Source organism: Solanum lycopersicum, chromosome 9 (genome assembly GCF_036512215.1).
Source record: "Solanum lycopersicum chromosome 9, SLM_r2.1".
Classification (NCBI taxonomy): Eukaryota; Viridiplantae; Streptophyta; class Magnoliopsida; order Solanales; family Solanaceae; genus Solanum; species Solanum lycopersicum.
Genome location: NC_090808.1, coordinates 26,875,981 through 27,020,159, shown reverse-complemented (window position 1 = coordinate 27,020,159; position 144,179 = coordinate 26,875,981). Strand labels below are relative to the sequence as shown.

At 36.2% G+C, this 144,179-nt stretch overlaps 5 protein-coding genes and 1 pseudogene across 13 annotated transcripts in view; 3 read left to right on the top strand and 3 right to left on the bottom strand.

The window, feature by feature from the left end:
- LOC104649162 (uncharacterized) overlaps nucleotides 1-1,318 on the bottom strand; it is an 8,963-nt gene extending 7,645 nt beyond the window's left edge. Inside the window, exons 1-3 of the mRNA XM_010327907.2 lie at nucleotides 1,151-1,318; nucleotides 739-871; nucleotides 414-620 (exon numbers count right to left, since the gene is read on the bottom strand). Of these exons, the coding sequence (XP_010326209.2) occupies nucleotides 414-620; nucleotides 739-871; nucleotides 1,151-1,318 (508 nt within the window). The remainder of the gene's footprint in view (nucleotides 1-413; nucleotides 621-738; nucleotides 872-1,150) is intronic.
- A 55,304-nt stretch (nucleotides 1,319-56,622) lies between these two features.
- LOC101266861 (sodium-dependent phosphate transport protein 1, chloroplastic) lies at nucleotides 56,623-61,939 on the top strand. 8 transcript variants are annotated; one of them, XR_743112.4, is made up of 10 exons: nucleotides 56,623-57,182; nucleotides 57,265-57,420; nucleotides 57,512-57,727; nucleotides 57,964-58,173; nucleotides 59,380-59,517; nucleotides 59,872-59,973; nucleotides 60,305-60,370; nucleotides 60,574-60,658; nucleotides 61,162-61,305; nucleotides 61,420-61,939. XR_743112.4 is itself a non-coding variant. In XM_004246915.5 (9 exons), exons 1-9 carry the CDS (start codon nucleotides 56,715-56,717, stop codon nucleotides 61,515-61,517), a joined length of 1,539 nt encoding a protein of 512 aa, XP_004246963.1. In that variant the 5' UTR covers nucleotides 56,625-56,714; the 3' UTR covers nucleotides 61,518-61,939. The 8 variants fall into 8 exon arrangements, 1 of the variants encoding a protein (XP_004246963.1); XR_743111.4 differs by having other exon boundaries at nucleotides 61,162-61,309; XR_003248312.2 differs by having other exon boundaries at nucleotides 56,624-57,182; nucleotides 61,211-61,305.
- On the top strand, nucleotides 63,403-64,048 carry LOC101249573 (ribosomal protein L19 pseudogene; annotated as a pseudogene).
- On the bottom strand, nucleotides 65,791-68,169 carry LOC101267342 (josephin-like protein). 2 transcript variants are annotated; one of them, XR_003248314.2, is made up of 3 exons: nucleotides 67,914-68,160; nucleotides 66,938-67,611; nucleotides 65,791-66,243 (listed from the first exon to the last, which is right to left on the bottom strand). XR_003248314.2 is itself a non-coding variant. In XM_004246917.5 (2 exons), exons 1-2 carry the CDS (start codon nucleotides 67,995-67,997, stop codon nucleotides 67,156-67,158), a joined length of 540 nt encoding a protein of 179 aa, XP_004246965.1. In that variant the 5' UTR covers nucleotides 67,998-68,169; the 3' UTR covers nucleotides 65,791-67,155. The 2 variants fall into 2 exon arrangements, 1 of the variants encoding a protein (XP_004246965.1); XM_004246917.5 differs by having other exon boundaries at nucleotides 65,791-67,611; nucleotides 67,914-68,169.
- Nucleotides 68,170-78,480: 10,311 nt separating this feature from the next.
- Nucleotides 78,481-92,520, bottom strand: LOC138338450 (uncharacterized). Its single transcript, XM_069289414.1, has 3 exons — nucleotides 92,101-92,520; nucleotides 79,496-79,605; nucleotides 78,481-79,108 (listed from the first exon to the last, which is right to left on the bottom strand). The coding sequence occupies exons 1-3, from the start codon at nucleotides 92,518-92,520 to the stop codon at nucleotides 78,481-78,483; spliced, it is 1,158 nt and encodes a 385-aa protein (XP_069145515.1).
- Nucleotides 92,521-112,803: 20,283 nt separating this feature from the next.
- On the top strand, nucleotides 112,804-138,288 carry LOC138338449 (uncharacterized). The gene is made up of 13 exons (XM_069289413.1): nucleotides 112,804-112,863; nucleotides 123,870-124,325; nucleotides 124,758-124,841; nucleotides 124,940-125,089; nucleotides 125,320-125,545; nucleotides 126,495-126,827; nucleotides 127,118-127,190; nucleotides 127,509-128,001; nucleotides 130,436-131,110; nucleotides 131,222-131,581; nucleotides 131,669-131,738; nucleotides 134,697-134,995; nucleotides 138,121-138,288. Exons 1-13 carry the CDS (start codon nucleotides 112,804-112,806, stop codon nucleotides 138,286-138,288), a joined length of 3,447 nt encoding a protein of 1,148 aa, XP_069145514.1.
- The last annotated feature ends 5,891 nt before the right edge of the window (nucleotides 138,289-144,179 follow it).

Sequence of the window (144,179 nt, the reverse complement as noted above, 5' to 3'; positions counted from 1 at the left end):
TTTCGAAGCACACCATACCAATTTTGAATAAATGCACAAATATGCAACATTTTCAGTAATCACTTTAAACATGCTCATAAGTCTAGTCATGCAACATTTAGTCCATTCAATATAGATGCACATCAACATGAGAGAAAATTATGTAAGCTCATTTTACCATATAAACATAAATTCATGGAAACATGCCAAAATTGTAAGCAGATCATGAAACTCATTTTTCACAAAAGAATCTCAATTCATGCACATTTCTACTAGAAAGTTCTAACTCTCAATCTTGAATAGAATAAAAGAGAAGAGACTAAAGTCCATTAACCCAACTGTTCACCATACTCCCCAACTTGGTAAGAACCCATCTTCCTACTTAAGAATAACACAATAAAATCTCATTACTAAGGTAAGGAATTATAACTTACGGGCACCATCATTCGGATTTGCTTCCTTACTAGCATGGAGAGCATACAAGTGATTCTTATTTTGTTCATCAACACCTGGACCATTATAAGGAGCTTGTTTGACATCTCTTCTCCTAGAAGCAATACTAGGACAATATCTCACCTTTTGATCATTCTTTCCACATCCATTACACCCACTAGTACCGTCTAGACAGGTCCAAAGCGCCTCTTCCCACAATTTGAACAAATAGGTTTATAAATTTGGGAACACCACCTCTGTCATAGTTAGCCTTAGGAGCACTAGGAACATCTTGATTTGGAGGCCTCTTTTTAAACCTAGGTTTACCTTGCTCATCGGTTCTTCCCCTCTTCACATATCTACCTCTCCTCCTAAGCTTAGACTCCTCAATGGATTGAACATACACAATGAGCCTAGACAAAGTCATGTCACCATGGAGAATTTTCGTACGACACTCTTCCTTCACAAGATTGGAAACACTTATTATGAACCTACTCATCTCATCTCTAGGATTAGACACCAAAGATGAAACATATTTAGACAACAAGGTAAACTTCAAAAAATACTCCTCCACACTCATATTACCTTGCCTAATGTTTATGAACTCCTCAACCTTAACCTCTCTCTTCTCATGGGGAAAGTATTTTTCTAAGCATGCTTCCTTAAAATTTTCCTATTCTATAGGATCCTATTCAACCGACCAATTATCTTTCCATTGTGTGTACCACAATTGAGCAACCTCTTTCAATTGGTATGAAGCCAAATCCATCTTCTCCCTAGAAGACACACCCATAGCATGGACTATCTTATAAACCTCATCCAAGAATGCTTGGGGATCCTCTCCCACCTTAGAGCCAAGAAAGGTAGGAGGATTCAAACTCACAAAGTCCCTCAACTTAGAGGCCATAGTACTCTCAAGACAGTTCATCCCCTACATCTCTATTTGTTTAAGCCGTCATGGCTCAGGCTAGGGTAAGAAGAGCCCCTCTAACTTCCTCATTGTACATGTCTGGGGGAACCACCGAAATCTCATTTTCTTGGTTGACCAAAGGGACTTGTTGACCTTGAAGAACATGTCCACCTTGGGAAACTTGTCCACTTTGGGGAGGAACTTCCTCATTCACCACACTATCTTCCACTCTCTTTTCGGGCGTCCTTCTTGTATTCATATCCAATAAACACAAGAAAAGAGATTTAGGATAAGACATTCATAACCTCAACTCTATGTCACGACACAAGAGTAATGAAGAAAGTGAAACTTGTATCCTCATAAAGCCTCTCGCTCATAGATGTGTCACCACTCACACCAATTAACAAAATGCTACTAGATGTGGCTTAATGAGACTTTAAGAGTGTGTTTTCCAATTTTCTCATGTTTGGTTGGGGCAAAAGTTTTGGAAATGTTTTCCAAATCAACTCATTTTCCTCAAAATTAAAGAAAATGACTTCCTTTAAAAAATTAAGGAAAACATTTTCCAAAGCTCTCCTCCAATTTAAAATTACATTTTTTTTTGGAAAAACATCAATTTTTTTAAAAATAAAAATATTTTCAATTTCAAAATTTTATTTTTTTCACCCGATCCCTGACCACCCTCCCCCCAGCCCTCCTCTCCTAACCCCAACCCCTCCCCAAAAAATTAATTTTGCTTTTTAATAATTTTTTCAACTTCAAATTTTTATTTTTAAACTCCTACCTCCCCCCCTGACCAGCCCCCTACCCACCCCTACCAGCCTCCCCAACCCCAACCCCACCCCCCAAAAAAAGTCAATTTTGCTTTTTAAAAATACTATCAACTTCAATTTTTTTATTTTTCACTCCTACCCCCTCCTCCTGCCTCCCCTCACTACCCCCATCCCCACCACCCCACCCCCAAAAAATTATTTTTAAAAAATATAATTTCAATTTGATAAATTATTTTCTACTCTAGTAAAAATAAAACATGTTCTTCAAAAATATTTTTCATTCATAAATCAAACGTTAAAAATCATTTCTGAAAAAAAATTTCTACTCACCAACCAAACATGAGAAAATAAGTCCAAAATCCACTTGTTTTCCAGGAAAACATTTTCCATGGAAAACATTTTCCTTCATACCAAACACACACTAAATCCTAAACCATTTAACCTTATGCTTTGATAAAAAGTTTGTAATGACCCGAGAGCACCCCTTAGACGTTACCCGCATATTCTACCTCTCGGAGGTCTTATACAAGTCTCTTAGCATTCATTCGTCACATAGGTGTGAAAAGTAGTGTGGAATTAAAAATTTTCATAGTAAAGTCAATAAGCGAACTCATTTATAAAACGTAAGAAGAACTAACTCTCATCATAAGCTATCTTACACACAAGCATTAAGAATCTCATACTAGGGTCACGACCCTTACATTAAAAAGAAACTTATGTCTAATACAAAGTCTTTAATGAAAGAAAACTAGAAAATATAAACCATGTCCTTGAACATATAAGGACATACCTCTTCTTGAGAGAATTCTACTTAACAAGCTTCAACTCTAGGAATCTTCACTTGCCACCGCCTACACTTGTAGAAATAGAGAAAGATATGAAATTAGTACAATTAAGCACTATGTATACTCTGTTGACACCTAATTTGGGACCTCCAATAGATAAATTATTCATCAAACTTCTTCAATATCAAACGTTTTAAAAATAATTAGTTTTTATAAAATATAGTTTGCAAGTTACTCTTAGATAGATTGTCATTTTTAATAAATTTTAAATAATTTATATGGTTTATATAATCATGTATCTAATTAATTTATTTTTTTAATATTCAAAAGTCATCTCAAAATATTTCACCTTTACTTAAATATTTTATTAATTTACTTTAATTTAAGTCATAATTATAATTCTTGAGTTAATTAGTTTGAAATTAAATTAATTATTTTATAATCAAATTCATTATTTTATTTCATTAAGATTAAGAAGTTCCTTAATAAATTTATAAACAATTATTGGCCACTTCCTTATTACCCAAAACCAATTTCCCCCAGACCCAAATCAAAGCACTTCTTATTTCCTTTCCTCTAGCCCATTCTCACGGTTCTAATATTCTAGCAACATCCCATCCCAACAACCCATCAACTTCAGCCAATCCAACCCTATCAATACCTGGCCAAACCCTTTTTTTCAGCAGCAAAATACAGCAACACAATAGCTAATACCCAACTCACTCGTGTAGGTCTTCTTCTCCGCTAAAAGTCACCGAGAAATCTACAAAAAGGACGCATCAAAGCAGTACACTGCAATTCAGACGCACACCAAAATCCAGCGAAAAGTTGCATCCAACAGTACCATGTACACCTTCTTCTTATTTTTTGCTCAAACTCGGCCGACTACAGCTCCAAGCGACACCATCGACAGTGCCCATAATCCCCTTTCCCTCATTTCACAAAATTTCAGAGAGAAAAATACAACTCCCCATTACTTTTTACTATTGCCTCAAAAAGAAATAAATTGATTCAAAATCCAATACGAATCCAATCTGTTTGCATCCTAGTCGCCCAAGAATTTTAGTATAAATAACCCTTTGCACTCGGTGATGAAGGACATGATTTGAGCTTGGTTTTAAAGCAGTTGTCACTTCTGCACTTCAAATATTTATATTTAGTCTTTTGATTCTAAGTTTGTAGAAGATCGTCACTCAAATTTTCTTAGCTTGCCTTTAGTACTCGAAGAGAGTGGTGGAATAGCTCTTCTCGTCGTCCTACTATCGCTGCACAGGAAAAGGTAATGTTCTCGTTATTTCCATTCAGACGATATTTGTTATGTTTTTTCACTGTTAGCTTGTCTTGTTAGCTGTGATAAGCAATTTAGTTTTTTTAAAGTTCGAGACCATCTTCCATAGTTGGTTTAAACTTTCATCTGATATATAATGTTCTTGACTTACTTATTACTTCCATTAATGTAACTAACACAGATTGAGTACTTACTGTCTACCTTTTTCTCCACGACATTTGTTTCTTTAAGGATTAATATTAGCCATCGTATTAATAGAATTTGTGTTCTAATAAACGTTTTTTTTGCATACGCTACATTATTTACATTTGCGATTTGATGTTTTTTGACTTTCTTACTAACTAAGGCCGAGTAAAAATGAAATAATAAACTGGTAGTTAACACTCTATTGGAACATAGTTTCTTGTATTAAATCCTCCATGTAAAGTGTTTTACCATGCTAATTTTACCTATGTGTCCTTATTATCTACACCCTTGAAACCTGCTAAAATGGAATTGTCTTGTCTTTATCTAAGTTAGCTTGAAATCAATTAATGTTTAGTCTTCTTTTTTCTCTTTCCTACATTATTGTTAGGGTTTCATCACTTCACTGCCTATGAGTGAGCTTTGTTCAAATATTTGTCCTCTTTTCTAAACTAATATGTATAAAGTTAATTGCCTTTTGTGGTTGAGTTAGTATAGATTTGAGTTTCTTATATTTTATTTTTTCCAGATTTAGTTTGTTAGAGTTTCATTCTTGAAATTATTTGAAGCATATTTTTTTTTGGTGATAACATCTCATTGTTTGGCTGGTTGATTAGTTAACCCCCATATTAATCCCATGTAGCTCTGTGATGTCATATTTGTGGCCTCTCTTTGAAACAAAGTCAGTTTACATGTAATTGCTTTCCATTAAAGCGAAATAAAAAATGTGATTTTATATGGATTTTTTCATATCAGATGGTGCTATCATTATTTTAACTTTGTTTCTACGCTGTAAATGTGTATACAATGATACGCTCAAACTTATTTCTCAAATAAGAAGTAAAGCGATCGTGTCAAGTAAATAACCCAACTAGTGAGGTTGGGATCGTCCCCACGAGGAAAATAGTCTAGACTTAACTTCAACCTGTTATTACTATTGTTTGGTCAATGACTTCCTTGGAAAGTAAAAACAATAATAGGGGGTTTCTATTTCTAAATGAATGAAAATAACCAACGAAATAGAAAGAGACACTTAACAACTTTGAATGTTGGATTTTAATCAATTAATCAAAGTAACTAGGGTTTACGTGTTCCCCACAGGTTCATAACTTGATAATTCTAACTATAACAATTCTTTCCTAGTATCTTGCATGCAAAGTGATAAGTTATGTATTTCTAAATTTTTGGTCTTGCATCTAGAAAATCTCACTCCGCACCTTGGTCCGGCTACGTGTGTTGCTATCCTAACCCTTATTTTTACCTCATATTAAGCATTGTATTCGATATTTAACTAAGTTATTACCTCGTACCCATCAATACTAGCCTATTAGATAGTATACACTAAATCTATGTTGATAATTCTTTTCCTATTATCTACCTCCTTGGTCCGGCAAGTAGCATTAAGGCGAGTTCTAACGTTGTCCATCCATTAAAAAGACTTCTAAACGAAAGAATTATTAATACATTCAAGACACCATTCTAGAATTGTTATTTTAGTTAGGTTTTATCTCATTTTTTGCCTATGGTTCCCATAACCCTAGTTATGGAGTTTAGTTACTCGTAGTCATAATCACAATATTCAAATATCTTATATAAGAATTCATGTACTTACTTCAATGAGGAAGAGTAAAATCCGAAAGTTTGCTTGATTACTCACCAAAAATCACTTGCAATAATCTCAAAGTAATCAATAATCTCGCAAAAAGTCTAATGATAAAAAGGTGTCTAACAATACGGAGTCTAATAATGATCCAGAGTCTAACTATCTGGAGTCCAACCTCAAAAACGAGGTTTTTCGAACTATTTATAGAAAATAAAAACCTAATTAAACAAGGACTCTATTTGCTGGAAATCTGCCAAAACGTGGCGGGGTCGACGGACCTCGCGACTGATCGTCATCGTCACAACGGACCGTCATGGACTCCGTCGTCCCATACTTATGCAATTTCTTCTGCTGCTCTTCTTCATTTCCCTCGACGGAAAGTATGACGGACCGTCATAGGTACAACGGTCTGTCGAGGGTCTTCGTTCTAAAACACTTCAACTCTTGGAATATGGGTACTGGGATTACTTCTCTAAACTTCATGACGAACCTGCAGGACGGACCGTCACAAGCTTCATAACCCCACACTTGGTCAGACTTCCCCATCTTCCTTCATCAGCTACACTACGCTGACACCTACGGACCGTCACAAGCACGATGGACTATCATAAGCTCCGTAGGTGGTCTCTTCAGCATTTCTTCGCTCAAAATCTCCGCATTCAGCTTTGGACAGATTTCCTGCAAAATAAAAAGAAACTTATATAAAAATTAGCACAAAAAAGCTTTTGGACACACTAAACTTAAGGAAAAAGTATTAATAATACCGTCAAACCACGGTATATCAACACCCTCAACTTAAATTTATTGTTTGTCCTCAAGCGACGCACTATGACTCAATACAAAATCTTTGTACAATAGTATCCATGTTTTATCCTTTGCAATCATTTTGGTATCAATCCCGATTAATCTGATCAAATCTATGCATGCTATCACTATTAGGCTTGAATTATGTGGGATCAGAACATGACACAGACTCACCATGCACTAACACCTATCCTCTTCAATTTTTCAACGAGGTGCTAACAATTCCGGTATTGCAACTAGTGTCCTCACTTTAAAACAAAATCCTCTTTTTTCAAACAATGATTTCAGTTTGAGTATAAGGATTACTTTTCAACTCTCTCTCTTAGAACAAAGTCACACTCATTCATACCTATTGCCATAAGCTTGCCCTTATTTTCACTACCTTAAGTTCGCTATACGACGCTTAGGATCACGATAGGACTTTTTTAGCTAGTAACATAGGCTCGCGGTCAGGTAGGGTATATTTAGGTATACTTTAGTGACTTTTTTCCCTCCTTGACATATCGGCTAAACCTTCCACTTTCTATCATTTTATCTCGCCCAGTTTCTCATATTCTTTCACCTTGCTATTTTCTCTTATTTCTTCATTTGTGTAAGTGACTCTCTTGTTTTCTTGCTTGTATTTCTTCTATATTTTCCTTTTTCTTTACGTTTCTTTCGACTAATTCTCGAGTCACTTCTGCTATTGTTCTTTCTCTCTCTTTGTTCATTCAACCCCACTTTCCAGAGCATTCCTCATAATAGCCACCCTCAACTCATGGCTTTGCCATGAGTCAAGGTACACAATACCCAAAGTTGGTTCAAGGCCATAATGAAGGTTGTTTACTGCATTAGCCACCCTCAACTTATGCTTTTGCCATAAGCTGAGGTGCACATGTCCAAGAAGGGACCAGGGCCAACTCATTGTTCCCAGAAAAGATCAGTTGGGGTGAAAAAGAAAAGTATAATTTAAGCTCAGATCATTTGGATCAAAGAAGGATAAATTTCATTTGATTTCTTTTATTTAGGCTAGAAATGGGCTATATTGAATAAGGGCCTATGATCCTTTCCTAATTGTCTATTACAGCTCCCTTTTAGCAGGACTAACCAGGCAAGTTCTAGCTCAGTACCAATAGTGGACTATTCAAATTTTCCTCACACTCACTTGAAATATAATCACTAAACCAGATTATTAGACACCTGTTCGAATTTTAGACTTAGGGTAATGCAATGGTGCACCTCTATGTCATGCTTAGGGCCACACAATTATCAGTTACTATGCCTAGTCATGCATCAAATTCCAGTTTATCAGGATATCATTTTAGCCATCATGCTCCAGAATTAAACTATGTATAAAAGATATAAACATGCCAGTTCAAAAGAAAAAGTAATCAATCTTTTGGGGGAAAAGAACACAGGCAAGAAAACCCCAAAAGAGGATAGTGAATTGGGATACTCAGACTTCACCCTACCACTCACTTTCCATTTACCCCACCCCCAACAAAAAACATGCAATTGTCCCCAATGCATAAAAATTTAAATACTAGAGTGGTAGATGAAGCAAACCTGTGGCGCAAAGCGCCGTCGATCAGCAAGCTGGTGGGTTCGGTTCCTCGGAACCCACGTCCTCTGCAATCTGGACACCTTCAGTGGTGTCCTCAGCAACAACCGCACCATCAGTAGTGCCTCCTGCTATCTCCACAGTGTGGGAGCTAGATGCCCCAGCCGCTAACTCTGATGCTCTCATCTGGTGCGCCTCCTCCTCTGCTCGACCCCTACGCCTCTTGGTATTCTCTCGAGGGGGAGGTGGTGGAATCTCTGAATTGGCAAATAGGGCCGCCAACACTGTGTCTTCAGCAGGCTCGACAGAAGTGGCCTCAGATTTCGGCACCCTAGCCTCTTAGATCGTGTTGATATCTGCACGAAGACTTTCAACTGCAGCCTGAAGAGTCGACACATCCAACGGAGGGGCTGTTAGGGCTAACACCCTCAACTCAAAGGCGTCCAAGCGCCGGTGAACCTCAGCGATCTTCCGCTCTGCATACTGGACCTTTTCCGCTCTAGGCGCTCTTCTGACACAGTAATCGACTTCTGCATCCACGGCTGGATATAATGCAGAAGTGTAGCATTTGTGCCTCTAATTTTTGGACCCTAGCAAGCGGGACCAGTGCCGGTAGAGGGGCTGTGCGAGAGGAGCTATGGGCAATGCTACTACTCGGGATAGACTCGACCGGGGTAGTGTCAGTGGACGCCGCCTGTGTAGCCGTGCGGGCCTGTGCTACCATATCAGCAAGATCATCAACAAGTGGGGGCAGCTCTAGATGGGGCCCTCTGCGTGGAGCCAACTCATTGGCCTCATCTCTGATGAGGCCGACGTCAACAGTGCCCTGCGGGGTTTTGAGCTGATCTACGTGCCATATAGGCACACCTGCGGACCTACAGAGAGCAAAGATCATGCACGGGAAAGGGTAAGTAGTAGTGACCTTGAAAGCCCTCTCGTGCATGACTGCCTATAGAAGCCACGCGAAGTTCACCTCGAACTCGGCTATCATCGCCGCCATCAACACTGCTCGATCCCATGTAACGATATTATCAGCAGTTGTGGGGGAAAGGTAGTGACGGACAATCAGCCACAAGAACTTTGCCGTGAAAGTGAGGTTGGCCTTCTTGATGGCCCCTTTTGGCTCAGTTACCCAGTCGGCACCCTCTCTATCAACTGACAGGTGCAGGGCCATCCACCTCTTGGTGGTCTCTCTCAGTGATGGCTCGTGCAGGAACTGGCCATCTTTAACTATTTGCCAGCGGTAGTCAAACTCGGCAGTGAGAGGGGTACAAGTAGCATCAACACCCTCGCCGTATAGAAATCGGCGGATGGCAGGCAGGGAAATGTCAACATGTACGCCCTGTACTCAGACCTGCTCCAACGGGGCCTGTTTAGCGGGGGCAGCCCGCCTATCTATCTGTGATCGGAGAGTCGCTACGTAGGATGCGTAGAACTCTTGGATCATTTCTTCACTGTAACGTCCCAACGGACGTGCTGTCCACTCCAAGCAATGCCTGGTGAAGATATTGTGGATCTCAGGCATCGTCGGGAGACTCCCTGTAAGGACCCGCCGCTCCAAGGTGAGTGTTCGAGTCATTACTCCTTTATCAGTCAGGAACTTGGTGTCGGAGTAGACTTGAAATTGCCTGTCGAACACCACGGTTGGGCTGGTCAGTGGCTGGGGTGGGGGCCTGAGTTGGTGTACCTGATGTGGATTCTGAATTGTCAGCCTCATTAGACGAGGCTGACGCTATAGTGGTGGCGGGTACGAGAACCTCAACAGAGTCGGAGGCTTCCTCAAACCACGATACTCCTAAGGAGCCAGACGCTCCTTCTTCATTTGTGGCTGACCCGGAGGGTGTGCCGGTCAGTGTGCGCTCCTTATCACACTGGGAGGCAGTGACTACGCCGGACGCCACCTTTTTGGGTGTGGCTCTAGGAGCACGTGCAACACGGGAAGCGGTGGAAGTGCCTGGGGCCACATACTCAGGGTCACGCTCATCATCCGAGCCAATGACCATGCGAGCAGACGGGGCAACAGACTTCGATCGCCCGCGTGCGTAGATTCGGTCTTGCTTGGGTGCCATAGTAGATAATACCTATAAAGGATCAATATGAGTATGAGAAGTGGCAAACAAGACAAGCAAAACCACAAAAACAATTAAAATAGTATGTTATTACTATGGTAACAGGGACACACGACGGGCCTGGTGACGGCTCGTCATGACTATGACGGACCGTCATAGGGTCCGTCGTGTTTTACTTAAACTACGTATATATGGAGAACCCTGAAGGAGAGTCTATGAGTAGTATGAAGGTATGTTCAGGGTGGACCGTCACAGGTATGACGGTCCGTCATAGGACACTTAAAAAAATATAGAGACCCTTAGGAGAGGGTTCTGTGACCATCATAACGGTCATGTCGGACGGACCGTCGTGGGTACGACGGTCCGTCACATGTGTCCGTTGAAGGACACTTGGAAAAATGGAGAGAGACCTTGAGAAACTGGGTCTCTGACAACCAGGACGGTTGTGTAGGACGGACCATCGTAAAGAAGATGGTACGTCACATGTATCCGTTGGAACAAGGTTCTAGGGTTTTTGGAACGGACCCTACGACGGTCTATCGTGGGTACGACGGTCCGTCATCGGGGTCTCGTTCTGTATATCAGTGACAGAACTGGAGGTACCCCATGCATCCTTGATGAACCGAAATAAAACTTGTAGTGTTTTAAACCTACATTTGTCTAACCCAACTACCTAGGAAACTAGCAATGCAAAAGCACCTATGTCTAGGGTTGTAAACACGACAATTTTGAACATTTTTAACCTAGGTTAGACAGAATCTTATAAAAGAAACGAAAATATGATGAACAACTAAGTTAATACTAATTAATAAACAAAAATAAAAGATAAATGAGTAGAAATTAGAGACACATACCTTAGAATTGGAGGAAAACAAGATGGATAAGTACTCGTTGACAAGGAAGACACCCACAACAGCAACTCCGACTAGTACATTATAACTTTTAGGACTTTGAAGAATTTTGGGGGAACAATGATCGAGGGAGAGAATGTGGAAGTGTAAAAAAGAGGGAAATGGGAGGAATAATGAAGGAATGGGGTGAAATGAGGGGTTGGGGGGTTTAAACGGTCTGATTTTGAAAAAGACTCCAGTCGGGTCGGGTCGGGTACGAGTCATTAATGACGCAACGACTCCCCGATGACGGTTCGCCTCAGTTGTGATGATCCGTCGTTGGGTCCGTCCTGTATGCCCTAGTTTGAAAATAACAGAAAAACGTACCTGGACGACGGAGGCATACGACGGTTCGTCGCAGGCGCAACGGTCCATCGATGTATCCGTCAGTGACTGCTGTAGAGTAATTTTCTACAGAATTTCCTGGTGATGTGCCTGCAAATTTAAAAACCCATTAGTAGAAAAATGCTACCATTACTAAAAATACTATAATTATTGGGTTGCCTCCCGACAAGCGCCTGATTTAATGTCGCGGCACGACTGAGGACACTTGATTACTCAGCCTTCATTAAGATGGTTTGCCTCTATTACTTTATTCCTCGATGCTTAATGCCCAAAATAGAGTTTTATTCGATCTCTATTAACCTCAAACCGCACTTTATCCTTAGCTTTTAACTCAACTGCTCCATGAGGGAATACTTGGGTAATCAAGTAAGCGCCAGTCCATTTGGACTTGAGCTTGCCCGGAAGACAAGGCACCCTAGAACTGTCTACAAATACCAAATCCTCAACCATAAACTCTTGTTTTGCACTTTTTTCTTCATTCTCTTTCTTCATCTTTTCTTTGTGGGATATGGCTGATACCGATTGGAGCTTACCACTCTACCCCATGGTCCTACAAACGTTGAAGGTCGCTTCTTCATTGTTCAACAGAATTTCATCTGCCCCTTCTCCATATCAACTAAGGTTCTACCTGTAGCAAGGAATGGCCTCCCAAGAATAATAGGCACTTCAAAATCGACCTCACAATCAAGAATAACAAAATCAGCCGGAAAGATGAATGACTACACTTTTACTAGCACATCATGGAGTATCCCTATAGGCCATTTCACTGTCCGATCAACCATCAGTAGCCGCATCGCAGTGGATTTTGGATCCCCCAAACCCAACTTCATGTAAATTGAGAGGGGCATGAGATTTATGCTTGCCCCTAGATCACATAATGCTTTCGCAAAATGTAATGACCCAACTGTACAAGGAATAGTGAACGCACCCGGACCTTCTTTCTTTTGTACGAGGGATCTTGTAGCAATATCACTACAATGCTGCAGTCTATCGTCATCCTCAAAAGTGACCGATCTTTTCTTGTGACCAGATCTATCATAAATTTGGCATAACCGGACATTTGTTCTAGAGCTTCTACCAAAGGACATTGATAGAAAGCTGCTTCAACATTGTTATGAAACGCCGGTATTTACCATCCTCGGTCTTTTTCACTAATCTCTGAGGGAAAGGTGGTGGTGGCCTAGGCATGGGAATTACCATCATAGGTACTTCTGCATCTTTTCCATTACTTTCCTCTACTTCACCACTACCCTTTACCACATTATCATTATCCTTTCTCACATTTTCCTCAGTAGGCGGCATAGGTGGGTCAATGATTTGCTTACCACCCCAAGTAGTGATTGTCATACAGTGCGCATCATTCTTTGGATTTTGGACAGTGTTGCTAGGAAGAGTGCTAGGTTGCCGTGTGTTCACTGTCGCAGATAATTGGGCCATTTGCAACTGGATCTGTTTAATCAATATTGCATGTGTATCAACTCCTAATCCCTAGGAGTAACTTCATCATTTTTTGCAACATATCCTCAACTCACGCCATACTATATCCACCATACCTAGGAGTAACTTCACGATTTTGAGGAGGGACATAGTGCCCATTCCTGTCGTTTCTATTAGCATAGTTACCCCTGTTAAAGTTGTTGTCGCGATTGTAGTTTCCATCTCAGACATAATGACCCTCACGGTTGTAGTTACCATAGCTCCGACCTTGGTTCCCGTGACTTTGGCGCCAGTTATCCTGATTTGAGCCTTGGGCGCTTGGTTGGAAACCCCCTGTCTGCTCATTTACTGCATAAGTGTCCTCCGCATAATAACATTCATCATTAGGAGGTGGTGGTTTAGCCAAGTAGTTGACTGCATTTATCTTTTCTGCACCCCCAGTGACATGTGTTAGTATCAACCCAAGCTCGGTTCTCATCTAAGCCATTTCTTCCTGAATCTCATCTGTGGCTGGGTTGTCTGTGGACTGCACTGCGAAGGTGTTTCTCCTTGTATCAGACTTCCTAGTACTCCAAGATTTGTAATTCCGGGAGATTTTCTCTAATTTTGCGGCAATTTCACCATAAGGACATTCCCCATAAGATCCACCTGCTATAGTGTCCAACACCGCTTTGTTATTATCATCCTGTCCCCGATAGAAATATTCCTTCAGTGACTCATCATCTATACGGTCATTTGGAACACTTCTCAAGAATGAGGTGAATCTATCCCAAGAACTACTAACTGACTCTCCTGGTAGTGCCACAAAGTTATTCACTCTATCTTTGTGGTTTAGTTTCTTGGAGACCGGATAGTAGCGTGCTAAGAAGACATCCCTTAGTTGGTTCCGAGTGAAGATTGAGTTGTATGGGAGCTCAGGCAGCCTCTCCCGTCAGTGAGAGAGGAAACACTCTGAGACCTATTACATCTAAATCCAAATCAGGCCTCCCTACACAACTTTTACACACTACCCTTACCTTAGCTATATGGGCATGTGGATCCTCAGAAGGTAGCCCTGAAAACAGACCTCTGGCAGTGAGCATTTGCATCAGACTACTAGTTACCACAAAGGTGTGTCCTGTGGGTAGAGGAGGCAAGACAAGTGCCCCATCCGAGTCTGCTATGTTATCATAGCCTCTGTAGTATGCCTGGGGCCGTGGAACAGGATTTTGTCCCCTCTGTTGGTGTTCACCCGGATCATCGGGTAACAACTGACCATGAACATCAACCGGAGCTGGGATATTCTGGTTTGGATCATCATCATTTATTCCCAAGTTTCGATTCATATTGCGCAGTGTACGCTCTAATTCGTGATCATAGGGAAACAAGGGTTCTCTTCCTCTCCGTGTATTTGGCATACAAGGAGGATAGTTCTGAAAAAAATCAAAAATAATAAAAAAAAGTAAAATCAAGAAAATATCAACTAAACTATATTAATAAGTTCAAGTTAATCTAAAAGCTACTTTCCCCGGCAGCGGCGCCAAAATTTGATACGCTCAAACTTATTTCTCAAATAAGAAGTAAAGCGGTCGTGTCAAGTAAATAACCCAACTAGTGAGGTTGGGATCGTTCCCACGATGAAAATAGTCTAGACTTAACTTCAACGTGTTATTACTATTGTTTGGTCAATGACTTCCTTGGAAAGTAAAAACAAAAATAAGGGGATTTCTATTTCTAAATGAATGAAAATAACTAACGAAATTGAAAGAGACACTTAACAACTTTGAATGTTGGATTTACGTGTTCCCCACAAGTTCATAACTTGATAATTCTAACTATAACAATTCTTTCCTAGTATCTTGCATGCAAAGTGATAAGTTATGTATTTCTAAATTCTTGGTCCGGCATCTAGAAAATCTCACTCCGCACCTTGGTCCCGGTACGTGTGTTGCTATCCTAACCCTTATCTTTACCTCATATTAAGCATCGTATTCGATATTTGACTAAGTTATTACCTCGTACCAATCAATACTAGCCTATTAGATAGTATACACTAAATCTATCTTGATAATTCTTTTCCTATTATCTACCTCCTTGGTCCGGCAAGTAGCATTAAGGCGAGTTCTAACATTGGTCATCCGTTAAAAAGACCTCTAAGAGAAAGAATTATTAATACATGCAAGACACCATTCTAGAATTGTTATTTTAGTTAGGTTTTATCTCATTTTGCCTATGGTTCCCACAACCCTAGTTATGGAGTTTAGTTACTCATAGTCATAATCACAATATTCAAATATATTATATAAGAATTCATGTATTTACTTCAATGAGGAAGAGTAAAATCCGAAAGTTTGCTTCATTACTCACCAAAAATCACTTGCAATAATCTCAAAGTAATCAATAATCTCACAAAAAGTCTAATGATAAAAAGGTGTCTAACAATACGGAGTTTAATAATGATCCAGAGTCTAAGTATCCGGAGTCTAACCTCAAAAATGAGGTTTTTCGAACTATTTATAGAAAATAAAAACCTAATTAAACAAGGACTCTATTTGCTGGAAATCTGCCAAAACGCGGATGGGTCGACAGACCTCGCGACAGATCGTCATGGTCATGACGGACCGTCATGGACTCCGTCGTCCCATACTTATGCAATTTCTTCTGTTGATCTTCTTCATTACCCTCGATGGCAAGTATGACGGACAGTCATAGGCACAACGTTCCGTCGAGGGTCTTCGTTCCAAAACACTTCAACTCTTGGAATATGGGTACTGGGATTACTTCTCTGAACTTCATGACGAACCTGCAGGACGGACCGTCGTAGACACTACGGACCGTAACAAGCTTCGTAACCCCACACTTGGTAAGACTTCCTCATCTTCCTTCAGCAGCTGCACTACACTTCCACCTACGGACCGTCACAAGCACGACGGACCGTCATAAGCTCCGTAGGTGGTCTCTTCTGCATTTCTTCGCTCAAAATCTCCGCATTGAGCTTTGGACAGATTTCCTGCAAAATAAAAAGAAACTTATATTAAAATTAGCACAAAAAGGCTTTTGGACACACTAAACTTAAGGAAAAAGTATTAATAATACCGTGAAACCACGGTATATCAGTCAACTATTTGATTAGTAGTGGTAACAAGTGGTCTGCCTTTGTTTCAGTGGTAATATGTCTTCCTATGGACTTGTTCACTGTACTTAGTAGATTAATTACTTAATTAATTTAGGTTGAATTCAAGCATAGTAAGTCTTGCAATGTTGACATTGATGCCTTTTTCATTTATGACAATCATGTGTGTATAACTCCTTAGTGTGATATGCTTCAGCCCCTTTTTCCTAATTAATTGAGTTAAAAATAAACTCTTAATGTTTAAAAACAAGCCTTCAAGATGAGTTTTCCTTAATTTGTCTCTATTGTTTTACTATATAAGTCTCTTTTGTATTAATTTATGTATGATTCTGTTTGGTACGATAATATAAGTCTTTGAAATACACATTTATTCTCTAAATATTTGTTGATTTCCAGACATAAATTAATTGTGTAATTTCTTGGTAAGTTACTAACTCATGTCTCTTTTACTTTGAACTCCTTGTTATCGAGGGAGTATATTGAGCTTTGCCCTCTCCCTTTTTGCATATCAATCGGGTGGTAAAGGCCCAAATACACTCTCTTGCTCAAACCACCCCCTATTTAAAGTTGAAGGTTGATGAACAAAGGGAAGCCGCCCAATTTTGAAAATTGAATCACAGGGTCCCAAAAGCACCCAAAAATGGTTGTATACGAGATGTATACACTATATACATTCAATATACAAACAAAAAATATGAAAAATACAGTTTTTCAAAAGTAGGAGATACACGGAAATAGCTGATATACATTGTGATATACATTAATATCTGGATAATGTATAAAAAAATGGAAATTTTTGTTATAAATCAAAAGTTGTAGCGAAATTGGCCCAAGAAGGGGCCCAATTTCATTATCTATTTTACTCTTCTAATTGTTTGATTATGATTGACTAATTTTTGTCAACTCTAACTTTAGAATTATTAATTCCCCGAAAGATGAACTATATTCTTTATGATAGTATATTTTGATATTATTCATTTTTATCAACTCTTATACTTTTCTTGAATATTTTTAGTCAAAACTCTTTATTTATTTTCAATTAATTTGAAATAGTTTTCATGCTCTAATTGACCAATTTGGTATAAATTATTATTTTTAAATGTGTCAAAAAAATAATCAAACTAGTTTTGTTAAAGTTTATAAGTTGTAATCAAATCTAAAATATTTTAATTAAGGTTTTCCTTTCTTTAAAAAGAAAAGAAAAGAAAAGAAAAGGGTGTTGGTTAACACAGTTTCAAGTCAATATTGTAATTTGTGTTTTTATGTATTCATTTTCGTAAAATAGTCAAAATATATTTTGGTCAAGTCGCAGGATAATCGCGAGTTAGCGGACGCTTCAAATGCCTTAAAAACTTTCTTAAAGCTTAAATAATAACCTCTTACCCATTCCCTATAAATTTATAAAGATTTAATCTGTTAATATCTTTTAAATTATGTTTTCTTGATTTCTTTAAAAAATTAAGTGACGACTCTTTTTTAAGCATTTTCCTTAAATTGTTTTATACTCAGAACATTTCAAAAAGTGATTTTTTTAAAGATAGTAAAATTACGGAATTACATGGTGAACATGCAAAAAGGGACATTTAATTAAAGAGATGCTCTTCATGGTATTTTGGTAAAAACCTCATAAGACAAATATAAGAAATATCATCAAGTCAATGTTTAAATATACGGTAAGACCACAATTATTAAGCAACCCACTTAAGCATTTTGTCACGCCCCGAGCTACCCCGGAGACGGAGACACGCAAGCTAGGACCACAAGTGATCCCAAGCTAACCCTACTGGCATGATCATGAGCATACTAAAGATAATAAACTGTTGCGGAAGCTAAATCATACTTAAAATGAAAAGATGAGGAATGCCCATATTCTATAACTGAGATATTTAAAAAATAATGAGTTTAATACGAAAGAAATATTAACTTAATGCTAAGTTGAATCTAACTATGTCTGAAAATAGCCTCTAAACTAAACTAGAAGAACTGGGACAAGCCCCGACTAAATCTAGCAAAAACAGAAACTAAATGACTAAAGACTGAAATGAAACTCATGACTGTTCTCCTCGGAGAATGAGGACTCACCACTGAATCTGCTGAACTGGAGATCGGAAATCGATCCATGCGTGATTTGGATGCTGGGAACCTGAACCTACATCACAAGAAGATGTTAGGGCACGTGTGCGTCAGTACTGGAAATATACTGAACATGTAGGATAGAGTTAACCTGAAATAAAACATAACTGAACAGGCACAAAAACAAGTATAATAATCTGAACGTGATGTGCTGATTTCTGAGCTAACTGGATGCAATGACCAATTTATAACATGTTGAAACTGAATACTGAATATACTGATAAATGGTCAATGCAGAGAGTCAGACTGAACTATGGGAGCTACTAATAACCGATAATAAAACCACATGAGCTAAGTGTGGAGTCCGATGTATACGCCCCATCGAGAGGACCCAATATACCCTGCCAAAGGTATAAAGGTATGCTGGCGTGATCACTAAACTTATTGCCCACAGAGGGGACTTACAACCTAATTGGCTAGTAGTTCTGGGACTATAGGGTACGCTAAACCCTAGTACAACTCGGTATTATGCAATTCCTAATGAATTTTGTAAATTAATTGATTATATCTGAATTTATGTAAATACTGGATAGCTTGAAACTGAACATGCAAACTAAGAATGCAACAACTAATCTGGTAATTATGTATTTATAACTGAGGCATGTATATGTGAAGTGTCTGAACTATATGAACTAGCATGTTTAATTCAAGAACTAAAGAAATACAAAGCTAGGGTTCTGAAATTCATGAGATAATCTGAGTAATAACATGATAATCTGATTTGGAACATATATTTAATAAATTCATGAAGTTATATCAAAGTACTAGAAACCCTAGGTTTAATCATGACAAGAGAATCAAGAATCGGACTGAAAACTAGGGACCTAATGGGTGAAAGGAACCCACTAGTGAAATCCCACATGCCTGGTGATGAAATCCACGGAAAAATACTTAAGCGTCGGGGTTGGAACTGCTGGAGCTTGTGACGTTCTTGAACTAGGGTTCTTTAGATTTTTTTCTCCTCTCTTGCTTCTAATTTTTTAAGTTTTGATTTAATGATTTGACTAGTGGCTATGGAAATATAATTCAATTATCTATCTCTGGGTAGTTCATGGGAGACCTAATTCATTTTGTGCTAAGAGTTATGATCATTTAAGTTGACCCAACTATATTTTCCCTTAATTGGCTGCAAATTTTCCACCTACAGACCGTAGGTCCACTGACGAACCACACTGGTCATCCATAGCTCTTGCCAGAGAGTGGTTGAAGGGAGTCTTGCTCGGCGGTCACGGACTACGGACCGTCATTTAACCTACGGACCATAAGTCCGTCCGTCGTCCAAGACTTAACCAATTTTTCTAGGCTGAAATTTTTGGGAGTTTCTGATCCCGTTTACGGTTGTGCATGATGTACCGTGGTTTAGGCTACGGTCCGTCGATGCCACCGTTGGTAGCACCTGCAGATTTTTCTGCAAAACTACTTTTTGGTCTGTTTTGTCTAGGGGGTGTGACACATTTAGTCCCTCTACTAAGAATATCCTACGACCCACCTAAGGGAAACATAAAGAGACCGCCCATACAACCTCTTCAATATACACCTTGTGTTTCTTAAGACTACCAAAGATACGAACATTTCTAATTAAATATACTAACATTAGGAGAACATACACCACATGAGTCGTTTAGAAGTCAATCATACAATTAGGGGAATTCACATAATTATCTTGGAAGACCTAGGAAACTCACTTTAGCATTTTCAAAGCCTACTCGTGTCATATTTAGATAGCGTCTCATTCCACTATCCACACGTTATAGATCCTATCTTATAACTAAAGTTCATATCCCACATGATGAGAATAGACATTAACCAACATAGACCGCACTAGCTAGGTATGGAATCCGGTGTCATAAGAACCCATTACCAAAGGTAGAACTAAGGACATATCACATGTAGCCACATGTTTTAAGGGATATCAAGGGATTCTTTGTACTCTAATCTCATTCTCAAATAGAGTTACTACCATATCCACTCGGTGCTTTGTCTTGGTTCTCATAGAGTAAGTTCATTCACACGATAGTATTTGAAAAAGTACTATCTCTAAGCCCTACCAACTCATAATACCACTACCAAGAAGGGATCCAAAAGTGTATACCGATAAAGGTTCATAAGTATAGCTCATTCATAAAACGGGTACCACACTAGGTCTATTCTATTCTTTTCACTATAAACCTTCTTTTCATATTCAAGGTTTCACATTCTTAACCTTCTTTTCATATTCAAGGTTTTCACATTAGTCTTTAGTACAAGGTTACCTTCTTTATGTCTACATATCCTAGACATTCATTCTTTAATTAATTCAAGACAAGGGTGCCTATGCCTATCATGTCAAGAGATCATATTCAAGAAGCTTTCATGCATGAAGAGGAGGAACTTAACCTACCAAATCAAGACACAACATTCTATCATATCGTTCATGTATCAAGTAGGAAAAACTAAGTCTACCTAAGCATGACACCCTATCCACATATAAAGACTCTTCATATTGTAACATCATCATATATCAATAATAAGAGAAGGAGTACTTTCAATCATAACATTATTGCATCCATATAACACAATATAGGCATTACTTGAGTACCTTTACATTATACATTCACATATATCATATCATCATTCACTTTGTACATCCATATAAGCTCTAAATGATAATATTACAATTCACATAATAGTACCGACAAGGCCATAATCATAACATTTACAATAATTAAATACCACCACCATAAGTGGACCATACCAATCAATAGCAATTCGATATTAATTCTACATTAAATAGGGGAATTAAGTAAACTTATCACCTTCCAACAGCCAAAATCACCATCCCTAACATCTCCAACAATATCATGCATTAATAGAACTTACTAATTACATTGTTCAAAAGACTAGACCACCAATTCATCCATATCGATGATTCAACAAAACCCAAGATAGATATCAATACTACAAATCAAACTATGAACAATTACAATATTGATCAACATATAATTTCAATAGCCCATAGCAATCTCAACATGAATTCAACATAATTAGATCATAATCAATATACCCACTTTAGAGACAAAATTAGGAATTCAAGAAATGCATGGGTTCGTGAAATTTTTTTATCTTAAAACCATCAATTAATATTGAATACTTCATAACATCATAAATTTAAACCTTTTAACGGAAAAACCCATTCTTGGAATTTAAAATAAGGTTTTAGGGTTTTTAAGATCTTTTAAAAATCCTTTAAAATTGGCTTTTTGAATGAGAGAAGAATCAAGGATGAAATCACCATACCTTAATGAAGATATAACCATGAAATTTGGGTTGAAAACTTTAAGAATTGTTCTTCTTCCTTGGAACTTCAAGGTTTTTCAATGAAGGATTTGATTGAGAGAAAGTTTAGAGAGAGAGAAGAGCTTCTATTATTTTTTGTTCTAATTGAGGGTTAGGATTTTTCATTGGGTAAATAGGTTTAAAATGACTTAAAATGAATATATCATATACCCCAAAAATACCCACAACATCTCTATATTATTTTGGACAATTTTTAACTAAGTCTAACTTGACTTTTAAATGACGCGATCAAATCTGGGACATGGCTGCGCATCGCGGAGGCACTTCCAAATATTGTTTTTGAAATTAAATTTGAGTAATATAGGTTGGTGACAAGACCGCGTTGCAAGGAAACTTTTTTCGTTTTAAGTGTAGGGTGCGCGATGCGCCAACAACTTCAAAAAGGTGTTGCCTGCACGCTGTCTTGGCAGCCTCCTTGCCAAAGCTTTGGCCCTCCTCAAGAACCCTTTGGTTGGTCCTTGTGGAGTCGTGTACAAATGTTTTGACCCTAAAATCGATTATTAATATAGGTTCACCTCCATTGATTTTAGACTCCAAATAATAGATAAAAACATGAACAACACACTAGAACACACCAACACATAAAAGACTAGTTTTCAAATATTTTGGTCATCCTTTGACGTTTGACTTTAAAACTCTTTAAAACTGAATTCAAAAGCTATTTTGCATTATTTTACTAGGTTATTAACTCATAAAATACATGTGAGGCTCTATTTTATCCTTTTCCATTTTGAGGGTCGTTACACTTATCATGGAAATGCATTTTAAGTACGGCTGCAACAATATTTATAGTTGCCTCTGGAACTTGCTGCTAAATAAAATGTTATAACATCTCTCAGAAAACACTGGTTCAAGCATAATAGTTCGTAAGCTCAATATCGATGAAGTAATTACTCCAAAAAAAATTCTTTTTTTTTCATAACTTATAGCAATTTGTAAAATTGAGGTCATCTCACAATTAGTGATTTGAAAATTGTTAATGTGTAAGCTCTTACTAATTGTAGTCTATACGTTCAATTTAAATACTTAAAATTTCTTCATATTGATTCCTATAGAGAGTATCACATGTCAATACTGTATGATAAAAATTAATTGATAAATTCTTAAAGCTTAGTATATAATTGAGCATATCTAAAATGTCACAAATCAATAATGTTAAGCTAGTCAGTGTGTATAGAAGTACGAATCACTCTTAAAGTCCAATATACTTTTTCAATTTATTTAAACCTAAGCTACTACAATCATGCATAAGTAGATGATGAAATTCATGAAAAATAAAAAAGAAAACATAAGCATACGCCAACTATATCACTATAAAAAATTAGCAGTCACTAGAAAAAAGAACTGAAAGAGGACCCCCGTCTGCCAGAAAGTTATTTAATAGAAAATTGAGAAACTTCACAAGAAATCAAAAAGTGAAGACCAAAGGAGCACAAATTGAAAGATGCAGGAGCAAGGGTTTATGCAAATATTTTTGGTCTTACATGTTAAAGAGCAACAAAATGATACAAGTACCCCCAATTGAAAATACATGCCTAAAAGTAAGCTATCTAAAATTCCAGACACCGATTTATTAGGTTGTTTATGCAATGTAAAATAAGATGAATTTATTTTTGGAGATTGAACAAAATATTTAATGATCTTAAGTTTAAATATCCTTGTCAAACAGACCAGCCATAGAATATTACAGAGTCTAAATTTTCCTTAAGATTTCAAATTGAGAGTTAACGTAACAAACTTGCGGTAAAAGATTGCGCCTCTTTGAGTGCTTCCTCAACCTTTCTGGGTGAAAATTAATGGACATGCATGAAAAAAATGGAGAAATGGAAAGACCTAAATGAGATTAGGAGAAACCAAAGTAGTTAGGGATAGGTGAATTGCAGAAAAATGAAATAGTATACAAGTGGGAAATGAGTATCAAATTATTTTCCAATCAAAGAAGCCCAAATTTATGGTATACTTTACGGAGCTTATTGTACTATCAATATATATGTTGTATTCGTTCTATACATTTTTCACTTCTATATGATTATTACATAATTGTTGGTGTCCTTCAATTACATAATTCATATACTACTTTCTTTTATTCTTAACTGTCATAATTTCCTCTTTTTTAGAGTCAAACTATAAAAATATTTTTTATGATGTATTTTTTCATCATAGTGATATGCAAATTTTTTTTTGCAATTCATAGTACTTTTAGTATAGTTTTTTAATATCTATTTTTTTATTTAAAATATTAAATTAATATAACTTTGAAAATTAATCGAATTGATTTTCGAAAAATGTAAAATGACAAACAAAAATGGACAGAGGGAGTAATTAGTTTTTCTATTACTTCATGTTAACTTTAAGTTCCTGATCTAGCCTTTATCTCTAAAGATAAAAATTATAAAGTATCTTATAAATCAAACATAATGAAGCAATGCTTTAATATTTTTTTAAAAAAGGAAATCATTATTTTATAAAGGTAAAATAGTCTAGGAGGCCCCTACTTGGCTTCATTTGTCACGTGTGATTTTTCTACTCACGACTTTGTCAACTGAACCCTCTAACCACTGAAACACAACATGTTAAACCCCTTTTATTTTTCTTGTCATCCTATGTGTCAAAAACATATCAAGTGCGTGAATTACACTCACTTTAAGAGCGTGATAAGCTTTTTAAAACCTAATAGCGGTCAATTTTTTCCATTACACCAGTAATCTTCCTCTTCAAATTTCCCAAATTTCTTCTCTTTCTCACTCATTTATCTCTCTCCAAATTTGTTTTTCTTATCCATAATTGATCAGACCTAGTCGATCTTTTACTTTATTTTTTTACTCATTAAATTTTCTTGTTATTCACAATGACTTTTCATTTTTTCAATCGTGGACTTCATGTTGAACTTACGATGTCAAAAACATCAAATAATTCAGAAACAATGCTTTGGGACTGTCAAAAATACTCAAACGGTAATGAATGTGATTTTTTTGTTGGGCTGATATGACTAGTCGTACATACTAAAAACAATACTACATGAAGAATCCATCAACAAATGTTGATCATGGAAGTTAGGCAAGCAAGAAAGACATGGAAGTCAAAAAAGACAAGGGAGATAAAGCTTTAGTATTAACATTAGCTTTGTTGTGATTGTTGTCATTTGATTTTTATCTTTTATATTTGAGATGTATTGACAATTTTTTTCATTTGAGTACTATGGTAATGAAATATAATGTAATACAATTTTTAAGTTTAAGGCTTATACCTATCTATCCACAAATTCATAAACAAAAATAACTTGTTTGTCATAGCAAATTCATACAATGGATGAGAATTAAACTATAATTAAAAAATGTTTGAAATTACAATTGAAAAATATCATAGACAATGTCATTGAGAATTAAGATAAACAAAATATGAGTCTTTACTATGAAATATTATGTGTCATGAGTGCTTGGTGTGGACTGTGTGGCTGGTGTGACATGAGTGCATGTAGAAGAGTTGACTCATTTGTAACTTTGTTCTTGTAGTTGCGTTTGAGAAAATGGAGCGCCACCCTTCCACCTTAGTCCATTGAGTTTGTAACCAAGATCAATAATTTTAGGTGCTGAGCTCTTCGATGTAGCACTATGTAACACTCTATCACTAAAGGACAATAATAATAATATCAGCTAGAAATTTTATAGAATCAAACAAAATGTCCTTAAATAATTATACTTACCCTCCCTATCAAACTACCATTTGCTCCAAATGGCAAACCAAAATCAGTTGATCTTGGCTTCTCTGTTCTTGACCTCTTATATTCGAGATTTGCACCACCTCTTTTGACTTTGCAACTCCTCTTTGAGCCACTAGCACCATTAGTTTACTGTTTGTAATAATTTGACTTGTTAGTTGAGTAACACTTGTAAATTTTACAGAAATATTTGTAGCTTTTCCACCCGTAATTGTTGCCCTTTCAGCTGCTGCTGAAGTAGTGGTTGGTCTTTTAATAGTAGCACCAACACATTCACTAGTAATTGTTGCCCTTTGAGAAATTTTTGAAGTAGTGGTTGGTCTTCTAGTAGTTTCACAAACACTTTTACCATTACATTTTGCACTTTCAGCAACTGCTGAAAATAGTTTAACACCCTAAAATTTCTAAATTAAGACTCAAACCATTCTTCATTTACTTGTAGGGTCATATTGGGTGATTTTAAATTTCCATATGAGTAAAGGTAAATTATTTAGTGTGTGAATGATTTTGGATATCGATTAAGGTCACTAGAAAATCCTAGCACAAAGTAGATTTGAAAGTTTCCTTATCGATTAAGTTTTGATTTAAAAGTCTACTTGGGTCAACTTCAAACAACCACATCTCTTAGAATATAAAGAGTTGTATGACCCATAAACTATCAAATCAAAGGTATTTGAATGTTCTTTCCAACTCCACCTATTTCAAAACAATTCAATTTTTGAGTAGAAATTTATGACTATTTTAGTAACCAGATGCAATGCTGTGACGAATTAGCCGATGGAAAAACACTAAAAATGATCTTTTTTTTATCTTTTTACTTCTAAGAAAATCCTAAATGAATTTATTGACTAATTATAAATCCAAAAAATTAGATTTTTATCTCTTAATTAATCAGTTTCTTCTCTCTCAAACCTTTATACTAATAATTTGGGCGAGAATTTTTTCGATGAAGATGAGGAAGACAATATGTTAGACATATGTTTTGATAAAGAAGTTATGGATGTTGATATCTCACTTAGGTAACAAAGAAGTGGAAGTAACAAAAACAAAAGGAAGATACATGGAAGACAACATAGTTGAGATGGTAAAGTGACTAGGAAATTTGTTTCAAAGCATATACCAATGTTATTGGTAAAGAAGAATCATATGACAGTGTCAATAGTTTCATAAATATATTCAATAAAATCTAAAAAGAAATGATGAACTATCAATTATTGTTGGATGAATTTGAATAAGAAGACAAGAGGACAATATTTCAGGTTACTTCAGACGGACAATCTATCTTTTATGTATTTGCATTATTTAAGCATCCTCATTTGTAATATCATCCTAGAGTATATTACAAACTCTACGGTGCTCATAAATATTTGATTTTTATTTTCTACATGCTTGTTAAAAAGTAGAGGTTCGATACTTCATTAGGATTTGGTAAGGTACGACCTAGCCTCCACTCTTTTACTTATGCATGAGTTTTTTAAACGTCTTACTTGACTGAATATCTCTAAGTCATTTGTTGCTCTATACGCGACGCATGCACCCGTCATCCACTTGCTCACCCGTAAGAGGCCTCTAGCCTCCATGGGCACGTATCGCCGCCTATGTAGGTCTTTAGTCGAAATAAAATAATTTTTATTTATATATTTGTTTATTGTGAAGGAGAGAATCATTAAAACGCCATATACGACACTATATAGTGGTATAAATATGCAGGAAAAAAAATCAAATTAGTTTAATAGAATAGAATTTTTGAATTTTGTGATATTATGTCCACTACTAGAAAGGTAGGGATTTTTAAAAAAAGATGACAGTAAGGTTTCAAAATAAATGGGCGGTGATATAAGTCTTAAGTATTGGATATAGGTGACAATTGTGTGATTAATGATTAAGGGTTGTGGAGTTGCCCTCATATTTATAAGTTGACAGTTTGTTCCACTAAATTAAATGAAGGGTAAAAGGTTAAATTGACTAAAACCTAATTTAACCAATTTTGGTGGAAACTAAATGCGGGTTAAAAGGGTAAATTGATTAAACCAAACCTAAATTAACCAATTTTGGTGGGAATGGAAGCCACCATCGAGCCAACAGGGGAAACAAAAGATCCCCCCCCCCCCCGCCTCCAACCATCTTCTTCTTCTAATGCTATCATCTTTGATTGCTTGCTTGCCTTTCTTCCCGCTCTCTTCATCATCTTCTTCTTCTTTTGATACATTGTGGGTGTTGTCTACTAGTGCTTCATCTTTTTTTTTCTTGAATCAAATTTAGTTAATCAATAATTAGTGGACCAAATTTCATTCTGTATCAATTGGAATTCCTTCATAAGCGATTGGGTCACACACCATTGTCCTGGTAAGTATAATAAATAGTTACTTGAAATCATTCATCATCATCTGATCTAGGTATCTTCAATATTTTCAATAATTTGCTTTCATTTTTCCAACATATGGATATATATGTTGCAACAGTTGACTATTCTAACAAATTATAGCCATATGAAGCAACAAAATTGTTATTTCAATCGCAACAGAATTGTTATATATTGCTACATTTGTAACACTTCAAATATCCAAGATGTGTCGTAAATCCTAACATAGGTGTCATGAGTTAGACACTATTTTTAAGTCAATTCTAATGAATATAGGTCATTTAGGAATTGTAGAAACCAAAAGGGTCAAGAACGTCTGTGATGTTCGGAAGTTGGTTCAAAGAGGTACTAGCGTGCCTTAGCCTATTTAACTAGTTTTTAGGATTCAAAAATATATAAAATTTGGTATAAAGGTGTATAACATATGTTAAAGTCGATTCATGGTCGAAACGTACGGGTACGAATCCCCAAGGACCAACCAAGGACCCTAGAGGAGGACCCTTGCATGTTGGAGGCAACATTGCCTTGGCAGTGTGTACCAGCAAGAGGCAGAGAGACGGATCATGTGTGGATCGACGGGGCTTCGATGCCAAACGTTGTCCCACATTTTGAAAAAATAGGGAAGCCCTCGCCTATACAGCTCTCTGACAAAAATGATGAGTGTGTAGGACGGGAGGGAGGGGCAAGTCGTCGACTCACAAACGGCCCGTCGATAAGGGTTTCGTCTGTGAGGGTCAAGTTTTCTGCATATTTTAAATTAAGTTCATTTAATTAGTTAAGTTTTTAGGTTTTTAATTAGGGGAGTCTAATTAGGTTAATTAACCCCCCATATGAAGATCCCATGATTAGTCCTAAACACACCTCACAAAATAAACTCTCTTCCTTCTCTCTTCTTCTCCTCTCCATTCAAAGTTACCATTGAGGACTAATCTAAGGAAGTATTTTTGGGGATGGAAAGGGAAGATTTCATATCCTAATCTTCATCAAAACTTTAAGTTATGGGATCTATTCACCTTTGAGACCTCTTTCCTCAAAGGGTTCCTTCAAAGTATTTCAAAAACTTGAATTTTCAAGTGGGTTTCATCTAATCTCGAAATTGAAGTTGTGAATTGAGTTTTTGATGAATAATTTAGGTTATGTTGAATATATTAACATGTATTTTAACTTGATTATGGTAATTGTTGATAATTTGGTCTAAATTGAAGACCTTGATCCTCAACCACTACCCTAAGTTGTGATCTTGAACTATATTGTACTATGTTCATTCAATTGACTTGGTTATTGATTATACTATTATCCTATGGTGTTATTATGAATATATTAAGATGAATTATAGGTATACCATGCTAGTTCTTGATATGTGATTTAGGTTGTGGAGTATATTGTGAAATTCACCTAAGTATCTTGTCTTAAGCTATGATATAGTGTTGAATTGTGTTATAGTGATGCAATTGGCCTTGTTAGGTTATCATTATGTGATGACGTTACTACCCTAATTGGGTTGAGTTATGGGTTGGTGGTAAGACCTTGATCATGTATTCTTAAGGAGACTTGGTAAGTCTTATGATCCTTATACTTTATTTCAATTTATGGTGAATTGTGATTAAGCCATGATGTTATATTGGAGTGTGCCTTGATTAGGTTTGATAGGGTGGTATAATGTTAATTGAAATGTCTTGTATATGGTTGTAAGGTTGATTAAGGTAAAAGGTTATGAGGGTGTCGATAACTACCAATGTGCCTTATTGTGAATGAACATGTAAATGTGTTAACCTTGCTTATATGGATTGTGATGAGAGGAGTATATTCATGCAATTCATATTGAGCTATGATGATGAATGATTATACAAGAGCTAGACCCTATGACCTAAACTAATTTATGATTGATAAACAAAGACATTAAAGACATTTAAAGAAGGGACTTAGCTTAGCACTGAGTGATCTTGTGTGTGAGGGGGTAACACTTACCCACATACGGAAGGTAGGGTTCACTGCAATCCTCACGGGGTGGATAGCCTCATGACCCAATTAAGGAGTAGAGTGATATTTCCAAGATGGCCCCAATTTCCTTAACCGTGGTCCCACCATAGGAATACTAGCTAGTGGATCCCCTACATGCTACATTTCATGTCAGGTTCTATGTTGACCGATAGACCACCTTCCATCAGTGTAATGTTTTACAACACCGGATTCCAAAATTATCTCATGTGGTATATATCAATTACATCAAGTGTTCCCTAAACTAAAATGAAGTAATAAAGTATAAACTAACTAGAATTACTTAAGAGGTTTGACTTAGATTAGGTAGGGGTATGGGACTCTACCTATGCCTTGCACTAGTTTGCCTTGAAGGGAGCTTTAGAAAGTTGATATTTTGTATGTATATGCTAATGATATAAATGATGATCATATGTTGACTCTACATGTAAATGATATCATATGGTGATGGTTATGCTTATGAACATGTATTTGGTCTATATTGTTAAGCTATGATGTTATGTATTATTAAGGTTCATATTGTGTAAAGTTGGACATTGGTTATGGATTTCTTGTTGAGTTACTTGATTAAGTAAGGTTATAGGGCTTTGCTTAGTTATTGCACTTTTTGACTTGATAGGGATTCGTGAGTACTTGTCTTGCTTATTATGTTATGATAAACTCTAATTCATGCTGATGATGTTATTCCTTGATGATAGGGTTATAGTAGGTAATGGTTTGTTGTATAATGGTATGCATATTACTTACTTTGCTTAAATGAATATGTCATTCTTGCTTGGTATGACTTATTTGATTATGCATAAGATTTTCAAAGGATAAAAATAACATGATTTATGTAAATGTCCTTTTTAGCATGATTTGATATTATATGTGGATTTGGTCTCATACTTAGTACAAGTGTCGTACTAACCCCATTTTCTTCTTTTTCCCAAACATTTTAGGTTCCGGTCGTTGAAGGCTTATTTCAGACGACTTAAAGAAGACTTGAATATTCTCTACCACCCAAGTGGGTAGTTTCTCACTTTTTCAGGGTGATGTCGATATCTAGCTTACGAAGTTACTTTACTTTTGACTCTTATGTTCATTCTATTTCATTTGAGTACGACTTGTACAAGCCTATATGTGGATTCTTGGTATTGATGTAGGGCTATGCCCAAATTTCTATGATCGTTTTAGATGGTTATGAAATGAGACAACTTTGAGACTCTATTTTATGTTATATATATACATATATATATATGTGTGTGTGTGTGTGTGTGTGTGTGTGCAATAAAAGTAGAAGTCTATGTATTCTTCTTATGCGAAGGGTCTATGTATACTCGATATAATTATATGTATGTGTATGTAGAGGTCTATGTAAACCTCAATGTAGAATTATTAAAAGTTTTAAATTCTTCCGTATTTTTGACTCATGAATGCAATAATGAAAACTAAGGGGCTAGTGTTAGTCCTCAAAAAGAACGAAGACACCGGTTACGTCTAGGGGGTAAACCCAGATGTGACAACATATGAGTGTTCAGTTGTGAAAAATAAATCACATGTGGCAACATATATATGTTATATGTAGCAACAAAAAGGTTATTTTAATCACAACAGAATAGTTATATGTAGCAACATATGGCTTACATTTCGCAATAGAAAAGCCATATGTGGCAACATATTACAACAACATGTTGCCACATGTGATTTATTTGTCACAACAGAACAGTCATATGTAGCGACATATGACTTACATATCGCCACAGAATAGTCATATGTTGCAACATATACTTATTTTTCATAGTTACTAATTGTTTTTTTAATTAATTTCAGCATGTACAATAAATGAATTTATTATTTGTATGGATTGATTGTTGTGGTGAATGGGTTAAGAAGAAAAATCGATTCATATGGCGTTGGGAGGATAGTAATAAATAAGGGTCAGTTCAGTAGGGATGTATCTCGAAAGAAATATTTTGAATGATAATGTTTTCAATTTAGTCATGCAAAAGTATGGATAGAATTGTAAACCGAAAGATCTTGTCATCAATTACATTTTCTATTTTTTCATAATGAGAAGGTTTTCCATTTTAGAATAACTGATCAACCTAATTTGCTTGTTTATTTAGGAGGAGCATAGAAACCGCCCATACTAAGTATTACATAGAAGAAAATCTTATCGAGGAGGATCATAATGTAAACAAAGGAGAACAAGATATGTTAAATGATGAATTTGATCCTGAGGACATGAATAATCCCGATGATGAAATTGGAATAGGTGAAGGTGTAGGTGAAGGTGAAGATCAAGGTGAAGGTGAAAGGTCGAACCTTAAGAGCAACATTCCTCCTACACCTATTGTTGACACCAACAATCCATTTACTTCTCATCATAATGTGTGAATAATGTTTGAGATGATGAAACAAGTATTATAAGGGAATGACATTCAAGAACAAGCAAGAACTAACAAATTCATTGAAAATTGTTGTCTTGAAAATAGATTTTAGACTTAAAAAGGTGATCAATTCTTGTAATGTGTTTTCCTTTAATGTTCATATCCGGATTGCAATTGGTAGCTGAGGGCTATGAAATATACAAGTAGCGACAAGTTTGCCATTAGAATCTACGAAAACTACCATACGTGTGAGTCATAGCATCTTACAAGTCATAATCCCCATTCCACGATAAAAGTCATAGGTAAGTACTTTGAAAATAGGTTTTCCAATGGTAAAGGCCCATCCACAAGAGACTTGTCAAATCAATTCTGCACAAAATTGGGTTGTAAGGTAAGCTATTTGAAGATTTATAAGGGCATGGAGCATGTTACGTCTAATGTTAGGGGAAAACATGAGCACATGTATGCAACGCTTAATGCTTACCACTATATGCTTGAAGCTGTGAATCCAAGAAGCAAGACCGTATTGTTGCTCGATTAAAATGGTAGATTCCAGTACTTCTTTGTATCATATGCGCTTGGATAATTGTTTTTTAAGAAATGAGAAAAGAAATAGTAGTTGATGGGACATTCTTGAGGAGCAAGTATGGCAGAGTTTTGCTAACAGCAGTGGCACAAGATGCTAAGAATCATATATTTCAGTGGCATTCTGTGTCGTGGAAAAGGAATGTGATGCCTCATATGAATATTTTTTTTAAAATATGAGAAGCTTTGTAGATGATACGATGAGTTGTCCATTATCTCTGATAGGCATCCAAGTATTCGAAAGATGGTTACGAGAATCTATCCTGCATCTCATTATGGTTGTTGCATGAGACACCTTGGGGAAAATATTCAAATTAACTTTCACAATTCGAAGGTAGTGTCCCATTTTTATAAAGCAGCAAAGGCGTATGACAGATGTGAGTTCAGTGGTCATTTTAATAAAATAAGAAATTTGGTACCAAAGGCGTCTGAAGCTCTTGGACATATTGCATTCCACACATGGAGTAGGGAATTCATTCCCGGAAATAGGTATCATATAATTTAAGTTTATTTTTACTTTATGTGTTTTATTTGATTTTATCTTTTGTTGTGTAGACATAAAACAGTTTGACGACAAACATCGCGGAATAGGTGGATGATATGTTTGATGTTCAAAGAGAATTTTCCATTGTCGCTCTATTTGATGTAATAAATAGGAGATTGATTTACATTGTTATTAAACAATAGGCGTATGGAACTAGTGCACTCTGCAAATATATTTGTTCCTTCAATTGAAAAAGACATGTCAGAGTATGTCAATAAGGGCAACAAGTTGTTGGCTCATCAAATCGCTAACTATAAGTTCAGTTTCACTGGTCATGGTGATGTTGCTAATGTGGATCTACAAAAAAAAATTTACTTGTAGAATTTCTGACATGGACAAAATACCTTGTTCACATGCCATGACAGCGCTTCGATCCCAACATGGTGCTGATTTTAGTAATCAGATTTATGACTACTCCTCTCCATAGTATTCGGTGGAAAAATATATAATGACGTATTGTCAGAAAATTCACTCGGTGCCACCTGAAGATTCTTAGATTGACCCTTTGGATATCATAAAGAGAGAAATACCTCCTCCGTATGTTGATCCAAATAAGTCTAGAAGAGGAGATATAAGAGACGGCGTGGAGTTGGTGAATCATTTTCAACAAGAAAAAATAAGTGTTCCATATGTAGGAACTTTGGCCACAAAAAAACTACATTCCCAAATTGAAATGCCCCAAAAGAAGTGTTGTTGAATCTTAATGAATGATCTTTCATATTTGAGGATGATCCGTATCTTCTTATGTTATTTAGAATTAACTTATATGATGTTATTTATATATAATGTGTGATTTTTTTTGTGTTGCTAGTTACAATAGAATATTTAATTTGTGACAACATATGTCAATTATGTGTTGTTACTTACGATAAAATATTATATTTGTTGCAACATATGACAATAATGTGTTGTCGCTTAACACAAAATATTGCATCTGTGGCAACATATGTCAATTATGTGTTAGATCTTACAACATAAAATTGCATTTATCCCAACATAAGTCACTTATGTCTTACAAGTACCATAGAAAATGAATATGTACCAACATATTTTTAAAAAAAATTACGTGTAATGTGATAATATCATTACTGTCATTGGAACACTTTTCCATAAAAAAAACTTAATGACGCGACTCTTCAAATTTTACAGTTTTTCAAAAAAATAAGTACTTGAATTTGAAAAGTCAGAAGCTTGTCTCTTCTTTTCTATTCTCTTCTAACTATTCAAATTTCAATGAATATTCAAATATGAATAAGAAACCTTCAAAAATAACTATGAGTAAAAAAATTTCATTGAATCCCTTCCGAGGGAACTACTAATTGATATCATTGTACGTAGTAATCATTTTTCACTCTTTAATTTCATTTCCTAATCATTTTATTTCATTTCTCAGCTTCAAGTTCCTCAATGAAGTTTCTAATGAATGTTCTGTATATTGGAAGGTAACATTGGTCAGGTTTTGTTATCGTAGATGGTCGCATGTTCAACAAGCCATTTCTTTCCTAGAAATGTGTAGAGCATAAGCGAATTTAGAAGCCTTATATAGAAAACGTGTGTTAATTATTCAAATTTTTCGACTGTATTCACTTTTCCTATTTTGCATTTTATTGTGTTATTTCTTTTGTAGTATGGTTTTTTCAACCGTATCAATCCAACTGCATTGGAGATGATTAATCAAGCAGCAGACGGTGGTCATAGTGGAGAAGAGTATGCTCTTGCCATAATGTCAATCTTCAACGAAGGTGAATCCATGAGTGAAGGCTTAATGTTCATTGGCATCATGAAAAAAATTGAGCCACTAAAAGTCACAACATATCGAAATCATTTGGAAATATTTTAGGTGGAATATGGGTGCCAGGAACTCGTTTATTGGGAGGAAGACCCATTTGTTGCACTGTTCATTAATTTAAGCGAATCAGTCGCAAGAATGATTTTTCCTAGAGAAGACACTACAATGAAGATGATAGTCATTGTGATTTATGTAGGTGTAATATATAACTAGATTATCTAGTTAATCTTTTGACTCATATAAGGAATTAATCAAATTGTCATATGTGGCAACATATATAAAGAACTTGTAAATTCATGGTAAAAAATGTTGTCCTTCTTTGTTTTGCAATGATTTTTGAATTTGATCATTATCTCTAAATAAAAAGTGTGGTTTATTTTGAACAAAGTTATGTATGTCAACATATGACAATTATGTGTGACATTTTACAACAGAAAATTGCATATGTCAAAAATATGTCAATTATATGTTAGATATAACAACATAACGTATATGTACCAACATATGTCAATTATTTGATAGATTTTACAACAGAATATTGCATATGTTGCAACATATGTAAAATAATTTTTTTTTAAAAACATAAGCTTTTGTCCCAATATATTTTTAAAAAATGATTACTTGTAAGTGTTGTCGACAATCAATCAACCAATAATTATTGTAATTGAAATAGGTTTAATAAATAATAAAATTACGACTTTTCAATTTTTTACCCTTTTTTGAAAAGTCATCTCTTCTCTTGCAACTTTTCAAATTTTTTGGCATTTTATAAGAAAGCAACAGAATAGAGGGAGAAGTCAAAAGTTGTGTTCTCTTCGTCTTCATTTAATTTTCTAAAAAATGATTTCAGCTAGAAAAAAACTTCATGGAGTCCCTTCCGAGGGAACTACTAATTGATATGATTGACAGGGTTGCTTCCTACTCCCTACAAGATTTAATGAGGGTTAAATTAGGGTATGTATGTATTAGTCAATTTTTCTCTTTAATTTCATTTTCTAATTATTTTATTTCATTTCTCAGTTCCAGGTTCCTCAATGAAGTCGATAATGAACGTTATGTATATCAGAAGGTAACATTAGTTAGAGTTCATCTTAAACCTAGATGGACTATGAATCATTAAACCATATCTTTCATAGAAATGTGCATAGCATCGGAGAACTTAGATGCATTATACAGAAAAGTCATGGTAATTAAAGTTTTTTGTATGTATTCACGTTTTCATCAATGCATTTTATATTTTAAATGTGTTATTTCTTTTGTAGTTTTATTTTTTCAACTGTAATGATCCAACTATATTGAGAATGGTTAAACAAGCAGCAGACTGTGGTCACAGTGGTGCGAAGTATGTGCTTGCCGTAAATTCAATCTTTGAAAGTAGTGAATTCATGAGAGAAGTCTTGATATTCATTGCCAACATGAAAAAAATCGTGTCAGTATTAGTGAGAAGATGTCGATACATTTTAAATCAAATGTGGGTGCCGGAACCTAATTTGTTGGGAGAAAGACCCATTTGTTGCATTGTTCATTAACCCCATCAAGTCGCCCGCATGAATTGTAGGCTCAGGTGAAGCGATGATGAAAACGATATTTGTTGTGAATAGTGCAGTTGTGATTTAGCACTAGATTATCTAGTTAAATTTCTTTCTCATATACTGTGTGTGATTAATTTAATTTGTGGCAACATATGTACATAACTTAAAAACATATGGTGAAAATTTTGCCCTTTTGCCTTTTGTACTTATTTTTGGATTTGTTTTTTATAAAAATATGTTTTTAACAGTGTACATATTTTTACCATTCTTGAAATGTCATCTGTGGCAACATTTCAACAACCTCCTTCATTAATTACACCAACATCCTTCATTAACTACATCAACCGTCTTCACTAATTACAAGTCTTCAAATTTTATAATTTTTTCAAAAAAATCAAGTACTTACAATTTTTCACATTCTTCAAAAGTGTCTTTGTCTTCAGAAGTGTCTCTTCTTTTTCATTACATTGAAAATACATTATTGTATATACATAATAAGAACACCTATAAGGTCTTTTCATATAATTTTTTCCAAGATGGGAAGGAAGAATAAGAAATGTTCAAAAATGATACTGAGGAAACAAAATTACATTGAATCACTTCTGAGGGAACTAGTATTCTTATTGTTGAAAGGGTTGTTTCCTACTCTCTACAAGATTTAATAAGGGTTAAATTAAGGTATTTATGTACTAAACAATTTTTGTTTTTATTTCAATTTTCTGATTATTTGATTTGATTTCTCAGTTTCAGGCTCCTAAATGAAGTCGCTAATTTACCTAATGTATATCAGAAGGTAAATTTGTGCAGCATTCCAGAGCTTATATGGTCGTCTTGATTTTTTCGAAGATGCACTCTAGCATATGGGGAAATTTAAAAGTCTTGTACAAAAAAGATGTGGTAATTTTATTTTAATGCTTTTCGTATGTATTCATGTTTTCTCAATGTATTTTGCATTTTAAATGTGTTATTTATTCTGTAGTATGAATTTTTCAACAATAGCGATTCAAATGGATTGGGAATGCTTAAGCAAGCAGCAGAAAGTGGCCACAATGGTGCAAAGTATATGCATGCCATAATTTCAATCTTCAAAGAAGGTGAATCCATGAGAGAATACATAATATACATTGTCAACATGAATCCAGTAGACCTCGGGAGATCTAGACATGTTTTTTGATATAATTTACATGGAAGGTTGCACGAGGAACACAATAAGTTGGGAGAAAGACCAATTTGTTGCACTGCTCATCAATCCTCTTTCGCTTGATACCGTTGTGCCTTATGTTATGTTGATTTAGAAAAGAAGAAGTACTTAAATTTCTGGATTAATTATTTTCATGTGTGAAATTATTTTTCCTTTCTTAAATCTCTCAATTCGTCGATTAGCCCCTCCTTGATGTTTCATCTGTGCCAATATATGCAACTTCTATTGGCAAAATTGCAACAGACCTAACATATGTGGCAACACCTCACAAAATCATAGTCAAGACATTTCAATTCAACATCAATTATATATAATATATAAGTCATAATACATATTTAAACCTTAAGTATCTTTGTCCTCCTAAACTCAACATCATTAGAGTACATTAGGCATACATCCCTTAAAACATAATACATAGGTATAATAATAAAAGAATTTATAGTAAACTATAGGTAGGAAATCCTTGGACTTAAGGATTCCTTTTCTTGAGCTAAGGAACCACATATCAAGCTCCTCACCCTTAAAGACATCCTTTCAGCTTCCATAACCTACACTTTGTGTAAAAAAATAGAGAAGAATGGAGTTAGTACAAGAATTCACTAAGTATGACAACCATGCAAAAACATGCATTTAAAAGAGGTTTTAGAGTCACGTTACAATAAAACATCAACCGTATTCATTAATTACATGTCTTCAAATTTTATAATTTTTTCAAAAAAAAAATTAAGTACTTGCAATTTTTCACATTCTTCAAAAGTGTGTCTTCGTCTTTAGAAGTGTCTCTTCTTATTCATTACATTGGAAATACATTATTATATATATAATAAGAACATCTATTAGGTATTTTCATATAATTTTTTCCAAGATGGGAAGGATGAATAAGAAATGTTCAAAAATGATATTGAGGAAACAAAATTACATTGAATCACTTTTGAGGGAACAAGTATTCTTATTGTTGAAAGGGTTATTTCCTACTCTCTATAAGATTTAATGAGGGTTAAATTAAGGTATTTATGTATTAAATAATTTTTGTTTTTATTTCAATTTTCTGATTATTTGATTTGATTTCTCAGTTTCAGGCTCCTAAATGAAGTCGCTAATTTACCTAATGTATATCAGAAGGTAAATTTGTGCAGCATTCCAGAGCTTATATGGTCGTCTTGATTTTTTCGAAGATGCACTCTAGCATATGGGGAAAATTAAAAGTCTTGTACAGAAAAGGTGTGGTAATTTTATTTTAATGTTTTTCGTATGTATTCATGTTTTCTCAATGAAAACATGCATTATGCCTTTTTGTGAAATCTTCATAACACTTGATAACATAACATTTATACAATTAACATACTTCATATAGTCATATTCAATGGTCATATATCATAGAAAATCACATATAGCATTTAAGGCATTTTAGAGTCACATTACAGTAAGCATACTAACTTTATAGTGAACTCCTATCCTTATAGTGAACTTCTTTTCTTTACTGCATCAACCTCTCAAGTAACCGTCTACTGATACTTGGTGCAATGCATCACCTTTAGGCTATAAGATATCATACATATAACCTACACAAGCCAAAACATACCATCATAGAAGTATAGCACACCACAAGACACCTTCAAGTCAAGATCATAAGCACATTACAGTGAACTATATTCACTTTGCACATATACTATTTTCACTTCACATAGAACATTATAAGACCTTACTCACAATCCCAATCTAAGTCTACTAGTGCAATGTACATGTGAAACCCCATAACCTCAGACATACTTAGTATAATGAGACCACAAGATTTAACATATCCTTCATATACCAAACACAATACTATAGTAAACGACATACACTTCAAGTAGGACCTTAGCCACATAGTCATATTAGAACTTCATATCATACATATGATCACATCATGTAGACACTAACACAATGTCATGCAAGAGAACCATAAACATATGCACATACATTAGACCACCTTCCTAGGACTCCATTAGATAGCTACTTGTGCAATCTCTATGAGGGTTCATTATTTCCACCTATCCTAAGTACCTTCCCTTAGGTTATGCTAGTTAGGGTCCTTTACTTTACTTTACTTCCATTGTTCGTTTCACTTTAGGAAACTATAGTCTCAACCGACACTAAGGCCGTGAGTGTTAAACATGAAATTTGGTATTCTAGAGACTTACACCAATTGAAGGTGTTCTTACGTAGCCAAGGTAGAACATTAACACATGCCAGCATACTAAGTGAATTCACTTGCTAGATACTATGTGACAAGCATAGTTTATGGAACTAAGAGATATACATAACCCTCTACATGCTTATTAGCATTGGAGCCTCATCTCATGAGAAACCATGGGTGAATCTTCCTCAAGAAAAGTCAACACCTCATGTGGAACGTTAGGTGAATGTTCCTCCAAGAGAAGTCGACACCTTATAAGAACCAAATTGACACCTCATATGTTTATCTCATAGCATATTCAAGCACCTATCTAGTTTACGGTACTCTTGAGAACACCTTTCAAGTGCCACTCTATTGACTAGATAGGTGCTTGAATATGCATAACTCTATTGATGAGTTATACACCTACACCATTACCCAACATAGTCATTCATATGGCTATAACATTAGCAATACAACCTACATCATAAACTAGCATAGAAGATTAGGCATGCTTCACATACTGTGATGATCATAACCCGACATTCACATAACATCAATTTGCCTTCAATTCCATTATCAACACATATATATATATATATATATATATTGACGAGAAATAAACACCACCACTATAAGTGGACCATATCACACAATTTCATACAAGGCCAAACATCTAGCAATTCTATAGAAGAGTTGACAGAATAGGGCCAACTTACAATTCTTCCAAGCTTTGATCATCATTGATCAATTCCAATAATTCAACCTTAATACATGTATAAAAATTAGTGAAAATTACCATTACATAAACGAAATTTGACATCAAACATCATGGTTTCAAGATCACGTTAGGTGCACTACTTCATCAAGTCTATAAAAAGTAGAGGAATATAGATCAATTTACCCAATCCCTAAACATTTATCATCATTGATCATTCATCAACAATAAATATTAAATTAACATGAATAAAAATAGTAATAGGCAATTCATAATTGAAACATAATTCAAATAACATAGGTCAAGATCACAAGACCCACATTATAGGCTAATTTGGGAATTCAGGAGGATCATGGGTTCATCATGAAATTGGATTGAAATTCATCTTAAAAATAGTATATAATAATTAATTATCATAAACATGCTTTAAAAAACAATTTGATAAAGAACCCATGGCGAGATTGAAAATTGGGAATTTTGGTCTTTGAATGACATTTGAAAATCCTTGATTGACTCCTAATATGAATAGATAACTAAGGATGAAGGATCAACATACTTATTTTATTGAATAACCATGAAAAATTTGAGAAGAAACCATGAAAAATCTAGCCCCTAGCTTGACCTTGAGTTTTTCCTCCAATGGAGGTTTGAGAGAATTAGGAGAAGAAGAGAGTTTTGAGATTTTTGATTTTCTTAATAGGTATTGGGGATTTGACTTGCCAAAGGGGTTAATTAAGTCTTAAAAACTGTCAATAAACATCTCCCAGTATTACCAAAACACCCCCACACTTATTTGGACTTTTAGACTTGTCAAACTCAACTTTTATTTTCAAAATCTTCGTCGGGGAACAAGTCTGCGACGTGGAGCTGTTCTCGCATGTTTTTTTAAAAATAAATTTTGGGACAATTGAGTCTGTGTTGTATTTGCGACGTGGAACAATTTTTTGACCTATGATGTACCAAGTCCACAACGCGGACCTATTTCACCAAGGAACAAACGGTGCTGTCATGGGCAACTTGTTGGCCCCAGGTTGGGTCCTCCTTACGGACTCTTTGGTTGGTCCTTGGGGAACTTAACCCGGATTTTTTTTACCTCAAATACTCTCTTATACATTTTATTAACCTCTCCTATAAATTTGAGCATAAAAAACACATAAAATATACCAAGACACTCTAGAATGCACAAGCACGTTTCAACGGCTAACATTTGAACGTCTCGGATGTTCAACCTCCAAAACAATTCAAATAAAGTATACATACTTTAAAATACTTATGTAACTTATTTTTAACCTTTTTATACACATGTGAGGCTCTAATCACCTTAATTCATTTTGAGGGTCCTTACAAAGCTAATTTTGGTGTCTTTTTTTTATATTATTAAGCATTACCAAGAACAATAATGTAGAGGATGGAAAATTCTTATGTAGTTGTGTACAACCATTAAAATTATCATAGTTGTGAAAATTGATAAACGTATTTTTGCATTCCTAATCCAACATTTTTATGTAGTTGCTATATATGATCCATATGTTTTGCTACAAATTTCTCAAATGTAGCACTTTTTCACCATTTTAGGTATATGTTGCTATATATGAGACCTATGTTGCTACATATGTCACATATGTTGCTCCAAATGCCTCAAATGTTGCAATGTTTGACAATTTGAGGCCTATGTTGCTACATATGTCACACGTGTTGCTACAAATGCCTCAAATATTGAAACATATCAGCCTTATATAGAAATGTTTGACAAATTGAGGCATATGTTGCTACATGTCACATATGTTGCTACAGCTGACCCTTATGTAGAAATGTTTGACAATTTGAGTCATATGTTGCTACATATGAGACATGACACATATGAGAACTATACATATCACATACTATGTATTTACTCTCAATATAAGATAAAATAACATCAGTGATACAATAACACAATATTTTTAATTACAAACACATTGTTAAGGCTTTAAGCTTCGAGATACTATCTCATAAGCCCGAAACCATTGCATTTAATTAACTAGATTGTCACACAACAAGGTTTTAGGAGGTTGAATCTTTGTCCCGCTAATCAAATGTTCAATGTATGCTAGCGAATATGACCCGCAAGCTGCTCCCGTTTCATTATTTACCATTGGTTCCAATCGACCTTTAAATTCTCATGGTTCATTGAGAAAATCATCTGGAAAATGCTTCATTATTCCACTTTGCTTCAATAGTTTGGGCAACATATCTAAGACATGTTGTATATATGTCAAAAACAAGGCATGTTCCATACCCATCAACTGACAGTCATAAACATTCATGCGACCCTCATACAAGAGTATCTCAAGAGTCACAAAATGGGTTCTTTTCAGGTTCATGACTGTCAAAATAATTCTTTCATCAATCCAATCCATGCCTCCAGAAAATTTCCTAATGGCCTTGAAACAGTCAATAATATCTTCATCCCATTCAAAATCATTTATTAATTGTTTAAGGCTTCTGCCACCAACTGTTGTTGCCTCACTCTAACACTTAAAAAATCTAAGACGTGTTCTAGAGCAAAACATAGGTGTCAAAGGGTTTAAACACTGTTTTAAGGTCTATTTTAATGTATATTAGTCATTAAAGAGGTTTAGAAATAAAAACATCAAGGAACGTCCATGACGTTTAGAAACCAGTTCAATGAGGTGTTAGTGTATCCTAGCCTATTTGACTAAGTTTTAGGAGTCAGAAATTGGTGAAAATTGGTGGAAGGGTGTATCACACGTATTAGAGTTAGTTCATTGTTGAAACGTCGGGGCACAACTCCCCAAGGACCAATCAAGGTCCCTTGAGGAAGAACCTTGCATTTGGGTCGAAGACAACCCAAGGCAGTATGCACTAACGACTTGTCATCAATGGACAGTGTTCCAATCGACGGGGCATCAATTGCTTCCTCCGATGGAAACTTAAAATATTTGGCCAAGGGCCTGTTTTGACAAGTCTCTGAACTCAACGACGTACCAACAGGAAGGTTGGTCCCATGGTCCGTTGATTGACACTAGAGGCATCGACGTGGTCTCGTTGGTGAGTGGCCTGTTTTGCTGCTCATTTTAAGTAGGGTTGAGCTAATTAAATAGGTGGTTAATTAATTAGTTAGGGGTTTAGGGAATCCTAATTAAGTTAATTAACAAACTATGTAAATACCCTAACCTAATTAGACTAACCTAACTCTCATAATTCATAAAACCCAAACTCTCTTTCTTCTCTCTTCTTTTTCTCTCCCGAGTTGAAGAACACCATAGAATACAAGGTCAAGGTGGGTTTTAGGGATGTAACTACCAAGGTTTTTCCAAAAATCTTCATCAAACATTAATGTATGGGATTCCTTTCACCTATGGGACCTCTTTCCCCAAAGGATTCAATCAAATTGATTTCAAAAGTATGAAATTCATGTGCGCCTTTTCCAAACTCGAAATTGATCTTGTGAATTAATTTGTTTATGATTTATTTTGGATATTATGAATAAATTTATATTTATTATAAATCAATTATGTTATTTCTTGATGGATTGGTCTAGTTTGTAGAAGATGACATTTTCCCCTTAACCCTAGGTTGTGATCTTGAATTTAATTGTATATTGTTGTTGCAATTGGTTTGGTTATTGTGTGGATTACTATACTACGTTGTTATCATGATAATCATGAGTAGATTATGATATATTGTAGTCCAGTTATGTTAGTTCTTTAATAATTAACCTAGATTGTGAAGTAGGTTGTTAACTTGATCTAAGCCTCGAATTCTAGGCTATGAACTAGTGGTGAGTTTTTGTATCATGATTAAATTGGACTTTTTATCATGTTTGTTACTATTATATGATGATATTACACCCATTTTTGTGTTGATTTTGAGGGTTGATGGTAAGGCCTTGAGGTTGGCTTATGAAGGAGACTTGGTAAGCCTTGTGATCCCTATTCTTTACTTCAATTGTGGTTATTTGCAATTAAGTGATGATGTTGCATTGAAGTATATCTTATATTTGGATTGATAAGTTTGGTATGATGTTGAATTGAAATGTCTTGACTATGGTTTTGTAGGGTGTAGTCTAAGATATAAATGTTATAAGAATGGTGATAACTACTAATGTGCCTTATCATGAATGATTATGTTAATGTGCTAACCTCAATTATATGAATTGTAATGGAAGGACAATACTTATGCCGTTTTTATTGTTATTATGATGATGATTATATAAGGGATATACCCTATGACCTACATTAAGTTATGATGATTAATAAAGACGTTAAAGACATTTCAAATGAGACTCTAGCTTAGCACCGAGTGAACCACATAGGAATACTAGCTAGTGGATCCACGTAGTTGCTATGTTCATGTTATTGTACTACCTTGGCAAGTAGTCTGCCTTCTTTTGGTGTAAGATTCTATGACACCGGATTCCACATTAGATCATGTGGTCTATGTTGGTTAGGGCAAGATGTTCCCAAAAGGTTAAATGAAGTAATGAATGAACTCCAACTAGGGTGACCTAGAGGGTTTAGCTTAGTCTAGGTAAGGGTATGAGACTCTACCTATACATTGCACTAGTTAGACTTGAATGGAGTCATAGGAGGTTGTTCTTATGTATGTATATTCTTATAAATGTAAATGATGATAATGTGATGATCTTACATGTAAATGACACTATGTGATGTTGGTTACTCTTATAAACATGTATTTGGTCTATATTGTTAAAGTATGATATTATGTACTCTTAATGATATGTTATGTGGAGTTGGACATTGGTTATGGTTCTTGCTAGGTTGACTTAATTAAATAAGGTTCTTTTCTTAGTTATTTCACAAGTGGACTTAATGAGGGTCATGAGTAATGATCTTGCTTTGTTATAATGTGATGAACTCTTATTCATGCTTCTGATGTTATGACTTGAGGATAGAGTAGTATTTGGTTATTAATTCAAGTATGTTGATATGTATGTGACTTGATTAGATTTAGGGTGGTTTAGTCTTGTATAGTACATGGTATTGACTTTATAAATATGCATTAATGACTTGTATTGGTTCTTGAATGTGAATAAGACTTTCCAAATGTAAATAGCATGTTTTAATGAAATGTCCCTTTTAAGCATGATTTGACATTATATGTGCATATGGTATCATACATAGTACATGTGATATGATAACCCTATTTTCTCCCTTTTCCACAACATCTTAGGTTTCGACCGTTGAAGGTCTTTTGAGAAGACTTTGAAGAAGACTTAGTATTTCTCAATCATCCAAGTTGGGTAGGTCATCACTTTTCGAGGGCAACACCAATATCCAGCTTATAAAGTTGTTTTAGCTTTAAGATTTTATGTTCTTCCCTTTTTAATTGAGTACGAATTATATAACCTACATGTGGCTTTATTACATTGATGTATGGGATATTCCCAATTGATATACTCTTGTTTTTAGATGGTTATGAGATGAGACGTTCTTTTAAGACTATGTTAAGTATCTTATATATCTATGTGCAATAAAAGTAGAAGACTATGTAATCTTCTTATACGAAGGATCTATGTATACTTGATATGAATATATATTATGTGTATGTAGAAGTCTATGTAAACCTCAATGTAAAAGTAATGAAAAGTTTTAGATTTTTCCGCATTTTACCTATGAATGTAATGATGTAATCTAAGAGGCTACTCTCAGTCCTCAAAGAGGAGGACGACGCCAGTTACGTCTAGGGGTTGCTTCCCGGATGTGACACTCACGATCAGTTCTTTATATTTTTTTTGGAAGTTGGTATAGTAGTTAAGATCCGGTATTCTATCTTTGGATTCATAGTAATCCGAGTATGTCTCATGCCTCCGAAGCATTAGGTTAAGGATTTCATCAATATACTAAAATAAAATTAATATTAAAGAATAAAGAAGAGTAGTCATTGAAAAGATAAAGCAAACGCGCATTATAATTGAAGGATTAACTAGTATTCCCACCAAACATCCATTCTTGTTATGTTCCTGAAATCTTGCCCTTTAAAAACATGCATACCATATTGTATTTGAACATCCTTTGCACTCGTCAGACTCAACACTTTGGTTCTTTCCGCTACAGTCGCACACTTATAAATATTCAACTTTTTGTACTCCTTCACTTTATCTATTACATCCATTGGCAATTTTCCAAACATCTTATTCTTCATATTTTGTTCTATATTTATTTGTTCTGGTCAATCTAAATGACTCATATGTCTTATAGTTTGAATTACTATATTTTTTATTTCCAATATATATTTTTTATTTCCAATATGAATCTCGGTATCTATTGAGAAAATCAAATCAATGAAGCAAAACGATAGATATAAGGATATTCAAAAAATCACGTAGTGATCTTTTTTTTAACATTGCCACGAAGTAAACCATTGACAGTAGTTCCACGGGTGCTAGTTTGATGTCAACCTTTAGAAGTAATTCATAAAATTGGTTAAATCTAAAAAAAATAACATACTATTTATTTAATATGATCCCACTATACATATCGATATACATATAGATCACCGACTAGATTTCAGCCATCTAGAGATCCTGATCTATTTGAAAAATGCATGAATTGATATATCCATATATCATGTTTCTGCGGGCATAAGAGTTTTTTCCTTTATGTTTGGTGGAAATCACATGTTATACTATATTCCAATAAATAGATATCTGTGCTATGATAAAAGTCCAAGTTTTCAAAAAAATGGGTGAGATTGGTCCCAGCGGATCTAATGCGGGAAGGTTTCTTGTCCCATGAGTGGGTTCTCGATTTTTTTAATGAATCCCCTTTCATATGATTGGAGTTGTCGGTATATTGGGCGTTGCTTTGCTATGCGCTATTCATGGTGCTACCGTACAAAATACTTTATTTGAAAATAGTGATGGTGCAAATACATTCCGTGCTTTTAACCCAACTCAAGCCGAAGAAACTTATTCAATAGTCATCGCTAACCGCTTTTGGTCCCAAATCTTTGGGGTTGTTTTTTCCAATAGACTTGACAAAGGATTTTTTCCTCATCATGGTCTGTGGAGTATATGAATGTCAAACATTCTTTGATAGAATTCCCTTGAACCCCCCTGTTGTTTTTAAATTCATTAACTTGACTCTATGTTTGAAGATATATGATAGAATCTTCGTCTTATTTCATGCACTTCTCACAAAGAAAGCCATAACATCTTCTACAAGAGGTAGCCCCTTGGTCTTGTCCAGCATCAGCACCAAAACCAACACCCACATCAGCACCAACACCAACATCAATACAACAACAATCAACCCCATCAAAAACAACTATTGCATTAACAACTCTGTCTCTTTTGATGGTTTTTGCTCTAGCCAATTCCATTTCAAATCTATCCACAATAGGTTCAAAAATGGTTTCAACCAAACCTAAGTAATTAGATATGACATTTGCAATTCCTTTTCTGTTGGTACAAGTCATGAATGCACAACCTAAAATTATAAAAATGAGTCATCTGTAAAAATATTTGGGTCATATGTTGAAACAAATGTCATATGTTGCTACAGATGGGTGATATGTTGCCACAAATAAGCCATATGTCGCTACAGATAGGTGATATGTTGCTTTATAGGTCGACACATATGGACATCTATAGCAACATTTATGTCACATTTTGCAACAGATGAATCATCTGTAGCAACATAAGAGTGTAATAGACTAATAACTTACTGCATCAAGAGGGGTTATAAGATGTGGAATATGCCATCTTTGGTAGATTTTTTTTATCTGAACCATCTCAATATCCTTGGAGAGGAGATTTGTTCTTCTGCAATTACTTGATGGGTCAGATAAGGAATGACTTCAAATTCCCAAGCCTATAAAAAAAGAAAACATTTCACAAATCAAATGTTGAATTATTCAATATAATATAAAAACATTAAGAACATTTAGCTTTACTATGGAAACCCATGTAAAGCCAAACAAGTTACTGGTCTTCGCTCCTAAAGGTTTCAACAAGAATTTGAGAGTTAATTCAAAGCTCTCATGACCCCAAGGATATGTTGAAAGTCTCAATATCCTGACAGAAATTCACTCATTTAAGCAGTATGTTGTTATTGATATCTATAGCCAAAAGTATATTATGTGTAAAACAAAATAGCACAATGACTCTTTATGCTTCCTTGGTGTATCCTTGTGTTCCAACAAATATATTAAGTCAGAACTTTTGAAGCTTTTACCAACAAGGCAGATCAAATCCTGCTCCTCAGTTGACAGTGATTGTTGTCCTGCTTTTTCTTATACTCTTACTTACTTTTGCATGATTCTTTTTTAACAATGTATTCAGGGACGGGCTTAGGAGGAGGATGAAATTTTAATCCTGTAACTATGACAAACTCTCTTCTGCCAAAGAAGACTGCATGCCACAATAATTAATTACAATCTCATCCTTCTTTTCGTTATTTTGAAAAATAAACCTTCTTTTCACGAGTTCATAAACCATGGTCATTTGAAAACATGGAGTTGTATCATCGGGTAAATAAATAAGATGATCAAAATAATTATTTCTAACAAAATCTTCTAAATATTTTCTCTTGAGGATAGCCTTGAAGTTGAAAGGCTTTCCCATGACTAACCTAATAATGTTATCACCATTAGCATTAGGCTGCATATGCACAGAGAAAGTGCTACATTTATAATTTAATCACATCATCACCAGTAGCATTGCAAACTTCATGAATTTCTTGTTCTTCTTCATCAACTTTATTTATTTTTTCTTCTTCTTGCTCAACTACTTCTCTATTTTTCATTTCTTCTTGTCAACTACTTTTATATTTTTTCCTTGTTCATCCTAAACTTCTTTTTGTTTCTTGTCTTCTTCCTCAACTACTTCTCCTCTTTCTCCATCATCAATAACTTCATTTTTTTCTTTTTCTTTTTCTTCATATTCTTTTTGAAAAATTCTAGTTCTACTTGAGAGAAGAAACTGCTTTAGATGCAAGTTATTCTAAAAGAGTGGTGTTTTCATTCCTCTTCCTAGGAATTTTAGACCTAACCTTCTTCAGGGTCTTTGTTGTGTCAGTTGTATCAATAGTTTTTTGAAAGGAGTCATTATATTTGTACCCCTCGTATCTGCAACCACAAAAATAAAATTTTTGAATGCCACACATGAGCTATAAATGAAGTCTTTTAAAATACATAACAACACAAACAACAAATACGATCCAATGCCTCACATGAACCAACAAACAAACCACAAAACCTTCCCTAAACCTATCCAAAGAACTACAAATGAAGCCTTTTGAACTACAAGTGATAAAAACCACTAAAAATAGGGCAAACAAGTAAGCATTTCAAACCCTAATTAAATATTACTTGATAAGCTATCAACGATAAGCTAGAAATGATGAGGACAACGACGCCTTGCTATAGAATAGAATCGCAACATATCACCACTGATATTTTAGAAAATATCGCAACAACAATGAAATGTGAAGGATGAAATAATGGAACGAGAGGAAGGAGAGAAAAAGGAAACAAGAGAAATGAAAATTGAAGTTAGTAAAAATAAATAATATTTGGAATATCAAACGACTTTTATAGAAGAGATGAGAGAGGATAGAGGGAAAATGAAGGGACAATTGTATTAAAGTTGTTCAATTTTTTTTTGAATTTTGACAATTCAAAAGGTGACATATGTTGCTACATATATACGTTCTATTGGGGCACATACCACCTTTTTGTGACATATGTTATATAGTATAATGTCGCCACATATGTCCTTTATGTGACATATCATACCACATATCTCCTTTCTATGAAATATGTTGTCACGTGTATCCTTTCTGTTGGTACACATACAGATAATTATGTGGTATTTTTTACAACAAAAGTTATATATGTTGCCACAAACACCACATTTTTTCCTTTCCACCATAATTGACATTTGTTCCAACAAAATCAAAATAATCATAAAAACCATTTATATTAATATTATCAACAAAAATTAGCATTTCGCCTATTATTCTATACAACTTATCAACAAAAAGGTAATTTACAATGATATACATAACCACCTATCTAATAAATGGTGGTAACCAAAACATTTTCATCGATCTTTATTTTTTTAGGTATAGGCTTCTGTGGGTCTTCATTGTTACTAACATAGTCATTCCGAGTCTTTAAAATACCATAATTCCATAGGAGTGAAGATCTCATGCAAAGGTTTTCAACACTAAGTCTACAAGATGGTACTTTGAATCCATCACTCAAGAACTCAACGTATTAATCAACAAAAAATCCACAATATCTGCATGGTATATCATCAATTAGAAAATATAATAAGATAACATTTTGATAGTCGTAAGAGAAAAGAATAATGTGATTCTTAAAGACTACTGCTTTCTTGTTGGGCAATACTAGTAACATGTATGACTTCGAATGAGTGAGATTTGTTCTTTCCTTGGTAACATTCAAGAATTGACCAATTCATTCGCTCTTTTTTCTCAAATAATCCGCTTAACTCAAGGTACTTTGGCAACATTATACACAACTTTTGAATCTCAGAGGATAATTTTCTATTAGACCTAGATGAGGACATCAAACCATACTCTTTTATGCACCGTTCCTTCAATGCAACGACTTAAATGACCCAATGAAATTCCCCATTACTATTTATATGGACATAAACATCATCTGTCAAGTGCCAAGGCCGTTCACAAGCTATACCAAACACTTTCATAGTGCCAACGATTTTATCCTCATATTCAGGAACAACACTAGCATTGTCAATGTATGATTTGAAAAAATAACTAGTAGTGGTATATCAATATTTAGAGTGACTCTGTTGCTTCGACTTCTTACACAAATAGTAAAAAATGACATCCACATACTGCACAGATGCATCAAACAAGTGTATCTATGTATAATTTTGTTGTATATATTCATGTATTAATCAAAACATAAAAGTGGACATAGACTTATCTCATCACTCCAACACTTATTGGGTTGAGACATTACGTAGAACGAATCCTTATTCTTTGGAAATGCAACTACAAAATCAAGTTGGTCAAAATCATGTCTCAAGCAATTGTCTAAGTAATGATCGTCCTTGTCTCTTCTGCAATTGTGTAATCATTATAAATAATTATTTAGTGGACAACAAGCAAAAATACTAATAATAGTTGAACGACCTTACCTTTGAGCATGATGCTTGTAAAGACCCTCATTTATCCATTGCGAGAAGGATGACATTAATTCAGTTGGACCATCGCCGTCAATGTTAAAACCTTCAAATGTATGTTGTCGCTTCACATCAAACCTGACGACTTCAACTTACTTCTCTTTCTTTTTTGCTTTCGCTTTTTATTTCTGCTTCTCGTTCTCCTTCTTATTCTCCTCCTTCGCTTTTTGCTTTTCCTTCTTCTTCTCTTTCTCCTTCACTTTCTGCTTCTCTTTCTGCTTCTGCTTCTCCTTTTTCTTATCCTTCTTGTAATGACCTGCAAGTACACCCTATAAATTAAGGCATCCTTGAGTCGTCACATGTCGTACTTGACCTCTTTGAGGTCTTGTACAAGCCCTTAAACATCATTTTTTTCATATATATGAAAATTACATAGAATTAAAACTTTTCTTTCAAAACGCAATGCGGAAGTCATTTCATAAAACGTCTAACATATGTCACAAAAACCATATATGACATCATGAATACAACACGGCCCGTAAAAGTCTAAACATGGTAGCCTTCAGATGCTATGAGGACTCACCAAGTCTTCACTTCTTGGAAACCTTGGAAACTCTACCCTTCAAGCAACCTCAATCTTCTCAAGATCCTACATGGACAACATGTAGGCAGTATGTGTTAGTACGATATGTACTAAGTATGGAAACTATCATACCAAACATAAGATATCTCAAAGGGTTAGTCAACAATAGACATAATCATAAGATATAAAGACATAAGCATAACATGAATATCATAAGCACATTAAAGCATCATAAAGCATTTAAGATATCATACTTAAATCATTGTCCTTCTTACTCAAATGAACTAAATCACAAGCCACCTCCAATTATACTAGTGCAAGGCTAAGGTAGCATCCCATACTAATACCCAAGCTAAGTACCTCTCTTTGGTCATTCTTTGTCATAGTTCACTTTCATAATTAAGAACTAAGTTCCTCATAACATATGAGCAACATGTCTTTAGGCCACCCCAAAGCACACTAGTGCAATGCATATGAAGCATCCCATACTATCTCACATACTAAGCCTATATTGAAGTTATCCTTAACATGTCCACCTTCCATAGACTTATCATTACTTAACTTCATTTAATAATATTATCACATCTTTAGTCTATTTTACTAGGAAAGGCAACTCTAGTCCAATCCTATTTTCAATCTCTTCTTCTTTGATGACCGTAGGTTATACCTTGTGAAATGCACTTATGATGCCCCATAACACCATTCATGCAAGGTACTACTTTGGATCCTTTCTCTATTACTTCTTACGATGGAGCCTAGCCCATGTCTTTATCTTTTTAACACTATGAGATACTTCTTCAAGTATATCTAAGTTCCTTAATCATATGGATCTTACGAGATACTTTTTAAGGTATGTCGTAATCCCTTACTAAACATGAACATATGAGATACCCCTTGGGCGTGTCTAAGTCCACTCACACATTATGAACACTGCGAGATACCCCTTGGGCATGTCTAAGTTCATTCTTTACATTGAACACGACGAGATGCTTCTCAAGCACGTCTAAATTCATAGGATGTGGAGATTTATACTAGGATACCTTGACTCAAATACGTGAAGGATTCCCACCTCATGAGACCTACTTGGATAGTCCTCACAATTACTAGGTGTGTCTCTCCTTTGTACTTGGATTCCGGACCTTTGCTAGACTATCCGTCTCACTTTGCATATCCACTTGGAGTCAAACATATACTACAAAGTTTTCTTGTCAAGCCTTGCTCAACACTTTTCTCTCATGGAGGAATGTACTTGACAATCTCTCCAAGCTCAAGTGAAATATATCACTTTCATTCAATCACCCTAAATCTACAGCCAACACAACCAACCTAAGGTTCATTATTCATCAATTCCTCTTATCTTCATTCATACATATATTTTAGGATCTTATAGTCTTAACTTTCTTTTCTCATTGCTCATTACTAGGAAAAATCATCACAATCATCCTCATTATGACATTATCCCCAAATCCCTAGCCACCAATGGCGATAAGCCCTACAAACAACCACTACATTTAGTCTCTCATGATTCAAACTCAATTACATGTTAACCTATTTTATTAGCTTATTAGAAGGCAATTCTAGTCATGCATGATCACATATGTTGAATTTCATCTTTACAATTCAAGACCAACCTAGATCAATTAAGCATAGTTCGATTCATATCTAGATGATTCAATCATGATCAAATAGTATAGAATACAATTGAATAAGAAGATCAACATAAAACCTTTATCTAGCCTCTAATGACCTAAAATCACCATGATCCCCTTCAAGTTCAATTACCACAATTCACTATGAAATCATCTTGAAAACAGTGCATAATCATCATATAAACATCATTGTATACTATCCACTAGATTGAGATCACAGTCAAATCTTACCCACAATGCAATCACAACCCTCTCTAGATTGGGGTTCTTTGGATTCACAATTGAAGGGAAACTAGGGGAGCTTCATGTATGGAAGAATCCATGAATGAATAAGCTTCACATACCTTTGATTAGAGCCTTAGTTCTATCTTGAACCCTTGAAGAAATCGTCCTAAGCCATTGCCCCCAATTTTTCTTCTTCTTCAATGGTGTTCTTAAGAGTTCTAAGGTGAGAGAGAGATTTTTATTTGCAGTCTAGAGTCTAAATACCTAAATGCACCTAATTTAACCGACCATGCATTTATTTGGACATGGGTTGAATCAGAATTCACCCCTTGATTTAAAAATGAGCTGCGAAAAATTGCAAGACTGCATCGGCGATGCCACCTATGGGGTGTCGACCAGACGACGGGCCGTTCTGGCAAACCATCGTCTTGGTCAGAGTCTCCTCAATTGGGACTTCAGCTCAAGAAACTAAGTAGAAACCTATTCCCTCCCCCTATCAATAGGGCGCCGACCAACTCATGAGGCGTCAATTGCCTCGTCGATTGACACCGCCCAGCCAGTGTCTAGGCAATGATTAGGGTCCTCCTTAAGGGTCTTTTGTGGGGACCTTGGGGAGTCGTGCCATGAAGTCTCAACCCCAGTTAAAGTCATAAACATGCTAGGGTCCTTCCATAGAAGTTTGAACACCAAACAACTCACACAACATACCCAAAACTCACTTAGAACACACTAGTACTTCTACGGCTAACTTTTAAAAATCACTAGACGTTCTTGGACGTTTCACCTCCAAACGCTACACACTTCCTCTAAACACTATATTTGACCCGTTTAGGACCTTATAAGCTCATGGCACCACATGTTAGGCTCTATTTGGACCTTAATCATTTTTTGGGTCCTTACACTTCTACTTCCGCTTCTCCTTCCCCTTCAACTCTTTCTCCTTCTTCTCGTTCTCCTCTTTTTCCTTCTTCTCCTTCTCTTTCTTCTCACTAATTATAGAAATTGTTTTGGAAATAGATTTATTCAATCTTCTACACTTCAAAGTCTATGAAATCTTCTTGGATCTTTTGATATCAATATTATGAGACATTTTCTTAAAAATATCAGTGAGTTTTTTAACAGGATTAATAAAATAATCATGTTGCTGCTCACATTCTTCGCATAGTTAAAAAGAGCATTTGATGTTAGAAGAGAAAGCAACACAAATAAAAGATTGAGTTGTTGTCACGGATGAATCTTCTTGTATCATTTCATCTACATAGTAATAAAAAAGATTGAGAGTTTACAATTCATTATAAAATAATAATAACATTATGTCGCCACAAATGGATAGTATGTTGCCATAAACTAACATTATGTTGTCACACATGTACCTACTGTTGCCATACATGAAATTTTGATAGCTACATATAAATTTTATATTGCCATAGATGAATCATATGTTGACACAAATATACCTATTTGATCCACAAATTAATTTTCTATTGCCACAGATGAATCTTATGTTGCCAGAGACGACCATTTTGTTGTCCTAACGCATAAGTGAAATGTTACAACATATGATGGTTGGTGGAATGTGCACCAACATATCACTAAAATGTGGCAATATACAATACATCTTTCAACAAATGAAATATATGTTAGACAACTGAACAAGACTATATTTCTAAAATCATATCTACAACATGGCCACAAAAAGCACAACAAAGGCAACAAAAAATGAATTTTCACTGAATGTTAACAATACATATACATTTTCCTCAAAATTATGGTTTTTTTGTGTTGGTTGATTGCCTTTTAAAAATAATAAATAATAGACACAATTACATCATTATTCAATTTTTACATTTTATTGTACATTAATCCAAGAAAAAAATTTAAATAAATGTAAAATCTTTCAAAAAAGTAACTTTCCCATTTAAAAATTGATCACGATTTCAGTTCAGAAAGAGGAGAGAGACACGACTAGAGATGAGGAGGGAAATAATAGAGATAGTCGGAGAGGAAGATAATGGAGATAGTCTAGTCGAATTTTTTAATTTCTAAGAAAAAGAAAAAGATCAAAAGAGAGAGAAGGCTACGAGAAAAGAGAAGATGAAAATATATTTATTTTTTAAAAAATGATTTGGATTGAATAATATAAGTTAAAAAAATGAATTTTCTTTTCCGTATTTTATAAAAAATTAAAAAGTTCTAGAAATATTAATTTGATACCAAATTTATTTAATTACATTTTAAAAAGCTCTTGATCAAATGTCACCAAAAGCAAAGCCAAAACTTATTTGACCCCCTTTTATTTAATTTTCTCAGCAAGGTAGGAGGTAGAAGGAGAAAAGTGTAATTAAATGAAGCATTGGTATGTGATGCGAGAGAGACACGTGTAAGGAAGAGAACCGTAGCAGTGGGCATAAATATCCGGTGCTATTGAGTAGTAGAAAGTGGAAATGGTAAACTACAGTTCCAACTGAAACTGAAATATCAACCAATCAATCCCCTTCCACTACAGCTGTCTGGTGGTGCTATGAGTGGCAAAGCATTTCTTCTCTCCCACTACAGCTTTTCTCCTCCCAATATACCTCGAACAAATTTCAATGTTCATAATTCATTTTACCATACTAGTGAAAGTGGAAGTGGAAGAGGAAGAGGAAGAGGTCGATTTGGATATGGGCAAAGAGAGTTATTATTAGTTAAGAGGAATAGTAGTAGTCGGAAGTTGTGGGCTGATGTCAAGTCAAAACCCTTCAAAATTGCAGAGGATGATGCTTTATTGAGAAAGAAAGAAGATGGAGATAACTCAGTGGGTCTACCGCAAGAGTTTCCAAAGCGTTGGGTTATTGTCATTCTTTGTTTCTCCGCTTTTCTTCTTTGTAATATGGATAGAGTTAATATGAGTATCGCTATACTTCCCATGGCATCCGAATATAACTGGACTCCTATTACTGTTGGTTTAATACAATCTTCATTTTTCTGGGGTTATCTTCTTACTCAGGTGAAACGACAAATCAATCAATCTTCATTCTTACTACACAATAGTAACTTTTATTTGGGATCCTCACTCATTCACTAGACAGATAGCAGGAGGTATATGGGCAGACACTGTTGGTGGCAAGGCTGTCTTGGGATTTGGAGTAATCTGGTGGTCTGTTGCTACAGTTCTCACCCCCATTGCTGCTAAGCTTGGATTGCCCTTTTTATTTGTTGTTCGAGCTTTCATGGGAATTGGTGAGGTTGGTTGGTTGGTTGCTTTTCTTCACCTCCCTCTTTATTACTTACTCATCAATCTTCCTGTTATACTAATTTACACTTTGTCACGTCCAGGGTGTTGCTATGCCAGCAATGAATAACATTCTCTCTAAATGGGTTCCTGTATCAGAAAGAAGTAGATCTCTCGCACTCGTCTATAGTGGAATGTATCTTGGATCTGTTACTGGATTAGCATTTTCCCCATTCCTCATAAAACAATTTGGCTGGCCTTCTGTCTTCTTTTCTTTTGGTTCTGTAGGAACTGTCTGGTTTGCAGTATGGCTCAATAAGGTACATTAGTCCCTACATTCACGCAATTAACTATTACCATTCATGAGGATCATCAAGAGTCTGTTGTATATTTCTCAAAAGCTCTGTGCTGGGGGACATGGGGTATATTTTATATTTATTACTTTTTCAACTTCAGCCACTCTGTCATACAAACCACATATATCCCTTGCAACTTCAGAATTTCTTGCTACGCCATTGGTAATGCTGCTGATTCATGTCAGAAACTTTTTGTCTAGGCATACAGTTCACCCCTGGATGATCCTACGCTACGGCCTGAAGAAAAGAAGCTTATTCTTTGTAGCAGTGTTTCCAAGGAACCTGTTAAATCAATCCCTTGGAAATTGATTCTGTCAAAGCCACCAGTATGGGCCTTGATAGTGTCTCACTTCTGTCACAACTGGGGGACATTTATTCTTCTTACATGGATGCCAACATATTATCACCAGGTACAAATTTTCCATTTCCGTTATGTTGCTTCATTTTCTTTCTACATGATTATGAATCGCAATAATTGTTTAAAATGTATGTAATTTGGTGTAAAACAAACTTTTCGAAGATACAAATTTGTGAACAACTTATTCACGAAGAAAGTGCCAGGCCCAGAGATCTAATAGAAATAAAGATTTGACATCTTAAATATTAATCTATGATGTTAGGTTCAAGTTCACCTATTTGGTTCATAAATGGATGACAGTTGCCTGATATTTATGGCATTACCTAGTGATCTCCAGAAGTGCATAAAAATATAGACCAGATCTGTCATGAAAAGCTACAGTGAAGTACCAAGTGATCCACTGACTCCTAGCATCTTCACATGAAAAGCACCTGCTGAAAAGAATACATCCCCTCTTTTGCAACCTATCTCTTGTTAAGCATGCTTCGAAGGCAGCGAGATTTTGCTGGGATCAGACAAATATAAATTCTTGCATTGTCCAGATCTGTTTTTTTCTACCCAAACCTCAAACAAGTCCAAAATGGTAAATATGACTTGTTAAAAGTTCCTAAACATGAAATTGAGTGATGTAATTAAGAAAAATGGGTCGGGATGTTACAAGGAATTGTACTGGACAGTTTCCTATAGAAAAGTATACTGTACTGATAATTTTTTACGGTTGATTCTTGTAAGTGACATCCTGCATCTGCACTGAGTATTGGAAAATATTGGAAACCTTAGAGGTAAATGCGTTTCTGAACTTGTAATGTATGTTGAAAGTATGATAACCGGTGGTGGATATGGAGATGTGTGGTATTCTTCTTTTTCATTTTCTTTTTTTTTGTGGGGTCGGGGTTGGGGTACTTATGCAGTAAAGAAAGAGGTCTGATTATTGTAAGGGTGTAAACGGAAGGATAAAAGGCAGAGAAGAATGGTTTTATAGAGTTTGACAGTAGGGACTGAGGGTAGGAAATTTTGTTTTACAATTTCATTTATGTACTGGTGTAAAGAGACGCATGAATTGTTCCTACTTACCTGTCACTGCCTTATCTTGAATAGTATCTAAGTCTTGAAGTACTTCACTAAATCATCAACCATGATGCTTAATCTTCATGCCATGTTAAATGATTTGTAGTATTAAATTAGAATGTTTCCTACTTGGTGGTGGTCATAATTTTAGTGACTTCTACTTAAAGTTGTTTATGCATTGCTAGTGCAGGTATTAAAGTTTAATCTTACAGAATCGGGACTTTTTGCGGTCTTGCCATGGCTCACAATGGCAGCCACTGCAAATGTTGGTGGGTGGATTGCAGATTCACTGGTGAGGAGAGGCACATCAGTGACTGTTGTCAGAAAGGTACTACTCATTTTTATTGATGTCATTGCGATTTCAATACCATTTTTTTTTTTTTCTAATGATCCTTGTGAGAACAATTTTTCCTAAAAGTGGTTGGTGATATTTTAATGTCTGCATGTTCAACTTACGTGTCGCAGACAGAAGATAATTTTGACTCCAATGATTTAGTTCATTTGCATGGCTTCCTTACTTCATAGTTGTAAAATGCCACCATATTTAGTAGATTCCCATCCTATTCTGAAGTCAATGTATTTTCTCTTTGCAGGTTTTTTGAAATAGCTCTGGTTGTATTTTTTAAGAAAATGCGCCTATCTAAAATGTTAAGAACAGCTTTAATTTTTGTAATTGTTGCAGATCATGCAAACAATAGGATTTCTTGGACCTGCTTTCTTTTTAACCCAGTTGAGCCGTGTTGACTCTCCAGCAATGGCAGTTCTCTGTATGGCATGCAGTCAGGTTTTTCTTATATTGAACAAGAATATTTGAGTCCTGCATAGCTTTTTGACAGATATTGTTCAACTGTGAAAACTATGATGTATAAGTAGTACGGAACTGTCAAAGCATGTACCGTCTCTCTCAGTTTGCATATGAGTTAACACTGTGGAATGTGCAGTTTCATGTAAATGGATAGGGTAGGGCAAAGCAAATGGAAGTATTGAAGAAGTTTAATTAATAATATTGCCTTTGTTCAGATATCCATCAAATTAGTTCTTGTTGATAAGATGTAATCTCTTCTTGCTTCAGCTTATAAGGTGCCCCTTTGAGATATTCTTCATTCTTGAAACAGGGAAGTGATGCTTTTTCACAATCTGGTTTGTATTCAAACCATCAGGATATTGCTCCACGGTATTCTGTGAGTATTACTTTATTGTCTTTCCACCTCTTAGTTTTGGTGTTTGTTAATGTATAATGAGCTTCAAATAATATCTGAGTAACCGTTGTGTATTACTTTGTGTTCTCAAGATGAGAATTATTTATGATGTATTATTGCTGCGTGTTATATAAATTGTTTATGATATTGTCGGTAATATGAGATAATGAATGGTACTTTTTCAGGGTGTACTCCTTGGACTATCCAATACTGCTGGGGTTCTAGCTGGTGTTTTTGGCACAGCAGCAACTGGTTACATCTTGCAACATGGTATTTCATCCTTTTCATTTTAGTCTAGATAATTTAGGGATGCCTGTGCTACAGAATTGATAGACTTTTTTTTTTAAATTTTTGGCGGTAGTGCTATTGGAAACAACCTAAAGATATTTTGACTTCTATGTCCATGTTACTACTGAGAACTTACAAGACATTACTAACCACATAGAGTAAATGGATTAAGGGCTCACCTGGTTTTAGTTTCACCTGATTTCATATGTTTGTTTGTGGTAAATTAGTTCTTTGAATAATTATTGTGGATGGTTTGTACGGGAAACTCTCTTTGCAACTAATAATAATAAATTGATTTTTTAAGACTGATCATCTTTAAAATATGGTTTCAACAATCAGTTGTTTAGGTGATCATGATCAATTTTCTTTTACCCAATTCTCATAATATAGTCATTTTCACACTCACCTGCTTAGATATGCTTTGTGAAAATTAAATCATTCGAATTAGACCTGTTCTTGTTAATAATAATGAGAGTTGCTTTCAGCTGATCAACAGACTTTAACAACCACTGTCTTGTTATCATGGTTTGCAAGAGCATTAGCTTGGCAATGTAGGAGCTAAAAAAATGGTCTTTACCTCGTCGCAATGTCAGTAACGCTTTCCACTCTTGGGGGAGGCCTTATTTGCAGTCAGTATGACTACTCATTTTCTCTCATCATCTGTCAAGATAGAACAGAAATAAAGACATGATAGCCCTTCAAAAGCATGTGTCCCTAAAATGAATTATATTTTCTGTTCTCAGGTTCTTGGGATGATGTGTTTAAAGTTTCAGTTGGGCTTTACTTGGTTGGAACAGTAGTTTGGAATGCCTTTTCAACTGGTGAGAAGATCATTGATTGACACTTGGAGACAGCAAACTTAAGCCCTTGGTGTTATAGTGGATATGCATGTGGTGCAATCAGGAAGGCGTGATTGATTAAGAATTGGAGATGAAAAGAGATTTAGTTGAGAATAGAATAGGCAGGAGTATCTTTGGCAGTAAATCAGAAAATGAGGGAACAGATGTCTTTGACACTGGATTGATTTAAACAAGGAGACTCCCAAGATTTCCACGAAGATACCAGAGTATTGTTGGAGTTTGATTGAACAACCAAATGAACAAGGATACATGATTGACATAGCTTGTAAATCTGTGTAAAGTTACTAATCCAATCCCTGCAGACTGCAGTAATATAGGTAAAACAGTTTTAATATCTTATTAATGTTTTGTAAGAATTAAGGGCTCTTATTAGTATTTAATTGCACTGACAAACTTGTGTTCACAACAATTCCTACTAGACTAGTTATTTTAACAAAATCGTATAGGAAGGAACCAACATCTCTTTCTTTTGTTTTCGCAAGTAGGAAGTGGTCATTCGCCAAGCATCTCAAAAATTGGGCTTTTGCTAAACAAAATGGCCAAACTTTGCCCGAAATATTATTTTTATTCAAAATGATATTCTAACTAGGTTAATTAACACCTCAAATGCTCTCTCTCAAGTCTCAACCTCTCCTGCTACTGCTTTCTGAAAAAGCTTCTTATTTTGAAGAGTTCGAAGTCTAAAAGGTAAAAAATTGTCAAAAATTTTAAATTGGTATATCAATTTATTTTCTAACCAAAAGGGTAAAATCGCTATTAATACAACAAATTTCCCCATATCTATTTTCTTTTTTTGAAAAAGAAAATCACTGTCAATGTAGCATTTTTAGTGGATTTTTCTTTAAAAAAAGTTAAACGCATTTTCTTAAAGAATTTTTTTTAAAAAAGAAAATCGCTGTGTAGATAGTAATTTTAGTGGGTAAAATTACTTTTTTGGGAATATCGCTGTCTAACACAGGGATTTCTGCACAAAGTGGTTTTGTTTTAAATTTTCTGCCAATTATTTTTTTAAAAAAAAAAGTCGTCTTAAATATTGTAATTTTTTTTTCTCAAAATAAAATCGCAAAAAAAAAATCATCCTAAATATTGGTAATATTTTTTTATCAAAAAAAATCGCATTCCATTTGTTAATAAAGATTTCACTTAATACCATTATAAGAAATAAAATGATAGCAATATTTTTTTAAAAAATAATTAATTAACTAAAATAGTTGCTAGAAGTTTCAAAAAAAGGAGAAAAAAATTTCCAGAGAAAAAAAAAAACACAAAATTCCCCTCTAAAATCGCTTAGACAGCTATTTAAAAAAAAAAGTGAAAAAAATTCGGACAAAATCGTTGGTAGATCAGTCTTTTTGCCCTTTTAGTTAAAAAAGAAATTGATGTACCCATTTAAAATTTTTGACAATTATTTTTACCCTTTAAGCTTCGAACTCGTATTTTGAAATATTCCCAAAAGTTTAGGAACTGTAGCAACAACTTTTGGTGGTGCAATTATGATAATGTTAGTTTGGTTGAATGCCAATGCTGATAACTTTTGTTCATGCGCAAGATTGGCATTCGATGCATTATTATACCTGAGCGAACCATTTATGCCATTTGATCGTTGTTATTATTCAAAAATGGTACAGATTGACATCAAGGCAGAGTTAGTCTATCCTAACAAAAAAAATTGGACATTTCAATGAAGTAGAGATATTTAACTACGTGTTGTTAATTATCTACTTGTTTCCTTACAAGCTCTCTCAATGGGTGACTGAAGCTGGCTATCTTATCCATAGGTCTATTTGCTTCTCTATAACAGACAAGTCATGGTCTTCTATGGGTATTTTCCATTCTCTGGAGACACGTTAGCCAAGAGGAGACAGTCTATTTGTTCTGTTTCTCTTTTTTTTTTTAAACGAAAAAAACAAAAAAAAAAACCTTCAAAGCAGCACTCGAGATCTCGTGCTGAATGAAGGAGGCCAAGAGGAAAGGCCGTCACTCTGGACATGGTAAGCGCAAAGGTACCAGGGAGGTTAGACTGCCTAGCAAGGTGCTTCGGATGAGGAGATTGAGAGTCCTCAGGCGTTTGCATCGCAAGTATAGTGAATCAAAGAAGATTGACAAACACATGTATCCTGACATGTACATGAAGGTGAAGGGTAATGTTTTCAAGAACAAGCGTGTGCTGATGGAAAACAATTTGAGGCTAGGAGGGCAAAGAACAAGGCAAGCAGGGAGAGAGTTTGCAAGGAGGGAAGAACGTTTGGCTCAGGGACCAGGAGGAGAAAAGCCAGTACAACCTGCAGCACCAGCCCAGGGATCTAACAAGTAAACGCAATGAGCATGATGAACTGTAAGGAGGGTTGACGCACTATGTCTACTTATTGTCCTTGTTAGTATGGCAGTTTAGTATGTTTGATACCTTCCCTTTTTGGCCTAATGTTACTTGTATGAATTTGAAAGCTGGTAGGAAGAAAAATAATATATATATATATATATATATATATATATATAGCTTTGCTTTTGTTTCTATTGCCAAGTCCAAAATTAATGATGTATGCATGTAGAAAGAATGTGATGATTCCTCCAACTCCGCATTCTCCATTAACACCTCGTTAGATTCAACTCATTCATTATCCATTTGATAAGCTTGTTGCTCCTCTCATTGCAAAATGGAAAATACAATGTTCACATCTAAGACTGATGGGTTTTCCGCTCCACTTCATCTTGTTCCAACATATAATAGCTGGCAGGTTTTTGAGAATTAAGGTTCTCCCCCCCCCCCCCCCCAAAAAAAAAAACAAAAAAAAAAAGAACACTAGGATTAACGATGTGCATTAAGAGAAAAAAAAATGATTCCAGAGATGAGTGGCGTGATCCTTGTAGGATATTCCTGCCTATGCATTTGTTCATGTGAAGGAAAAAGATGTCAAAATAATCATTAAGGAATGAAACTAAAGTAGACAAATTTACTTTTCTTTTTTAAGAAGCTGCAAAACTTAAGAAAGACACATGCAACTCATATGATTTTCAAGGGTAACGGTTAAATCAAGTACCTTGATTAACAGTTTGTAGTTTTATCTTTGTCAATTGCCATGTAAGAATGAAACGTCGGTGAAGTGAAATACAAGAAAAAAGAACTTACCGTATATAACCAAAGGAATCAGCGTGTACTTTACCTCATTTTCTTGATTAGAAAATGATCAGAACACCAACCTCTGGAACTTGGGACCCCTGAAAATACTCTTCATGTATACTTGTACTGAAAGAAAAATAAAAGATCACCCAAAGAGGAGAATCTTCATCATCAACTTAGACAAGTCCAAATCATTCATTCTCAATTTCATCATTTTGAGCATTCTAATAAGAGAACTAAAGACGTTAACCTTTCAGATTCAGATTGAAGCTTAGACTAACTTGTCAGCAACAATAATTGTAAGGAAAATAGATTTGGCTTCCCAAAGAATCCAAACACAACGAAAACTCTGTCATGCACCATATTTGCTACTCACATTCATAAATCATGAATTTCCTCAAGCCATTTTAGCATAAAACGATGTGACCCGTGGAGACATTCTTCTCATGTAGGCAGTTCTAGTATATGCTCAAAATCAAGTCCGGATACTAGTTAATATTTGAGTACTCAAAACAATATGGAATTTCCATCATCTTGGAATATAGTCGATGGACAAACTACAGAAGGATGCAGACTACAACCAGCAGCATATTTTCTTCTGGAGATTTTCAGGTTGCTGGAGACATCTCACGTTCTTTCTCTAAGGTATTCTTTAACAATCTCAGGTTATAGTTAATGGTGACTTACAAAAGGGACTGACTTCTAAAGAAAAAGAAAACACAATTATGATAAGGTTTTAATGTGGATATGATGTCAAGAGAATCCTCATGGAACTATCAACTGTCATGCTCAGAGCTACGAACAAGCCAAGTGGAGCCAACTATTTGATTACATAAGACTGGTTCGTCCCATAATTGTACTCGAGCTAAAAATAAATACACTACCAAGATATTCACATGTCTACGTCGCTATGCTCATAATTCAACATTTCAGCCAAGATATTATTGTGAAAGACCAGGGGGAAAAGCCAAGTGCCTCTAAATTTAGGATTCATTTGAGTATGTACTATGTCCACTGTCTACCTTTTGATTTCCATCTCAGGTTCAAGGTGGAATTTTGGCTCCAGTTCGACCGACTAAATTGTTCAAGATGCTCAATTAGAGTTAAAGAGCGCCAGACAAATCCATGCCACAGAATTCCCAAACTCAGAAACCATGAAATATTCAGAAAAATAGCATCAGAAGTCAGACAGATCTAGAAGTTATGAAATTATGTAAATATCCAGTTACACTAAAGTTGAAGCAAGATAAAATGGGATACTTTTCTCCTCACTCCTCAGCTATGCCAAATCTTTGTATTATTTCCAACAGCATGTTGAACAATTTGGCAGTCGGATGTCCAGCAGTAACTCGATTCCGTGCTCCAGATAGATACGTATGCATCCTTCCAACATAGTGGTCTTCTATTCACTTCAGATTCAGAATGCTAGCAATGATTTTCTCAAAAACAATTTAATATTCCTCTTTTTAGCATGTTCATAAATAAACAATGACACTAGCAAAGGCAGTTTGGATGCCATCAAACATTGAAAAGACAGTTCCCTTTGTGACAAAAGATTATAGTGGCACACCTGGATACGAAGAGCATAACTGCAAGAGTTAATTTCGGAGAGGAGAATTAGATTCGGCCACATGATGAAACACAAATCATTCTACATGCAGCCTCTTCTTGACAATGTCACACCTCCAAGTATCAACTCATAGCTAAAAGGAGCCACAAGGGAAGACAAAAGGCAAAAGAAGTAGCATTTCCAACTATATTTTGAATAGAAATAAGAAGGAAAAGTTCAATATTCTATGCTAACAACAAAAATTTAGTTCTTGGAGAATTATAAGCTAAATTGAGAGCTCGACATCCCTGTTTTCTTGAACTGCAGAGAGGAATTGCAGACAAGTAGTTGAAGAAAATGCAAGCGGGTGCTGCTACCTTATTGGTCCAAAAACAAATAAACTTAAGGCCAAGGTTCTAGCTATTGATAAAAGCTCCATTACAAGTATGCAATTAAGTTTTTCTTTCTTCGACTAATTCTATTCCTTTGATTGGATATGCACTAAATATAATAGAGCCCAATGTCTTGCTACAGACAACCATATTTTAGATGTATATACTTCACCTTTTTCCTTTCTTCTTTCTTCTTTTCCAGAGTGTTAAAAGAGCAACCAATTTTCTACTGGCCGAAAAAGTAATAACTATTTCCAAAGATAATGTGTAAGAAGCAGCTGACATAGCGTAAGTTCATTTCATACTTTGAAGGAAGATCCAACAAGAAGCAATAAAGTATACCTTTAAGATAACTCATGTCAAAACTTTGAATGATTTTCAATTATAGTCACCTAGATAGGGTTTAAGATAACTTTCAAAACAATCAATCAAATTCACATCATGTGCCCAGGGTATGTATTAATAGCAAACTTGGGCTAAAGTCTTCATAGTGCAACATGTACCATCCATTGTGCTTCAAACAGCTCAAGTCAAAAAAGCAAATCAAACTGCTGGAGAACTCATCGTTTATCATTCATGACGAGTAAAACCTCCGCACCAGCAGTAATGATACGATCCAAGAACTCCCTAAGTTGTTGGGTATCTTTAAAAGCATAAGGAGCAGCAAAATCACTGTCTAGATTATACCAAACCCCCTGAATACATCTTAACGTAACCCAATGCCTGCTTTTCCAAAGGCCACTAAACTTTGTAACAGGAACATTAAGAACAATTCCCATGAGCGGATCATCAAGGTCAATTGAAGAAGCCACATTTCGCTTATCATGCCAAACAACAGTTTTAGCTTTCTGCTGGAGCGCTGCAATCAATACATTGATATCATAGTTACCGGTGATTTCGTTATGATGAGGTCTAAATACAAGTGATACAGGATTCCAGCTTCTCCTGTTAGGGTCATCCACATCAAGTTTCTCAGCAACTTTATTTAAATCAGATCTTGTAAATGCATCTTTTTCCTGAGAAGAACCAATATGTCACATTATTAAACCAACATGGTTTTTGTCCCCTCCCGCCCCCAACCTCCCCCAAAAAAAAAATTAAAAAGAAGAGTGTAATCATATTTCCATTAATTGACCTAGCAATATATACATATATTAAATTTGAATTGAAGGAAGAAACAAAACCCATTGAAACGTCGCATACTAAAATTGGTAACATTATGAGGTTGGATCAAAATTGGTACATGAGAGAGAAAAGAGAGGAAAATTATGGGTTTAGTATGATATTGAGTGTAGAGAAGAAGAAGAACAAAGAGTACCTGGAAGAGATTATTGAGAGAATGTAAGAGGCAAAACTGTAATCTTTGCCTCTCGTGATATATTTCTACTTTCTCGTCATCCATATTCCCAAACTTCAACTCCAACTTCAACTCCAACTCCAACTCCAACTCAACACCTATTCACCATACCGCCGACTATTATTAGAGCTTTTTAATTACTTTTTTTTTCAGTAATCGGGTTTGTTTGCAAAGTCACCTTACTTGTAGTTGTGTAACGTTGGATATTAATTATACTGTGTCACATTTTGGTAGGTTACTTAATCACTAAATAATTGAATATAATTAATTACACACTCTAATTTTCAAGAGTAAATGTGGATTGTTGATTTTTTTTTCTTTCTTTTTATTATTTTTAGTTTATAACTTGTAAAATTTTCCTTTTATCTTTTGTTGTTTTTACGAAAAAGCACTAAAATACATTTGAAGTATTGAAAATGGTATCAAATTATATTTCATCCACCTATTCGCTCCAAAATGTCATTCTCATCTACCTATTGGCTTCAAAATACTCTTTGTCGTCTATCTTTGGAATCAAAATTGACCACTCATTTAATTGTTTTAAAATTAAACTCTTTAAATATTTTTTAAAATAATTGGCATTCAACTATTTATTATAATTCAATTTATTAATATAATTTATAAATCAACCCACTATGCACTAATCACTAACTAAACACTGGTCAATTTTGAACCAAAAGATAGATGACAAGGATATTTTTTGGAGTCAATAGGTGGATGAGAAGATTATTTTAGAGCCAATAGGTGGATGAGAGGTAATTTTGTACTATATCCAATACTTTGAGGATATTTTAGGCCATTTTCCGTTGTTTTTATGCAATTTTTCGTATCCTTAAAAAATTATTTTATGTTTAAATTTTTTTATTAGTATAACTTTATTAATATTCTAATTTTGAATTAAATTAGAATTTATCGTTGAATAAATTGTACACTTTGCTTTTTTTCTTCTTTTAAATCATATTTGTGTACGTTATGTTAAAATTTGACATAAGAGTATTATATATAAAAAAAATTCAGAATTTAGAACTTATGTTATATTTTTCAAATAGTATTGATTTGACATTCACATTGCAAGTTGTTTATCTTTTAATTAGACTTGATAGATTATTTTTTTGTCACATATTATAATTTTAATGAAATTTGTATTGTCAAACATGTATTTTATGATATTCATAGAAATCTTTGTATTTTTAATTTTATGATTACTTTATTTAAAATATACTAATTTTATATTTGTATTATAATACTCCATCCGTTTAAAAAAAAGACATAATATGACGTGAATCAGAGACAGTGGCGGATTCAGAATTTTTTAACTATGGGTGCTTAATTAATTCTTATTTGAAGTTGGTACTGAAATTGGGTGTTGAATTAGACATTTATACAAAAACTAGGTTTCCTTTTTAAAATAATAGTGTTGGCTTCAAAATGTAATGGGCACTCAAGCACCCATAAACTTGAATGTGCATCTGCCACTGATCGGAGTTTAAGAAAAGAAAGAATATTTTTTAATTTTGTGATTTTAAATTAAAGTTATGTCAAATGTATCAAAATATTTGTCAATCTCATGATTTTAAACATGTCACGTGAAAAGTTGAAGTTAAAGTGTTGCCATAAAAAAGAAAGGGTCATTCTTTTTTAAAGAGACCCAAGAAAAACTAGGTCATTCTTTTATAAATTGAGGGAATACCATTTATAGCAGTGAGAGAGATGAACCAAGGTGTTTTCTATTTTTTTTTCTCTTTTCTGACACTTTTTTATTTTTATTTTTATTTCCTTTAATTTTCTACTAAATTCTTTGTTTTCCTGATCTTCTTTAACAACTTTGGTAGTGATTTTCGTTGTTGTGTTTGATTTATTTAATAGGAATGATTAAAAGGTAAAAAAGTAACAAGAAAAAAAATAAAGAGGAGATGATTACTATTGACCTTCATTTTATCTGGTGATAAAGTATTTTTGGTGATAAAAGTGATGCTTTTTCGATTGCATTGATAATGAAATGTGTCGTTGATGTCTAGTTTTTAATTGACATAATGAGAGATAATTAAAATCCAAAGGAAAAATGAACAAGGAGATGGTCACTTCTACTCATCATTTTACTCGGCGAAAAAGCATTTTCCGACAACAAAAATAATGTTATTTTTCCTCTACTTCTATAGTCTATAGCGACATCCTGTTTTCTATTAACCAATTATCAGTGATCTTCCTTAATATTCCATCACTTTTATCTTCTCTAATTTGTGTTGAAGAGGATTAGAGAAGGTGGGGGGAGGAGAGGGTTTTAAATTACTTTTTTATATTTTATATAAAAATTTAGTCTTTTTCTCTTTTTAAGATTTAAATTATAACATTTTAACACTTGACAATTAATGATTGGTGCACGACATCACTTCTTTTCTTAGAAGTAGTCCTGATAAAAAACTGAGGTAATGATATTACTTTAAAATTATTCAGAGGGTCATAGGACCTCCGAAAAGTTTAAGTATCTTTTTTTTTATAAAGATATTAATTTAATGGGGCTTTATGTATTTTTTCTAATATTAATTAAGAACATTTGCTTATCAATTAATATATTTTTAATAGATAATATATATAAATATTTAATTTAGTATCAATTATAAAAACTGTTATTTGTCTAATATATTAATTTACATAATTAACTTTTATTTTCTAAAAACATAAAACAATCTTATTATTGCACTTGTAATTACGATGTGACAAACAAACAAGTCATCATAATTACTAGATTGTGTAATTATTAAGTTAATAATTTTTACATAATGGTTCCTGCTTCCTACCCATAGTTAGCATGTATCTTCCCCGGTCATACAAGCCTATTAATCACACCATCTTCAATTACCATGTAACTTTCGAAACAGACCTTAAGGAGGTAAATTTTTACTTTACTTACGCATGGATCAACAAAATCAAATTTGTGACATGAAACTCAAAATTATCAAATCATGTCGAAATGCTTGAGGATTCTGGAGTCACTATTACAAATTACACTAAATAGCAAAATTTTCTCAGTGTTATCGATACTTACATGTTATCAAGAAATGCATAAGTAACAAAAAAAGCATAATGTAACATCTCAAACCCTCGTTAATTAAAAAATGAAAAACATCATGAAAACTAGGGCCTTCAGTTCGCCAGAGCGGGCAAGATGCCGCTAGGGCGACGACGCTCTAATGGGATAAGTGGTCGTCATAGCGGGAATGACGGGTCAAAACTTTAATAACACAAAGTCTTAATTATTCCTTTTCCAAAACACCAAAAAAAAGGCGAGAATCACCCCCAGAAAACCTCAAAAGGCCGCTTTAGGCTTTGGAAGAAAGGAGAAGGAGATTTTTAGCGTAAGGTTGTCGTTAGCTTGTGGGTTTTCTGTCAAAATTCACTGTCCCATCTTTTGGAAACCTTAATTAGAGCTATAATCTCTCTACAACTGCTTGACACCCAGTTAGGTTAGGTTTATTTATATAACTAGGTGTAAATTCGTAATTCACTGCGTGGTATAGTGGTATTGACGGTAAAATTCATGTGTAAGCTTCATGCACCGAAAAAATGATTGTACATGTATTCTTAGGGGTTATATCAGTCGTAAGAGAACCTTATCTCGTGAATTAAGGTTTGGGGATGGTTTGATTTCCTATTTTGTATAATTTATGTCGTTTGTTTGCTATATGGTATGCATACATATTAGCAAATTATAAAAAGTGGTAACAAACCTAATAAATTGTAACGACCTGAGAGCACCCCCAGTCATAACATGACGTATTCGACCTCGAAGAAGTCTTATACAAGCCCTTATCATACTTTCATCGCATAAACATAAAATAGTGCAGAAATTTAGAATTTTTCCATACTATAACACTAGACTAAAAGTCATCTCATTTAAAGCCTTTTTAGAACACAATGAAAGTACAAAGTCTCAATGTAGTCATTCTTAACACATGACTGCAACACAATAGGAACACACCCCTTACAACACAAAAGTAACTACTATCTAGTACATGAACTTAAAGAAACTCTTACCATAGGGTCCTTGAATCTTTAAGGACACACCTGAACTTGGGAATAGTAATACAAACTCTTCATTCTAGGAAAGTCTATAAGCCACCACCACCTACACTTTGTATAAAAAGATGAAGAAGAATGGTGTTAGTACAAGAATGCACTGAGTACGATAACTATGCAAAAACATGCTTTAAAAATGGACATTTGGTTGGAAACCATGTATCATGCCTTTTGGGAAAAACTTCATGAACATTGATATAATAGTCACAACATAGACCACATACATCATCAAGCACCCAGAAGCCATTTGTAATAACACATAAAGCCATTTATCACCTTAAGGTTACCAAAGGTGAACTTCCATATAACCTTTATCAATCCAACCACATATAGTCATAAAGTCGTAAACACATCATAAGACATAATCTTCACACAGGAACCATCACCTAAGACAACCCCCAAGTCACACTAGTGCAATGTGCAAATAACATCCCATAATATTACTCACACGATGTGTTCTTAAGATTCCATCCTAGACTAGGAACATCATATTCATCAAGTCATAACATCTTTATTTAACATTAGAAATGAGACCAACATACTTCGTAATCATCATATAAGAACTCATCCATTTATTTCATCTTTAGTTATAACCCATTTAGTTCATATCATAGGTAAACCACCCTTACAATCCTTTCACAAGTTCATTTGTGCAATGTAAACATGAAGTACCATTCCCCCACATATACTTAGAAAACCCATTAATAAGTCATAAATTCAATTCAGATGCATAATCATATTTCATGTCTTTACATAAGCAAAGACACTTTAACATGCATTCATTTGAACATACATAAACCATAGTCCTTATTTCATAGAAGAAGTTAATCATAACCTCCCTTAAGGTCCACTTGTGCAATGCATAAGTAGGGTCCATAGTCCTACCGAAACTAAGTAAATCTTGAAGAACTCATGACTAGAGTTCATATTCTTATCTTAGTTCATTTCTTAACTTTTGGGAGACATAGCCATAATCGACATAGACCATGTGAGCTACGTGAAATTTGGTGTTCTATTCCCCACACTGAAATGAAGAGGTACTACTTGCCAAGGAAGGACCTTCATACATAAAGGTATCTAGTAGATCCACTAAGATAAGACTTACGGGGGCACATAGTATGGAACAAGATTGTTTGTAATGTTCATAAGATGAACTAGGTGAAACTAGAAACTAACATGTGTTTCATAAGGTTATAACGTCATAAAATGGTTTATTATAACGTGGAGAGGCAGTGTGTTGAGTTGGAAGAGTTTGGAGGTCAAACGTCCATGAATGTCCAAGACGTTCAAAGATAGCCTTGAGACGTGCTTGCGCATTCGAGTGTACCTTGTCATGTTTTACGTGTTCGTTTAAGTTCAAATTGATGGGAGAGGTTTCTAACACCTATACGCGCTTGTTTAGGGTAGAAACGTCTGTGCAATACTTGCCAAGGACTACCATAGGGGTCCTTGAGGAGGACCTAACTTGTGGCTTGAAACTGCCAACACAGTCCCAAACCACGAAGGCAATTGACACTCTTCTGACTTGTCTACAACCCGTCAATGTGAGCCATTGATCCACACTTAGGTGTGGGAGATTAATCCCCCAAGATAACCTTCTACGATCAAAATGATGGAGTGCCATTACGGCCCGTCATTTTGTCTAAGGGTCGTCGTTAGGTCGTCGATTGAGACCTACTAATTATTTGCAGGTGTCTCGGCCAAGTGAGGGACACCTTGGTAAATTCAACTAGCATTCTAAAAATATATTGGGTGGTTACTTAAGGTATTTTGGGTATTTTTATGTGATTTTATAGGTATAGAACCTAAAGTTGAGTTCATTATTCAAAATCAAAATCCAAGACCCCAAATAGAATCCTCTAGAAATCCATTGAAGCTAGGAGCTTGATTTCTCCATTGTATCTTCATCATTTTCGTGGATAATTGTCAATCAAGGTCTGCTGTTTTATCCTTTAATCTTCTTTCTTCAAGGATGCAAACTTCAAAGACTTTTCTAAGACTTCTCAAAACATGAAATCTTCTAAATTTAATTCTAGCCATGGGTTCTTGCATAAAATGAGTTGAATCAATGATTTAGGATGCAATTGATGTTAATTGAATGATTTTAGATTAAAAAACTCTATGAACCTATGCAAATCATAAAATCCTAGTTTTGGCTCTAATATGGGTGATTTGATCATGATTTAATAGTATTGATTTCTTGTGTATATTGTATTGGATTATTGAATTATGTAAATATCTTGTTAGAATTGTGTATAGGCTGCCTTAGTTTGATGATTTTCATATTGTATCTTGTTGGATCATTGGATGGTTTGATTATTGGTTTGGAATGGTGTGTATGACTATTGATTAGAGCCATTGTGAATTGAATTGATTGGAATGGCTAAGGATTGGAGGTGTTGATGATGGAATAGTTCTATGTTGATTTAATTCTCTCTATATTATGTAGTGTAGGTATTGAATTGAGTTGATTGGTATGGTCCACTTATTGTGGCAGTGCTTATGTGTTGTAATTGTGAAGAACATGGCCTTGTCGATCGACATTACTATATGAGTTGTGATATTGTTATGTTATAGCTTGTATAGGTGATCAATGTGAAGGCTTATGAAGTGAAATCATGTTTTCTCCTAATTGATTATAGGTGATCATGATAGACTAGGGTGATGTCTCTAGTTGTATTGCTAGTGTATCTTGCTAGGTAGACTTGATTGTTCCTACATGATATATAAATATTGTTGTACTATCTCTAGTTGTATTGCTAGTGTATCTTGCAAGGTGGACTTGATTTTTCCTACATGATACTTAAATATTGTTGTATAGTTGACATGATGATCCTGTGTGTGTCGTGTTTGTTAGACTAGGCCCCTCTACTTGATACATGCTTAGTATGTGAATATGGACATCTTGACTTAGTAGGCTTAAGCACCTTTGTCTTATATGTGTCTAGATGAATGTTGAATGAATGTTTAGGATTGGTAGACCTAAGATGGAGCCCTTCTATGTATGACTAATATAGGACCTTGAACAAGCAAAGAAGGTTTAGTATGTCGAACCTTCAATATGGAAAAGAGGTTGAGATATCCTTGAAGTTGAAAATCATAATGGTATCCTTCTTGTGTGAATAATGGACTTAGGTATAGGTTGTCCGGAATGGAATAAACCATCTCTAAGAAAGTCATTGAGCTATACTTATTGACCATACCCATCTTTGTAAGGTACATTATAGTTCGGTAATGACTAAGAGATGGTACCTTTTCATATGCCCTTATGTGATTGAACTTTCTCTATGAGAACTAAGGCTAAACACCAAGAGAATATGCTTATGGTACTAGCTCTACTTGAGGATGAGACTAGAGTGCAAAGAAACCCTTCATAATCCTTAACCATGTGCCTACATGGGATGTGTCCTAGTTCTACCTTTGGCAAGTAGAACACCTTCCATTAGAGTAGGATCGACTCCGAATTCCATGCCTAGCTAGTATGGTCTATGTCGGTTAATTTCTATTCTCATTATGTGGTATACATTCTAGTATCCAATAAGTTCTACAACATTTAGGTAGTGGAACGGGACACTTTATTGAAATGGCATGAGTAGGCTTTCAAGGTGCTAGGATAAAGGTTCCCTAGGTCTTTTCCAGGACCATTATGTGAAGTCCTTATTTGATGTAGTATCTCTTAATTGACTTAATGAATGATTATGAATTAAGTTAATGAATATTGAATACAATGATCCCTATCTAGGGTACATTTGAGGGTTGCTTAAGTAGGCTTGAAGAGGGTGTATGGGCGGTCACTTCATGTTTTACTCAAGTGAATCTTAGAGTAACCTTAGGTAGTGAGTTAAATGTTGAAAAGGGAACAATTTTATCTTAGGTAGTCTTAAGGATTATTTAGGTGTGCTTTAAGAGGGTGTATGGGCGGTCTCTTCTAGTCTTACCTAAGTTAGTCTTAGGATAACCTTTGGTAGGAGATTCATATGCTTATATGGTTTGAAGTGTTGTTAATGCTATTATGTGGATTACTTGGAATATGTATTATATGTGAAGTTTATGTTGAAAGTGGTTCTTGTATGTATGTTATGGAGTTTTCCTCAAAAGAGCATAAAATAGCATGTTTTATACAAATGTCCTTTTAGCATGGTTTTATTTCATGTCATTTTACTTAGTGCATCCTTATAAGGACCCTCAAAATGAATTAAGGTGCCTAGATCCTCAAATGTGCCTAAAAAGGTTAATAATGTGTTAAATAAGTGTTTTACAATATGCATACTTGATTTGAAGTGATTTGGAGGTCAAACGTTTAAGAGCGTCTGAGTCGTTTGAAAGTTAGCCTTGAGACTTCCTTGTGTGTCTTAATGACTCTTGACATGCTTTACGTGTTCATTTTTTTTGGAAATTGATGTGGGAGGTCTCTAAAATGTATACGAGTGTATTTGGGTGGGAAACTCTGGGAACGACTCAACAAGGACCACCCAAGGGGTCCTTGAGGAGGATCCAAAGGCTACCTCACTGCCTTTGTAGTATCATTAGACGAACCAAGGAACGATGCCCCGTGCATGAGACGATGCCCCATCGATAGGGGACGTAGATCGAGACTTAGTTGTGTGTGCTTAATACCTAGGAAGCATCTGCACTCGCAAACAACAGAGCAGCAGGACGAACCGTCATCTAATCGACGACCCGTCAACTGGCTTTCATCGATGCTGCCTGCAATTTTGCAGCACGCACGCTGCCATGCAAGGGGTAAATTGGGAAATTCACCCCACGTTCCTAAATTACTATGGATGGTTATTATGGGTTATTTTTGGTATTTTAAGTTTATTAATAACATGAAAACCCATTCCCAGTTCATTCTTCAAAAAAAATAAAAAAAAATAAAACTTGCCTCTCAAAATAAAACCTTTCCTTAACTAGAGGCACATGGATACAATTCACATTGCACACACACGTACACATAATTTCGGAAAAACATCAACATAAGTCACATAATTCAGAACATACATATAAACACATAATCATCACCAAAACACGTTCCATCCTTAGTTTTCTACCAGCACACATAACCAACCTATGATTCAATGGTAGCTAGTGACAGGGACATGCAATGGGGAACAACCATAGTTTTCGAAATAGATTCGTTTGAACCTTAGGGGTATCTTGGGAAAGGGAACAAGAGAGAAGAGAACCCATAACCTTTTGAAATTAAAACCTTGACTTTATGCCCAAAAACTTCACCCAAGATCAAGTCCAATTCCCCTTAAAGTCAACACCAACTCGACGGACTAACTTATCTTTGCCTACGTGATTGATTTCGTTTGTTTTATATTTTCGTTGTGAGTTCTTCAAGTGTGAAAAACTTTGGTTTAACTACTGTTTTTTTAAAGTTATTTGGCAATGAGAATCGTGAGTGAGAGTGATAGAGACGTAAGAGAGAGATGAGCGTGGGAGAGAAGAGTTTTCTTAGGAGTAGGAGTCTAGTTTAGGACTTAGTCAATTAGGGTTTTTATTTAATTATTAAAAATCTGATTTCCTTTTATTTTAAATCAGATAATAAATAATAAATATAAATTAATTACATTAATTTACCAACTTAAATTAAAAATAATTTAATTCGTTACTTCCACCTAGGTTCGAACTCGGGTGTAGCAAGAGTTCACTTAAAGAGCCAATTTTTGTCCCTGCTCCCCAAAATGCCCCTCCACCTTATTAATTAAATAATTAATTATATATTTAGGGTAATTACGATACTACCCTTAGCCTGGAAAAAAACCATTTTACCCCTAGACCATCCAAACCTAAGATTTTCCCTTTTTAAGTCCGATAAAGACTCGTTCAAGTAAATCTTCGTATTCGAGAGCTCCACATGGTCGGACCTAACCTTTTATAGCTCCACTAACTACCCAAGTTAGTAGGCTTTGATATAACAAGGTTCAGAGATCTGGTTCTATGCGCATCAGTCCGTGTAAACCCGGTCTAACTGTAGGCATTCTAGACACATTAAGCATTACTTAGCATATTCATTATTAAGGTTGTTACATTATCTCCCCCTTAGGAACATTCATCCCCGAATGATATTACTCTTTACTAACAATAAGTAAGTTATCTATATAATGTATGCCTACATAGGTAATTCAATACTCCTCATTGATGAATATTTGATTCACATATTAACATGATGGTGCACATCCTTGAAACCTACTAGTATGTTCACACTAAGGAACTCTTCGTAAACTAGTCTCATCAAAGCATACAACATAAGTAAACATGTAAGTCATATAAATCAGCAACCAACATGATGACTCAAACATATTAACCTCATATTAGTGCATAATCACCATACACAGTCAAATACAAGAAAGACTATTTAAGGCTACGCACCCGAGACTTCACTAGAGGTGCCTTCCCCTGCACCCCTAGACTTGAGTGCGAATAATCATTACCTCCTTGAAGCCTATTCACTTGGACAATTACGTTGAAATCTCTCCTTCCCTTTTTCTTGACTTCTCCTATTCGAACAATCCTTTACCACGTGACCCGGTTTTCCACAACTGTAACAAGCGTTAGTGCCCAACATACACTCTCCTCCATGTAGTTTGCCACACTTCCTGCAAGGTGGTCTCTCCTGAGGTGTATCTACTTCATTGTTTCTCTTAACTCTAGACTCGGGATTCCTATCATAGCGATCATTGGATGAACTTGACTCTCCTTGGTGGGAAAGTACCTTCTTAAACCTGGGCTTACCCCTGATTTCAGTACTACTCTTCCTTGAAAAATTCTCCTTGGCTTGCCTTGACCTATTCCCTGCCCTAGTGTGCTTCCTCTTTCTGCTTTCCTCCACTTGCTGGAAATGGACCATAAGCCTGGAAAGGTCCATGCTGTCATGCAGCATAGCTGCCCTACACTCCTCCTCGAGATCCTCAATAATCCCTATCAAGAATCTACTCATCTCGTCTCTGCTGTTAGACACAAGAGAAGTGGCATACCTGGATAATTTCACAAACTTCAGGGAATACTCCCTGAGTGTCATCGATCCCTGTTTAAGGTTGATAAACTCCTCAACCTTCGCCTCCCTCATATCCCTGGGGAAGAATCTCTCCATGAAAGCTTTCTTAAACAACTACCAAGTGATTGGAACTCCGCCCAAAGCTCGGCTATCCTGCCACATCTCGCACCAAGTCTGTGCAACATCCTTGAGTTGATAGGAAGCCAACTCTGCTTTCTCAGTATCTATGGCCCCCATAGCCACCAAGATCTTATGCACCTCGTCCAAAAACTCCTGGGGGGTCCACTGAAGTCTTAGACCTTATGAAAATTGGAGGATTCATCCTCGTGAAGTCTCTTAGCCTGTCAGCCATGGTACGAACCAGTGGGTTCTCCCTCTGAACATTTTGCCGGTTGACTTGGTCAGTCATGGACTTAGCATGCATAGTGATGGCCTGTTCCATATGGTCCAGAGATGCACTCACCTCAGCACCGGCATGGCTACTCCTTCAGCTTGAGCCTGGGGTGGAACTTGATTGTCCCTAACAACTGCTCCTCCTCTCCTCTGAGCAATTGCTCGCCTAGTGTTCATTCTCTGAAAACAAAAAGGGTTTATGTTAGACACTCTCATAAGACCAAGAAAATCAAACATTAGGAAAGGCACGATAAGATCAGAAGAAGGGAAATTTTTACTATGCATCATGCAGTCTCTAATTCAGGATAGTGGTGCACTTCACTACCATAACTTAGAAACTACTCAATGTGGTTGATGTAAACTTGTTACCCTTGGAATTTAACCTAGTGCTCTGATACTAACTTTTTCACGACCGGAATGTAGACCCCATACGATACCGGCATCGTTGACCTCTCAGAGGTCGTAAACAAGCCTACATACGTCATTCTTACGTCATCTAGGTTAATTTTAGCGGAAGATTTGAACTTTTTGGTTTCGTATTTCATACTAAAAATTTTAAACTTATCATAGGCGTTCACAAATAAATCATCTAAAATAGAGATAATCAAATGAAAGAAATAGTTCATAATTGCATTAAAAGTATTCTTGCCAAAACGAAACCAATTTAAAGTCTGAAATGAAAGTGGAAAGAAACACTAGTGGAACATGATTCACTAGCTAAAACCTACATATAATCTAGATAATAATGGTAGACATCCTCGAACGCATGAGGTCCTACCAAGTCCGGATGAAAGCTCCACGTCCGGATAGCTACAACGTCAAACTGTAGGCTCTAGCGTCCACCTTTGCCTGCAGCTAAAATTGTAGAATTATATGGGATTAGTACACACTTGTACTAAGTATGGGTATATGCAAGCACACACAAAGGACATGCATTATTAAGAAAATCTCTTTCCTAACAACATGATTATGGAAAGTCAAGTCAGTGGACTTGCCAAATTGGGATTAGAAAAGTTAGTGAGCTTTCCAAATTTGGATTAGGAAAGTGAGTGAGCTTTTCAAATTTGGATTAGGAAAGTCATGCCATGAGAGTAACATGCATAATCATACTTATCATATTGCACACAACACATAACATCTTGCACATAGCACATAACATATTGCATATAGCACATAACATTTTTCATATCATTCGTTCATATGCCATGAGACCTTGGAATCATGGACTTTACATCAAGACTTCCCAAAATGAGGGGTCAACATATGGGACCTCAACTAGGGAGCCTTCTTTAGCAAACACAGAGTCTTCTTCATTCATTCATACGTTCTTCATTTCATTTCATTCATAGGCTAGTGTGAACGCCAGTTATACTTAGGATTAGGGCTTTGTATCAGCCGGTTCGGTGCGGTTTTGAAGTTTATCGGGTTGACTTATTGGTTATCTATTTGTAGAGATGCTAAAACGTTATAGAACCATTAAGATATTAGTTTATCGATTATTGGTTTATCGATTTATGATCAATATCGGTCGGTTATCAGTTTAACCGATAAGATTTGACACAAAAGATAAAACATTAAAAATCACTTAGAAACAAGGTGACTAACAAAATAAACCATGCACTTGAGTTCACAAGTTACATCTTGCTCATAGGCAAACACTTTTACATTGTATAATAATCACGTATTTGAGACAACCAAAAATAAAAGTAGGAAATTAAACTCTAAGTCGAGTACTTTATATACAAATGGTATAAATATTATTATTTAATTTACGATCGGGTTATCGGTTAACCTGTCCGTTAAGAATTGATAACCCGATAACAAAAAAAAATCAAAACCTTCATCAAAACCACTAAACCAATAACCCAATAACATAAACCAATAACTTTTTATCGGTTTGACTTATCGATTTTGATTCTATTTTGAACATCCCTACCTAGGATGTAGTTTAAGAGTTTCATCGGGTTTGCTATACAATGATCAAGAATGACCTAGTGTCATTACTTGAGCTTAGCTCGCCTCTTGATTATCTTATCCTAACACCTTTGGTATCATTCATTTCATTAGGTGCATCATTTGATGCTGGCCTTATTCATTCATGGGAAACTTTAACTTTAACCGACATTGATCATTTGAGAATGATGACATCCAATGTCTCCCCCACACCGAAAAGAGGTGGAGTCACCAGCCAAAGTGACCCAAAACATGCTAGCATACATGAGAATTGAACCCCGCCAGATCCCTATATTGGCAGTATAGGTTCGAAGACTAGGAGATATAAGGAGACCCATACCCGGCATGCCGGACAGTCTCATCTCATGAGAGTTACGTGAACCTCTGCCCTTCCCGAAAGAAGGCATCACTGCTCATAGCTAGTCTATCGGTACTCAGTATAAAGTTCCATTACATTCAACTCATACGTCATGGAAGCTGGATTTTAGTATGAGGGCATCATAGCTCAATAGATGATTTCTCATATCATCATTAGTATTAAGTGTATTAATCTCAAAAGTTTCATTAGAGTGTTCATAGAGACTAGTCTCTTTATTAACTTTACACTCTCATAGGTGAGTACATTTTGGTAACTTTTACTTAGGCTCATTTGAGATTGCTCTCATATTTTACAATAGCCTCATATCATGTTTTTGCCACATTCATTAACATAAGCACATTTGCTCTTCATAATTACTTACCCTTTTTTACGTGAATGTTCATTTCATCATATGCCAATGCACTTGGCCATTTAGTGTGTCTCACACTCTTAGTTAACCCTTCTAAGGTTTCATCATTTCATCATTTCATTGTTCATTACATCATTTCATTGTTCATTTCATCATGTGCCAATCCACTTGGCCATTTAGTGTGTTTTACACTCTTACTTAACCCTTCTAGGGTTACATCATTTCATTACATACATCCTAGGTTCACTTATTTTTAAACGTATGCTAGACTTATGTGTCTATACATACAAGACATAAAGCTTCGTTCGTAGTTCGTTTAAGTGATTCATATTTTCCTAAGGTTATGTGGTATAACACTTATGCATCTTGTATGTATGCAAAAATTAAACCATCTAACATGGTGGAAATTTTAATCACATTTGCAGCCTGCTTTCTTAAACATTTATACGTAATTTCATAGGGTAATTTGTAGATCATTTAATACGTTCTTAGGTGCATTTTTCAAGGATTCCTTTAGCCAAGATATTATCACTCAAATTAGGCACATTTCAACTCATATGAACATCATGAATTACATAATCATTTGTACATGAAATACAACCACAACATCACATTTTTAAAGCCTTAACCCGAGGCACATAGATACGGTTCACATTCCACACACACGTACACATAATTTCGAAAAAATATCAAATGAAGTCACATAATTCCGAACATACATATAAACACATAATCATCATGAAAACACGTTTCATCCCTAGTTTTTCTACCAGCAAACATAACCAACCTATGATTCAATGGGAGCTAGTGATTGGGACATGCAACGGAGAAACCCTAGTTTTTGGAATAGATTCGTCAGAACTTTGGTCTCTTTGGAAAGCGACCAAGAGAGAAGAGAACACATACCTTTTTGTCGTTAAACCCTCGACTTGCTGCCCAAAAACATCACTCAAGATCACGTCTAAATCCCCTCAAAGTCAACACCAACTCGACGGACTAAGTTCTCTTTGCCTATGTGATTGATTTCGTTTGTTTTCTTATATTTTTGTTCTGAATTCTTAAAGTGTTAAGAACTTTGATTTACCTACTGTTTTTTGAAGTTATTTGGCAGAGAGAATCGTGAGTGAGAGTGATAGAGACGTGAGAGAGAGAGATGAGCATGGGAGAGAAGATTTTTCTTAGGATTCATAGTCTAGTTTAGGACTTAGTCAATTAAGGTTTTTATTAAAGTATTAAAAATTTGATTTCCTTTTATTTTAAATAAACTAATAAATAATAAGTATAAATTAATTACATTAACTTACCAACTTAAATTGAAAATAACTAATTCATTTCTTCCACCTAGGTTCAAACCCGAGTGTAGCAAGACTACACTTCAAGAGCCAATTTTCGGCCTTCTCTCCCCAAAATGCCCCTCCACCTTATTAATTGAATAATTAGTTATATATTTAGGGTAATTATGATACTACCCTTATCTTGGAACTTTAATGACCAACAATTAGATTTCTTAATTAAATATTGAGAACTAGCCAATTTATCCTTTGCGAGTCATTTTTTTTATCATCCTAAAAAGACCATTTTACCCCTAGACCCTCCAAAACCTAAGAATTTTCCTTTTTAAGGTCGGTAAAGACTCATTCAAGTAAATTTTTGTATTCGAGAGCCATACATGGTTGGACCCAACCTTTTCTAGCTCCAATGACTTCCCAAGTTAGTGGGCTTGGCAGTAGCAAGAGTTTAGAGGTGTGGTTCTACGCGCATCAATCTGTGTGAACCTGGTCTAATCATAGGCATTCTAGACACATTAAGCATTACTTAGCATATTCATTTGTAGGGTTTTTACACTTAGTAAACTCATAAAGAGACTACAAGCCTGTTATTTACTTCATACATCAATATTACAAGTACAATCAACTACATACACAAGTAGGACCTCATCATATAGACACATTAGGACTCATACTATGCATATTAACATAAAATTAGGTCAATACAATAATTTCATGCATCTAAGACATATACATATAGAACACCTTCCTAGAACTCCCTTGAAGAGCTACTTATGCAATGCATAGGTAAAGTCTCATACACTCACCTACACTAAGCAACTTCCCTTGGGTTGTCCTAGTTAGGGTCCATTACTTTACTTCCATTGTCCATTTTACATTAGGGAACCTATATATTTACCGACAATTAGACCATTGTCACATCCGGGTTTACCCCTAGACGTAACCGACATCATCATCCTCTTTAAGGACTAAGACAAGCCTCTTAGTCTTACATTATTGCATTCATCGATTGAAAATATGGAAGAATTTAAAACTTTTCAACTACTTCTAATCGGAGGTTTACATAGACCTCTACATACACATAATGATAATAATATCGAGTAAACATAGATTCGTTCGTTTAAGAAGATTACATAGTCTTCTAATTTTATTTCACACAGTTATGTAGTAAAGAAAGTAGAGTCACAAATCCGTTTAATCTCATAAACCATCTAAACGAGACAATAACATTGGGCATATCCCTACATCAATAAAAGTAAGCCACATATACGCTTTATACAATTTTATCTCAATTAGGAAATAGAGTCAATACAATAGTTGTAGTAACTAAGTAACTTCGCAAAGAGAATATTTGCATCGTCCTCGGGGAAATTGAGGACCTACCACTTGGATGATAGAATATCCAAGTCTTCCTTGAAATCACCTCAAATCAACTTCAACGAACGGAACCTAAAACGTTTGGTAAAAAGGGAGAAAATGGGGTTAGTACGCCACATGTACTAAGAATGAGGCCATATGCACAAATACCAACAAAGTATGATAGAAAGGGCATTTAATGAAATCATGTTATTTAAGACAATCCATTGAACATACCAAACAAATTAATACCATATGCATGTTATCATACTTTAACCCATAATCTCATGTAGATCTATCATCACATAATAATATCACGAATATGAATAAGAGTAAACCACGTAAATAGCAAAGCAAACCAACCAACTATAATCCTTAAGAAGCCACAAGTGCAATGACCAAGCAAAGCCCAATAATCCTACTTGATCAAGTAACCCACCAAAGATCATAATTAGCAATTCACTTCACATATGTAGTTTTCCATCTCATATATTATTATTTCTTTAACAATGATAACAAATTTCATAGTCATAAGCATCTTATTCAACGTATAAATTCATTTACAATATATCGTCATGTATATACATAGTATTAAGTTCTCAAAGCTTCTATCAAGGCAAACTAGTGCAAGGCATAGGTAGAGTCCTATACCCCTACCTAAGCAAAAGTCAAACCACTCAAGTCACTTCAATTAGTCTATAATTCATTCAATCATTTTAGTTTAGGTAACTCTTGCCTTAACCTACATAGACCACATGAGCTAACGTGGAATCCGATGTCATAAAGCCTTACACCGATGGAAGGTTGTCTACCATCAAAGGTAGAACCTAACATAAATGTAGATATCTAGGTGGATCCAGTAGCTAGTTCCTATGGTGGAAACATAGTTTATGGATCTTGGGGGATAAATCATGGAAATATCAACTCTAACCCTACCTTGGGTCATGAGGCTATCCACCCCGTGAGAACTGTAGTGAACACTATCGTTCTTATATAAGAAGATGTCACCCCTCACATGCAAGCTCACTCGGTGCTAAGCTATATCCCTTTATTGAAATGCCTTTAGTCTTGTTGAAAGCATAACTTAGTTTAGGTAATAGGGTCTAACCCTTGTATAATCATCATCATCAATGTGTCAATAAGAATTGTATGAGTTTAAGTTCTTTCATAACAATCCATATAAGTGAGGTTAACTTTTTAGCATTTCATTACATATTAAGGCACATTGATAGTTTTCACCATCCTTATAGAACATATACCTTAATCTACCTCGCAATATAGTGAAGATATTTCAATTCAACATCATACCACCCTATAATCTTAAGATAAGACATACTCCAATGTAATATCATATCTTATTACAATTAATCACAATTGGAAGTAAAGATAGAGATTCTAAGACTTACCAAGTCTTCTTCATAGTCTATCATCAAGGTCTTACCATCAACCCATATCTCAACCCAACTTGGGGAGTAACATCATAGTGCAATGATAATCAATAGATAACAAGGACAATTGCATCTCTATAACACAATTCATCTTTAAATCACAACTTGAGACAAGATACATAGGCTAATTTCACATTATAACTCATAACCTAATTACATCTCAAGAACTAGAATGATAGGCCTATAATTCATCTTAATTCAACCATAATAGCACCATAGAATAGTAATCTAATCAGCAATCAACTCAATTGAATGATCAACGTAAAACATAAGTCAAGATCACTACCTAGGGTTAGGGATAGAGGATCGTGTTCTTCAATTTAACCAAAACATAAAAAATTATCATAAACAAGTTGAATTACATGTAAATATACTCAATATGACCCTAATAGTTCACTAACAACTCAATCTATAACTTTAATCTTGTAATTGAATGAAACTCATAGGAAAACTCAACTTTTTGAAATCCATTTTGAAGGAACCCTTTGAGGAAATGATATCAAAGGTGAATAGAACCCATACCTTAATGTTTCTCAAATTTGATGAAGAATCCACTCTTTTCTATCCCCCAAACCGTAGTTCTTTCTAGCTTTCAATGGTGTGTTCTTGTAGAGAGAGAAATAAGATAGAAGGAAGAGAATTTATTTTGAGAGGTTGCTTTAGGTTAATGAGGGTTAATGGTATTTATAGAGGGGCTTAATAAACTTAATTAGTTTCCCTTTAATCACTAACTTACCCCTAAACAACTTAATTAATTAAATAAAATCATTAAAATTTCATCATTGAAATTCAACCCTCACCGAAGAGACCCCATCCGCGGTCCTTCGGTGGGTCGATGGACACCCCCCCTCCGTCTTGCACTTCTGTTGTCTCTATCAATGACTTTGCAGGCGAGGCTTCCTCCAATTTTTCTAAGTATGGAATGACGGTTGAATCGACATCCTAGCATGCCTTTTCGTCAAGTGTAACAGTAGGTAGGCAAACAAGGGTCTTGACAAATCTTTCTAAGTGTGGGATGACGGTAGCCTTCGACGCCTCGTCGAGCCACTTACGAACCGTCGTCTGCCCCATCGTTGCACACTGTCAGTCAGTGCTGCATGAAACTGCAAGGGTTCTCCTCGAGGGACATTGGTTGGTCCTTGGGGAGTCGTACCCAGACGTTCCAATCATGAAACAACTCAAACACCCATTAGTTACCTTTACACCAATTTTCACACATTTTAGACTCCTAAAAGTTAGTAAAAAGGCTAAGGCACACTAACATCTCTTTAAACCAACTTCCCAGACATTTTGGTTCTTAAACCTTCTAAATTATCTATATTCATTAAAAATGGACTTGGAAACAATGTTTGGACTGTATGACACCTATGTTAGGCTTTTCCATGAGTCTTGGATTTTAAAGGTGTTACATTATCCCCCCTTACGGACATTCGTCCCCGCATGACACTAAAAATCTTTTAAAGTAAGGAATAGACCCTAGACTAGCAGCATAACCAATCCACAATATCAATTTAACGTAAATCAAATCACCTCAACAAGGCAAATATAAAAACTCATATTACCACACCTAAGGCTTGAAACACTTTATTATGAGACATTTCCTTCTCACAACATTTATGAGCTCAACATACATCATATGAGTCAATTAGCACAAAGTTTGATTTAACAACATGCTACCTATCGTTTCATGAAAACTCACAATATCATAATGCAAAACATAACTCAAAGTAAGCAAAAAGAAAAATTTCAAGTTTTTAATAGCAATACTAGTGACTTCACTGTAAGACTTACTGTGAACGTTTAAAAAAAATGTCATTTTTGTAATATTTCCCTAAAAAATCAAGAAACACAAATCTTTGTCATAATTATATAATTAAAAAGAATGGCTAACCTTAATTCTCAAAAAGATGAGGATAATGGGATTTCATATCGGCGTCGGCCTCCCATGTAGCACCCTCAACTAAATGATTTTTCCATAACACTTTCACAAAAATCACCTCTTTATTCCTCAACTTGTTGACTTGCCTATCAAGAATTTTAACCAGGACTTCCTCATAAGATAGGTTATCCTTGACACCAAGACCCTCAATAGGAACAATGGACTCGGGATTATCGATATACTTTTTCAACATAGAAACATAGAAAATTGGATGAACCCAAGCCAATTCATTAGGAAGTTTCAATTCATAGGCAACCTTACCAACCCTTTGCAACATTTCATAGGGACCCACATATGAGGACTCAATTTCCCTTTCTTGTCAAACCTAACCACCCCCTTTCATTGGTGAATTTTTTAAATACACCTTATCACCTTCTTCAAACTCCAATTCCCTTCTCCTATTATCGGCATAATACTTTTGACGACTATAGACAATTTGTCACCGGTTCCTTATGATATGAACCTTTTCCAAAGTCTTATAAATCAAGTTAGGACAAAGAATCGATGGCTCACTAACTTTAAACCACCATGTAGGAGAATTACACTTCCTACCATACAAGGCTTCATAGGGAGCGATGGAAATGGATGTATGAAAGTTATTGTTATAAAAAAAACTCCACCAATGGCAAGTGCTTATCCCAACTTTCTTTAAAATCAATAATTCAAGATCTAAGCATATGTTCAAGGGTTTGAATAGTACAATCCGCTTGACCGTCTGTTTGAGGATGACAAGCGGTACTCAACTTCACCCTAGTGCCCAAACCTTCTTGGAATGAACTCCAAAATCTAGATGTGAATTGTGTAACCCGATCGAAAATGATGGATAATGGAATACCATGACGACACATAATCTCATCTATAAAGATCTATCTTCCGCTAAATATGTGGACTTGACGGGAATAAAATGAGCGGACTTAGTCAATCTATCCACAATCACCCATATAGAATCATATGACTTTTGAGTTCGAGGTAACCTTACTACAAAGTCCATATTAATGTCTTCCCACTTCCAAGTAGGAATTTGGATCTCTTGTAGTAGGCCTCCCGGATTTTGATGTTCCGCCTTCACATGTTGGTAATTTTGACACTTCGCAACAAATTCTGCTATGTCCTTCTTCAAGACTTCCCCCCAATATACCTCCTGAAGGTCATGGCACATCTTAGTCGAACCCAGATGAATGAAGTAGCGGGATCTATGGGCTTTTTCAAGGATCCGATCCCTCAACCCATCAACAGCGGGAACACATAATCTCCCTTGATATCTCAAAACACCATCCCCCCATAAGGAGAAAGACTCATTCAAATTGCTAAGAACCAATTCTTTCAAATCCATCAAGGCTAAGTCAAGGTGTTGCTTGGACTTCACCTCAATCACTAATGATGACTTGGAGTTATGATAAACTATGATACCCCCATCCGGAGCACTCTCCAACCTCACCCCCAGCCTAGCCAACCTATGCACTTCCCTTGCTAGGTCCTTTTTGTCTTTATCAAGATGGTATAGACTACCCATAGTCATCCGACTTAGGGCATCCACAACTACATTAGCCTTGCCGGGGTGATAAAGAACACTCATATCATAATCTTTCAACAACTCGAGCCACCTTATTTGTCGGAGATTCCTTTTGGGTAAACACATATTGGAGACTCTTATTATCGGTAAAAACATCCACATGAACCCCATACAGATAATGCCTCCAAATTTTCAAAGCAAACACCACGTCCGCTAATTCAAGGTCATGAGTGGGGTAATTCTTCTTATGTACCTTTAGTTGCCTTAAAGCATAGACAATCACCTTCCCATTATGTATAAGAACACATCCCAAACCTACGCGGGATGCATACAATACACAACGAACCCCTTAGAACCTTTTGATAAAGTCAACATCGAAGCAGAAGTAAGCCTATCTTTCAATAATTGAAAACTCTTCTCACAAGACTTTGAACACTCAAACTTTTACACTTTTGAGTCAATGTGGTCAAAGGAGATGCTATGGATTAAAAGCCTTCCACGAACCTTATATAATAGCCCGAATAGACCCAAGAAAATCCTAATGTATGTCGGAGTAAAAGGTATAGAATAATTTCTCACCGCATCTGTCTTCCTTGGGTCTACCTCAACTCCTTCTCTAGAGATGATGTGCATAAGAAACGACACCGATCTCAACCAAATCTCACATTTGCTATGGTTGGCAAAATTGATGCTCTTTAATGGTTTGCAATACTATCCTTAGATGACCCATATGATCAACCTCATTCTTCGAATACACTAACGTATCATCAATAAACACAATAACGAATGAATCAAGATAGTTTCAAAACACCTTATTCATTAGGTCCATAAACACTATGGAGCATCTGTGTGGTCAAGTGACATAACCACAAACTCATAGTATCCATACCAAGTTCGAAAGGCCATCTTTGGAATATCTTCATTCTTCACCCTTAGCTGGTGATACCCCAACCTCAAATAAATTTTTGAGAAATAGCTCGCTCCTTGGAGTTGGTAAAATAAATCATTACTCTGCGGAAGAGGATACTTGTTCTTATTAGTAACCTTGTTAAGTTGGCGGTAATTAATACACATTCTTAAAGACCCATCTTTCTTCTTCACGAACTAGACCGGAGCACCCTATGGAGAAATGCTAGGTCTTATAAAGCCCTTGTCTAGCAAATCATTAAGTTGTGCCTTCAACTCCTTCAATTCGGCCGGAGTCATTTGATAAAGAGGAATAAATATATGGTTTGTTTACGGTAGAAAATTGATACCAAAATCAATTTCCCATTCAGGAGGAATACTGGGAAGGTTATTAGGAAAGACATTTGGATATTCACTCACCACGGGGACCGACTCAATAGAAGGAGTTTCCGAATCCAATTCTTGGACTCTTAAAATGTGATAAAGACATCCCTTTGAGATTATTTTGCATGCTTTTAGACAAGATACGAAGCGACCTCTAGGAATAGAATTTCCACTCAATAACGGGTTCATTTTGGAAACTAACCTCACAACTCTAGTCCTACAATCAATAAAAGCGAAACTAGCATGCAACCAATCCATACCCAAAATGACATCAAAATCAAGCATATCTAGTTCAACTAGATCTACAAAAGAAACTCTATTGAGCAATGAAATATGGACAATTGACTCACTTACCGGAGTAGATACCACAAAAGGTTCATGCAAAACATCGGGTAAAGTATCAAACTTTTTAGCTACTAGTGGAGTAACAAAAGACAAAGTAGAACCCGAATCAAGCAAAGCATGCACATCAATATCAAAGATTCATAACATACCGGTCATCATATTGGGAGAGGCCTCTTGGTCATCTCTAGTACGAAAAGCATAGAAACGGTTCTTTGTGGGATCATCACTAGAACCACTGGCTGTCCACCCTTCTCTTTCCCCTTAGCATTAGGACAATCTCCCACTTAGTGACCAATCTTTCCACAACCAAAGCATTTGTCCTACCCAAGGGGGCAAGCACCAAAGTATTTCTTTCCACATTCCTTGCAAGGTGGCTTCTCATTAGACGAATTTCCACTCTTTCCTTTTTGAAATCTTGGCCTAGGGTCATTCTCCTCCCTAGCCTTGGGAAATTTGAATGGAACTTTATTTTGAGAACCTCTTCTTAATCTAGGCTTGTCTTGAATTCCAAGCCTATCTTTAGTAGCTCCACCCTAAAAAAACCTTGTATTTTTTGATTCCCTATCGTTCCTTTTTGCTCTAGCCTCCTCAATCCTTTTAGCATGCACCATAAGATGACCAATATTCATGTCGGCATGTAACATCACCGAATGACACTTTTCTTATAAGTCATCAATACACTCGTCACAAATCAACTCATCTAGTCTCTAGGATCGGAGACCAAGGAAGGAGCATATTTAGCCAACTGAATGAAATTCAAAGAGTAATCATGAACACTCATACCTCCTTGGTGGAGGTTGATGAATTCGAAAACCTTAGATTCTCTCATATCTCTAGGGAAGAACCGATCAAGGAAATCCCGCTTGAAGATCTCCCAAGTCACCATCCCACCTTGAAGTGTCCTATTACCTCTCCATTGCACATGCCAAGTCTGATCCACATCCTTGAGTTGGTATGAGGTCAACTCGGCATTCTCATTAGAAGATAACCCCATAACACATATTATATTATAGACCTCATCAATGAATTCTTGAGGGTCTTCATCAACCTTAGAACCATATAAGATAAAAAGATTCGCCAGTGTGAAATCCCTAAGTCGAGAAGCTATTGTTTTCTCATGAACCCTTGGTGCAACATCCCGATTGGCTTGGGCAGTCATAGCTTGAGCTTGAACCGTTACGGCTTGTGCTTGTGTAGTCATGGATTGCTCCATTTGAGTAAGAATCGACCTCATCTCTTCGAAACTGTCATAGATGGAGGGTTAGCCGGAGCTTGATCAACATTAGCATTTTCCTGTAGTTGAGGGAGTTTCTTATCATGGGGAGGATCTCCCACATTAGAAACTTCCTCCTCAAGTCTTCGAGCTGCATTCCTTCGAGTGTTCATGCTTCCTATAATCATAACAATATGATTAGATGCAAAATCACACCATAAGTATACTCTATTGGAATGATATAAGATTTCCAAGAAAGAGTGTGATTCCTAAGCATCATATAGGTTCCTACTCATAAGTGTGGCACGCTTAACAATTATGAATACAAACCTACATAGATGTGGTTGAGAGAGACATCAACATCAAGGATATTCAAACTCAGGCTCTGATATCAAGTTTTTCACATCCGGGTTTACCCTCTAGATGTAAGAGACGTTGTCGTTATCTTTGAGGACTAAGACAAGCCTCTTAGTCTTACATCATTGCATTCATTGATTAAAAAAATGAAAGAATATAAAACTTTTCAACTACTTCTAATCGAAGGTTTACATAGACCTCTATATATACATAATCATAATAATATCGAGTATACATAGAATCGTTCTTATAAGAAGATTACATAGTCTTCTACTTTTATTTCACACACTTATACTGTAAAGAAAGTAGAGTCATAAATCTGTCTCATCTCATAAAGCAGCGAAACGAGGAAAATAACATTGGGAATAGCCCTACATGAATAAAAGTAAGCTGCATATAGAGTGTTTTTTGTATCAATGAAAACAATTTCTGGAAAATGTTTTTCAATTTTCTCATGTTTGGTTGGGATAAAAGTTTTGGAAAATGTTTTCCAAATCAACTCATTTTCCTCAAAATTAAGGAAAATGACTTTCCTTAAAAAATTAAGGAAAACATTTTCCAAAACTTCCCTCCAATTTCAAATTGCATTTTTTTTTTAAAAACATCAATTCTAAAAAAATATATCAATTTCAAAATTTTATTTGTTTACCTGATCCCTCCCCTCACCCACCCCAAACCTCTAAAATATTAATTTCATTCATAAATCAAACACATGGAAAATATTTTCTACTTACCAACCAAACATGAGAATATAAGTCCAAAATCATCTTGTTTTCCAGGAAAATATTTTCTAGGAAAGTTTTTTCAATGAAAAACATTTCCTTCATTCCAAACACACCCATAGGCTTTATACAAATTTATCTCAATTAGGAAATAGAGTGAATACAAAAGCTGTGGTAACTAAATAACTTCGCAAAAAGAATAGTGGCATCGTCCTCGGGGAAAATGAGGACCTACCACTTGGATGATAGAATATCCAAGTCTTCCTTCAAATCACCTCAAATCAACTTCAACGACTGGAACCTAAAATGTTTGGGAAAAAGGGAGAAAATGGAATCCGTATGCCACATGCACTAAATATGAGACCATATGAACAAATATTAACAAAGTATGCTGGAAAGGGACATTTAATGAAATCATGTTATTCAAGCCAATCCTTTCAACATAATAAACAAATTAATATCATATGCACGTCATCGTACTTAAATCCATAATCTCATGTAACTCTATCGTCACGTAATAATATCACGAACATGAATAAGAGTAAACCACGTAAATATCAAAGCAAACAAACCAACTATAATCCTTAAGAAGCCACAAGTGCAATGACCAAGCAAAGCCCCATAATCCTACTTGATTAAGTAACCCACCAAAGATCATAATTAGCCATTCACTTCACATAGCATAGTCTTTCAGCTCATATATTATTCCTTCTTTAACAATGATAATAAATTTCATATTCATAAGCATCTTATTCAACATATAAAGTCATTTACATTATATTGTCATGTATATACATAATATTAACTTCTCAAAGCTTCTATCAAGGAAAATTAGTGCAAGGTATAGGTAAAGTCCCATACCCCTACGTAAGCTAAAATCAAACCACTCAAGTCACTTCAATTAGTCTATAATTCATTCATTCATTTTAGTTTAGGGAACTCTTGCCTTAACCGACATAGACCACATGAGCTAGTCAAATCCCGTGTCGTGAAACCTTACACCGATGGAAGGTGGTCTACCGGTCAAGGTAGAACCTAACATAAACGTAGCTATCTAGATGGATCCACTAGCTAGTTCCTATGGTGGCAACATAGTTTATGGAGCTTGGGGGATAAATCATGGAAACATCAACTCTACACCCTACCTTGGGTCATGAGACTATCCACCCCATGAGAATCATAGTGAACCCTACCTTCCTTATATAAAAAGATGTCACCCCCTAACATACAGGCTCACTCAGTGCTAAGCTAGGTCCCTTTATTGAAATGCCTTAGTTTTGTTGAAATCATAACTTAGTTTAGGTCATAGGGTCTAACCCTTGTATAATCATCATCGTATATAGCTCAATAAGAATTGTATGAGTTTAAGTCCTTTCATCATAATCCATATAAGTGAGGTTAACACTTTAGCAGTCATAACATATTAAGGCACATTGATAGTTTTCACATCCTTATAGCACAAACACCTCAATCTACCTCACAATATAGTCAAGACATTTTAATTTAACGTCATACCACCCATAATCTTAATATAAGGCATACTCTAATGAAATATCATGGCTTAACAACAACTAATCATAATTGGAAGTAAAGATAGAGATTCTAAGACTTACCAAGTCTTCCTCATAGTCTGTCATCAAGGTCTTACCATCAACCCATTTCTCAAGCCAACTTGGGGAGTAATATCATAGCGCAATGATAATCAATAGAATAACAAGGACAATTGCATCTCTATAACACAATTCATCTTTAAATCACAACTTGAGACAAGATACATAGGCTTATATCACATTATAATTCATAACCTAATTACATCTCAAGAACTAGAATGATAGGCCTATAATTCATCTTAATTCAACCATAATAGCACAATAGAATAGTAATCTACTCAACAATCAACTCAATTGAATGATCAACATACAACATAAATCAAGATCACTACCTAGAGTTAGGAATAGAGAATCATGTTCTTCCATTTAACCAAAACATCAACAATTATCATAAAAAAGTTTAATTACATGTAAATCTACTCTATATAACCCTAAGAATTCACTAACAACTCAATCCATAAGTTTAATTTCGTAATTGAATGAAACCCATAAGAAAACACAACTTTTTGAAATCCATTTTGAAGGAACCCTTTAAGGAAAGGATCTCAAAGGTGAATAGAACCCATACCTTAATGTTTCTCAGCAATTTTATGAAGAATCCACCCTTTTCCATCCCCCAAACCCTAGTTCTTGCTAGCCTTCAATACTGGGTTCTTGTAGAGAGAGAAATAAGAGAGAAGGAAGAGAGTTTATTTTGAGAGTTAGCTTTAGGTTAATGAGGGTTAAGGGTATTTATAGAGGGGCTTAATTAACTTAATTAGTTTCCCTTTAATAACTAAATAAACCCTAAACCAATTAATTAATTCAATGAAATCATTAAAATTTCATCAGTTAAATTCGACACTCACCGACAAGACCTCATCGACGGTTCGTCGGTGGGTCGACGGACACCCCCTTCTGTCCTGTACTTCCGTCGTCTCTATCAAAGAATTTCCAGGCAAGGATTCCTCCAATTTTTCTAAGTATGGGATTACGATGGCCTCGATGCCCCGTCAAACCAATGATGCCCCGTCGTGCCTTTTCGTCGAGTGTAACAACAGCTAGGCAAACAAGGGCCTTCACAAATCTTTCTAAGTGTGGGACGATGATGGCCTTCGATGCCCCGTCGAGCCACTTATGAACCGTCGTCTGCCCCATTGTTGCACACTTCCAGTCAGTGCTGCATCAAACTGTAGGGATTCTTCTGGAGGGACCTTGGTTGGTCCTTAGGGAGTCCTACCCAGATGTTCCAATCATGAAATAACTCAAACACCCATTAGATACCTTTTCACCCATTTTCATACATTTTCGACTCCTAAAAGTTAGTAAAAAGGCTAAGGCACACTAACATCTCTTTAAACCAACTTCCCGGACATTTTGGTTCTTAAACCTTCTAAATGAACTATATTAATTAAAAATGGACTTAGAAAAAATATTTATACTTTATGACACCTATGTTAGGCTTTTCCATGAGTCTTGGATTTTCAAGGTGTTAAAACCATGTAATCCAAACATGGAATTTGGTGTCATACCCTCACACCAAAAGAGAGTATCTTACTTGCCAAGGTAAGACATGAATATCATGCTAGCATATTAGGTAATATCAATTGCTAGATCCTATGTGGCAATATAGTTATGGAAACATTGAGGTATATATGGAAAGCCTATTTATTCCTATTGGACATTGTATTTGTCAAACTCGTGAGGACTATGGTGACCAAGCTTTCCCACATTCGGAAAGGGCATCGCTCATCATCATGTTCACTCAGTGCTAAGCTAAATTTCCTTTATTAAAAAATCTTTATTTACTTTACTTCATAAAAATGGCTTTAGGAGGTTTAACTTCTCGTATGCTTAGATCATAGGTTATAGATGAGAATGTCCTTTTATCAACCTAAATCACGTGAGAAAACCTTTCACATGGACAGAGAATATTCAAGCATAATCTAGTTTAGAGTACAATTGAGAATACCTTTCAAGAGACCCCCTCTCAGATTATCATACATGCATCATAGATATTATTTCATGTATGTGTATGTGTACATATATGTGACAAAGCCTTTCACATAAACACTCTTGACCCACACATGTTCACACTTCATTTTGTTTCATGCATAAGTGTATAGGTGTACCTATACGAGCAACCCTTCAATATATACACATTTAGACACTACACAGATTCATACTTCATCATATCATATTCTTTAATGTTCATATATTAATCATGCATTCATGTTCATGTACATGGAGAGTCAACCTAGGAACTATGCTATCAAGGCACACATGTGCAATGCATAGACAAGGTCCCATACCCTTGTTCATACTAGTACACCTATAAAGTCATCCCAGTTAAGATACAATATTATAATTTCATGATCATATTCTTCTCATACATAGTAGCAGACATTAAGTGGATATGAGAACTATAATTTCATTTGCTATCTTGAGTCTATCCTACTTTTAGTCATGCATGAAGTGTGTGTGCACATTGGATAACATGATCACATAATGGCAACAATCCTAACATTGAGGCAGCCACCTTACAAATGTCAAAATACACATTCAATTCCCTTAAACCATAGACCACTCACATATAGAGTAATAGGAACTATATACCACACACAACAACATTATAAAATAGGAGACAAGACATCTTCATTTTGAATCTAGACTTCTAATCATGCTAAAGAACACACATTTATGTAGGGGTTCATAGGTAGGGTTCATTCATCAATATACTTTATCAATGATAAACATGTAGACCACATAACCTTAACAACCTTATTCACATATAGAAAACATAATCAATACACCTAGAACATGATACTAGATTATAATACCAAGCAAACAACCTCATGTGTGTGGTCATCATAATCAAACTTCACCAAAAATTAATTTGACTTCAAGGTCATGATCATAACATAAATATATATATATATGGAAAGGTAAGCACCACCACCATAACTGGACCATAACAATCAGTGTCATTCAAGGAAATTCTACTACCATATGCTAGGAATTAGGATGAACTCGCCAATTATCCAAGCTTGGATCACTATTGATCAATTCCCAACAATTAATCATCAATTGACATAACGGAATATAGAACTAAGCAATTCATTACAAATTAAACATAATTCAATCATAATCTAATCAAGATCAAAAGACCGACATTTATCTTGAGAATTTGGGAGGATCATGGGTTCATCATGAAATTGGATTGAAATTCATCTTTAAAACAATAGGTAATCATCAATTTATCATAAACATGATTTTGAAATCAATTTGATAAAGATCTATGGCTAGATTGAAAGATAAAAATTTTGATCATGAAATCTTCTTTGAAAACCTTTGAAGGAACTCCTTAGATGAATGGATCACTAAGGATGAAGGATAACCATAACTTATTGATTGAAGACCCATGAGAAATTGGACAAGAAACCATAGAAATTCATCTCCTAGCTTGAACTTGAGTTTTGGTCTCCAATGGAGGTTTGAGAGAATTTAGAAGAGAAGAGAGCTTTTGGAATTTTTATTTCTTGTTGGGTATTGTAGTTTTGGCTTAGGAAATGGTTTAAATAAGTCCTAGAATTTTTAACCGGCTCCAAATTACCTAAAATACACCCACACTTTTTTGGAGTTGTAGACATGTCAAACTTAACTTTTATTTTCAAAATCTTCGTCAGGGAACAAGTCCGTGTCGTGGAACTGTTCCTACATGATTTTTGGAAATATATTTTCGAGAAGTAGAGTCTACGACGCGGAAAAAACTTTTGGCCTATGCACACCCTATGCCACGATGCGGACCTATTTCATCCATGAACAAAACGTTGCTGCCTTTGGGCAGCTTGTTGGCTAAGCGATGGATCCTCCTCAAGGACCCCTAGGGCGGTCCTTGGGAATTTATTCCTAGATGTTTTGACCCTAAATACACTCGTATACATGTTAGGGTCCTAATCTGTCAATTTGAGCACCAAAAAACACATAAAACATACCAAGGCACACTAGAATGCACTAGCACTTTCAAGGCTAACTTTTGAACGTTTGACCTCCAAACCACTTCAAATCAAATATGCATACTGAAAAACACTTGATAGGATCATGTGAGTCTCTAGATACCTTAATTCATTTTGAGAAACCTTACAATATTATATGTCCAAATGTGTCCTCATTCATCGTTTAATGAGTTGGAACTACATTCTAAGGCTTGACAGTCATCTTTGGCTATTCTAGACACCACAGACCATGGAGATATTTTGAGTTATCTTAAGAATCTAGTAAAAAATTTAACTGTAATGTCCTGCAAAAATAAAATTAAAGAGCTATGAAACAAAATATACATGTGTCAGAAGTTCTTATACCATATTGTCAAAATATTCTCATAAGTAATAAAATAAACAACTAAAACCAGTGCCTTTTGGACTGCTACAATCTCCTATCCATACCACTCATAATTCACAAATCAAAGTAAGTATTGTTTTGAAAATTAAATGAGGAATAAGCTCCTTTTATAAATAATAATATAAAGATAGCTTGTAATTACAGCCTTAGTACCTTGGTTAAACGAAAAGTTCTCTTTTATCTCTTAATCAATTGTCATCAACACTGCAACAATTAACCACTTTAGAAGATCTAAAGTAAGAGCGTTTGACCCATAAATTCCTAGAATACATGAAACTATGTCGCTATCTTTAACTCCAATATCGGAACACTAATATGGAAAATACACATTAATACATAATAAGATAAAAATGAAGTCAATATGATAAATCATTCTTATACCGTAATTTCTTCTTCATTAGGACCAACTCTTTTTCTTTATTGGCATAACTAGGTATTTGCCCACACTTCACGCGGTCATAAATAATAATTGCATTAAAATTGCAAATAATCTTTTACTAATATCCATACATGAAAATAATGGAAAAAATAGGTCCTTAAAAATATATTAGCTATGTTTCAACATGAATTTGATTATTTGTCATCATCACATAACTCAAAAATTTCTAATTAATGAATTATTCAGGAAATAATAAATCATTTCTTTGATCAATATTAAATGGAAAATAAAGAGGAAAATAAGAATAAATATACAAAGAAATTTTGTAAGAAAGGAACATATTTCAGTTGCATAGATTATACAATTGTGATATATGTCTCAGGAAAAAAAGTTAAAATTTTGTTAACATATTCAATAAATAAAATACGCTTGAACATAAAAGCAATTATAACATTTAAACTTTCATAATGAATTTCTTTAATTGATAAGTGAGAAACTTCTTATATATACAAATATCAATAATATGTAAGCTTATATAAAATAGTTTTAAGTTATAGAATTTTATATAGAATATGAAAACATGAATTCTGGGAGCTGAGTACAATAATTATTTTCCTCACAATGAATATACCTACTATATATGCATATGTTCAATATAACTGGAGACAAAACTTTGTAGAAACATGAACAACATAGTTTAAAATATGTATTCAAAAACAACAACTATCATAAGCATAAATTAATTACTGTAAATAAAATAACACGATATGTAAAAATAAAATAAAATAGAAAGGAAAAAATCGAGTCCACTAAATGAACAGTGTCCCCTTAAGAAAATTAATCCCCTCTAATACCTGAGGTTTAAAGAATTAGATCCTCTTAGGATGAAACAATTTTATTTGCCAACATATTGATACAAAAATAATGCTGCAGTAAGACACTCAAAGAGTAAAAAACACAAATACCTAATTGTGCAGAAGAAAAAACAAGAAGAAGTTCAGAATTTTTGTTGTGTTAAAATGAGAGGAAATTCCTCTATTTATAGACAAAAAAGGGTAGTGTGAACAAATGATTATTGTGCCTTATTGGAAAGGTCACAAATCTTTTGAAAAGTCATAACCCTTTAGAAAGGTCACAATCTTTCATAAAAGTCACAACTTTTTTAAAATTACAAAGTCACAATTTTCCATGAAAAAGGAAGACTAGTTTTGGAAATAAATAAATTAAATCGTTGTTTGTGGTGGTGTCACACACACACACACACACACACACTAGTTTTTAGCACGTGCGTTGCACGGGAAAATCAAATCATGTACCATACTATTCTTAAAAAATAATATAAATATTGTTAAATAAAAAGTTAGTCACACTTAAATTTTCTTAGTTACACCTCTTAAATAAACTTTCCCCCCCTTCCCCATAGTGCATTACTTTCTTCTTCTTATTATTATTTGTAGGTGTTTTTACTTTTAATATAATACAATATAAATATATATTGATATAAAATATAGAAGATATACGAAATTGGATGTTTTGGATTACTATAACATTCATGTTTTGGAGTGTTCTAATGTTACTGAATTTTGAGATTGTATGTAAGTAATACTTGAGATTTTCAGAAGGGAAGAATGCATAATATTAAAACCGTAGTTATAAATTGTGAGAAAACCCCTCCATTTATAGTTAAAAATGTGTGGTATTAGTGTGTGCATATTGTTTCTTATCATAGAAATATAGATGATATGATAAATAAGTGTTTAAAAATAATAATAATAATTATTATATTTTTTTAAAATTTAGTTTAAAAATTTGATGAAGCCTCTCTTGTTACAGCTAACAAAGAGTAATGTGCGAAAAACAACTTGTAAAGCCTTATAAAAAGAAGTCACAACCCTTTAGAAAAGTCACAACCCTTCAGAAAGGTCAAAACTGTCAGAAAGGTGAAAACTCTTCATAAAAGTCGCAACTCTTCGAACAAGTCAGAATTCTTTGGAGCTGCAACTCTTCAGAAAAGTCACAACTATTCGAAAAAGTCGCAAACCTATGAAAAATTCACAACCCTTCAAAAAGGTCTCCAGTCATCTGAAAAGTTATAACTCTTTGAAAATACACAACCTTTCAATGTGAAAAGTTGTCTGCCTTTAATATTAATATATTATAATACACATAAATAAATATGATACAATATAAAATATAGAAGCTATACTATATTTGGTTTTTGAAGTTTGGGGCATTAAAATAATTTAACATTTAAGTTATTAGTTCATCCTTTTCTAACCTGTCTTTGCCTGCCCTTTTTGGGGCGGAATAAAGTTCGTTACTGTCATTTGCCCATCAATAAATGGACTGTTTATTTCCTAGGTAGAGAAAAGCGATAGGAAGGAACCCATTCCAGCTCTGGTCGAAAAACCAGACTTGCTACGCTAGTAGGGCTTGTGGTCAAAGCAAGAGATCTTATTTTATCCTTAAGGATAGTGGTTGAGGTTGTATAGATAAATAAAAGGATAGATATAGATTGGTTTAATTTTCATTTGATTTGAATTTTTTTAAAAAATAAAGAGATTCCTAATATAAGAATCATATGTAGAATATATATAAATGTCTTTTAACTTTGTGGTTTAAATATGCGTCCTCATCCTAAGAAAAAAGAACATTCTGTATTACACTAAATAAAAATAAAAGTACAACAAATAAATCAATAACGAAAGAGTATCTTATTATATGTAGTTTCAATTCTTCAAACAATATTTTTATTAAATTACTTGTCTCCATTAGTTTGAGACTTTCCAGATTCTGAACACGAAGTTGTAGTTTGTGGAACCGAAAATCTTTAAATTTCTTGTAATGTAAGAGATGCTGCAAAAATATATTTTATGGCTATGAAAATGAGTGGATAACAATCATCATGATACTCTTCTCGTTTGAAGTTGAGTTATTTCATTCTCATTGTTGTATCAATGTTTATTAATGTATCTATTTACCTGCAAAAAATATTATAATTTAAAGCACAACTAATAAATTAAAAATGAAAGAGTACTTATTAAATATAGTTTGGATTAATCAAATAAATTTTTATTAAATACCTTTTCTCAATTAGTTTGAGACTTTTCAAATTCTGAACAGGAACTTGTAGTTTGTGCAACCGAAAATCATTAAACTTCTTTTCAAGATATAGTTGGTGCAAAAGTATATTTTACGTCTATGAAAATGAGTGCATAATAATTATTATGATACTCTTCTCGTTTGAAGTTGAGTAATTTATTCTCCTTGTTTCAACAATTTTTATTGCTATACCTAATTTACCCACAAAAAAATATTGTAATTGCATAATAGAGCACTCTAACAATCTTCCTTGTTCTAAGTAGAACAATAGAAAACTAACACAATTCTTAGTTTAAAAATGTGAGAAATACCCTTTATATATAGAAAACAAGTGTTAGTATGAAAATATGTTTATCATGTCTTTTCAAATAAGTCACAGATCTTCAGAAAAATCACGACTTATCGAAAATGTGATAACTCATCGAAAAAGTCACAACTCTATAAACAAAGTCACAACCTTTGGAAAAAGTCACTTCTCATCAATGTGAAAAGGTGTATATTTTTAATATAATATAGTGTATACAAATATTATAATAGATATAATATGTAACAAATTGAGTGTTTTAAGTTGGGGGTATTATAGTAATTTAATATTCATGTTAGGGAGTTCATACTTTTAAGGTACTGTATATATATATATATATATATATATATATATATATATATATATATATATATATATATATATATATATATATATATATATATATATATATATATATATATATATATATATATATTTATATTTATATATCAAATCTCTACTCATATTAAAATCTATATTCACACAAAATCACACAAGTACTTCAAAAGACTATACAATGAATAAGATGTCTACCCTATTTAGTTTCTCATGAATTCTTTATGATATCATTGACCTTTAGTCTCATTATCCACTCGTCGTATCACTAAAGAGACAACAAAAATATTCTCATATGATATGACCACGTCAAATACTTAAACACACAAAACTCATTTTAAAAACTTCTTAACAACAATAAGAATTAAGTATATGATTAAATAACACTATCAAAGACACTTAATCCAGTTTTAAGAGTAAACCATCATTAGTCAGCATATAACCCAACTAAATGAGTTTGGGTCGAATCTCAAAGGGAGTGGTACGTGTTAAGATTCAAAAGTACGAATATGTTCAAGTCAAGAATAGGAATACACATTTATAAACAAAATCGTAATTCAAGTTGGGCGGTGACTCAAGTGTAACATAACAACAGATTTTTGATTGTAACTATCGGCTACAACAACAATAAATAACTGTAAACCAGTGAATAAGCAAGACTTGAGTGGGGACAAACTTCCTCTCGAAGAATTTACCTCGAATCAAGTTGGTGTTCCTCGAACACAAAAAATGCTAATAAGAGCAGCCTACACTTTAGTCCATTAACTCTCTCTCTCGATAAATGTGTGGAAAAGAGTTAACGATTTACTATCTTGAGCTGAACCCATGATAACCTAATATCCACAGACTATCGATTCAGTAATCTTGGTTTTAAAATCTCTCTCTTGAGTTAGCCAGAAATACAAGTAGATTTGCATTTGCAGTTGGAACCCTTTAAATTAAACCACAATTACTGACTAAAATCACTTTTAAATAATATTTACACTGATAATTAACAATACCCACAAACTAAATAAACCCATAGTCACACTCCAAAATTGGGGTTTTAGCCAGACATCACAGATAATAGAAATTGTCGCTAAATTGTGTTTCCATCCACTAGGTAAGATTAATTCTGTTTACAAAGGTCCAAACTGAAGAATCTCAAAGACCCAATTCAAATTTCTTAAAAATGGAAAACTTCAGTTCTTCAAAGTTAAAGAAATGTTTAGTCTCAATACTCCGAGTTCAAAAGTCAATTTCTAAAATAACGATTCTAAGTTTAAAAGATTCACTTCTAAACATAATGTTTGAAAATATATTAATAGTTGCCAAAATATGTTGCGAAGGACCATTTGGCGCAATAAATTGAAATTATGAATCAACTCGACGATCATTATTTTGGTCAGTTTTATCGCCATTTTTCTTTGATCTTTAACATCTTAAAGTTCTGTATCTTTGGGCAATCCAATCACTATTTCACGAAACCACCCGACGACATGCTGATGGCTCCTTTCTATCACCAAATTGGCTTTCTTCTTCAGGAACTTTAAGTGAGGTAATATCCATTCAGTGACTCGCCCAACGGATTAAGCGATCAACATGCCTTCTTTTCATCATTTTTTTAGATGATTGTTCCTTTTTGCTCGTTAGTGTCCATGCTTTGTTCCTCAATCCAAATACCTGGAAATAAGTTATTGGCACAAAATAAGCATTTGAGGACACTAAATCTATAAGATTAAAGCCCTAAATCAGTTTAAATCATGAACTCATCAACACCCTCAACTTAAAATTTTGCTTGCCCTCAAGTAAAACTCAAGTTCAGTGGTTCGAAAAGGATGTCTCAAATAGTGGCTACATAAGACTTAGTCATGAATGCACAAAAAGACTCAACTTACTCATGCGAGGATCAATTAGGCACTCAAAGATTCAAGTTGTGACTCACCATTATCAAACATTCTCAAGTTCACAATACTTGCTTCAAATGCAAGTTTAAGCTCAACAAAGGTGCTCAAATACCCCCCACAAAGAATGATTCGATAATCACATACAATGGTTCAACACTTTATATCTCCGAAATCAGAATCAACACGCAGACTCACAAATATGAACACATGTACTACCACCCTAGGTTTTCCCTTACTTCACAATCAACACTTGTTTCAGCTCACTCAAGATCAAAAGGTCTTTTCAAGGCTTGTTACGGGTCGAGTGTAGAGGTATGATCATTTAATCTTAGTGGCTGCTATCCTAATGAAATTTGGTGTGAACAACACTTCCTTCACATTTCTTCATAATTCTCATTCACAATCACAAGTCACCTAATTATTCACTTTCCATGGAATACCGGACACCCCATTTTCTTTTGTAACTTTTGTTTCACCACTTTTTCATTCTTTTTCATTTATTTTCCTTTATTTTTCTCTTTCTCTTTTTCTTTTGTATTGAGGGGTTTCATATTTTTCAAAACCCATGGATCAAATGGAATATGTTGCATTTCATGATTTACCTTCTCTTTTCACCACACCCCAACATAGTGTCACATCTAGGGAGCACCCCTAGACGTAACCGACATCGTCATCCTCAGAGAGGATTAAGACTAGCCTCTTCCGTTCATCATTACATATCATAGGTTAAAAAGTGCGAAAATTTCATATATGTCTATATCATGAGGTTTACATAGACCTCTCGCTTACACATAACATTTACATAGGGAGTTTACTTAGACTCCTTGTATAGGAAGCTTACATAGACTTCTACTTTTATTCCACATATACCATAAACAAAATATAGTCTAATAGGAAGTCTCATATAAAGCAATCTAAAGTGGAATAGAACAATTCTGGCATAACCCTTACATGAATGTATAATTGCCACTTAGGGCTTACAACAATGTCTTGAACAATAAGAACAAAACGACCGTCTTTAGACTTTAAAAAGTCACATAGGTAGTATAGGAAAAAGCATCATCCTTAGATCCTGAGAACCTACCCACACTTGAAGAAATAAAACCCAAGCCTTCTTCAAAGTAGCCTCAATACTTCAACGGCTTGAACCTACATTTTTTGGGAAAAGGGAAAGAATATGGGTTAGTACACCACTTTTGCTAAGTATGGAAACATATGCACACATAAAGATAGAAATCATGCTAAAGGGGACATTTGTTCAAAATCATGCTAAGTTACTTTGGAAAGCCATGCACAACCAATAACACATATAAGACAATAATCATATATCCCTTAAGGAAATAGCATATTCAACACAAGACCAAAATCATCAAGTAAAGTCAATTCAACATATGTAGTATCATATTAGAAACCATAACAAAAGCAACTTCAACATCATGTTATAATAACAAATCATGTATAACAATTCATAAGTTTACAACATATGCAAGACCCTTACTCATAACCCCTTACCTAGCTTACTAGTGCAATGTCCAAGTGAAGCCCCTCAACAAAGTAAACCAACAAAAAGATAACAAATAATGTCTAACTTCATATAACATAGCATCATGAGTATTCATCATCACATTTAACAATATACACCAACAACATGTTCAAAAGTGAAACCCACATCATATAGTATCATCAACAGTAAAGTCAACATATGCATATCATTTACTTTATAAGAACATAAGAACAATTCAATGTATTACCTAGACTAAGTCAAACCCCCTTAAGTCCTCTTAGTTAGAGTTGACTTTGTTATTTAATTTTACATTCAAGAACACTTTCCTTAAACGACGTAAACCACATGTGATAAATGTGGAATCCGGTGTCATGGACCCCTACACCGGAATAAGGTGGACTACTTGCCAAGGTAGTACCAAAACATGAAAATAGCATCTAGGTGGATCCACTAGCTAGTATTCTTATGGGGGAAACTTAGTTCAAAGAACTAGGAGACATATTTGAGACCCTCTTTATGACATATGCATTGTAATCTTTATATTATGAGTATAATAGTGAACGTACCTACCCTACTTTGGAAGGGACACTCGCCACTACTAGTTCACTAGGTTCTAAGCTAGAGTTCCTTTTTAAATGTCTTTTAAGTCTTCCTTTAACAATCATAACTTAGTTTAAGTCATAGGATACTAACTCCTTGTATAGTCATAGTCATTATCTTAATAGTAATTTAATGAGAACATCCTTTCAATACAACCCTCATATGTGAGATTAACATATTATTATCATCATGTCATAGTAAGGCACATAGGTAATTTCATAACCAACCTTATATCATTACATATTAATCATAATATCACAATCCAAATAATCATGACATTATTAATTTTATTATTATACAAACACCTACTTAATTTAATCACAAGATATGCTTCAATTGAACTTTATAATCAAGTACAAGCCATCACAGGTTAAGTAAAGGTTTAAGATCACAAAGTCTTACCAATTCTCCTTCAATCATACAAACACCTACTTAATTTAATCACAACATATGCTTCAATTGAACTTCATCATCAAGTACAAGCCATCACAGGTTAAGTAAAGGTTTAAGATCACAAAGTCTTACCAATTCTCCTTCAAAAGCCATCATCCATGGTCTTATCAACAACCAAATAATTTCATACAATACTGTGTAATAAAATCATACAATGGTCATTAACACAATATCTAAGTCAATTGCATCAACACTAATCAATTCAACACTAGTTCATAACCTAGGGTTAGGAAATTGGGGTCAATTCATCAACTCTTCCACATACTAGGTTTAGCATCAATAACTACCATAATTGAAATTTAATATATCATAATATAATCATAATAATCATTATAAATAAATAAAAATACAATTTGAAAGATCAATTTCGGATTAGAAAGAAACTCATGTTCAATTCATCTTTTGGAAATCAATTTTGAAAGAACCCTTTGGGGAAAGGAATACCAAAGGTGAAGAGTTCCAATACCTTGTTAATCCTTGAATATTTATTGAGAAAAGTTATGTTCTTGAATCCCTAATGCCCTTTACTTTGGTCTTCTATGGAGTTCTTATTTGGGATAGGGAGAGAGAGAGAGAGAGTAGAGAGAAGGAAAAGAATTTCAGTTTGGGAATTCTGGGGTGTTAAGTTGGGTTTAGGCTTAGGGTTGCTTATATAGTCACTTAAATAACTTAATTGACCACCCCTTAACCCCTAATTAAATCCTTAGCTGATTAACTAATTAAATTAATTCATGAAGACGAAACTAAAAAATTGTTGGCCTGACCTACAAGACCTCGACCTACGGTTTGTAGGTCAGTCGACGGGCCCTGCACTAATCGTCCTGCAGGTCCGCCGATTGGGTCAGAGAGTATGCATTTTGGACATTTTTGGAAAATTTCTAATTGTCGGTAAACAGAGCCATCGATGCCCCATCACCCAGGTGATGCCCCGTAGTTTGGCAAGCGTAGGTGTTGCTGTCTTTTGATAATTTTTTGGTCATTGATAGAGTGGTCCTTGGGGAGTCGTAACTGTACTTTTTTACCTCAAACATATTCTAATACATTTTTGAAACCTTCTTACCAAGTTTCATCATATTCCGACTCTCAAAACCTCATAAAACATGTCAAGACACACTAACACCTATTTCATAAATCTCCCAGATGTTTCTTGACGTCTTAACTGTAAAACTTCCTAAATGGATTATAAACATTATTTAAGGTCTTATAAAAGTTTTTCAAGTCTTAGACACTCATGTGAAACTATATGTTAGGTATTGGACTTTTGGAGTGTTACACTTAGGCTTTTGGACTAAGTTGGATATCCAAACAAACAACAAATCATGAGTATTATGGGTAATGGATAAATAAAGCTTACAATTTGTATCAAGTTTCTTCCAAGAAAAAGGATAAGGCTCAAAGGGTGTTCAAGCAAGGATCAAACACTCACAAAGTTGGCCACAAAAAGGTGTAATGTCAAATTATATCACATCTTCAAAGTAGTTGTCACGTCCTATGAGCACCCCCTAGATTTAACCAATGTCATCGTCTTCGATGACGACATTAGACTAGCCTCTTAGCATTCTTCATTGCATATCATATTAAAAAGTGAGAAAAATTTAAAAACTTTCATATACATATATATCATGAGGTTTACATTGACCTCCCGCTTAGACATAATATACATAGGGAATTTACTTAGACTCCTCGCATACAAAGCTTACATAGGCTTCTACTTTATGCCACATATACAATATACGACATATATTCTAATAGAAATGTCTCATATAAAACCATCTAAGTCAGAATAGAACAATTCCGGCATAGCCCTTACACAAATGTATAATTTCCACTTAGGGCTTACAACAATGTGTTTGAATAATAAGAGTGAAACAAAGAATTTAGACTATAGAAAGTCACATAGGTAGAATAGGAAAAAGTCATCATCCTCGGATCTTGAGGACATACACATACTTGGAGAAATGATCTAAGCGTTTCTTGCAAATTGGCCACGAACCCTTCAACGATCGGAACCTAAAATGTTTGTTAAAATGAGAGAAATAGGGGTTTGTACATCACTTGTACTAAGTATGGAAACATATGCACACACAACTTGGAAATAATGCTAAAGAAGACATTTATTCAAAACCATGCCAAGTCACTTGAAAATACTTATGTACAGCCAAGATTACATAGAATTAATCATATATTCCTTATGATAATAACACATTTAACACAAGATCAGAATCATTAAGTAAAGTCAAGTTAATATGTGCATAGAATATTAGAATTCATAGCCAAGGTAACTCCAGCATCATGTTATGACAACAAAGCATGCAAAAGACTTCAAACATTACAATATATATGCAAGACACTTACTCCTAACCCCTTACCAAGATGACAAGTACAATGACCAAGTGAAGCCCATAACCCTACTCAATCAAGTAAACCAACCAAAGGACCACAAATAATGTCTAAACTCATCTAACATAGCATCACGAATATTGATCATCATATTTACAAATATAGACCAACAACATATTCATAAATGAAACGAACATCATATATAATCATCAACATGTTAATAAGTCAACATATGCACATAATTTACTTCGTAAGACATAAGAACACCCTCTTAGGACTTCCCTCAAGGACAACTACTGCAATGTATAGGTAGAGTCCTATACCCTTACCTAGACTAAGTCAAACCCCTTTTAAGTCCTCCTTGTTAAAGTTCACTTTATTACTTTATTTTACTTTCAGGAACACTTGCCATAACCGACATAGACCACATGATCTAATGTGGAATCCAGTGTCATGAAACCCTACATTGAAAGAAGGTGGACTAATTGCCAAGGTAGTACCAAAACATGAACATTGCATCTAGGGTGATCCACTAGCTAGTATTCCTATGGGGGAAACATAGTTCAAGAACTAGGAGATGTACTTGGGACCTTCTTTATGAACCATGAATTATATATTTTTATATAATTTAGAGACTTGACCTATGGGACCTCGACCTACGGTCCGTAGGTCAGTCGACGCCTTTCCCTCCAACCGTCCTGCACATCTTTAGTCTTAGTCAGAGACTCTACATTATGGTAATTTTGAAAAATGGATAATTCTACAATGACGGAGGCATCGATTCCCCATCAATGGAAAGCGTAGGTAGCCACTGTGTTTGACAACTTTTTTGCCAAATTGGAAGGGTCCTCTTCAAGGGCCCTTGGGGAGTCGTACCCAGATGTTTCGACCCTAAACATACTCTAACACTATTTTGACACCTTTCACCAAATTTCATCAATTTCCGACTTCTAAAACCTCATGAAATAGTCTTAGGCTCAGTAACACCTTTTTCACTAGTCTCTAGACGTCATGGACGTTCCTTGACGTTTTAACTCTAAAACTTCTTAAATGACTTAAAAACATTATTTTGACCTTAAAACATTGTTACCATCCTTGGACACTCATGTGACTCTATAGATTAGGTTTTGGATTTTCAAAGTATTACAGTTCTAAAATTATTTCAATAGATTACATCACTTAGCCAACCGGACTAACGAAGAAAATTCAAGGAGTCATCACACATGGTTCACGATAAGATCATTACAAAAGGCTTTGGCACCAATGTCAAAAAAGGCTCCATACATTTTCTAGTGTGCAATGTTCGTCACAAGAGACTCAATTTTATAATCAGCTAGTCAAAATGAGATACAAAAATTTTACATATTAGCAATCAATTTCATTTGGTCTCATCTTAGTTGCACAACCATTTTTGTTTGATTATGAGAACTATTCCAGTCATAGATATTGACCAAGACCGATACTCAAATTATCAAGAAAACAGCCAAATTTAAACTCAAACAAGAGGCGGCAAAAAATGTTTTGAAAGAATCCATAAATCATTTATAATTAAAACAAGGAGCTACAACCTCAATCATCCACAAAAAAATGCTAAATACAATTTATAGTTAAAAACCTAATATATATATACAAAATAGTAATCACAAAAGGTGGGTATCACCCCCCCCCCCCAAATAAAAACCTATTTGTCCTCAAATGCAAGTAGAATATCCAAAAGTCAATTAAGTCTAAAACGGAGAGGGATATAAAAAATCATGTTAACGCCGTCGCTCCATCTATTTGGGCATCAGTGCATGGTGTAGCATCTACAATACCGGAGCCACTATGAGCTTCCATGGAGGTCTCGGTCAGTGAAGTCTAGATCAGTGACTGTACAATAGTCTTCTTCAGATCTGGCAAGTCTCCATATATGCTCTCCTCTCTCACCTCAATCTGCTCTTTGTCGGTCTTTGCCTCCGGCTCATTAGTTGTTGTTCTATTCCTTTTTACATCTCTGGTGGTAGCTGGAGGAATCTCAGAAGTCTCTGGGGTATGAACATCATAGCGGTCTCCTGTAGTAAAGTGAAGTAAGTATACTTTAAATAGCCCACATCCTTCATCAAATTCTCCACTTTGTCTGTCAAAGACGTAATCTCTGAGGTCTCCCCTAATTTTCTCTCACAAGCCTCAACTCTCTCAATGAGAGTGTCAATGGAAGTCCAGAGGGGGGTAAATGCGGAAAGGATGACACTCTCGATAAACCATGGGATGGATCTCTCAAGTTGGGTTGCCTTCACATCAACTAAATGGACCAGGTGCCCCATCTTCAAAATCATACCCTTAGTGATATTAATGGGCTGGGAAGAGGAAGAGGAATATGGATCCTGTGAAGAAGAAGAAGTTGGAGCAGATGTACCTTAAGGTCCGGAGATTAAAGTAAGAAAATATGCCTCTGCAAGAATAGAATTGATATCCATGTCTGGAGATGTATATATCGAAGTTTCTCTTCTCCTATAAGCCTCCTCTTGAGTGTATTCGACATCTATACACTTGATATCTGTGGAGGAAGGGGGAGTAACCTTAATATTTCTTGATACATCCTGGGGGACTCTAGCACATTGGCACAACTCTATGATTACCATCGGAAATAAAAGTGAGGTTTGCCTTTGTTTGGCCCTTGTAAGTGTCGACGATCATTAGTAAGTAATATAATCCATCCAAGAGAGAGATTTTCAAGAATAATCATCCAAGTATAAATAAGTTCAAATTAGTCATAGCTACAAGAGATTTGCGAGTAAATACATAATAAATCAAAGGGGTGACACAAGTGTCAATGACCAAGGGGGCGAGTTGTGATACCCAAAAAATTTATAAGTAAAACTAGAGCCTAGCGTATTTATGTTTTACGTTTATGTATAAATTACAGATATCAAAAGGTCAAAGATTTGGACAAGTATAAGTATAAGGGAGTATTCAAGGAAGGCGAAGAGATTCCCCATCCTTAGATGATTCCTTGAACTAATGCCTTAGCAAATTTTGTCTAAATATATTTTTTTTCCAGAGAGGTTCAAGGAACTTAAAAGCCTTCACCACCCTCAAAAGCTTCCTTGACAAATGAATTAGTCTTTTTTAGGGTCTATACATGTGAGGGTAAGGGAAAAAATGAGGGCTCAGCGAATGGGCACCACCACCCATGGGGGTTTCTTAGCACCTGGGCAGTGCACATGTGCTAGTATGGGCCCATTGTCGTGTACTCCCTTGTTGACTTATGACTTATCTTTACAAATCTAAAGGAAATTCCAATGGTGGGTTTAAGGAAGGTACATCAATTCAAGGGCCTTAAAATCTCCCTTGGTAATTGCCTTAGTTTTATTTGGGCAATACAAGGGATGCATAAAAAGGGGTAATTTCATAATTTCCTATTTATTCCAAGTTAATGGGTATAGTCTATATTATTTTTAAATAAATATATATGTATATATGATATAAATAGAGATTTTGAACACTCCCATGGATATGACTTATCTTTAAAAAGCCAAAGGCAAAGTCTAAGGGAGTGTCCAAGGCTAGTGGACAACTTTAAAGACCTTAAATGCTTCCTTACACATTTCCTAAGTTTTTTTTTTGGCTAAATCCATATGTGCAGGGGTGTGTTTATAAATAATATTTGTAAGTTAAATTACAACATGAGTTATTATATTATTTCTAAATAACTATACATGGGATTTTATATTAATATATCCCCAAAATAAGATATGTTCACAATCATCCACTTTAAAATAAAAAGTTCATGTTTTCTCTAATATTTCTCTCTCTAGAGTTCCTCCATTGAAGAACACCAATAACTTATAGATTAGGGTTCAAGATCAAAGATTTTCACTCCAATTTCGTGGGAAAACATCAATTTAAGGTATGGAAACGTTGATTCATGGAACACTTTCCTCCATGAAGCCCCCCAACTCTAAGTTTCAAAATTGGGAAATTGTTCAAAAACAAGGGTTTTATATATAGCCATGGCTTCTTCCTAAAACGAATTTCTATAAGTTAATTGATTTATCTTATGGATGATTTGATGTTTAATGGTGATTCTTATTTTAGACTCCCCATGAACCCATGTACTTCCCCATGACCCCAATTTCATTAAATTATGATGATTTATTGATGCAATATGAATATGTAGGATCATATCTATGTTAATCTATTGAATTAATCTTTTTTATTCATAATAAAAGTAGTAATTCTAAGTGTGATTGAAAGATCTGATTTATGAACCCTAAAGGGGTATATGGCTAGGGTTGATGTATGTAGATGAAGGTTATGTATGAATTGTCGTCGATCCACTTGAAAGTAAGAAGGTGATAACTTATCTTGTATCTTATATGTGCACTATTGATCCACTTGAAAGGTGGAGATGCTTATTGGTAATATGTATTGTAGTGTTCATACAAAGTCTCTCTTCCCTATAACCCTTTGTCATATCCGGGTTTACCCCCTAGACGTAACCGGCGTCGATATCCTTTTGAAGGACTAAGACTATCCTCTTAGTTTCATGTCATTACATTCATAGGTTGAAAAATATGGAAAAAATTTAAAACTTTTATCATCTCTACTAGGAGGTTTACATAGACCTCTGCATACACATAATATATATTCATATCGAGTATACATAGACCCTTCATATAGGAAGGTTACATAGCCTTCTACTTTTATTGCGCACACACACACTCACAAACACACACAAACACATACACACACACACACTCACAAACACACACACACACACACACACACACACACATATATATATATACATATATATATATGTATATATATATATATATTCTCAACGATAGTCTCATATCATACCATCTAACGGATATCACAATATGGGCATAGCCCTTACATCAATTCAATAAGACCATGTATAGGTCATACGAAAGTTCAATATTCAAATAACAAGGGGAGAAAGGATAGAGTTAATAAGCTCATAACAAAATCCAAATCTAGAAGATGATATTGCCCTCAAAAGTTGAGAACCTACCCCACTTCAATGAAAGGAAGAATCCAAGCCTTCAACAATATCGCCTTCCAAATTCTTCAACGACCGGAACCTAAAATGTTTGGGATAAGGGAAGAAAACGGGGTTAGTACTCCACATACACTAAGTATGAGATCTTATGCACATGCACAAACACAAGCATAATATTCTAAAAGGGACTTTTTATCAAAACATGTAATTCTACCCCTTTTAGGGGCTTAATGCAAATTAAAGTAAGTCTTATTAATCAATCAAACATGCCTACTATATAAACAAGTAATACTTATCCCAACACACTTGAAACCGTGATTTACTACAACCCTAACATCAAGGAATAATATCACAAGAATGAATAAGAGTTAAACATATGATGATAAGCAAGACAACTACTGACAAGTCCTTATCAAGTCAAGAAGTGCAATGACCAAGAAAAGCCCCATAACCTTACTCAATCAAGTATCCTCAATAAGAAAACATGAACAATGTCCAACTTTACATATTATAACGCTTAGCTTGTATTCCATCATGTATTATTATTATAACCCAAGGCATATTCATAAATTAACTAATCAACATATAGTATCAACAATATGTAATGGTCATCATATATACATCATATATTGTCATAACATAAACATACATAAGAACCTACTCCTAAGACTCACTTTAAGGCTAACTAGTGCAGTGTCTAGGTAGAGTCTCATACATCTACCTAGACTAAGCTAGACCCCTTAGGTTATCCAAGTTACAGTTCAAGAACTTTAATTCATTTTACCTTTTGGGAACTTCTTGCTCTAACCGACATAGACGACATGAGCTAGTGCGGAATTCGGTGTCATAAAAACATACACCGAAAGAAGGTGAACTACTTGCCTAGGTAGTACCAAAAGATAAAACATAGAAACTATGTGGATCCACTAAATAGTATTCCTATGGGGTAACATAGTTGAAGAACTAGGACATCTAGTTGGTACCCTTTTTATGTGTCATTCATTATAGTCTCCAATATCCAAAGTAATGTACTGTTCCTACCTCCCCTTTGTAGGAAGGGACACTCCTCTATCTAGTTCACTCGGTGCTAAGCTAGACTTCCTTTTTAAAATGTCTTTATGCCTTTAATTACCATTCATAACTTAATTTAGGCCATTGGGTCTGCCCCTTGTATAATCATAATCATCAATAACTCAATAAGAATTGTATAAGTCCTTTAATCACAATTCATACAAGTGAGGTTAACACATTAGCGTTTCATAACATATTAAGGCACATTGCTAGTATTCAATGTCCTTACATCACATACGCCTTAATCAACCTCACAACATAGTCAAAAAATTTCAATCAAACATCATACCACCCTATAATCCTAGTATAAGGCATACTCCAATGTAATATCACGACTTAAGAATAATCAATCACAATTAGAAGTAAAGTAGAGATTCTAAGACATACCAAGTTTTCTCATAGTCTATCATCAAGGTCTTACCATCAACCCATAACTCAAACCAACTTGGGGAGTAACATCATCGCACGATAATAACCAATAGAATAACAAGGACAACTGCATCTCCATAACACAAGTCATCTTTAGATCACAACTTGAGACAAGGTACATAGGCTAATTTCACATTATAATTCATCACCTAAATCACATCTCAAGAAATAGCATGATAGTCCTAATTCATCTTAATTTAATCATAATAGCACCATAGGATAGTAATAAAATAAACAACCAACTAAATTGAATGATCACAATACAATATAGGTCAAGATCACTACTTAAGGTTAGAGATAGAGGATCATAATCTTCAATTAAAACCAAACCATCAACAATTACCATATACAAGTTGAACTACATGTTAATCTACTCAATATAATTCTAATAGTTCATTAAAAACTCAATCCATAACTTAACTTTAGTAATTGAATGAAACCCATAAGAAAACACAACTTTTTGAAATATATTTTGAAGTAACCCTTTGAGGAAAGAATCTCAAAGGTGAATAGAACACATACCTGAATGTTTCTCAACAATTTGATGAAGAATCCACCCTTTTTTACAGCCTCCAAACCCTAGTTCTTGCTAGCCTTCAATGGTGAGTTCATGTAGAGAGAGAAATAAGAGCGAAGGAAGAGAGTTTATTTTGAGAGTTGTCTTTAGGTTAATGATGGTTAAGCTTATTTATTATGGGGTTTGATTAAATTAATTAGTATCCCTTTAATCCCTAACTAACCCCTAAGATACTTAATTAATTAAATAAAACCATTTAAAATTTAACAGTGAAACTCGACTCTCACCGATGAGACCCTGATCGACGGTCCGTCGCTGAGTCGATGGATAACCCGCCCTCGATACTTCACTCCGTCATATCAGTCAAAAACTTTTCAGGATAGGGCTTCCTCCAATTTTTCTAAGTGTGGGATGACGGTGGCCTCGATGCCTCGTCGAGCCACTGACGCCCCGTCAATCTGCTTCCATCACGTTTAACACTATCTAGGTAAGCAAGAGCCTTCATGGATATTTCTAAGTGTGGGATGAAGGTGGACTCGATTCTCCATTGAGCCACACCCGTACCATCGTCTTTCCCGTCGATGCACACTGCCAGGCAGTGCTGCATCAAACTGCAAGGGTCTTCCTCAAAGGCCCTTAGTTGGTCCTTGGAGATTCGTACCCAGATGTTTCAATCATGAAACAACTCAAACACCCATTACATACCTTTCCACCAATTTTAGTACATTTTGGACTCCGAAAATATAGTAAAAAGGCTAAGGCACACTAACATCCCTTTGAACCAACTTTCCGAACGTTTTTGGATATTTTGGTTCTTAAACCTCCTAAATGACCTATATTCATTAAAATGGACTTATAAAGAGTGTTTAGACTTTATGACACCTATGTTAGGCTTTATAATGAATCTTGAATTTTCAAGGTGTTACACCCTTGATATGGCTATGTATGATACAATGCGAATATATATCATATACTATGATTATAGTGGTGTTATTAAGATTGAATGTATTCCTATTCTCAATGAAACACCATGAACATGATGTGAAAGGTTTACTCACACACTAATGATTCTAAGGTTGAAAAGAAATTTTCACTTAATGAGTGTATGAGCTACCATGAGACATAACCTTGATTAATAAAGAGAATAAAACTTAGCACCGAGTGGATATGAACAAAATATGGTAACATTTTACCTCAGTTAGTCTGGGTTTCTAGAAGAAGTCTCCCTATCTCATAATTATGTGTTCGCATAGGACTTAGCTAGTGGATTCATCCAGAAGCTAAAAATGTTACTTCTACCTTAGGCATGTAGGGCACCTCTTTTTTGTGTGGATTCATGACACTGGATTCCATGGATATTTCCAAGGTCTATGTCGATTAAGTCTATATCTCCCTACATGATAAGATCTATGACATGACAAGAACAAGAACATGAACTATAAAAAAGAACGTGATCTATGTGCTATGATTACTTGAATGATTATACTTAGTGTGAGTGGAGGTATGAGACTTAGCTTATGCATTTGACAACTAAGCTTTGAGATTGAAGATAGTATGTGCTATAGTGACATGATGAATATGGTTTAATGTATGCTTTACATAAACATGTATTATGAATGTTGAACACATGAATATGACCAAGGAATACGAACATGAACATGACATGCGTGTGAGGTATATATCCATGACGACTTCATGAAATTTGCTTGGTGCGAGTGGGGTATGGGATTTCACTTGAATATTGAAAAAGTAGACTTATAGAGGGGTTGTGTTATGTAGTCCCTTATGATATTAAGTATTCTTCTTTTATGAATGCATTAGATAAAGTGTTATAATTAATGTTCTACATATGGGCATGAAATGTCTCTTTCCTTAAGGTATGTATTCTGTAAATGTGCATGATGACTTTTAAACTAGAAAAAGCATTATTTCAACTAAACGTCCTTTTTTTACATATTTAAATGATTTTATGCATGTATCCATACTTACTACATATTATGTGTTAACCCCTGGTTTATTCAACATCCTAATGGGTGTAGGTTTTGGCTAGTTGACTTTCACTCTCCTTTGAAGAAGACTTGGATTACTTATCTCCAAGTAAGTGTTAATCCTCAAGTTCGAGGATGGGATATCCTATTTCTTTGTCGTATGTTGTATCTCGTATATTGAGACTTTTTTTTAATGTTAACGTCTAAGTTCTAAACTTTGCATTCCTATGTTTAGATTGTTAATGAGACAAAGTCTAGATTTCCTAGTTCTTTATTTTATGAAAAGCAAAGTTTGATTTTGATTGTAGATTTTTCAATTTTCCTCAATTATTTGTATGTCTTATGTAATGATGATGATAGAGGCTTGTATGATCCCCCTTCAGAGTAAATTACTTCATGTTACATCTAAGGGATATCTTTGGGTCGTGACAAACTTGGCCTCAAATCATAAGATTTTTGAATAATTTTATGGTTGATGTCTCATGTACCACGTCTAGTAGAGTCTTGTTCATGAGTGAGAAGAGCCACACTTAAGAATGAGAGGCTATAAGATACTTAGAAACTTTCACTTCTTTCATTGCTCATTGGTCGTGCCTCAAGAGTCTTAATTCTATAAAGTCCTTGCTTCTGATCCTCTTCTTGTAGATGGGGAATTCCTCCACAAGGCAATCAACCACTCCAAATGAGATAGATCCCCAAGATCCTTAAGGTCAGCTAGGGACTCAAGATCCTATTGATGAGGGAGCTATATATAATATAGAGATAAGGAAGACAATTCACACCTTGACTCATGTTTTAACGACTCTATTTACTAGGGATGCTAGAGTGAAAGTGAATCCCAATGCTTGCACACCCACTTCGAGGATTAGGGATTTAATAAGGATTATGTCACGGCCGGGGAGCACCCCTAGAAGTAACATGGCATACTTGACCTCTCGGAGGTCTTATACAAGCCCATCGTTATCATTCATCGCATTGTCATAGGTAAATTTAGCGGAAAATTTAAAACTTTCTTAGCACATCATATACTAGAACATCTTTTTAACTATATATAAAATATGATAATACATAGTTAGACTCTAAGTCTCTTTGCCATCATAGAGTCAACATCATTCGAGTACATTAAGGACACGAACATCATTCGAGTACATTAAGGACACGACCCTCATAACATAAAAAAATAAACTAACTATTACAAGACTTTACATAAAAGATGACATAGGGAATCCTTGAACTTAAGGATCCCTTATCCTGAGCTTGGGAATCACATATCAATCCCTTTAATTAGAGACATCCTTTAACCATCCATAACCTATATTTTCTGTAAAAAGGTAAAGAATAATGGTGTTAGTACATGAATGCACTAAGTATGGCAACCATGTAAAAACATGCATTTAAAAGGGACATTTTACTTGAAACCATGCATCATGCCATTTTGTGAAAACTTCATGAAACGCGATACAATGAGCATCATATAGTTCACATACTTCATTTAGGCATGTACAATAGTCATAATATCCCATAAAAACATACATTACATTTAAGACATATTTTTCATTACTTTACAGTAACTACCATTTCCTTACAATGACCTCTTTTTCCCTTTATAGTTAGCTTTCTTTATTAACTCTTTGACTTCCCAAGTAATCCTCTAGTGACACTCGGTGCAATGTATAGATAATGTCCCTTACACCATCCACACTTAAGTATCACCTTAATACCACAAGGTACTAATACATGCACCCTCATTATTTACCAAACATATATACATATACATAGAGGTATAACATATCATGATAGCAAAACTTCACATACAACTTAACAAAATTCATACCCCTCATATAAGACTTAACCCAAGACATCATGAGAGTCACACTATAAATAACATCATTATAAAAAATAGTCAACAATACATACTTGGATTTGACTCCATAAAGGATCATAGAACACTAGTCATAACCTCATTAGAAGCCTACTAGTGCAATGTACATGTGAAGTCTCATAACCTCACACTGATGTACCATGGTTTCATGGTACTTTTAATGCTTTTTCCTTAAGTTTAGTGTGTGTCAAAAAACGTTTTTGTATTGATTTTTATGTAAGTTTCTCCTTGTTTGCAGGAAATATGTCCAAAGATGAACGCGGAAGTTTTTGAGCGAGAAATGCATAAGAGACCACCTAAGGAGCTTATGACGGTCCATCGAGCTTGTGAAGGTCCGTAGGTGACATCGTAGTGAGGAGAGAAGCTGCTGAATGAAGATGGGAAGTATAACCTAGTGTTGGATTACGGATGTCCATGACGGACCGTCATAGCCACAACGGTCCGTCCTGCTGGTTCATCGTAATGATCAGAGAGTAGTCCTAGTACCCAAATTCCAAGAATTTAAAGTATTATGGAGAGGAGATCCTCGACCGACCTTCGTGCTTGAAACGGTCGGTCATACTTGTTCGTTCACTGTTGTAACCACGACGGTCCGTCATGAGGTCCGTCGACTCAGACACATTTTGAAAGATTTTTATTAATTAAAATCCTTCTTTTATTAGGTTTTTGTTTTTATCATAAATAGTTCAAAAAACCTCGTTTCTGGGGTTAGACATTTAGATAGTTAGACTTTTGGATAATCTTTAGTTCTCTTGTTCAAGTATTGAAGAATTAATTTCAGCAATTGTTACACTTTTTCTGGAAATGATTGTTGGTGCTTTTGTTGATTAATCAAGTGAATTTGTGGATTTTATTCTTTCTCATTAAAGTAAGTGCATGAATTCTTATATTAAATATATGAATAGTGCTAAACTCCATAACAAGGGTTGTGGGAACCATGGGTGAATAATGAGGTAAAATCTAACTAAAATAGTGATTCTAGAATAGTGTCTGTCATGTATTAATAATTCTTTCCTTTAGAAGTCTTTTTAACAGATGACCAACATTAGAAATCGTCTTATTGCTACTTGCCAGACCAAGGAGGTAGATAATAGGAAAAAAATTATCGACATAGATTTAGTGTGCACTATCTAATAGGCTAGTGTCGATTGGTACGAAGTAATAACTTAGTCAAATATCGAATACAGTGCTTAATATGAGGTAAAAGTAAGGGTTAGTATAGCAACACCCGTAGCCGGACCAAGGTGCAGAGGGAAATTTTCTAGATGCTGTACCAAGGATTTAAAGATCCATAACTTATCACTTTGCATGCAAGATACTAGGAAAGAATTTTTATAGTTAGAATTATCAATTTAGGAATATGTGGGTAACATTTAAGCACTAGTTACTTTTATTAATCGATTAAGCTCCAAGATTTGAATCTCTTAGTTGTTTACTTTAATTTAGTTAATTATTTCCATTCATTTAGAAATAAAACCCCCCTTTATCGTCTTTTGTTTTCTAGGGAAATAATTGACTAAATAATAGTAATAATAGAATAATGTTAAGTCTGAACTAGTTTCCTCGTGGGAACTATCCCAACCTCATTAGTTGGGTTCTTTACTTGATACGACCGCTTTACTTCTTATTTGAGAAGTAAGTTTGAGCGTATCAAATTTTCGCGCCGTTGCCGGGGAAAGTAGCTTTTATATTAACTTAAATTTGTTACTAAAGTTTAGTCAATATTTTCTTTATTTTACTTTTCTATTGTTTTTTATTCTTGCAGAACTAACTTCTTTGTATGCCAAATACACGAAGAGGAAGAGAACCCTTGTTTCCCTCCAACCATGAATTAGAGCGTACACTATGCAATATGAATCAAAACTTGGGTATTAACGATGATGATCCAAACCAGAACATTCAAGCTCCAGTTGATTTTCATGGTCAGTTATTACCTGATGATCCTTATGAAAAGCAACAAAGGGAACAAAATACCGCTGCACGCCCTCAAGAATACTATTGAGGTTATGATAATATTTTAGAATTGATTGGCTACTTGTCTTGCCCCCTCTACTATAAGGCCACACCTTTGTGGTAACTAGTAGTATGATGCAAATGCTCACTTCTAGAGGTTTTTTTTCCGGGCTACCTTCTGAGGACCCACATGACCATATAGGTAAGGTTAGGGCAATGTGTAAAAGTTTTGTAGGGAGTCCTAATTTGGATTTGGATGTAATAGGGCTAAGAGTATTTCCTCTCTCATTGACAAGGGAGGCTCCTATTTGGTTCACTGAGCTCCATTATAACTCAATTTTCACTTGGAACCAACTAAGGGACGTTTTCATAGCACGTTACTACCCGATCTCCTAGAAACTAAATCACAAAGACATAGTGAACAACATTGTGGCACTACCAGGAGAGTCAGTTAGCAGTTCTTGGGATAGATTCACTTAATTTTTGAGAAGTGTCCCCAATCACCGCATAGATGATGAGTCACTAAAGGAATACTTCTATTGGGGACAGGATGATAATAATAAAGTGGTATTGGATACTATAGCGGGTGGTTCTTATGGGGAGTATCCTTATGCAGAGATTGCCAAAAAGTTAGAGAAAATCTCCCTGAATAATAAAGCTTGGAGTACTAGGAAGTCGGATACTGGAAGAAATACCTTCGCAGTGCAATCCACACACAACCCAACCACAGATGAGATTCGTGAAGAGATGGCTCAGATGAAAACTAAGCTTGGGTTGGTATTAAAACATTTCACTGGAGGTGCAGAAAATGTAAATACAGTTAACTACTTGTATAAACCACCACCACCAAATGATGAATGTTATTATGAGGAGAATTCCTATAGTGTAAATGAGCAGACCAGGGGTTTCCGAACGAGTGCCCAAGGCTCAAATCAAGAGAATTGGCGCCAAGGTCAAGGAAAACAAGGTCGGATCTATGGTAACTATAACTGTGAGGGTAATTATGTACAAGATGGAAATTACAACCGCGACAACAACTTCAATAGGGGTAACTATGTTAACAGAAATGATAGGAATGGGCCCTATGTTCCTCCTAAAAATTGTGAAGTTGCTCCTAGGGATGGTGGAGGTACTATGGCGCGAGTTGAGGTTATGTTGCACAAAATGATGAGGAGGTTCTATGCTAGTGATGAGCACAATAAAGAGTTAAGGAGTGATTTAGCGGGTATTGGGCAGAAAGTCGATCCACATGCAATATCGATTAAGAAGATTGAGTTACAAATGGCCCAATTATCTACGACTGTGAACACACAACAACCGGGCACTCTTCCTAGCAACACTGTCCAAAATCTAAAAAATGATGGACACTATATGGAAATCACTACTCGCGGTAGTAAGTAAACCATTGACCCACCTATGTCGTCTAATGAGGAATAGGTGATAAAAGATAATGATAAAATGGTCGAGGTTAGTGGTGAAGTAGAAGATAACACTGGAAAAGATGCTAAAGTGCCTAAAAAGGTAACTCCTATGCCAAGAACCCCCCCCCATTTCCTCAAACATTAGTGAAAAATACTGAGGATGATAAATATAGGCGTTTTATAACAATGTTGAAACAGCTTTCTATCAATGTCCCTTTGGTAGAAGATTTAGAACAATTGCCCGGTTATGCCAACTTTAATAAAGATCTAGTTACAAAGAAAAGATCGGTCACTTTTGAGGATGATGATAGAATGCAGCATTGTAGTGCTGTTACTACAAGATCTCTGGTACAAAAGAACAAACATCCGTGTGCATTCACTTTTCCTTGAACAATCGGGTTATTATATTTTACGAAAGTATTATGTGATCTGGGGGCAAGCATAAATATCATGCCCCTCTCGATTTACAAGAAGTTGGGTTTGGATGATCCCAAGCCCACTGCGATGCGGCTACTGATGGCCGATCGAACAGTAAAAAGGCCTATAAGGATACTCCTGATGTGCTAGTAAAAGTGTAGTCATTCATATATCCGGCAGATTTTGTTTTTCTTAATTCTGAAGTCGATTTTGAAGTGCCTATTATTCTTGGGAGGCCATTACTTGCTATGGGTAGAGCCTTAGTTGATGTGAAAAAGGGGCAGATGAAATTTCGGTTGAACAATGAAGAAGTGACCTTCGACATTTGTAGTTCAATGAGGCAGAGTGGTGAGCTCCAATCGGTATCTACTATATCCTACAAAGTTGGTAAGTCATCCGAGACACAAATAGAAGATCGTCTAGGTTTAGAAGCATTAGCGGCAGTAATAATGAATTTTGATAATGATTGCATTGAAGAGTATGGGTTATTAGGCGCGGCTATTGATGTGGTGATGTTTGGTTTAAACCGAAGAAATATGAGTTAGACATGAAGAAGCGTGAGTCTCCACCTACGAAACCATCTATATAAGAGTCTCCAAAGTTAGAACTAAAAGCTCTCCCACGTCATCTCAGCTAGGAATTCTTAGGAAATGGTGACAGTTTACCAGTAATCATTTCATCAGACCTGAATGAACCACGTCTTGAGAGTTTAGTGAAAGTGCTAAAAAGGTTCAAAATAGATTTTAGGTGGACTATTTCGGACATTATTGGGATCCCTCCTAGTATTTGTTCTCATAAAATCCAACTCATGCCAGATCATAAGCCAAGTATGGAGCACCAAAGATGCTTAAATCCACCTATACAAGAGGTCATGAAGAAGGAAATCGTTAAATGGTTGGATGCCAGAGTAATATATCCGATCAATAATAGTAGTTGGGTATACCCCTGTTCAGTGTGTACCTAAGAAAGGGGGAATGACTGTGGTCCCCAATGAGAAAAATGAATTTGTTACAATGATATCGGTTACTGGATGGAGGGTGTGTATAGATTACCGTAAATTAAATACATGGAACGAAAAAGACCATTTTCCTATGCCCTTCATGGATCAGATGTTGGATAGACTTGACGAAAAAGGGTGGTACTATTTTCTTGATGGATCTTCGGGGTATAAATTAAATTTCTATTGCACCAGAAAATCAAGAGAAAACCACCTTTACTTGTCCATATGGGACCTTTGCGTTCAAGCGAATGCCGTTTGGGTTTTGCAATGCACCCGCCATATTTCAGAGATGTATGATGTTGATATTCTCCGACAATGTGTAATATACTATTGAAGGTTTTATGGATGATTTTTCTGTAGTTGGTGAATCATTCAAGCGGTGTTTGAGCCATTTATCTGAGGTCCTTAAAAGATGTGAAGACTGTAATTTAGTACTAAATTGGGGAAAATGCCACTTCATTGTGAAAGAAGATACTGTTTTGGGTCATCACATTTCAGAAAAGGGCATAGAGGTTGATCGAGATAAAGTCGAGGAAATAGAGAGATTTCCCCCACCTATCTCTTTAAAAGGTGTGAGAAGCTTTCTTGGGCATGCAGGTTTTTACCGGAGATTCATCAAAGATTTTTCAAAAATTGTGCATCCTTTGTGCAAACTGCTGGAGAAAGATTGTAAATTTATTTTGATGAATCCTGTCTTAAAGCATTCAGCGATCTAAAATAAAAACTATTGTCTACACCTATCATTATTTCTATGGATTGGAACATTCCATTTGAGGTGATGTGCGATGCTAGTGGGGTTTCTCTTGGTGTGGTATTGGTACAAAGAAGGAACAAAATCCTTCACCCCATTTACTATGCTAATAAAGCCCTAAATGAAGCCCAGAAGAACTACATAGTGACTGAGCAAGAACTCCTTGCAATAGTCTTTGCTTTTGAAAAATTTCACTCCTATTTGCTAGTTACTAGAGTTATAGTGCATACTGACCCTTCGGCATTGAGATATTTGATGGCAAAGAAGGATGAAAAACCGAGGTTGATTCGTTGGGTATTACTGCTACCAGATTTTGACTTTGAGGTGAGGGATAGAAAAGGGACCAAAAATGAATTGCAGATCACTTGTCCTGCCTAGAAGATGAAGCTATGAGAGAATAAGGGGATAAAGACTTATATTGATGATACTTTCCCTGACTAGCATGTATTAGCTGCCTCACAAGACTTGATTCCATGGTTCGCAGATTTTATGAACTATCTGGCTAGCGATATTGTTCCATCTGACTTTTCCTTTCATCAAATAAAAAAGTTCATGTATGATGTGAAGAAGTTCTTTTGGGATGAACCATAATTATATAGGAGCTGTGCCCATGGGCTTATTCGGCGTTGTGTCCCAGAAGTTGAGATGTTGAGAGTTTTAGAGGCATGCGATTCCTCACCCGTTGGTGGACATCATAGTGGTACCCCAACCACTCATAAGATATTACAATGTGGTTACTATTGGCCAACTCTTCATCAAGATGCTCATGAGTTTGCTAAATCATGTGATAGATGCGAAAGAGATTGCGGCATTTCAAGAAAGCAAGAGCTCCCTCCAAGCCCCATTCATGTGATTGAGTTATTTGTTTTTTGGGGTATTGACTTTGTGGGTCCTTTTGTGAGTTCTCATGGAATGAAGTATATTTTAGTAGCGGTTGATTATGTATCTAAGTGGGTGGAAGCTATCGCCCTTGCAAACAATGAAGGGAAGAGTGTCACTGCGTTCTTCAAAAAGAATATATTCTCTCGATTTGGTACCCCAAGGGCAATTATTAGTGATGGGGGATCCCACTTTTGCAACAATTTGTTCAAGGTATTATTGGAGAAATATGGGGTTCGCCATAATGTCGACACTCCTTACTTTCCTCAAACTTGTGGGCAAGTTGAAGTGTCAAATAGGGATATCAAACAGATATTGTAAAAAAATGTGAATGCTAGTAGAACGGATTGGTCAAGGAGGCTTGATAATGCTCTTTGGCCTACCGGACAGCGTATAAGACTCTCATAGGTATGTCCCCATACCAACTTGTATACGGGAAAGCTTGTCATCTTTCGGTGGAATTCGAGCATAAAGCCATGTGGGCTATGAAGAAGTTGAAAATGGATTGGAACAATGCTGCAGAACAACGATTAACTAGGTTGAATGAACTCGATGAATTTCACCTTAAAGCTTATGAAAGCTCACCCCTCTACGAAGAAAAGATGAAGAAGTACCATGACCTAAAAATTGAAAAATGAGAGTTTATGGTTGGGGATTTGGTGCTTTTATACAATTCTAGGTTGCGCTTATTTCCGGGCAAGCTCAAGTCCAAATGGACTGTCCCTTACTTGATTACCCAACTATTCCCTCATGGACTAGTTGAGTTGGAAACCAAGAAGGGTGTGCGGTTTAAGTTTAATGGACAACGAATAAAAATCTATTTCGGGCATGATGAATCGGCGAATGAAGTAATTGAGGCATACCATCTGGCTGAAGTCTGAGTAATCAAGTGTCTTTAGTCGTGCCACGACGTTAAATCAGGCGCTGGTTGGGAGGAAACCCAATACATATAGTTTTATTTCTAGTAATGGTAGCATTTTCTACTAATGGGTTTTAAATTTGCAGGTAGCACATCACCAGGAAATTATGCAGAAAATCACTCCGCAACATTCACTGACGGATACATCAACCGACCGTCACACTTGCGATGGACCGTCGCATGAATCCGTCGTGCCAGTTAAATTTTTCATGTATTTTAAAAATTAGGGAATCTGTAACGGAACCCAGGACGGACCATCGCATCTGAGATGGACCGTCATCGGGGACTCATGGCGTCATTAACCAACAACCCGACATAACTCGGCTGGAGAATTTTTTTTTAAAAATCAACATCTAAACCCCCCCCCCCCTTCATTTCAACCATTTCTTTCCCTCTTTATCCCATTCCCTCCCTTTCAAACTTCCTACCTTTCTCATCCTCTTCTCTATCAACTGATCCATATCACTTCCCCAAATCCCTAAATCTCAAAATCTCTTTTCTACTGGTCGGAGTCTGCTGCTGTGGTTCTGCTCATTATAACCAAGTGCCTCACTTGCTTGTTTTTTCTCCTCTTCTCAGGTTTGTGTCTCTGATCTCTACCCATTTACATTGCATTTCTGTTTTTCAATTACTATTAGCCTATTTCTTTTTGGTTTGGCTTTGTTCTTTGATCCAATTTTGTCTAACCTAGGTTGAGAGTCCCTCGAATTGCCTTGTTAAAACTAGAGAAATTGGTGTTTTAGCATTGCTAGTTTGCTAGGTATTTGGGTTAGAAACTTGTAGGTTAACATCAAGTATTCCGTTTAGGTCACAAAGGATGATTGTGGCATCCGGAGTTCTTTCACTGAATGACAGAATAGGACTCCGACGACGGACCATCATAGGGTCTGTTCCAACACCCCACTATTCATTTTCTCTAACTTTCCACCAATGGACACATGCAACGGACTGTCGTTCCCATGACAAGTCGTCTTGCACAACCGTTCTAGTTGTCAGAGACCCTATTCCTAAGAATCTCCAACTTTTTCTAAGTGTCCTCACACGACATCTTCAACGGACCGTCATTAACATGACGGTCCATCCTGCACAACCGTCATGGTTGTTAGAGACCCTTGTCCTAACGGTCTCCATTTTTTTCTAAGTGTCAACTGACGGACATCTATGACGGAGCGTCGTACCCTCGACGGTCCTTCCTGCATATCTGTCATGACGGTCAGAGACCCTAGTCCTAAGGGTCTCCAACTTTTTCTAAGTGTCCTCTGACGGACATCTACAACGGACCGTCATTACCACAACGGTATGTCCTGCACAACCGTCATGACAGTCAGAGACCCTTGTCCTAAGGGTCTCTATTTTTTTCTAAGGATCCACTAACGAACATCTACGACGGAGTATCATACCCTTGATGGTGTGTCCTGCACAACCGTCATGACGGTCAGAGACCCCTCTCCTAAGGGTCTCCATACTTTTTCTAAGTGCCCCATAACTGACATCGATGACGGACCGTCATTATCATGACGGTCTATCCTTCTTATCCATCATAACTGCCAGAGACTTTCCTTCAGGAGTCTCCAAATAAACATCGTTGAGTAAGACCTGACGGACCCCGTGACGTTCTGTCATACTCACGACAAGCCGTCACCTGCTCCGTCATGTTTCGTTGCTACTACAGAGATGTCATTACATCTTTGCTCTTATGTGTATTTTGTCTTGTTTTTTCTTGTCTAGTTTGCTCCTTCTAGTACTAATAATGATGCTTTACAGGTACTATCTCTAGTGGCACCAAAACAAGATCGAGTTTACACATGTGGGCGTTCAAAGTCTGTCGCCCCGTCTTCCCGACTGGTTATAGGCTCTGATGATGAGCATGATCCCAAGTACGTGCCCCCATACACTACCACTCCAGCACGAGTTGCACATACAACCAGAGCTACACCAAAGAAGGTGGCCTCTGGCGTAGTCACTGCCTCCCAGTCTGATGAGAAGCGCACACTTACTGGCACACCTTCTAGGTCAGCTACACAAGAAGAAGGAGCATCTGGTTCCTTAGGAGTTCTGTGGTCGGAGGAAGCCTCCATGTCCGCAGAAGTCTCTGCACCCGCCACGGCTACACAGTCTGCCTCGTCTGATGAAGCTGATAGTCCTGATTCCATTTTAGTCTCACTGACAGGAGTTCCCGCCCCGCTTGCCGACCAGCCCAACCGATGGTGTGTCGACGGGCAATACCAAGTGTATTCAGATGCCAAGTTTCTGAATGATAAAGGCGTCATGACACGGACCCTTACACTGGACAGTTGGGTCCATACAGGAATTCTCCCCACCATGCCAGATTTCCACACTCTCTTCACCAGACACCGGCTAGAGTGGGCAGCTGGTTCTTTGGGAAGCTATAGTGAAGAGTTGGTCCGAGAGTTTTACTCCTCTTATGTGTCTACTCTCCTATCACAGATAGATAGGCGGGCTTCCCCCGCCAAATAGGCCCCACTTGAGCACGTCAGAGTACACGGCATACAGGTTAACATCTCCCTGCCAGCCCATCTGCCGATATCTATATGGAGAGGATATTGTACCACCAAAACCCTTCTCACCACTGAGTTTGACTACCGGTGGCAAATTGTTAAAGATGGTCGATTCTTGCGTGAGCCATCACTTAGAGAGACCACCAAGAGGTGGATGGACCTGCACTTGTCTATTTATGGAGAGGTTGTTGACTGGATAATGGAGTCGAATGGAGCCATCAGGAAGGCTAACATGACCTTCAAGGCTATGTTTTTATGGTTGATTGTCCACCACCGCCTCTCCCCCACGGTTGCAGATAATATAGTTACATGGGATCACGTAGTTCTGATGGCAGTGATATACCGTGGTTTCACGGTATAATTAATACTTTTTCCTTAAGTTTAATGTGTCATAAAGCCTTTTTTGTGCTAATTTTGATATAAGTTTCTCTTTGTTTTGCAGGAAATCTGTCCAGAGCTCAAAGCGGATATTTTGAGCAAAAAAATGCAGAAGAGACCACCTACGCCCGTAGGTGGCAGCGTAGTGCAACTGCTGAAGAAAGATGGGGAAGTCTGACCAAGTGTGGGATTACGAAGCTTGTGACGGTCCGTCATGGCTACGACGGTCCGTCCTGCAGGTTCGTCGTGAAGATCAGAGAAGTGATCCAGTACCCAGATTTCAAGAGTTGAAGTATTTTAAAACGAAGACCCTCGACAGACCATTGTGCCTATGACGGTCCGTCACACTTGCCGTCCAAAGGAATGAAGAAAGCAGCACAAGAAATTGCACCAAGTATGGGACGACGGAGTCCACGACGGTCTGTCGCGTGGTCCGTCGACCCAGCCGCGTTTTGGCAGATTTCCAGTATTTAGAATCCTTGTTTAATTAGGTTTTTATTTTTTATAAATAGTTCAAAAAACCGCGTTTTTAGGTTAGACTCGGGGAGATTAGACATCATATTATTAGACTTCGTGTATTAGTGTTTGATTTTTTGGAGATTCTTACAAGTTATTTTGGTGATTAATCAATTAAATTTTCGGACTTTATTCTTTCTCATTGAAGTAAGTACATGAATTCTTATTTAACATATTTGAATATTGTGTTTATGGCCATGAGTAACTAAACTCCATAACTAGGGTTGTGGGAACCATAGGCAAATAATGAGATAAACCCTAGCTAAATAACAATTCTAGAAAAGTGTCTTGCATGTATTAATAATTCTTTCGCTTAGAAGTCTTTTTAACGGATGATCAACGTTAGAACTCGTCTTAATGGTACTTGCCGGACCAAGGAGGTAGATAATAGGAAAAGAATTATTAACACAGATTTAGTGTATACTATCTAATAGGCTAGTATTGATTAGTACGAGGTAATAACTTAGTCAAATATCGAATACGATGCTTAATATGAGGTAAAGATAAGGGTTAGGAAAGCAACACACGTAGCCGGACCAAGGTGCGGAGTAAGATTTTCTAGATGCCGGACCAAGCATTTACAAAATACATAACTTATTACTTTGCATGCAAGATACTAGGAAAGAATTGTTATAGTTAGAATTATCAAGTTATGAACCTGTGGGGAACATGTAAACCCTAGTTACTTTGATTAATTGATTAAAACCCAAAATTAAAAGCTGTTAAGTGTCTCTTTCAAGTTCTTTGTTTAGTTTCACTTATTTAGAGATAGAACCCCCATTTTTATGTTTTTACTTTCTAAGGAAGTCATCAACCGAACAATAGTAATAACAAGTTGAAGTTAAGTCTAGACTATTTACCTCTTGGGAACGATCCCAACCTCACTACTTGAGTTATTTACTTGACGCGACCGCTTTACTTCTCATTTGAGAAGTAAGTTTGAGCGTATCAAATTTTGGCGCCACTGCCGGGGAATTTAGCTTTTAGATTAACTTGAACTTATGACTAAAGTTTAGTTGATATTTTCTTGATTTTACTTTGTTTTATTGTTTTTGATTTGTTTTCAGAACTATCCTCCTTGTATGCCAAATACACGGAGAGGAAGAGAACCCTTGTTTCCCTACGATCACGAGCTAGAGCGTACACTGCGCAATATGAATCGAAACTTGGGAATAAATGATGAGGATCCAAACCAGAACATCCTAGATCCAGTGGATGTTCATGGTCAGATGTTACCCGACGCTCCGGGTGAACATCAGCAGAGGGGACAAAATCCCGTTCCACGGCCCCAAGCATACTACAGAGGGTATGATAACATAGCAGACTCGGATGAGCCACTTGTCTTGCCCCCTCTACCCACAGGCCACACTTTTGTGGTAACTAGTAGCTTGATGCAAATGCTCACTTCCAGAGGTTTGTTTTCAGGGCTATCTTCTGAGGATCCACATGCCCATATAGCTAAGGTAAGGGCAGTGTGTAAAAGTTGTGTGGGGAGGCCTGATTTGGATCTAGATGTAATAGGTCTCAGATTGTTTCCTCTCTCACTGACGGGAGAGGCTGCTATGTGGTTTACTGAGCTCCCATACAACTCCATTTTCACTTGGAACCAACTAAGGGATGTCTTCTTAGCACACTACTATCCGGTCTCCAAGAAATTAAACCACAAAGACAGGGTGAATAACTTTGTGGACCTACAAGGAGAGTCAGTTAGTAGTTCTTGGGATAGATTCACCTCATTCTTGAGAAGTGTCCCAAATCACCGTATTGATGATGAGTCACTGAAGGAATACTTCTATTGGGGACAGGATGATAACAATAAAGCGGTGTTGGACACTATAGCAGGTGGATCTTATGGTGAATGCCCTTATGCTAAGATTGCTGAGAAATTAGTGAAAATATCCCCTAACAACAAAGCTTGGAGTACTAGGAAGTCCGATACAGGGAGAAACACCTTCGCAGTGCAGTCCACTCACAACCCAGCCACAGATGATATTCGTGAAGAAATGGCTCAGATGAGAACTGAGCTTGGGTTGGTACTAAAACATGTCACTGGGGTGCAAAAAATATTAATGCAGTCAACTACTTGGCTAAACCACCACCTCCAAACGATGAGTGCTATTATGCGGAGGATACTTATGCAGTAAATGAACAGACGGGGGGTTTCCGACCAAGCGCCCAAGGCTCGCATCAGGATAATTGGCGCCAAAGTCAAGGGAACCTAGGTCTAAACTATGGTAACTACAACCGTGAGGGTCATTATGTCCGAGATGGAAACTACAACCGCGACAACAACTTTAACAGGGGTAACTATGCTAATAGAAACGACAGGAATGGGACCTATGTCCCTCCTCAAAATCGTGAAGTTACTCCAAGGGATGGTGGAGATAGTATGGCGCGAGTTGAGGATTTGTTGCACAAAATGATGAGGAGGTTCGACACTAGTGATGAACACATTAAAGAGCTGAGGTGTGATTTAGCTAGTATTGGGAAAAAAGTTGATACACATGCAATTTCGATTAAACAGATCGAATTGCAAGTGGCCTAATTATCTACGACAGTGAACACATGACAACCAGGCACTCTTCCTAGCAACACTGTCCAAAATCCAAAGAATGATGCGCACTGCATGGCAATCACTACACGGGGTGGTAGACAAACCATTGACCCACCTATGCCATCTACTGAGGAAAATGTGGTAAAGGGTAGTAGTGAAGCAAAGGGAAGTAATGGAAAAGACGCAGAAGTACCTATCAAGGTAATCCCCATGCCTAGGCCACCACCACCCTTCCCTCAGAGATTAGTGAAAAAGACTGAGGATGGTAAATATCGGCGCTTCATAACACTGTTGAAGCAGCTCTCTATCAATATCCCTTTGGTAGAAGCTCTAGAACAAATGCTCGGTTATGCCAAATTTATGAAAGATTTGGTCACCAAGAAAAGATCGGTCACGTTTGAGGATGATGATAGATTGCAGCATTGTAGTGCTATCGCTACAAGATCCCTAGTACAAAAGAAAGAAGATCCGGGTGCGTTCACTATTCCTTGTACAGTTGGGTCATTACATTTTGCGAAAGCATTATGTGATCTGGGGGCAAGCATAAATCTAATGCCCCTCTCAATTTACAAGAAGTTGGGTTTGGGGGATCCAAAACCCACTGCGATGCGGCTACTGATGGCCGATCGGACAGTGAAAAAGCCCATAGGGATACTCCATGATGTGCTAGTAAAAGTGGAGTCATTCATCTTTCCAGTAGATTTTGTTATTCTTGATTGCGAAGTCGATTTTGAGGTGCCCATTATTCTTGGGAGACCATTCCTTGCTACAGGTGAGCCTTTGTTGATATGGAGAAGGGACAGATGACATTTCGGTTGAATAATGAAGAAGCAACCTTCAACATTTGTAGGACCATGAGGCAGAGTGGTGAGCTCAAATCGGTATCTCCCATATCCCACAAAGAAAACATGAAGAAGGGGACTGAACAGAAAATTGCAAAACAAGAGTTTAGGGTTGGGGATTTGGTGCTTGTAGACAGTTCTGGGGTGCCTTGTCTTCCGGGCAAGCTCAAGTCAAAATGGACTGGCCCTTACTTGATTACCCAAGTATTCCCTCATGGGGCAGTTGAGTTACAAGCCAAGGAGGGAGTGGGGTTTAAGAGGAATAGAGATAGAATAAAACTCTATTTTGGGCATAAAGCATCGGGGAATAAAGTGACAGAGGCATACCATCTTGATGAAGTCTGAGTAATCGAGTGTCCCCAGTCGTGCCGCGACATTAAATTAGGCGCTTGTTGGGAGGCAACCCAATACTTATCATCTTTTTAATAATGGTAGCATTTTTCTATTAATGGATTTTAAATTTGCAGGCACATCACCAGGAAATTCTGCAGAAAACTACTCCGCAGCAGCCACTGACGGATACATCGATGGACCGTTGCGCATGCAACGGACCGTCGTATGCATCCATCACACCAGGTACGTTTTTCTGTCATTTTGAAATTAGGGCACACACGACGGAACCTACGACGGGTCATCACAACTGCGACGGACCGTCGTCAGGGAACCGTCGCTTGATTAATGAATTCTACCAGACCCGACCCGGCTGGACCCTTTTTAAAATCTAACCGTTTATACTCCCCACCACTCCATATTTCACCCCATTACTTCCTTATTCCTCTCATCTCCCCTCTCTTTTCAACTTCCACATTTCCCCCCACTGATCATTGCCCCCAAAATCCTCCTAAGCCTTATAATTATCATATACTAGTCGGTGCTGCTGCTGTAGGTGTCTACCTTGCCAACTGAATCATTCTCCATTTGTTTTTTTCTCCATTTCCAAGGTATGTGTCTCTAATTTTTATACTCATTTATCTTGAATTTTGGTTTAGTAGTTAGTATTAGCTTAGTTCTTAGTCGCATATTATTTCCTTTATATGATTATGTCTAAACCTAGGCTCAAAATGTTCGAATTTGCCATGTTGATAACCCTAGGCATAGGTGATTTTGCATTGGTAGCTTCCTAGGTAGTTGGGATAGACACATATAGGTCCACAACACTACAAGACCATGTGGGTTCATCGGGGATGCATAGGGTACCCCCAGTTCTATCACTGCTACTCAGAACGAGACCCCGATGATGGACCGTCGCACACACGGTGGACCATCGTAGGGTCCATTCCAAAAGCCCTAGCACCCTGTCCTAACGACCCATGTGACGGACCGTTGTCTTCACGACGGTCCGCCCTGCACAACCGTTCTGGTTGTCAGAGACCCTGTTTATAAGGGTCTCTCAAAATTTTTCAAAGTGTCCTACGACGAACCGTCATACCCACGACGATCCGTCCTGCACGACCGTCATGATGGTCAGAGACCCCTCTGCTAAGGGTCTCCCAACATTTTCTAAATGTCCTACGACGGATACTTACGACGGGCTGTCGTACCCATGACGATCCGTCCTGCACGACCGTCATGATGGTCAGAGACCCCTCTGATAAGGGTCTCCCAACATTTTCTAAGTGTCCTATGATGGACTCTTACGACAGACCGTCGTACCAATGACGGACTGTCGTACCAACGACGGTCCGTCCTGCTCGACCGTCATGATGGTCAGAGACCCCTCCTTCAGGATTCTTTATATATACATAGACTAAGTACAACACGACAGACCTCATGACGGTCCGTCATAGCCACGACGAGCCGTCATCTGGCCCGTCATGTGATACAGTTTCAATATCACTAACACACTATTTTCAATGTTTTATGTCGTATGGGCTGCCTGTCTTGTTTGCCACTACTCATACTAATATTGATCCTTTACAGGTACTATCTACTATGGCACCCAAGCAAGACTGAACCTACGCACGCGGGCGATCAAAGTCTGTTGCCCCGTCTGCACGCTTGATCATCGTCTCTGATGATGAGCGGGACCCTGAATATGTACCCCCTGGCACTTCCGCACCTTCCCGTGCTGCACGTGCGCTCAGAGCCACACCCAAGACGGTGGCGTCCGGTGTAGTCACTGCCTCCCAGTCTGATGAGGAGCGCACACTGACCGTCACACCCTCTGGGTCAACCACAAATGAGGAAGGAGCGTCTGGCTCCTTAGGAATATCAAGGTACGAGGAAGCTTCAGGCTCTGATGAGGTTCCCGCACCCGCCACTGCTGCAGCGTCGGCCTCGTCTAATGAGGCTGACAGTTCAGACTCTACATCCGGTGCACCAGCCCAGGTCCCCACCCCAGCCTCTGACCAGCCAAACCGGTGGTGTGTCAAAGGCCAGTTTCAAGTTTACTCCAATGCAAAATTCCTGACTGATAAAGGAGTAATGACTCGGACACTCACCTTGGAGCGGAGGGTACTTATAGGGAGTCTCCCATCGATGCCGGAGATCCACAACCTCTTCACCAGGCATCGCTTAGAGTGGACAGCCCGTCCGTTGGGACGATACAGCGAGGAAATGGTCCGAGAGTTCTACGTATCCTATGTAGCGACTCTCCGATCACAGATCGATAGGCGGGCTGCTCCCGCTAAACACGCCCCACTAGAGCAGGTTCAAGTCCGAGGCGTGCAGGTTGACATTTCCCTGCCAGCCATCCGCCAGTTCCTATACGGCGAGAGTGCAGAGCTACGCGGACCACCATTACTGCTGAGTTTGACTACCGCTGGCAGATAGTAAAGGATGGACAGTTGTTGCGAGCCAGCACTGAGAGAGACCACCAAGAGGTGGATGGCCCAGCAACTTTCAGTACATAGAGAGGGTGCCGATTACGTCACTGAGCTGAAAGGGGCCATCAAGAAGGACAACCTCACGTTTGTCATGAAGTTCTTGTGGCTGCTCATCCGTCACTGCCTTTCCCCCACAGTTGCTGATAACATCGTCACCAGGGATCGAGCAGTGTTGATGGCGGCGATGATAGCCGGATTCGAGGTAGACTTCGCATGTCTTCTCCAGGCAGTCATGCACGAGAGGTCATTCAAGGTCACTACTACCTACCCCTTCCCGTGTATGATATTTGCCCTTTGCAGGTCCGCAGGTGTGCCCATATGGCACATAGATCAATTGAAGACCCCGCAGGTCACCGTTGACGTCGGCATCATTAAAGACGAGGCCAATGAGTTGGCCCCACATAGAGGGCCCCGTCCAGATCTGCCACCACTTGCTGATGATCTTGCGGATACGGTAGACCAGGCCCACGCAGCTACACAGGCATCCACTGACACTACCCCGGTCGAGTCTATCCCGGGTAGTAGCCCAGCCCCGAGCTCCTCTCGCACAGCCCCTTTACCGTTACAGGTCCCACTTGCTAGGGTCCAAAATCTGGAGGCACAAATGTCCACGCTTCTGCATCATATCTATCCACGGATGGAGAAGTCGATTACTGAGTCTGAAGCGCGTCTAGAGAGGAAGATGCAGCAGTTTACCGAGCGGAAGATTGCTGAGGTTAACCAGCGCCTAGATGCCTTTGAGTAGAGAGTGTTAGCTCAACCATCCCCTCCGGTAGATATGTCGACTCTTTGGACTGCAGTCGACAGTCTTCGTGCCGACATCGAAAAGATACTAGAGGCGAGGGTGCCAGATTCTGAGGCCCCTTCTGTCAAGCCTGCTGAGGACACAGTATTGGCGGCCCTATTTACTACTGAAATTCCACGACCTCCCCCTCGAGAGATTGCCAAGAGGCATAGGGGTCCAGCAGAGGATGAGGCGCGAGTAAGGAAGAAGGAGCACCGAGAGATGGAGGCTGCAAGGAGAGCCTCACTTGCTGAGGCGGAGGCACACCAAATCAGAGCATCGCAGATAGCGGCTGGGGCATCTAGCTCCCGCACTGTAGAAACAGCAGGAGGCACTACTGATGGTGCGGGTGTTGCTGAGGACACCACTGAGGGTGTCCAGATTACAGAGGATGTGGGTTCCGGGGAACCGGACCCACCAGCTTGTTAAATCGACGGCGCTTTGCGCCACAGGTTTGCTTCACCTACCACTCTAATATTTAGATTTTTTTATGCATTAGGGACAATTTCATGCTTTTTTGTTGGGGGTGGGGTAAATGGAAAGTGAGTGTTAGGGTGAAGTCTGAGTAGCCCAACTCACTATCTTCTTTTGGGGTTTTCTTGCATGTGTTCTTTTTCCCCAAAAGACTGATTACTTTTTCTGTTGAATCGGCACGTTATATCTTTTGTACATAGTTTAACTCTGAAGCATGATGGCTAAAATGATATCCTGATAAAACAGGAAAATGTTACATGACTAGGCGTAGTAACTAATAATTGTGTGGCTCTAAACATGAAATAGAGTTACACCATTGCATTACCCTAAATCTTCAAGTCGAACTAGGTGTCTGATAATCTGGTATAGTGATGAGATGTCAAGTGAGTGTGAGGAAATTTGAATAGTCCACGACTGGTACTGAGCTAGAACTTGCCTAGTTAGTCCTGCTAAAAGTAAGTTGTAACAGACAATTAGGAAAGGATCGTAGGCCCTTATTCAAGATAGCCCATTTCTAGCCTAAATAAAAGAAACCAAATGAAAGTTATCCTTCTTTGATCCAAATAATCTGAGCTTAAAATTAGACCTTTCTTTTTCACCCCAACTGATCTTTTCTGTGAACAATATGTTGGCCCTGGTCCCTCCTTGGACATGTGCACCTCAGCTTATGCCAAAAGCATAAGTTGAGGGTGGCTAATGCATCAACAACCTTCATTACGGCCCTGAACCGACTTTGGGTATTGTGTACCTTGACTCATGGCAAAGCCATGAGTTGAGGGTGGCTGTTTTGAGGAATGCTCTGGAAAGTGGGGTTGAAAGAACAAAGAGAGAGAATGAATAAAACTAAAGTGACTCAAGAACTCGTTCAAAAAAAAGGGAAAAAAGTCACTTACACAAATGAAGAAAGAAGGGAAAATAGCAAGGTGAAAGAATGGGAGAAACTGGGCGAGATAAAGTGATAGAAAGTGGAAGGTTTAGCCGATATGTCAAGGAGGGCAAAAAGTCACTAAATTATACCTAAATATACCCTACCTGACTCTGAGCTATGTTACAAGCTAAGAAAGTCCTATCGTGATCCTAAGGGTTGTATAGCGAACTTAAGGCAGTGAAAATAAGGGCAAGCTTATGGAAATAGGTATGAATGAGTGTGACTTTGTTCTGAGAGTGAGTGTTGAAAAGTAATCCTTATACTCAAACTGAAATCATTGTGTGAAAAATGAGGATTTTGTTCTAAAGTGAGGACACTAGTTGCAATACCGGAATTGTTAGCACCTCGGTGAGAAATTGAAGAGGATAGGTGTTAGTGCATGGTGAGTCTGTGTCATGTTCGAATCCCACAAAATTCAAGCCTAATAGTGATAGCATGCATAGATTTGATGAGATTAATCGGGATTGATAGCCAAATGATTGCAAAGGATAAAACATGAATACTATTGTACAAAGATTGTGTAGTGAGTCATAGTGCGTCGCTTGAGGACAAACAATGAATTTAAGTTGAGGGTATTGATATACCGTGGTTTCATGGTATAATTAATACTTTTTCCTTAAGTTTAATGTGTCCAAAAGCCTTTTTTGTGCTAATTTTGACATAAGTTTCTTTTTGTTTTGCAGGAAATCTGTCCAGAGCTGAAAGCGGAGATTTTGAGCGAAAAATGCAGAAGAGACCACCTACGGAGCTTATGACGGTCCGTTGTGCCTGTGAATGTCCGTAGGTGGCAGCGTAGTGCAGCTGCTGAAGGAAGATGGGGAAGTCTGACCAAGTGTGGGATTATGAAGCTTGTGACGGTCCGTCATGGCTATGACGGTCCGTCATGCAGGTTCGTCGTGAAGATCAGAGAAGTGATCCCAGTACCCAAATTCCAAGAGTAGAAGTATTTTGAAACGAAGATCCTCGACAGACCGTTGTGCCTATGACGGTCCGTCACACTTGCCGTCGAGGGGAATGAAGAAAGCAGCAAAAGAAATTGCACCAAGTATGGGACGACGGAGTCCACGATGGTCCGTTGTGATCACGACGGTCCTTCGCGTGGTCCGTCGACCCAGCCGCGTTTTGGCAGATTTCCAATAATTAGAATCCTTGTTTAATTAGGTTTTTATTTTTTACAAATAGTTCAAAAACCTCATTTTTGAGTTTAGACTCGGGGAGATTAGACATCATATTATTAGACTTTGTGTATTAGTGTTTGATTTTTTGGAGATTCTTACAAGTGATTTTTGGTGATTAATCAAACAAATTTTTGGACTTTATTCTTTCTCATTGAAGTAAGTACATGAATTCTTATTTAACATATTTGAATAGTGTGTTTATGGCCATGAGTAACTAAACTCCATAACAAGGGTTGTGGGAACCATTGGCAAATAATGAGATAAACTCCATAACTAGGGTTGTGGGAACCATAGGCAAATAATGAGATAAACCCTAGCTAAAATAACAATTGTAGAATAGTGTCTTGCATGTATTAATAATTCTTTCGCTTAAAAGTCTTTTTAACGGATGATCAACGTTAGAACTCGCCTTAATGCTACATGCCGGACCGAGGAGGTAGATAATAGGAAAAAAATTATTAACATAGATTTAGTGTATACTATCTAATAGGCTAGTATTGATTGGTACGAGGTAATAACTTAGTCAAATATCGAATATGATGCTTAATATGAGGTAAAGATAAGGGTTAGGAAAGCAACACACGTAGCCGGACCAAGGTGCAGAGTGAGATTTTCTAGATGCCGGACCAAGGATTTAGAAACACATAACTTATCACTTTGCATGCAAGATACTAGGAAAGAATTGTTATAGTTAGAATTATCAAGTTATGAACCTGTGGGGAACACGTAAACCCTAGTTACTTTGATAAATTGATTAAAACCCAAAATTAAAAGTTGTTAAGTGTCTTTTTGAAGTTCGTTATTTAGTTTCACTTATTTAGAGATAGAACCCCCCTTTTTATGTTTTTACTTTCTAAGGAAGTCATCAACCAAACAATAGTAATAACAAGTTGAAGTTAAGTCTAGACTATTTTCCTCGTGGGAACGATCCCAACCTCACTAGTTGGGTTATTTACTTGACGTGACCATTTTACTTCTCATTTAAGAAGTAAGTTTGAGCGTATCAGGTAGCGATGATAGCCGGGTTTAAGGTTGACTTCACTTGGCTTCTACAGGTTGTCATACACGAGAGGGCTTTAAAGGTCACCACTACTTAACCTTTTTCGTGCATGATATTTTCATTATGAAGTTCCCAGGTGTGCCCATCTGGCACATTGATCAGCTCAAGACTCCGCAGGACACTATTGATATCGGCCTCATCAGGGATGAGGCTAATAAGTTTGTTTCACGCAGAGGACCCCGTCAAGAGGTGCCTCCACTTGGTGAGAATTTGGCTAATACTGTAGCGCATGATAAAACGGCTACGCAGGCTACTTCTGTCACCACTGACACTACCCCGGTCTAATCTATCCTGGGTAGTATCACTGCCCCTATCTCCTCTTGCTCAGCCCCTTCCCCTGCTCTGGTCACGCTTTCTAGGATCCAAAAACTAGAGGCTCAGATGGCCACACTTTTGCATCACATCCAGCTTGGATAAAGAGGTCTATTGCTAAGGCGGAGGAGCGCATGGAGCGTAAGATGGCACAACATATAAAGCGGAAGATCGTTAAGGTTTATCGTCTCTTAGAAGCTTTTGAGTTGTGGGTTCTACCCAGCCAGCCCCTTCGGTGGACGTTTCGACCTTTCAAGCTGAGAGTTTGCAAGCAGAACTTGATATTATCCTACAGGCTAGGGTACCTGAGTCTGAGGCACCTTTTTGCAGAGCCTGCTGAGGACACATTGTTGGCTTCGTTATTCACCACTTTTGAGATTCCACCACCTCCCCCTCGAGAGCATGTCAAGAGGCATAGGGATCGTGAGGAGGATGAGTCTAGGGCAATAAAGAAAGAGCACCGTGAGATGGAGTCTGCAAGGAGAGCCTTGAGATCTGATGAGGAGGCCCGTCAAATTAGGGTTGTAGAGTCAACTTTTGGGGCATCTAGCTCTAGTGATGTGGAGAAAGCGGGAGGCACAACTGATAGTGATGTTGCTGATGAGGACACTACTGAGGGTGTCCAGACTAAATATGTAGTGGGTTCCGGGGAACCGAACCCACTAGCTTGCTAATCGTTGGTGCTTTGCGCCCAGGTTTGCTTCACCTACCAGTCTCATATTTTATTTTTTTTATGCATTGGGGAAAATTGAATATCTTTTTGTTGGGGGTGGGTTAAATGGAAAGTAAGTGATAGGGTGAAGTCTGAGTATCCCAATTCACGATCCCCTTTTGGGGTTTTCTTGCCTGTGTTCTTTTTCCCCAAGAGATTGATTATTTTTATTGTTGCACCGACAGGTCTATATCTTGTGTACATAGTATAACTCTGAAGCATGATGGCTAAAACAAAAATGATATCATGATGTAATGAAAATGATGCATGGCTAGGTATAGTAATTGATAAATGTGTGGCTCTAAGCATGACATAGAGATACACCACCACATGACTCTAAGTCTAAGACTCGAACAAGGTGTCGGATAATCTGGTAGAGTAATGAGATGT

Excerpts from the sequence above, each read along its gene's own strand:
- LOC101266861 (XM_004246915.5), top strand. The coding sequence starts at position 56,715 with ATGAGTGGCAAAGCATTTCTTCTCTCCCACTACAGCTTTTCTCCTCCC. Across the intron at positions 58,174-59,379 it reads TGCCAACATATTATCACCAG|GTATTAAAGTTTAATCTTAC; the intron begins GTACAAATTTTC and ends TTGCTAGTGCAG. Across the intron at positions 59,518-59,871 it reads CAGTGACTGTTGTCAGAAAG|ATCATGCAAACAATAGGATT; the intron begins GTACTACTCATT and ends TAATTGTTGCAG.
- LOC101267342 (XM_004246917.5), bottom strand. The coding sequence starts at position 67,997 with ATGGATGACGAGAAAGTAGAAATATATCACGAGAGGCAAAGATTACAG. Across the intron at positions 67,612-67,913 it reads CTCTCAATAATCTCTTCCAG|GAAAAAGATGCATTTACAAG; the intron begins GTACTCTTTGTT and ends GGTTCTTCTCAG.
- LOC138338450 (XM_069289414.1), bottom strand. The coding sequence starts at position 92,520 with ATGAGGTCGATTCTTACTCAAATGGAGCAATCCATGACTACACAAGCA. Across the intron at positions 79,606-92,100 it reads GAGATATGAGAGAATCTAAG|AGAATGAACACTAGGCGAGC; the intron begins GTTTTCGAATTC and ends TTTTGTTTTCAG. Across the intron at positions 79,109-79,495 it reads GTAGCCATGCCGGTGCTGAG|GGATATGAGGGAGGCGAAGG; the intron begins GTGAGTGCATCT and ends ATTCTTCCCCAG.
- LOC138338449 (XM_069289413.1), top strand. The coding sequence starts at position 112,804 with ATGGGCTGGGAAGAGGAAGAGGAATATGGATCCTGTGAAGAAGAAGAA. Across the intron at positions 124,842-124,939 it reads ATGCTAAAGTGCCTAAAAAG|CTTTCTATCAATGTCCCTTT; the intron begins GTAACTCCTATG and ends ATGTTGAAACAG. Across the intron at positions 125,546-126,494 it reads TACTATATCCTACAAAGTTG|GTTTTATGGATGATTTTTCT; the intron begins GTAAGTCATCCG and ends ATACTATTGAAG.